General features: G+C 32.6%; 20 protein-coding genes, 1 non-coding gene and 1 pseudogene across 30 annotated transcripts in view; 16 read left to right on the top strand and 6 right to left on the bottom strand.

Annotated features, from left to right (window-relative positions):
• The window catches only part of LOC126670374 (uncharacterized), a 6,364-nt gene extending 3,039 nt beyond the window's left edge, over window positions 1–3,325 (top strand). Inside the window, exons 4-5 of one of the 3 annotated variants that reach the window (XM_050364085.2) lie at window positions 1,956–2,023; window positions 3,107–3,325. In XM_050364085.2, coding sequence (XP_050220042.1) covers window positions 1,956–2,023; window positions 3,107–3,227 — 189 coding nt within the window. In that variant the 3' untranslated portion in view covers window positions 3,228–3,325. Of the gene's footprint in view, window positions 1–768; window positions 1,176–1,955; window positions 2,024–3,106 lie in introns of those variants that run through there. The other 2 variants (XM_050364086.2, XM_050364088.2) reach the window with 2 other exon arrangements.
• A 5,464-nt stretch (window positions 3,326–8,789) lies between these two features.
• LOC126669933 (guanine nucleotide-binding protein alpha-1 subunit) lies at window positions 8,790–15,241 on the top strand. 3 transcript variants are annotated; one of them, XM_050363576.2, is made up of 15 exons: window positions 8,790–9,078; window positions 10,033–10,227; window positions 10,330–10,402; window positions 10,543–10,580; window positions 10,662–10,751; window positions 10,894–10,971; window positions 11,275–11,382; window positions 11,525–11,626; window positions 12,321–12,376; window positions 12,914–13,048; window positions 13,374–13,467; window positions 13,570–13,629; window positions 13,714–13,793; window positions 14,393–14,577; window positions 14,965–15,241. In XM_050363576.2, the coding sequence occupies exons 2-14, from the start codon at window positions 10,165–10,167 to the stop codon at window positions 14,568–14,570; spliced, it is 1,155 nt and encodes a 384-aa protein (XP_050219533.1). In that variant the 5' UTR covers window positions 8,790–9,078; window positions 10,033–10,164; the 3' UTR covers window positions 14,571–14,577; window positions 14,965–15,241. The 3 variants fall into 3 exon arrangements, with proteins under 3 accessions (XP_050219533.1, XP_050219532.1, XP_050219535.1); XM_050363575.2 differs by lacking the exon at window positions 14,965–15,241 and having other exon boundaries at window positions 14,393–14,708; XM_050363578.2 differs by lacking the exon at window positions 14,965–15,241 and having other exon boundaries at window positions 10,028–10,227; window positions 14,393–14,708.
• A 3,861-nt stretch (window positions 15,242–19,102) lies between these two features.
• Window positions 19,103–22,613, top strand: LOC126666707 (fatty-acid-binding protein 2). Its single transcript, XM_050359556.2, has 10 exons — window positions 19,103–19,916; window positions 20,007–20,229; window positions 20,659–20,734; window positions 20,826–20,928; window positions 21,258–21,326; window positions 21,522–21,558; window positions 21,667–21,741; window positions 21,833–21,884; window positions 21,973–22,017; window positions 22,179–22,613. Exons 1-10 carry the CDS (start codon window positions 19,429–19,431, stop codon window positions 22,274–22,276), a joined length of 1,266 nt encoding a protein of 421 aa, XP_050215513.1. The 5' UTR covers window positions 19,103–19,428; the 3' UTR covers window positions 22,277–22,613.
• A 143-nt stretch (window positions 22,614–22,756) lies between these two features.
• Window positions 22,757–22,828, top strand: TRNAD-GUC (transfer RNA aspartic acid (anticodon GUC)). Its single transcript has one exon. It is a non-coding gene; the product is annotated as a tRNA-Asp (tRNA).
• A 747-nt stretch (window positions 22,829–23,575) lies between these two features.
• On the top strand, window positions 23,576–27,253 carry LOC126667261 (endoglucanase 16). The gene is made up of 8 exons (XM_050360233.2): window positions 23,576–24,037; window positions 24,621–24,833; window positions 24,991–25,191; window positions 25,531–25,608; window positions 25,818–25,967; window positions 26,039–26,147; window positions 26,269–26,432; window positions 26,784–27,253. The coding sequence occupies exons 1-8, from the start codon at window positions 23,825–23,827 to the stop codon at window positions 27,102–27,104; spliced, it is 1,449 nt and encodes a 482-aa protein (XP_050216190.1). The 5' UTR covers window positions 23,576–23,824; the 3' UTR covers window positions 27,105–27,253.
• A 1,396-nt stretch (window positions 27,254–28,649) lies between these two features.
• LOC126666683 (putative UPF0481 protein At3g02645) lies at window positions 28,650–31,000 on the top strand (annotated as a pseudogene).
• Window positions 30,292–30,906, top strand: LOC126668709 (protein OXIDATIVE STRESS 3 LIKE 1-like). The gene has a single exon (XM_050361892.1). The coding sequence runs from the start codon at window positions 30,292–30,294 to the stop codon at window positions 30,904–30,906; it is 615 nt and encodes a 204-aa protein (XP_050217849.1).
• A 2,926-nt stretch (window positions 31,001–33,926) lies between the features above and the next one.
• LOC126670655 (protein OXIDATIVE STRESS 3 LIKE 1-like) lies at window positions 33,927–35,588 on the top strand. The gene is made up of 2 exons (XM_050364431.2): window positions 33,927–34,480; window positions 34,958–35,588. Exons 1-2 carry the CDS (start codon window positions 34,182–34,184, stop codon window positions 35,430–35,432), a joined length of 774 nt encoding a protein of 257 aa, XP_050220388.1. The 5' UTR covers window positions 33,927–34,181; the 3' UTR covers window positions 35,433–35,588.
• A 754-nt stretch (window positions 35,589–36,342) lies between these two features.
• Window positions 36,343–55,079, bottom strand: LOC126667107 (myosin-15). 2 transcript variants are annotated; one of them, XM_050360077.2, is made up of 39 exons: window positions 54,809–55,079; window positions 54,548–54,682; window positions 54,320–54,466; window positions 53,547–53,692; window positions 53,298–53,454; window positions 52,749–52,807; window positions 52,019–52,175; window positions 51,665–51,814; window positions 51,422–51,558; window positions 50,687–50,833; window positions 50,280–50,381; window positions 49,714–49,771; window positions 49,529–49,630; window positions 48,900–48,937; window positions 48,678–48,804; window positions 48,416–48,589; window positions 48,065–48,196; window positions 47,119–47,228; window positions 46,538–46,604; window positions 46,265–46,442; window positions 45,643–45,848; window positions 45,355–45,474; window positions 45,152–45,250; window positions 44,675–44,896; window positions 43,556–43,695; window positions 43,154–43,265; window positions 42,920–42,970; window positions 42,749–42,835; window positions 42,109–42,279; window positions 41,804–41,950; window positions 40,626–40,802; window positions 39,356–39,490; window positions 38,720–38,790; window positions 38,542–38,641; window positions 38,401–38,457; window positions 38,266–38,322; window positions 38,074–38,154; window positions 37,912–37,994; window positions 36,343–36,862 (listed from the first exon to the last, which is right to left on the bottom strand). In XM_050360077.2, the coding sequence occupies exons 1-39, from the start codon at window positions 54,812–54,814 to the stop codon at window positions 36,739–36,741; spliced, it is 4,569 nt and encodes a 1,522-aa protein (XP_050216034.1). In that variant the 5' UTR covers window positions 54,815–55,079; the 3' UTR covers window positions 36,343–36,738. The 2 variants fall into 2 exon arrangements, with proteins under 2 accessions (XP_050216034.1, XP_055960444.1); XM_056104469.1 differs by lacking the exons at window positions 54,320–54,466; window positions 54,548–54,682; window positions 54,809–55,079 and having other exon boundaries at window positions 52,727–52,807; window positions 53,547–53,638.
• Window positions 55,080–59,829: 4,750 nt separating this feature from the next.
• Window positions 59,830–61,292, top strand: LOC126668708 (uncharacterized). The gene is made up of 3 exons (XM_050361891.1): window positions 59,830–59,862; window positions 60,017–60,261; window positions 60,494–61,292. The coding sequence occupies exons 1-3, from the start codon at window positions 59,830–59,832 to the stop codon at window positions 61,290–61,292; spliced, it is 1,077 nt and encodes a 358-aa protein (XP_050217848.1).
• A 1,549-nt stretch (window positions 61,293–62,841) lies between these two features.
• On the top strand, window positions 62,842–63,589 carry LOC126670523 (LRR receptor-like serine/threonine-protein kinase EFR). Its single transcript, XM_050364276.2, has one exon. The coding sequence runs from the start codon at window positions 63,006–63,008 to the stop codon at window positions 63,582–63,584; it is 579 nt and encodes a 192-aa protein (XP_050220233.1). The 5' UTR covers window positions 62,842–63,005; the 3' UTR covers window positions 63,585–63,589.
• LOC126670522 (probable LRR receptor-like serine/threonine-protein kinase At3g47570) lies at window positions 63,589–66,291 on the top strand. The gene is made up of 2 exons (XM_050364275.2): window positions 63,589–65,676; window positions 65,776–66,291. Exons 1-2 carry the CDS (start codon window positions 64,212–64,214, stop codon window positions 66,240–66,242), a joined length of 1,932 nt encoding a protein of 643 aa, XP_050220232.1. The 5' UTR covers window positions 63,589–64,211; the 3' UTR covers window positions 66,243–66,291.
• Window positions 66,292–68,079: 1,788 nt separating this feature from the next.
• Window positions 68,080–72,696, top strand: LOC126669390 (pentatricopeptide repeat-containing protein At4g20090). Of its 4 annotated transcripts, none has more exons than XM_050362846.2 (7): window positions 68,080–70,264; window positions 70,338–70,488; window positions 70,553–70,681; window positions 70,793–70,918; window positions 71,680–71,814; window positions 71,908–72,119; window positions 72,370–72,696. In XM_050362846.2, exon 1 carries the CDS (start codon window positions 68,265–68,267, stop codon window positions 70,254–70,256), a length of 1,992 nt encoding a protein of 663 aa, XP_050218803.1. In that variant the 5' UTR covers window positions 68,080–68,264; the 3' UTR covers window positions 70,257–70,264; window positions 70,338–70,488; window positions 70,553–70,681; window positions 70,793–70,918; window positions 71,680–71,814; window positions 71,908–72,119; window positions 72,370–72,696. The 4 variants fall into 4 exon arrangements, with proteins under 4 accessions (XP_050218803.1, XP_050218801.1, XP_050218802.1 ...); XM_050362844.2 differs by having other exon boundaries at window positions 72,261–72,696; XM_050362845.2 differs by having other exon boundaries at window positions 70,387–70,488; window positions 71,908–72,696.
• Window positions 72,697–81,261: 8,565 nt separating this feature from the next.
• Window positions 81,262–83,956, bottom strand: LOC126668707 (uncharacterized). Its single transcript, XM_050361889.2, has 4 exons — window positions 83,938–83,956; window positions 82,560–83,212; window positions 81,753–81,888; window positions 81,262–81,506 (listed from the first exon to the last, which is right to left on the bottom strand). The coding sequence occupies exons 1-4, from the start codon at window positions 83,954–83,956 to the stop codon at window positions 81,262–81,264; spliced, it is 1,053 nt and encodes a 350-aa protein (XP_050217846.2).
• Window positions 83,957–87,377: 3,421 nt separating this feature from the next.
• LOC126669837 (agamous-like MADS-box protein AGL65) lies at window positions 87,378–91,315 on the top strand. The gene is made up of 8 exons (XM_050363406.2): window positions 87,378–87,675; window positions 89,524–89,583; window positions 89,892–89,910; window positions 90,018–90,082; window positions 90,378–90,393; window positions 90,514–90,554; window positions 90,641–90,737; window positions 91,150–91,315. The coding sequence occupies exons 1-8, from the start codon at window positions 87,491–87,493 to the stop codon at window positions 91,180–91,182; spliced, it is 516 nt and encodes a 171-aa protein (XP_050219363.1). The 5' UTR covers window positions 87,378–87,490; the 3' UTR covers window positions 91,183–91,315.
• Window positions 91,316–92,083: 768 nt separating this feature from the next.
• Window positions 92,084–99,089, bottom strand: LOC126668823 (LRR receptor-like serine/threonine-protein kinase ERECTA). Its single transcript, XM_050362023.2, has 27 exons — window positions 98,484–99,089; window positions 97,956–98,094; window positions 97,785–97,856; window positions 97,611–97,682; window positions 97,437–97,508; window positions 97,279–97,350; window positions 97,118–97,189; window positions 96,941–97,012; window positions 96,773–96,844; window positions 96,615–96,683; window positions 96,445–96,516; window positions 96,279–96,350; window positions 95,973–96,044; window positions 95,794–95,865; window positions 95,645–95,716; window positions 95,489–95,560; window positions 95,312–95,383; window positions 95,151–95,222; window positions 94,998–95,069; window positions 94,844–94,915; window positions 94,635–94,703; window positions 94,434–94,505; window positions 94,257–94,330; window positions 93,960–94,088; window positions 93,475–93,822; window positions 92,936–93,306; window positions 92,084–92,620 (listed from the first exon to the last, which is right to left on the bottom strand). Exons 1-27 carry the CDS (start codon window positions 98,554–98,556, stop codon window positions 92,246–92,248), a joined length of 2,943 nt encoding a protein of 980 aa, XP_050217980.1. The 5' UTR covers window positions 98,557–99,089; the 3' UTR covers window positions 92,084–92,245.
• Window positions 99,090–108,303: 9,214 nt separating this feature from the next.
• On the bottom strand, window positions 108,304–117,094 carry LOC126666961 (copper-transporting ATPase PAA2, chloroplastic). Of its 2 annotated transcripts, none has more exons than XM_050359899.2 (17): window positions 116,295–117,094; window positions 116,135–116,212; window positions 115,692–115,792; window positions 115,540–115,590; window positions 115,221–115,307; window positions 114,691–114,855; window positions 114,003–114,113; window positions 113,635–113,703; window positions 113,288–113,397; window positions 112,941–113,046; window positions 112,386–112,452; window positions 111,755–111,834; window positions 111,151–111,605; window positions 110,224–110,398; window positions 109,851–109,982; window positions 108,985–109,135; window positions 108,304–108,808 (listed from the first exon to the last, which is right to left on the bottom strand). In XM_050359899.2, exons 1-17 carry the CDS (start codon window positions 116,920–116,922, stop codon window positions 108,726–108,728), a joined length of 2,649 nt encoding a protein of 882 aa, XP_050215856.1. In that variant the 5' UTR covers window positions 116,923–117,094; the 3' UTR covers window positions 108,304–108,725. The 2 variants fall into 2 exon arrangements, with proteins under 2 accessions (XP_050215856.1, XP_050215855.1); XM_050359898.2 differs by having other exon boundaries at window positions 115,540–115,593; window positions 115,695–115,792.
• A 71-nt stretch (window positions 117,095–117,165) lies between these two features.
• LOC126666962 (ylmG homolog protein 2, chloroplastic) lies at window positions 117,166–118,768 on the top strand. The gene is made up of 3 exons (XM_050359900.2): window positions 117,166–117,542; window positions 117,654–117,853; window positions 118,383–118,768. The coding sequence occupies exons 1-3, from the start codon at window positions 117,234–117,236 to the stop codon at window positions 118,654–118,656; spliced, it is 783 nt and encodes a 260-aa protein (XP_050215857.1). The 5' UTR covers window positions 117,166–117,233; the 3' UTR covers window positions 118,657–118,768.
• An 89-nt stretch (window positions 118,769–118,857) lies between these two features.
• On the top strand, window positions 118,858–119,968 carry LOC126666963 (uncharacterized). The gene is made up of 2 exons (XM_050359901.2): window positions 118,858–119,252; window positions 119,417–119,968. Exons 1-2 carry the CDS (start codon window positions 119,014–119,016, stop codon window positions 119,742–119,744), a joined length of 567 nt encoding a protein of 188 aa, XP_050215858.1. The 5' UTR covers window positions 118,858–119,013; the 3' UTR covers window positions 119,745–119,968.
• Window positions 119,969–121,140: 1,172 nt separating this feature from the next.
• Window positions 121,141–123,069, bottom strand: LOC126666809 (uncharacterized). Its single transcript, XM_050359684.2, has 2 exons — window positions 122,869–123,069; window positions 121,141–121,800 (listed from the first exon to the last, which is right to left on the bottom strand). Exons 1-2 carry the CDS (start codon window positions 122,927–122,929, stop codon window positions 121,190–121,192), a joined length of 672 nt encoding a protein of 223 aa, XP_050215641.1. The 5' UTR covers window positions 122,930–123,069; the 3' UTR covers window positions 121,141–121,189.
• Window positions 123,070–123,626: 557 nt separating this feature from the next.
• On the top strand, window positions 123,627–125,875 carry LOC126670763 (uncharacterized). Its single transcript, XM_050364584.2, has 7 exons — window positions 123,627–123,888; window positions 123,986–124,025; window positions 124,122–124,192; window positions 124,527–124,621; window positions 125,023–125,090; window positions 125,440–125,550; window positions 125,648–125,875. Exons 1-7 carry the CDS (start codon window positions 123,684–123,686, stop codon window positions 125,787–125,789), a joined length of 732 nt encoding a protein of 243 aa, XP_050220541.1. The 5' UTR covers window positions 123,627–123,683; the 3' UTR covers window positions 125,790–125,875.
• Window positions 125,876–127,536: 1,661 nt separating this feature from the next.
• Window positions 127,537–135,393, bottom strand: LOC126667779 (F-box/LRR-repeat protein 15). The gene is made up of 17 exons (XM_050360853.2): window positions 134,645–135,393; window positions 133,781–134,039; window positions 133,555–133,687; window positions 132,450–132,549; window positions 132,180–132,377; window positions 131,789–132,059; window positions 131,605–131,703; window positions 131,407–131,495; window positions 131,171–131,270; window positions 130,906–131,076; window positions 129,988–130,140; window positions 129,719–129,879; window positions 129,436–129,634; window positions 128,421–128,887; window positions 128,264–128,327; window positions 127,970–128,056; window positions 127,537–127,882 (listed from the first exon to the last, which is right to left on the bottom strand). The coding sequence occupies exons 1-17, from the start codon at window positions 135,145–135,147 to the stop codon at window positions 127,802–127,804; spliced, it is 3,135 nt and encodes a 1,044-aa protein (XP_050216810.1). The 5' UTR covers window positions 135,148–135,393; the 3' UTR covers window positions 127,537–127,801.
• Window positions 135,394–139,291: the final 3,898 nt, after the last annotated feature.

Here is a 139,291-nt window from a genome sequence, read left to right as displayed (position 1 = left end):
GGAGGCGGCGGAGGGGGGTGGTGGTGGCCGGAGAATGGTGAGTGGGTTTAGGTTCAATTTAATTAAGTTTGATTTAATTGGATTGGGTTAGCTAATTTTTTTAATTGAATTTTTTGGGGTATTTTAGGTTTTGTGGATTTTTTGGTGAGGACCTGACACCTGACATGGGCTGACATGGAGTCAGATTGTTATTGGGTATGACATCAATAAGTCACCACCACGTCACCATTTTTTCAAAGATTGCCAGTTTTTTTTTTTTTCAGAGGTTTTGTGAGCGCCGCCATAAAAATCAGGAAATTTTGTGATCGTTTTCAAATATTAGAGGATTTTGCGATCGGATCCCCAAAAGTCAGGGACCATGGGCGATTATTAGCCAGTGCCCTTCAAATTACGGTATAATTATAAAAAATCTAAGTGTGTTAGTAATTTTAATTAGGCAAAATGCCTTAAAACTGCCGATTTTTTTATTAGTTTTTCAATCTTATTTCGAGTTTATATGATCGTCAATTTTATTCTATTTTATATTTTTTTTACTTTCAATTGTATATTAAATTGATATTTTTTTTATTTGAAAAATGTTTAAAAAGGTTTTCCATATTTATATATTCCAAATAGTCTTAATGTTATATAATACAAAAAACTATTTCCAATAAATTTAAATAACAATAATTTTAATTTGATATAATTTAATGCTAGTAATTTTTTTATGAATGATTTTGATGCTAAAACCGCTTCCCACCTTGCCGCCGCCTTATTTTGGCCCTGCAGTCGCTCTCCTCTGACCAATAAACACATTTGGTTCATCTTCTCCATGGAAAAGACGAACAGATCATCATCTTCCTCATGAAAAAGATGAACAGATCATCTTCTCCATGAAAAAGACGAACCCACCCAAGACGAATCTAGATCAGACTCGTCTTGAGGAAGACAAACAATGGGTCAGAGGAGAACGATTGCGTGGTCGGATCGAGGAGAATGGTTGCAGCATTATCCCGGTTAGAAGCGATTTTAATGTCAAGATGAGTCTGAAGGTTTATAATTTTTTAATAATATTTAAAAAATTAATTATTTATGTAATAAGTTTAGTTAAATTAATTATATTTCTAAATTAGATTTTAAAGATGACAGACTCATTTGAATTTTTTTGAATGAATAAAAAATTACTCTTAGATTTAGTTTTTTTCCGAATGATTTCATCCTAGTCCCAAATTGAAATTTTAGAGTGAAAGTGCAATTGAAAGTGAAAAATGCAAAAAAAAAGGGATTAAAAGGTGACAGTTTGTTGAGACATTAGACCTTTTAATTAAATATAGTGACAGGAAGACTTTTTTTTGATGTTTATTGTTGTCAAAAACCAAATATTTTTATTTTTGAAAATATATTTAAAAATTTTAAACATTGTAAATTTATTTTAAGTTAATCAATCAGCTGAAAATTTATCCAATTTTTTAAAATCAATTTAAAATTATGCGAAATTGATTTTGTCCGAACTTTGTGTCATTTAATTGTCAACTTCTCTTCTTTCCCAATTAAAAAAGTTTCATATTGAATTCTCATATAGGCATAATTAAATGAATTTTAAAAAATTAAATAGATTGCAATGAATTGGTCAATTTGAGATAAATTTATAACTCTTAAATGTTTAGATAGATACATAAAAATCGAGATTAAATGGATAGATATTTATAGACAACTAAAAGAAACAGAGGAAGTACCTTTTTTATTCGATTAGAAGATTAGAAAAATAGACAATGTTCGGACAAAAAAAAAGACAATGGCACACGACCAAAATTACACTTAATTGATTCAGTTGATAAATTTAATTGCAACTGTCATAAAATCTTTCAATTTATAATTGATAAAATTGAAAATGTTAATTAATACTAATAAAAAAAGATCAATATTTAAATTGTTTTAATCACTGGATCTAAAATTAGTTATACTTTTGCCTTTAGGATGTCTTGTTAATTTGGGGAGCCCATGATCAGATTTTCCCCTTGGAAATGGCATATGAACTCAAAGGGTATGTGCTGCACTCTACCAACTTTACCACATTTTTTTCTACTCTTTATTCTTATGTTACATTATCGATCTTACTTGAGATAATAATATATAAGTATATCGATCTGGTAATCGTGTCGCGTTTTATAATTATGTTTTATAATTATATGTTCAATGTATAGCTTCATATATGTATCGGGTGTTAATGAGTCGAGCCGAATTTAAATTATGTTAAATTTGAGTTCAAGTTTTATACGTATTCAAGCTCGAGTCCAAATGGCCTTAAATTTTAAGTTCGAACTCGAGCAATAACCGACCGAGGTATTCAAGCTCAACTGGAGTAACCTTTAATTCATTAAAAATATAAATAGTTATTAAGATTATGATATACAATGTCTTTCTAATCTTTTTCTCTGTACAAAATGTAGTTCAACTAATTAAGATATTATACGCTTAAGCCAATATTAAAAAAATTAATTATTATTTCATAGGCTTAATTATGATTTACTAATTATGATTTATTAGTGTGTGTTCATTTCACGTGACCTTTATATTGTCAAAAAATCACGTTGTTGTGGCATCGTCTAATGGATCAAAAAAGAAATCTTTTAGATCTCTTGCGATTTTTACCAAAACTTTTATTTATTTAATTTTTACAGTTTTAGTCAAAATTATGCTTTATGAATTTTACGTCGTTATGATTTTTTGACAACATGAAGTCGCGTAAAATTAGACACATCCTATTAAATCAATTGAAGCAAATTGAAAAAATTCAATGCAAGTGCTCAAAATTATAATTCTTCTAACTAAAAGTACAAAATACTGAAAGATATTTGAATTTTCTGATTCATTAGTACCTATTTTATATTTGTAACAAACTCATTTAACTCTGTTCAAATTAGCAAGTGTCGTGACTCACTTTACTTAACATTTAAGATCGTTTTGAGATTATATTCGAATAGTTCAAGTTCGAATTCAACTCAAACCTCTTGAATTTTAAATTTTTAAAATCCGTTTCGAATAATTCAGGAGTAGAATAGTAGACAACTCGTTACATCCCTAATATGTGTTAATGTTATTGAAGTTGTTTTAATTATGATTGCAGGCTGATCGGGAAGAATGTGAAATTGGAAATTATAAAGAATGCATCGCATGTACCCCAAATTGAAAATCCAACTCAATTCAACAACATTGTCAATAGTTTCTTGTGCAGTAGCTCTTCTTAATTGCATTGCCCTTTTTTACTTTAAGGTGCCTTCTCTTGTTTTAATTAATAAATGCGATTAATTTTATTAATCAAGCAATTGAAGAAATTTTATATAAACTTATTATTTAGCTAATAAAATTAATATAAAATAAAATAGACACTACATATAAAGTAATTGTCTCTTATTTTAGTTCAATTTTTAGATAAATATATATCTTCCGTCTTATTTAAAAAGTCTTTTTAATAATTAATTATCTTATAAAATGTGTTTAAATATTAAAACAAAAAAGAAATAAAAAATAATTTCAATTTAAATATATTGAAAATATAAAATTAAGTTTTTAAGTATGATATCTTAAAGTGAGGACATAAGATGTACTAATATTATAGAATTCTATTTTTAAAAAGTAAAATTTATACCAAAAACTAAAAGAATAATTATTCTATTTTTTTTTTAAAGAACTAATTTATCAGAATGAGGGAGACATAGCTTTTCGCGGACTATGATCATTGGAGAGTACAGAATTAGGTAATTATTCCATTATGGCCAGGCCTACCGCGATTGGCTAGACTTTACAAATGTCACTCTGGCAGGTTTCCAAATATAATCAAAAACTAAGGTTTAATCTATGTAATCCATTCATGAAAAATTAAGGCCTAATTACTTAAAAATCACCCACCTTGTAACTTTTTTTCATTTATACCACGACTTAGGAAAATTTTCATTTGTACCCTATTTTTGATTTTTATGTTTCGTTTGTACTCCAACAGTAATTTTTTTGATAATTTAATTAATTTAAAGATGAAAATATTAAAAACAAGATACATAATTTATTATAAAAATAAAGATTTTGTATATAAGTAGCCACTATTTTATTACTGTATGTAAAATAAAAATTTAGGTATAACACTTTCAAATGTCGGAGTTTACTAATAAATTAATCGTGAAATAGCTGAATTGTAAAAGTTTACTAATAAAAATTTAGGTATAACACTTTCAAATGTCGGAGTTTACTATTTCAGTGCACTTTCATTTGTACCCTATTAAAATTAGCAGCTTTAAAGTCATGGCTAAATAGCTGAATTGTAATTTATTATAAAAATAAAGATTTTGTATATAAGTAGCCACTATTTTATTACTGTATGTAAAATAAAAATTTAGGTATAACACTTTCAAATGTTATCTACTCGTTTGTTTGATTTTTGCTAGTTTTTTTACAGAAATATACAAAATAGAATCTATCACATTCTTAATACTCCATATGACATATATCTAAGTACATCCAAATATTTACAAATTTTTTTAAATTTTTATGCGTCAGTTGAAAACATCGCCTATAGTTTTGTTATCGTGACGGTATGATAATGTAGTCGACGCTTTTGGTGATCGTAGCATTCCTTTTACAAACTTCAAGCCTTCTCCATAATCCCACAAGCTTTCTCCATAGTCTTTCATTATTCATCAACATTTTATCCCTTTTGAGAATCGAACCCAAGATCTCTAGGGTTTTGAACCTTCCTCATAACCAATTGAATTAGTGTTCATTGGTACTTGTTTGCTTTACCTATGTTCATCCAAATTAAACCATAATTTTTGTTGACAGGTAGGTCAAAAATGGAATGTGTAAGAAAAGAAATTGGTCATTGAGAGAAAAAAAAGTGCTGATAGAAGAAATCGAACTCATGATCTTAGTAGAATATTACTCAACTCACCATTTGAGTAATATAGTTTATCGATAAAAATATAAGAATTAGTTCCGCCTAAAGATACACGATTCGAGTCCAACCAAATTTAATTATTCTACATGTAACTTCAAACTCGACTTGAGCCATATCTAAAATTTATCTCTTTTATTTAAATTCGGGTCACACGCTATATTTATATGTGATTGCACAAATTTTTTCAAGGCCCGCATTAAATTTTAAACAGATTTAACATTCAAATTTATTTTTATAAATAGACTTGTTACGGATTTAGGCTTCAACTGGACTCTATATAAAATAATAGTTTAAATTTGATTTAAGACGGATGGGTTTGAATAGGCCAAATGAACTCTATGATCAAATCTGTTTCCACTTTTGAGTCCAATTAAACTTTATAACGAGGAGGTGTTTCAGAAAATTAATATGTGTTTTGAAAAATTATATAAAAGTTTGAAAATGAAAATACTACTTATTTTTTTTAATGTTAGAATGGGGAGAGAAAAAAAAAAATTATAGGTAGAAGGTATAAAAAAACAATTATAGTTCTTAAGAAAGTATACATAAGCCCTTAAACTAATTTTGGGCACTGTTAAGCCGTCGTTGTTTCAAAACAAAACAATTAAACCAGTTCGTTCATCACCGTTGTAAATAACTGTTAACTGCTTACATGCCTCTCATGATCTTATAGAAAAATGTTTAAAAATAACTTTACTGTTTAAAATATTTACAAATTTTATATTTATGATCTTTTAAACTCTTTTCACCCTCTTATATTCCTTTAAATACTAATAATTAAATAATTTTTAAAATTAAATAATTTTAAAAGAAAAAAAACAGTCTCTAGCGAGCGAAATTTTTGTCCTCTCACCTGATTATTGGTGTTTAATATTCATCTTCCCCGCTTCTATTCGGCGAGCGAAATCTTTTTTCTTCGTCTTTCGCACTCCTCTCCTCCTTCAACCTGCCTTTGTAGCCACCTTTCTAGCCACCACCTCTATAATCACCGTCTCCACCTTTGGCTACTGCCACCCTTACCCGCCACTAGCCGCCATAGATCCTCTGGTTTGCCTGAAACGAAAACTCTTCGTCTAAACTTCGTCTCAAACGAAACTACTTCGTCAGATGAACTATATGAAGCTCTTTGTCTAGTTCGTCTGAGACGGAGCGACAGGTATCTAATGGCTAGTGGAGCTCATTTTTTTAAATATTATTTAATTAAAAAAATATCAATCAATTAGATCTTTAATTTAAAGTTTTTACCAATAAACGACTTATATGAATTTTGTTTTGAGAAATATTATAAATTTTAAGGTAATTTTTGAACTTATTTTTCTAATGGGAAAAGGGTCATTTATGCCCCTAAGGTTTGTTTATGAGATCAAGTGAGCCCCTAACGTCCATAAAGGTTCAAATATGCACCTAACGTTTTAAAAAATGAACAATCAGGCCCTAATTTGACTTATAAATGAGACGTTAAGGGCACGGTTGTCAAAATCGGAGGGTCTGTTTGATCAATTTTTAAGACGTTAGGGTAGAGGTGGCCACGGTTCATAACCCGGCGGTTCCGGTTCGGAACCGCCGGGTCACGGTTCAAGCAAAAGTGGAACCGGCCCGGAACCGCCTAAGAGACGGTTCCATGACGGTTCGGAACCGGACGGTTCCGGTTCCGGTTTAGGATGGTTTAGAAAAACAATTTAAAATAAAATTAAAATTTAATTACTAAAAAATATAATTTAACAATAAAATAACCCACGGAGATAATATTATAAGAAAATAAAGAATTTTGTTTTAAAAATTAAAATATTAACCAAAAATTTAAATAAAACATATATAACATATATTTTATTGTAAAAATAAATATATTATATAATAAAGATATAATATGTATTTCAAATATATAATATATATTTTTTATCAACGAGTTCGACCCTTAAACCGCCGGTTCACGGTTCAACAAATCTGGAACCGGCCCGGAACCGCTATTCGTACGGTTCCGGGCCGGTTTTAGTCCGGTTCCGGGTTTGACCGGTTCCGGGCCGGTTCACGGGCTGACCCGGCCCATGGCCACCTCTACGTTAGGGGCATAGTTGAACCTTTCCGGACGTTGAGGGCTTACTTGATCCTCGAGTCAAACCTTAAGGGCATAAATGACCCTTTTCCCTTTTCTAATAAATCTGACTGTCCTAATTGTTATACAAGTAAAGTAATGTCTAATATTTAACGGAAGAGTTTATTTGTAGTTTAAAAATTAAAAAGATTTAATTGTTCTCTTTCAAAATTGCGAAGGTCTAATTATACTCAAAATTAATTTACGAATATATATATATATATTTTTGTAAAAACTACGACATTTTTTTTTACTTTTTACTTTTACTATATAAATATTCTTTCAATAGCCATGCACACTTTTTAATTTTTTCAATGCGGGTACAAACTAACGGCAATTGAATCATTTTATGGAATTACTATTGCATTCTTATTTCAGTTATCTCCAAGTCGAGGAGATCTATTTGGAGCACCGGCACGGTTTGCATTACACGTGAAAATTCTTGAGATTTTTTATAGTCTTCTATCAGTGATAGTTTGGAAAATATTTTATTTTTACGATGAGCATTATTCTACTGATATTGCTGGATTAATTTTTCTTCTTCTCCAAATACTAAAAGTAAATAAATAATATTTTTTATTTTTAGCCGGAAAATAACATTCACTTTTTTTTTTAACCCAAATAGTATTATATTTTCTTTCTATAGTCAAATTACATTGATTTTCTACTCGACTGTTTTCTTGCATTTTAAGGAAAATGAGCGGAAATTATTGGTTAATTGTTTTTATAGTCAAAAGAAAGGAAAAAAAAGCTTTGTAATCAATTTCTTGATAAAGACAATTATGCAATTTACACGATGGAATTTTCAAACCACATGGTCTTTAGGTCAAATACCGAGTTCTAAATTATTAGAGAGTGGTTAGGTTCATTTTTTTTTTAGAAAACACAACTTCAAAAGCCACACTTTAGCAAAATACTACTATTTCCGTCCTAAATTGATAGACGCTATTTTATATTCGTTTGTCCTAAATTATAAATGGTAATTTATTGTTTAAATGCTTAAATGATGTATGTATCCTCATTAATTATAATATGTTATATTAAAAAAAGAGTAAAAACCATTAAGAAATAAAGTCAACACTGCATTAAAAAAAGATAGGTGTGATACGTTTTTTTTATAAAATTATCCACTTTATATAATTTTTTTTTTAATTTTTACATTTGTACTAAACTGCCTATTAATTTAGGATAGAGGGTGTAAAAACTAAAATTATAAATAGTGAGGTCACAACTGAGGGTGCTTGACTCAAATTACATGAAACTAAATTAGTCCATTTATGCCAATAAAAAAATAAAAATTAGTCCATTTATTTAATTGCTTCATCTTAATTTGTCTAATATTTGATTGAAATACTTAACGTAACAATTAAATCAATATTATATAATTACACCGATTATGGTTTATCGATTAAGTTCAGATTTCTGCACACTCGCACTCTTTAATAAAATTAGCATTGTAATAATTGAGCTAACCATAATCTTTGTATATTATATAGACAAAATGGGAATAAGCAAAGAACAAAATTTAAATTAAAACATATACTAATATTATAAGACTAAAAACTTGTTCACGGGCAAAGACATGTCCTTTGGTCAATAAGTGCGGTAAGAAATTAGAGCAGACAGACTCAGAAAATCTCATCAGTATTAACGTTTTTCATTCATCTTTATTAGTATGATTTAAATATATTATGTAGTACTATTTAAATTTTTAAAATATTTTTATTATAATTTAAATATATTAATATTTTTGGGTTTGGTTTCTTTGGTTGTACTTGTCTGTCTGGTTGTAGTCAAAGTTGAAAGAGAGAGAGAAAGCTCCGGTTGCAGCTTTCGGCGCTGTTTCTAGATTTGTAGAATACACAACTAATTAAGTCTTTTAATTATTTGTTAAACAGATTAATAATTGGACATAAATTTGTTTATGTTTATATAAACAAAACAAAGAACAGTCCAACTTTCATTCTTTGTTTTTTTCTATCTTTATTGTCATTCCACTGTCAAAGTTCATCATCAGGAGCTGAATCCATAGCTAAAGCTGTGAAATTACCACTCTTAGGTAACTTTTCTTCTCTTTTTTACTTAATTTACTGTTTCTAGATCTTTACCATTTCTGGGTTTATTGATGGATCTTCTAACTGTTGCAGATCAATGGGTTTTGTCTGCTGGGTTTAAATTCTTTTTGTGATTTTCTGTTTGCTTGTTTTATTTTATTTTTTGTGTTTTTATACTTCTTATTTTTACAATTTTTAAAAATGTTTAGCAGTTTAGTTGATTAATCTAAGACAAGTAAACTAGTATGAATTGGAGCAAAGGTATATTTATTGTGAATTTAAGTGGTAGATATATTTGTTAGCTTTGTGGGCATTTTTTATTATGTGTATTAATTGATTCTATAGCTTGTTTCTGACTGATGGATTGATATGGCAAGTAACCCTATGTTTGAATTGGAATTTAAAAAGAAATTGAAGCTTAGCTTATGCATGCTTCTATTTGACATCACAATCAGCTGCTTCATAAGTAGGCATGTGACTGAAAATTTCCATGTTTAGCAGTTAGTCTCGGCATTTCAGACGAACCTTTGTTACCTTGCTTTGTTCAAATGAGTTTCATAAAATTTATGGAATTCATTTGTAAATGAGTATAGTAGTCTTTGGTTTACAAGAACTTTGTTTTTTAAGTTTTGTAGAATTGAACATGTTTGTTTGAAATATAGAAATTAAATTAAATTTAGAGTAAAATTGAACCGAATGACGGTAATCTTGTAATGAAGCATGAAATGATAATGGCTCAATGCTTACAAGGAGAAAGGACCAACTTTGTTTGCCTCAACTAATTGAACAATAGTTTTGCAAATCTGTTGCCTAATTGGTTCTTCAATGTGTTATTTACCAGTATAATGAGAATATATGAAAATATCGCCATGAGCATTCAGATATGTTGACTGATGATTAAGCTTAGAGTATTTCTATTCTGCCTAATGAAGATGCTAATTTATCATTTTTTAGTGTAGGTTCATACCACTATTTTCAGGTTAAGTAAACCACATTATGAACGATATTTATAGACGGGATTTAAAGAATTTTTGGACACCTGGTCAAGCCTGATTATTGCCTCGCCTGCGCTGCCAATTTTAGTACAGAATATGGGGTCGCTCTGTAGTAAACAAAATCGTTACAATGAAACAGATGCTGAAGAGAATGTACAGGTTAATAGCTTCTTTTTTTGTTATAATCTGTAATTATAATCATTCTATTCGTCTTTTCTTTTAAAGCTTTAGGCCTCAATTTAATGTTAATTGTATATCCAGGCTGCAGAAATTGAAAAGCGAATTGAACAAGAAACAAAGGCCGAAAAGCATATTCAAAAACTCCTACTTCTAGGTACTAACCGTTCATGCATAATTTAATCATTTGGGATCTAAAAAGAATAGGCCAATTTAGACTAGTATTTTTTCTGTCACTTTTTTCATTTGTTTTTTCTGTGTTTTTAACCTCACTATGTTCTCCTTGTCATGCTCTAGGAGCTGGAGACTCTGGCAAGTCAACAATATTTAAGCAGGTAAGACGTAATGTCAATCACGTAGTTATGTTTTCTGAGTGCCACTCATGCATAGATATCTGATGTATGATTTACTCGCAGATAAAACTTCTGTTTCAAAGTGGTTTTGACGAGTCAGAATTGAAGAGCTATACATCCGTCGTCCATGCCAATGTTTATCAGACAATAAAAGTATGCAATACTTGAAAGGGTGTGTTGGTTAATGCCCTGTTAGCATATTGAAATGAATATGTAGGGTCAGCCATAATGGCAAATTTATTGAAAGTGTAAGTTTTGAGGTTATATTGAAAGTATATCCAATGTGTCTGGACAGATATTGCATGATGGATCAAAGGAACTGGCTCAAAATGAAGCAGATTCCTCAAAGTATGTCATATCCGGTGAAAACAAGGTTTGAATTCACCACTTCAACTTGTATTACTTTCTATTATGATGTAACAATAAAAGAGTCTGTTACATTGCTTTGGCCGGAAATGACATATTAGAAATACTATGTTATGACTAAAGACTTACGACTTACGACTTATGACTTACGACTTACGACTCACGAGTCATCTAACATATATGGTTCATAATTCATATAGAGTATTAGTGGCTTATTTTTTAATGGAATTTGTTGCTCTCCTAAGAATTGCTGTGTAGTTTTCATAATTTTTTCGCTGCTAAAGTTGATACATTTTCCATTATACATCAGGACATTGGGGAAAAGTTGTCAGAAATTGGAGGTAGATTAGATTACCCACGTCTTACCAAAGAGCTTTCAAAGGAGATTGAAACTTTATGGAAAGATGCTGCAATTCAGGTTGCTGGTTTTATCCTGTAAAATGCAACTACTGACTTCTTGGCATCGTTTTTTAAATTTTTTATTATTCAGTATTTAGTCAAGCTTTTCATTTATGATTACTAAACAAAGTATTGCATTAATGTTTGGTATATCTTTCTAGGAAACATATGACAGGGGTAATGAGCTTCAAGTTCCAGATTGCGCCCATTATTTCATGGACAATTTGCAAAGATTGTCTGATGCAAATTATGTTCCAACTAAGGTATTAATAGCTTGTGATCATTATGTTAACTAGCGAAAAACTTAGAATATTAGGATAAAAGTGTTTGGGTGTTTCTTGAAATTAGCCATAGGCAGAAAATGCTGTGCTGATGTATCATCTGGGTTTCTGCGGCATATGTTGACATGTTGTTTGACCTTAATGTTAAATGTTTTTCCTTTTTACTGGTTACAACAGTAGGCATGTTGAATTAGCCAATGTAGGGGAGAACTTTCCAGATCGCGAAGCTGATATTATTATGGATAAAAATGGTTTTATCTAATTAAATGAAAATAATTAACTAAGTTGACTATCTGACCCTTATTCTAATGATTCAATTTTCCAATCCTAATATAATGTTAAGAAATGTTACATATTATAAGTCTCCTATCAATATTAAATTGCCAATTTAATGGCTGTACTAACTGATGTCATCAGCTTGATGATTAATTTTGATATAGGTACTCTGTGTGGTTTTAATGGTGGAAGAGTTGAGAAAACTAAGCATTTAATATCTGAGATTCCTATAGTTGAGCACTATCTATGTCTTGCAGTAGTAGATATTAATTATTAGGAATTTGAATTATAAATTTATAGGATTTTAGCTTATGTAGGCAGCTAATTCTGAAAAATTGTCTCCAATTTAAATCCCTTTATCACTCTTTTCAATAGCTTCTTAATGCATGTGATATTGCAGGAGGATGTTCTTTATGCAAGAGTTCGTACAACTGGAGTCGTTGAGATCCAATTCAGGTGAAGATAATAACTATTTATAGAGTATTTTCTTGTTTTCCCAATTTGATGTGTGTCTATATGTACTGTTTCAAAATTACTACATCTATTCTCGAAGCTCATGAAAGTTATGAGATCGTCAATACTATTGTTGGCCTTATATTCAGTATGTCTGCAACTATGCTGATTTATGTTTTCTATTGCATTGCACTTGAATTTTCTGGCTTTGTTCAATTGTTGAGATGATGCCTTGTCGTATTTTAACTGTAAGATTTTTGTAATGTCCATTAGTAGGCTAGCATATTACATAGTTCATTGGACTATTGAGTATCGAGCTTAGTGAATTCATTTTGAAATTATAGCTCTCTTACAGTGTTTTTGATCCATTAACATGCAATTTTGACATGTAGGATCTTTCTTTCAATAGGAGTTTGGAATCCAGGTTCTAAGATTTTTTAATATGCATCCCTGTCGGTCCAACATCATAATTTTGTATACATGCGTTTGATGACTTCATGTAGTTCAATCAGTAACCCATATTGGCTTTAACTTTGACAGCCCTGTTGGAGAGAATAAAAGAAGTGGTGAAGTTTATAGACTTTTTGATGTTGGTGGCCAGAGAAATGAGAGACGGAAATGGATCCATCTGTTTGAAGGCGTTACAGCTGTAATATTTTGTGCAGCAATCAGCGAGTAAGATCACCTATTTCCATTTAATGGGATACTGTTGTCCTTAATTTTTGAGTTTCAAAAAGTATTTTTTTTCTGTGTCAGAAATATTCAATTGCTGATGATTATAAATATTGCAGTATGTTTCCCTAAGTGCCATATTATCTTTTATTCATCATATTTTTGCATTTCAAGTTCTGACATCGTATTGTTGGAGGCATCTGATTAGCCAGTTTTTAGTTTGCGGTTTTAATTTCCGTTGCAATGTCCTAGCATTTGACTTTGATAGTTATAACATCAGAGCAAATGTAAAACGGAGTAGGCCTTGAACTGGTAATTTGTGTTTTAGGTACGATCAGATGCTTTTTGAGGATGAAAACAAGAACCGTATGATGGAGACAAAGGAGCTTTTTGAGTGGGTCCTGAAGCAGCCATGTTTTGAGGTATAACTTTGATGCCACTTTTTGAAGTTTAATATCTTTTTTATGATAAGCTTTTAAAGATGATTGCAATTCTTTGCTTAATTTTTTCATTCTTGTATGCAGAAAACATCATTCATGCTGTTTCTCAACAAATTTGATATATTTGAAAAGAAAGTTCTCAATGTAAGAACTAACAGCACACCATTTTTCCATTTAGTAAAAAAATTTTAGTAATTGCTTGGATCTTTAACATTTCACATTGTATAGGTTCCGTTGAATGCATGCGAGTGGTTCAAGGATTACCAGCCAGTTTCAACAGGAAAACAAGAGATTGAGCATGCATATGAGTAAGTATTTTACATATAGTTTTCTAGAGTTGAGGGTAGTTTTGTGATGACAACTAGTTAGCAGGACGAGCCTGATACAATGGCTAAACTAAGTTGCACACAAACTTTCGAGTCATGTTTTGGTGCTCCATTTCCATTTCCGAAAACGCTTTTGAAACTCTGAAACCTTATATTAATGATTTATTTTTATAAAGAATGAGGTTTCGCTCGTTTCCAGTTTCGGTGTTTTTTTTTCCGTGCTACATAGTGGCTAGCATATGGGAAATTTTTCCATTATTTGAGAATCAAGAGGCTGGGAACTGAAACTCCTCTAAAATTATACGACTAGATGAATCTTTTTATTCCGTATTGTCCATTTTTAGTGCCAGGGTTTCTCTGAATTTGTAAGTTATCACTAAATAAGTTTTCATACCAAGGCTCAATCAAATTATGTCCACAACTTCTACCAATTTTGCCATATCCCCCTCCTTATTTTTTCGATTAAAATCATACTATTACTAGCCTGCCTTATTATGTTTTTTGAAACTTCGGAAGGCGTTTATTATGAATTATGTTTCCATACACTGAATGATCGTATCATTGTTGATTCCATTCTTCAGGTTTGTCAAGAAAAAATTTGAAGAGTTGTACTTCCAAAGCACAACCCCTGATCTCGTGGATCGTGTATTTAAAATATACAGAACCACTGCACTTGATCCGAAACTTGTGAAGAAAACATTCAAGCTTGTAGATGAGACTTTAAGACGCAGAAATCTCTTTGAAGCCGGCTTATTGTGAAGACAAGGTATATTTTGGAAAATTATGTTCATAGTTTGAAGAACTTGATATTCTGATTACTAAACTTCATCTGATTTGATGGCAACCTAAAAATTTTGGAATGAATATTAATATATTATTTTTTCTCCCATGATTTCATTTGACCGGTGATTTATCTTGAGAAGGAATATTCGTAGCTTATGCTCTTTGTGTTGTGCCAATTGACAGTTAGCATAAAATATTTTGCAAAAAAGGACACAAGAAAAAACAAATTATATTAAAGAAATGTTAATTTTTCTTTGACTGTTGTCTGCTTCTATTTGTCCAACATTTGGTGTCAATTTGATGGGAAAATGTCACCCTCGTACTTTTTATTTTAGTTTATTAGTCCTTGTTTTCTTGATGTTTGATTCAGAGGTTGGGAAGATTACAGGAGGTTGGATTCTTGGTTTAGAGAGGTTGAGAAGGTTACATAAGATTGGAACCTGATCAACAACAATAGCCAAACCAAACAGGCAGGGGTCTATAGAGGTGCAAGTAAACCGAGTTGAGTTTGAGTTATGACAAGCTTCGATGTCAAATGTATAATACACGTTTGATTTCGAATTCGCTTAAATTTTCAAGTTTGAGTTCGAGTAGCAGCCAAACTTGAATAAGTTTGAGTATAATAAAAAATCAAAAAATTACTATTATATCTGATTTATTTAAAAAAATTACGAGTACAAAAAGTCTTGATAAAAAATATCTTTTATATTTATGACAGACAATGACAGGCTCATTTAGGCTTGCCAGCTTAACTACTATACTAGAGATGGGCGCAATGTTAAATTCGAGTAGCTTGAGGTCAAACTCGACTCAAATTTTTCAGATCAAGCCTAAGTAATTCGTGGATAGCTGAAGTTGTTTACACTTTACACCTCTTAAAGAGTGTGCATTTGGTTCAAACTAGAATAATAGTTTGTCTTTTTTAAAATCATACCAAACTGAATTGTCAGAGAATTAAAAAATTTCAAATAGCTCGACTCAAGCCTAAGTAATTCGTGAATAGCTCAAGTCCTTTACACCCTAAAGAATAGTTCAAACCAAAATAATAGTTTGCCTTCAAGTAGCACGGATTCGGAGAAACGAGAGACTCGGGTGCGAAAAAACGTTTTCGAAACGGGACACATTAATTGAATGAAGTGTCTGTGCTACCTAGGTTTGCCTTGTTATAAAAGTTGAATCGAACTGTATTTTTGAAAAATTTAAAAAATTTCAACCAAATTGAATTGAAATTTTTTTAAAATCATACCAAACTGAATTCTTGGAGAATTAAAAAATTTCAAATAGCTTGAGTTCGAGCTCGACTCAAATTTTTTCGAGTCAAGCCTAAGTAATTCGCGAATAGCTCAAGTCCTTTACACCCTAAAGGATAGTTCAAACCAAAATAATAGTTTGCCTCTAAGTAGCACAGATTCGGACACGGATACGGAAAAACGAGACAAACGGTGTTAATTTAAGATTTCCTATATGAAAAATGAAATTTCGTGTCCGAAACGGGACACATTAATTGATAGAAGTGTCCGTGCTACCTAGGTTGCATTATTATTAAAAGTTGAGTCGAACTGTATTTTTTAAGAATTTAAAAGATTTCAACCAAATTAAATTGAACTACTCGGTTCAATTAATCTCCTCCCAGCGCGCTTACTCTAGTTATTCCGGTTCAGTTTGCACTAAAATCTAACTAAATTTCTATCATATTCAAAATTGAATCAAATTGGAAAAATTAATTTTGTACAACATTAAATTAAACTGAACTAAATTGAACTTGTCGTTTCAGTTTGGCTATACATTTTGGTTCGGTTTTTGTACGCCCCTACAAACAGGTCCAGATACATGTTATATATGTTCTTTGAACATGGTCGTAGCGTACGCATATGGATGGAAATACACATCATGTTCAGAAACACATTTGTTGGATCGGTGAAAGCTTCCAAAAATGTGGGTGATGACTCATAAAATTTTGGTGTTAGGACCATTCTCAAAATACAATACAAACAGGGTTGCTTGTATTTTTTGTGAGACCCACGTTTCCTTGTTTAGGTCGGGGTGCAAGGTGTAATGGCAAACTAGCTAAGCAACAAAAATAAATAAATTAATGTTTCTATTATATTTTCTCTTCCTACTTTTAATTGAACAAGTTTCGCATTACGTGCTATGCACGTGGCTCGTAACGTAACTCCTCAATGAACATATTAGTAAATTTATATAATTATATCAATTTTTTATTTATAATTAATATTAATTTAGTTAAGAATTTTTGTAAAAGTAAATATAATATATTTGGTTATTAAATTTTTTTCCATATTGAATTTATTCTTCTTTTGGTTTTATAATAACCATAATTAACTTAATTTTATTAATAATATCTTTAAAAATAATAAGATATAAATTTAAATAATAATATATTGACCAAATACAGTATTTTAATTTTATAGTTCAATTAAACTAAAAGATAGATATTTCTACTAATTTGGAGACAATTTAGTTATTTTTTACATACTAAAAATTAAATTGGAGATAAGTTAGCTACCTGTTTTAGTTAGGACTTTAATTACAATAGTGATTAATTAAATAACTTATTAGTTAATGACTATAAAACCTTCATTTAGTAGTAAACTGAAAAGGAGTATTCAGTAAATTTGTCTTCTCTCCCCATCCGTACTTTTATATATAGTATAGATGGTGATGATTAAGAAATTTTATGTTTCAATCTAAAATTCTTTTGTTCAAATATATACGTTTTCAAAGGTTTAAACATATAAATTTTCTTACCTATGAAAAACCTACCCGCATCATTCTTTCTCTTGTATTTTTCTTTGTTTTTTCATTAAAAAATTTAATTTGGCCATCAGTTATTTATTGATGGATTAATGCCTTAAAAAACCCCGATCTTTCATCCCCTTTTCAATCCTATCCTGACGTTAAAAATTTGTCAATTTTATCCCATTTTGTATTTTTTCATTTCAATTGTAAAGCATAAAATTGACTTTTATTTATTTGATAAAATTTCAAAAAAAAATTTCAAAAATAGTCTATTTAATATAAAAAGTTAATTTAATGCAAAAAGGATCAATTTAGAAAATTTTTGCCAAATAAAAAAAGGTCAATTTTATATGGTACAATTGAAATGAAAAAAAAAATGAAAATATGATAAAATTGACTGATTTGCAACGTCAGGGTAGGATTGAAAAGGGAATGAAATGTCAGGGTTTTTTTTAAGACATTAAGCCGTTATTGATCGATAGTGATCCATTCTCTTTTTAAATTATTTTATAGAAGTAGCTTTATCTTGTCTGGTATGATATGTTGGTTTTCTATTTTGTCTAAATGACTAGAGCTTTTTTTTTATGTGTATTTGAATGTTTTGGTCGTTTGTTTTTGGTGGAGAAAAATCACACTAGTTATGTCCATAAATAATTTGTAGCACACTCTCGATAAAAATAAGAAGAAAATGACGCACTGAAGAAAAATTTATATGTTAAAATAGTTTAAGAATTTTTATTTATAAAATGAAATGTATATGTTGTCGCACCGTTCTTTGGAACAAACATCTCGTTTTATGAATGATCAACAAGTATTACTTGTTTTTTTTTTATGATTAGATAATAATTTTAAATTTAATCGGACAATGACTACAGATATTGACAATACTTATACCAATGTATTATAGCTACCATAATTTTTAAAAATGCAGAAATTCATATCTACCAATTCAATCACGTGAATATAATTTATTAAATCTGTAAAATTTAATTTTAGTTCTCATATAATTTATTAATTAATACCTAAAATCCAGTTTAAAGATCCTTAATTTAGAGAGAGCCAAAGTGTGTTAGCTTAAGTTTAGATTTTCGAGGATGATTAGAATTTAGAAAGTAGGTTGTTAAGACGTTAAACAAATCAAATTCTATTACGACATTATATTAAAAAAGGGCTAAACCCAGTTTCTTAAAGTGTATTTTTTAGTTCATCAGTACTTTTAATTTTTATTTAATTTTTTTAGGTCTTTCAATTTTTGTTTTTTTTGGTTCACTAGGTTTTTATATGGAGATTCATTTAAGAACATAATAAACCAAAAAAATAAAAATTTAAAGCTTGAGGTAGCCAAATAGATATTAAAAGATCTGATAAACCAAAATCATATTAATTAGAAGAATGTTTATCTCATGCAACGGTTCTGTCACACTATTTTGATAACAAGCTAATAAATATTTGGATTTCTAAACGCTGTCCAACAATCTAATCTCACGTGGCGAATAAATATAGAGTAATGCTATATATTTTTTTTCAACCCACATGACGTGGATACAAACTAGTGAATGCATTAAAAATTATTTTTTGAAAATATATTTTTAGAGAAAAATTGGACGAATTAAATACTGTCATATAAGATGGCGGATTAAATGACATTTTTCTATACATAACGGCAGAATCTAAATAGCTTGGAAGAAGATACCAGTCCAAGGTCATTTTCGTCATTACGAGAAATAAATACGCCTCCAAGCTCCAAAGTCCCTTTCCCTTTCCCTTTCTAAGAAAAGCGTTACTAAAAAGACATCGTCGCCAAAAGAAACTCTGCATACTTTTCCTTTTAGCGACGATAAACTCTTTTCAAAAAAACAACGAATATTCCTTATTTCCTCTTAAAATGTCACAATCATAAAATTAATTGAATTCTTTTTAAATCAATTCTGTTATATGATCGTCACGTCTCAGTTTCTTGATTTTTCATGCACATAATTTTCATTTGATTTCGCATTGGCGACGCCTGTAAAAACTTTTAGTTTTCTGAATTCAAAATTAATTTGGATACAGAGTTGTATTATTATATAGAAAAATGCGAAACAATTGGCTGTTTCTCATGAATTTAGACGATGATTCTCCGTTTTCTTTACCTATAGAGCCGCTTTTATCACATAATTTTAGGGTTCCGGCGATGAATTCATTTGTAGACAATTCTTTAAATCAATCAAGATTCTTATACATCCCTGGTAGCATGGCTTTTCAAGAAGCTCTCACATGCATGTCGAAGCTCGCCGGAGCTTTACTTTTTTTGTTCACTAGCACGTCGAGTTCGAATTTGAGCCAGCAGATTTCCGGCAATCAGAGAGGTATTGCGCAAGTTAAGAACATTGCTTCTACTCGGTTTAATAATCTTATCAGGTTTCGATTCGGTTCGATATCGCAAACAGAATCGTCTTCGCCGCTAGTTTTTGATAGAATCTCCAGTTTTATGATGAGGATCATTTGTAGAGAAGCTGACAGGCTTCAATCTTTGCCTGTTCTGTCGTTGGCTACTGCTTTGGTTCCGCCTTTTGGAAAATTGTGAGTTTATTGATGATTTGATGATTTAATTGAATGATGTTAGGTTAAGTATGTTTAGCTGATTTGTAGTAATTAATTTTATGTTGTTAGATCGCCGAAGGTGTTAGGTGTTCCCTTGGAGAATAGTGAAGTAAAGTTACATGGATCCGTAGATCAAAAACCTTGTGAAGTTGATCGCCATGGATGTTCAAGCCTGTCGTTTCCCGAATTAAACTGGACTCGACATGCTGTTGAACCGAGGACTGGCATTGAGTTTCCGATGATTTTGGACAACATGTTAGCCACAGGGGAGAAATCTAATTTAACTTCAGAGGTAAAACAGCTTTCCCTGCAATTGGCATTGCTCCTTTTATGAACTTATGTGCTTATCAATTGACATTAGAGATAACCGGATTTCATTCGAATGAACTGACTTTTGATTTGTAGGTTAGGTGTGTAAATTGATCTGTTTGTAAAGCTGGGGATAATTTCCATAATCCTCACTTGTGAAAACTGTCTAGAATTAATATTTTAGATGCTGCGATCTACAAAGTCTATGACATTGAGTTTCCCATAGTGAGTTGTTAATCTTGAAGTAGATGTTTGATGCATATCCATACTTTGGCTCTCACTGCAACGTTATAATATGAGTTCTGTATATAATATGAGTTCCATGTCTCAGTTTTTTTCCTATATCTTTCTGTTGGAAAGCATATTCTTTCTGCTCTTGCTTCAACTTTGAACTTCTGCTTGCAATTTTTAGGTACTTGTCGGAACTGGATCCAGAACTATGACAATAATCAAAATAAAGTCTTTGAAGGTTTATGCCTTTGGTTTTTGTAAGGGATCTTAAAACTAAATTAATTTTTTTGTATAGCTTCTATCGATATTATATCTAGTTACTCAAGCTTTTTTATTTGTTTCCAATAGATATTCATCGCAACTCTGTATGTGAGAAATTGGGCCCTAAGTATTCCTCTGTTCCAGCAGTTGAATTAAACAAATGCCGCGGCTTTTATGATGACCTTCTCAGGTATTTGAGCAATGGTTCTTCTCTACATGTTTATTTTCATTTTCTTTTTTTAGTTTGCGGTTCATGTTGTCAAGACTATTCTGCATGTTAATTGCTGCATTTTTCCACTCTGTATAACAAATTATTTTTTCATTAACTACAGGAAATTCCCCACTTTGAAAAATCAATTGAATTGAATGAATTTCATTCACTGGTTTTAATTGTGTATGTAGTAGATAATATGTGCTCAGGAAATTTGTTACATGACATCGACTGTTTCCTGAAATTTGTTACATTAAAATAAAAAACTTGATTTTTATTCTTATTAAAGTTCTATGGGTTTGCTGCAGGGAGGATATTGGCATGACCCTCCGGCTTGTGATAAATTGCAATGGGATAAAAATCAATACTGTAAAGGAGTAAGCTATTTTTTCCTTTTCGTGTATACTTGAATATTGATTGGGCCTCAGCTTAGGTGCTGAAAGGCTACTTGATCTGAGTTTTTCCTTTTCCTACGAGTTGGCTTGGTTCAATCAGCCCTTGTGTATTCCAGTTATTTAATCTTACTGGATTCACTGATACATACTGATTTGCTTATTTTTATGTGTCTGCAGTGCTTTTGAGAAATCTCTTCGAAACCGTTTACTGAAGGTACATCATTTGACTATTGAAATATTATTTTTCTCTTTCTATTAAGCTTGAAGTAATCAAAAATGTTTGTTTATGCCTTCTTTTTTTGTTGTTGTTGATTTACACTAGACAAACCCCGACACTGATTACAGTTGCTTGAGTACATTTGGCTCATTCTTCACAAAAGATATTCCACTACCTGTGGTAATAATTTTGGTGCTTAGTAGTTTCTTATGTTTGAATCTCATAGTAAGGTTCTCCAAGTTACTTCAACTTCATATGAAATCTTATGCAGGGAACAACAGTTGATTTTCGCCGAACAGCTGACGGGAAACTAATAACTGAAAGTAAGTTGCTATCTGTTGATTTTTGCCGAACCGCCATGACCCTTTGCTCAATTCTAAAATGCTCACTGTGGTGATCTTATTCATGCAGTTGGAGGTAATCAGATTGGAGCTGTCCATAGCAAGGAATTATGCAGTAAGTATATTCTCCTTCTCATTGTCGTTTTTACGTTTGCACGTGTGAAAAAGGCGAGATAAGTGATGAAATAGCATCTGAGCCTACAGTTTTTTTGTAGCAACTAGCAAGTGCAATACAGAGAATAAAATGCTTGCTGAATACCATTTGCACTTTGGCAGGGGCGTTCTTCGACATGTATATCGGAGATATTCCTGTATCGGAGCAAACAAAGGACGAGATAGGCAAAAATGTAGCTACTTTGATGAGAAGGTGCTAAGCTGACTACTTCAAAACATTTGACTACCCCAATTTTGAACGATTAATCTGTTAATACTTCTCAACTGTCCGTTGGATGACACACTTTCGAGATGATTGGCCGTACGTGATTTGGAGAAGTGCAGCCTGGAGTTTAACAAAGTAGTGCTGCTAATGCTTTGCTACTTACCAAAATGTTGTCTACAATAGGTTTAGTGAATCGACATTGAGAAAAAAGGAAATGAAAAAGCTGGCTATTGTAGCTTTTCTGGGGAAATTCTGTTTTTCATGGTTCCCCATGATGTATTAATATTATCATAGTCCAAATAAAAAAGTGTATTATTGGGTAGAATTTTTAATCACTGGACTCATTGCTAATTAGTGTAATACTCTGAAATTAATTCTGACATTCATGTTTATAATCATAGGTAAGTATTTTCTCATCCATTTTGAGTGTTGCTGACGGAATTGTTATTAGTTTAATACTGATGAGAACATCCAAGTCGTTGTAGTATAGTGGTAAGTATTCCCGCCTGTCACGCGGGTGACCCGGGTTCGATCCCCGGCAACGGCGAATTTTCTTTTATCTCATTGTTTTACCAGAAAAAGATTCGCAATAAAGACAAAATATATTTTTAGTTTACTATGCTAAGGCTCCATCTAATATATAACTTTTGACGATTTATGTATTTCTTTAGTTCTTTTAATAACTTATTTTATTACCTTTGACTTGCAATTCCAACAAATAATTAAAAGTTACAAGAACATGCTTCAATTTTATACTTCATATCATAATTTTTTGCTATAGATATCGCTTGGTGATCGGGGTCTCTTCTACGGTAAATTCAAGCCCAGTCAGATAGGACCCGTTTCAACGATAGAAAATTCTCATAATTTTTTTATATATACCTAAGGTTTAAACTCACGAATCACACGAATAAGTAATAGTTCATGGTATATGCGTTGGACAACATTCTGTTAAGGTTATCGTAGGTTACTCCTTTTTGTTTTTAAAATAAGGTACTGGTGAATCCATGCAAGAAAAAATTGACACTAAACTAACTCATATTTGGGTGTACTAAATTAACACACCCATTCATTAATAAAAGGTTGTAAAATGACTAAAAATTGGTTAATAGCTGTCCGTTGCTATGATGAATATTATTAGCAAATTATTGTTCTCTACATAATATTTAGACCAAAAATGAAACCTCAAACCATTTTTAACTCCAAAAATATCTCCAATAACATAGCTAATTCACACGCATATATAGAGAATTACATTTACCATCCAAAAAATAACTACTAAAACATTACCTCATCATCACATACCCAACACCAAAAAACATATCAACCCATCATTTCTTTCAATAATTATTCAAAAAAAGAACATTCCATAAACAGAATAACAGAAACTTCCTATATTTTATCTCCTTTTTAAATTAAATTGACAAACATTAGAAAACACAAAGACAATTAATCCCTTAATTTCCCCTCTAATTCTTTTTGTTTATCTAATTCTTGATTTTTTTAGGGGGATTGAATATTAAGAATATAGATTCTTGAATTAATGGGTACCTTAATTAGGCCTTTGGCCATATTAATGGCATGGTTAAGTTTATTTCAAGGGCTTATGGTTGGTGTTAATGGTACTTTTAATTATAAAGATGCCCTTACTAAGTCAATTATTTTCCTAGAAGCACAAAGATCAGGAAAACTTCCCCCAAATAATAGGTTACCTTGGAGGGCAGATTCTGCTCTTGAAGATGGTAAACTTGTAAATGTGAGTCTCTTTAATCATTTCTTTGTATTCATTTACATAATGCGGGTAATTTTCACTTGCAATCCCTGACATTTGTGCTTTTCTCATTAAAGTTATTTTGTTTAAATTTGTAACCGTAAAATCTTGACTATTAAAGGAAAGGACGTAGCAAAAAATCTTTGACATTTTTGTCGAAAAATTCTGACATAAAATACAACTGATTTGGCAAATGGAAGCCACGAATAAAAAAAATTACATATTAGTTGTATCATGGGCGTCTAAAATAGTTTTTTTAGCATAAAAACTGTAAAATGGACGTATAGTTTAAAAATTAAAGATTTTATGGTAATAAATTAAAGGGTTAAATTGCAAATAAATGTCCAACCTTTAGCGCTTTAATCGGCTTTTATATATTGTCAAATTAATTGTCAACTTTTGTATGTTTTCCAAATTGTGCTGATGTGGCGCCACACAATTATTTGTAACTAACCCTAAATTGAAACCGAAAGATTTTGATAGGAAAGAGACAAAAGTTCAAGGACTATAGACGAACATTAACCAAAAATGCTAATTATATCTACTATTATTTGGTATAATATTATAGTCGGACCTAGTTGGAGGATACTATGATGCCGGAGACAATGTGAAATATGGACTTCCGATGGCTTTTACGGTAACAACTCTTGCATGGAGCGCTATTGCTTATAAAAAAGAGTTACAAGCTACTCATGAATATGATAATGCCCTTGCTGGCATCAAATGGGGCACTGATTATTTTCTCAAAGCCGCTAGCAAACGTAATCGTTTGTATGTCCAGGTATTTAACGCGTTTTGCAATTTTAATACAAAATATTTTATTTTTATAAGTCGGTCCGAATCATCAATTGATTAGAATTTGAATTAAGAAAAATGAAATTTTGTGTTTGGTATTACGAAAATTAAAATTTGTACTTATACTCGTCGTATATATGAAGGTGGGGGATCCGGTACTTGATCATCAATGTTGGGTTCGACCGGAGACTATGCAAACGCCAAGAAATGTGTTGAAAATAGATGAGAATGAGCCTGGAACTGAGATTGCTGCAGAAACTGCAGCAGCAATGGCTGCTGCTTCCATTGTTTTTCGACCCTTAAACCGAACTTACTCTCGTCGTCTTCTTAACAAAGCTAAATTAGTAAGCTTTTCTATATATAATATAAGGATAATTATTATAATCTCTCCGAGTTTAAGTCTGAATTACTGTTTTTTCGACAATTTTAGACAATTAGATTTTTTCCCGTAATATTTTAGTTTTCGTCCGTAACGGGATTTTAGCTATATAAAACATAAAAGTTAAGGTGGAAATTGCGATCTTTCAAAACCGAGGGAGGAAACAGTAATTTAGATCTAAATGCAGGGAGATTATAGTAGTTATCCCATACATATGCTTTTAATTGGTTCTTTTATTAGTTTGTTATTCAAATTATGGTATGCAATTGACAATAATCTTACATTTTGGGTCAATTCTTTTCAGCTTTTTACATTTGCAAAATCACACAAAGGAACATTTGACGGAGAATGCCCCTTCTATTGCTCTTACTCCGGCTACAATGTATATCTCTCTTTCCAACTCTCGATATTTAGTAGCACAGAAATAGAAACGCCGAAACAATATATTCTTTTTAAAAATATATTATAAATATAGAGTTCCAAGTTTTTAAGAGTATTTTCTATAAGAAGAAGCGTGAAAAATATAAGATTCAAAAAGTTTCCGTACAATATAAAATTATTACGGGCTAATTAGATATACGGGTGTGGCAGGATGAGCTAATGTGGGCAGCGACATGGCTATACGTGGCAACCAAGAAGCCATTGTACTTGAAATACATTACAGACGAATCAATTAATGCTAATGTTGCTGAATTTAGCTGGGATCTCAAATATGCTGGAGCACAAGTCATACTCTCTCAGGTTCATTTCATCATTATTTATTTTGAAGGACTAAATCGTACAAAATCTAAAGTTTTTGTACCAAATTGCAGTTTTTCTTTCAAGGAGAGAAGGGTTTAACCCCTCATAAAAATGGAGCTGACAGTTTTATATGTTCAAATCACCCTGATAGCCCCTACCATCAAATTTTTATGTCTCCGGGTAATTTTATCATTCTCTCCTTCCTAATATTTATCGTATGTTTCAATTTGGTATCAGAACTTTAATTTGAATCAAAATGGTACAAAATTGAATCCTACTTATGTCTATATGACAATTTCAGGTGGTTTAATTCACTTGAGAGATGGAGCCAATAGTCAATATGTTACTGGAACTGCTTTATTGTTTAGTGTCTACAGTGACATTCTTAGACGCTACAATCAAAAAGTCACTTGTGGAGACAAGCAACTCGATCCCGACACCCTCATGAACTTCGCCCGTTCACAGGTAATTACATTATAGCTGAAATGAAAAACGACGAAATAATATTTTTCTATAAGAATAGATGGGGTTAAAGTTCTTTGCATAGTGAACTATAAATTTTAACGGAATGGTTATTATTGTTTCATTTGTTATATTTTGATAACTAAACTTTCATTTTCATATCAACAAAAGGTTACTATAGTAATTCGGACCAAAAACTATTGATATGGCAACAAACACTTCAGATAATCGCACAAGTAAATGTTGCCACATAAGTAACTTTTGACCTGAATTATTGTAGTAACCTTCCGATAATTTGAAATAGAAAGTTCAATAATTTACTAAGCAAATTTTATAATACACAATTTTTTGCAGATGGATTACTTACTAGGAAACAATCCACAAAAAAGATCATACATGGTAGGATTTGGAAACAACCCACCAAAACAACCACATCATAGAGGAGCATCAGTACCAAAAATTCAAGCACAGAGTGTAGTGAGTTGTCCCATGAGTTTCGTCTACTGGTTCAATAATAACGGCCCGAACCCGAACGAGTTAACCGGTGCATTTGTGGGCGGACCAGACAAACTTGATAACTTTGTGGACCTAAGATCAGCTTCTTCATTTACTGAGCCATGCACTTATGTTAACTCGCTTGCTGTTGGTGTTCTTGCAAAATTAGCATCACCTTAATTGTTTAGGTTATTTTATATGAATTCACCATTTTTATATTATTGGGCATGAAAAATTGTAAGTCTTTGACTCAACTCGTCATTGAGTCTATCATCAAAACTGAGATTTGTATACTTTTTCTGATAATTTTACCATGTAATTTTCTTTTACTCTGTCTAGAAAGTTATAGAATTTTTGCCAGCAATTCTAATTCTTGTTTTTATTATATTCTGTTTAATCATCAACTAATCTTTTTTAATTTACGAAGTAATTTACACTAAACATCCTAAACTATTTTTTTCTCTTTTATAACTGTCCCTAAACTTTAAACGGTATCCCAATTGTTTTAAACTTTTATTTAATGATTTAGTTTCTTTATCGTGAAATTTTTTAATCCGTAAATTTTTAATGATGTATCATCTCACTTGATAATCCATTTGGCGACATGTCAGACAAGTGAAATTAATCTTATTGAACTCGTTAAATTTCAATTTTTTATAGAATCCAAAGAACCCAATATGTGCATTTTTTTGAGATTTTCTTTAGGTGCGGTAGTCTTCAAGCTAGTTGATACGACTAAACAGACTACCAAATCAAAGAATAATGATTTAACGCGATGGTTGTGGCACGTTATTCGTACAACAAACAGATAAAATACGATGATAAAAAAATAGGTTTAAATGCACCAAAAATTAAAAACAGGCTTAAATGCACACAAAATTAATCCTTCCAATAACAAATAGGCGTGTTTTTGGTAATTAACATAATTTTTTAATTTTGGCAAAAAACAATACATAAACTTTCAAAATTTTGCAATTAAAGACAACGGCACCGTTTTGGATGTAAAACGACACCGTTTTGGATGTAAAATGACATTATTTTCGCAGGAAAATACATGTGGTCTTAATTGCAAAAAATTAAAAAATTCATGTTAAATATGTCAAAATTAAAAGATTATGTTAAATACTAACGCGAATATTTATGATTTTTAGTGTATTTAATTTATAAAAATAAATAATATATAGTTGAATATTTTAATATCGCAAATATTTATTAGCTCATTGTAATCCGTTCCGTGAAATAATCCTTCCAAATCAAATCAGGTGACACATAGTCAAAAATAGAGGTTTGACCATTTGAACATATTGAACTCTGAGCTAGAATGAAAATGACACCACAGCAACTCATAAAGAAAATGAACAAGAACCATATAATTCAGGCATTAGCAGCAAGCAATAATGCAAATATATTCACTAAAATGGCCTCTGTAGATTCCATAATTAACATGGATACACACAACAGAATCTCACAAGATTCCATTATCCATTCAAACTTCAGCCAAAAATGGATAGAGCAGATGAAGAACATACTCAACAATCATGGAAATGAAATTGACAATCCTATCACCATTTTTAGAGTCCCTTCATCACTTAAATCTATTAACACAGAAGCTTATTATACACCACAAATATTAGCTTTAGGACCTTATCATAACTTCTTGCCTAACCTTCACAAGTTGCAGAAATGCAAGCTTCGGCAAATAGAATCGTTTCGTCAGCAGCTTAATCTCCCCGAATTCGAAGTTCTTGTCGATCAAATAAAGCAAAAACGGGAGATATTCGAGGGTGTTACCATGAGAATTTTGATATTAATGACGATACGTTATCATGGATTATGGTCATTGATGGTCTTTTCTTGCTGCACTTGATCTATCAAGAATCACAAGGAAATGCAGATTCATTGGAATTTGTCGACGCATTCGGAAGAAAGATTACTTTGGATTTTATCCTCAAAGATGTAGTGATGATTGAGAATCAAATTCCGTTTTGTGTCTTAGATCATATATTATCCATGTCGATATCTACATCAGAAATCGCTTCTTTATTTTGTATGAGCAGCGAATTCTGTTTCAGAATTTCTCCGATAGTACTCTTCGGATTTTATTCAAGAATTCCTCGTATAGTACTGAATGAGATATATGTTGAACAGAAGTTTGAAAATGTTTTTCATCTATTAGATCTTCTCTACAAGATGGTTCGGTATGGAGCGTCGGATATAACTAGGCAGAATTTTGAGAACTCTTCGATGAGTAGCAGTAGCATCTGGAGTCAGCTATGGAGTATGATTAAGACACTAAACATAGGTGTCTTCCATCCCTGTAAGAGTCATCGATTTATCTCTGGAGATCTTAAAATTACTCGGAATTTCCTATTCGTTTGAAGCACCAGAAGAGAAACATTTGATTCCTGCAGCTTCGGAATTATCCCGTGTTAAAGTTAACCTGTGCTGCACTCTTGGCGGAACTAGTGACATTGCATTCGTCAAGGAAGATCTCGCTCTTCGTCTTCCAATCCTCAAGCTGAATGTTTATTCTAATGTCATTATCAGGAACTTACTCGTGTATGAAACTATTGCCAGCCCGGAGACTCCGAACTTTTCCCGTTACATTGAACTAATGGAAGCCGTGGTTCAAAGTGTTGAAGATGCGGAGCTGCTAAAAGATAAGGGAATTCTGAAGCATGACGGAGACAAAGATGAGGTTGTTAAGCTCTTTCGTGGGATAAAACATTCCATTCCGTTCGGCGGTAAGTCGGATTTCGATGGTACTATCCAAGATCTTAATGAGTACTACAAAAATCACTGGAAGATAAAGTTAAAAACAGTAATGAAGAAGTATGTGTATTCTTCATGGAAGATGCTTACAATTCTTGCTCTCATATTGCTGCTGCTGTTGATGGTTCTTCAGACTTTATGCTCAATTTTCAGCTGCCATGGTCTATTCAAGATCAGGCTGAGTAGCTTGGTTTCTAGTTTCTAGCTAGCTCTTCTGTTTTTTAACAGGCCATCAAAATTTTCATATGTTGTCTTGAACAGTATATAAAGCCCAAATTGCATTATGAGTCAAACTTCAAAGTATAAAATTAGAATAATCATATGAAATCCATAAAAACAAAGAAGTAGCCTATCGTGGCATCATAAGAGGCTGCCACGACTTAGACTGACGGAAGTCCTAGCTGGCCGCAGTTGCCTGGAACTTTTTGCTCTTACGCAGTGATTGCGTGTATAAACGCGTGGTCCAGCTTCCTGTAAATTACATGTCAACTGCCTAATGGATAAACCTTAACTTTAATCCCTCTTCTTATAAATTTAGCAATTAAATCCCTTCTTATCCGAAAAATCCATAAACCTTTGCCAAAAAAATAACAAAATGGTCACCCCATGGGTTTTTAACTTATCCTCAGATGAAAACGACGAACACAACTCGCCGACGTATTCAACGACGTCGTCTTCATCCTCATCCATCGGGAACAACAGCGACGACTCGTGGTGCGACAGTGACTCATCAGACGGTGATAACGGAGAGGAAAATGAAGTGCAAAGTGTTTACAAACACAAACAAATTAACTTAGAGGAGGCCTTACCGATCAAGAGAGGAATTTCAGAGTCCTACAATGGCAGATCTAAATCTTTTGCTTGTGTAACGGATGCTGCTTCGTATTCCTCCATTAAAGAGATTGCGAAGCCTGATAATGCTTATATCAGGAAACGACGGAATCTTCTTGCGTTTCACTTGAGCCGTCACCGGAAGGTTGGGATCTCTAAGAAACCGATCGTCGGTGCCGGACTTAGTCGATCGGAGAGCGTTTGTAGTTCAAATTCAAATTCAAGCTCAGTTTCTACTTCTTTTTATTCAAAATTGAACCGTTCTTCTTCGCGTTTGCGTTCAAGTGTATCTCATAACGATCTACTTTTACTATCGTCGTCTCCGTGTCTTTCAATTAAAAAATCAATTTCTTTACCTGATTTAGGATTACAGTTTTGATTCAGTATTGATGTATATGATCAATTTTAGGGTTAATTTTTTGTATGGGACATCAGCTGCTGGGAATTTTAGTAAAAATCAGTTGACAAATGTATGATTCATTTCGCCCTTTTTGATTTAAGTCATAAAAATTGACAACAAAGTTCAGTTTACCCCCGAACTTGGCTCAATAGTCAATTGTGATTAAAGGGGTTTTTGACAAAAAAGCGTTCCCTTAATTTATTATTTATGTTTTTGGAGCAATGAAGAAACAGTGGCGAAGCCATGAAGGAACGACGAAAAAAGAAAAATTGAGAAGAAAAAAAGAAATAAAAAAGAAGAATAAAATTGACGAAAATAGAGGAGAAGAAGAAGACAAAAGAGGAGACAAAGAGGGAAAAAAAGGAAAATATTAAAATATGACAGTTGTTATATGATAAAAATATATACTTAAAGTAAAAAATTAATAAAAAATAGTATAATATAAACATGATTTAGAGTAGAAAAATAAAAATATTAGAATGATAAGATATTTTTTCTATCTTTTCCTTATTGAGGTAGGAAATTAAATTATTTTAAAAAATAGAGTATTATTCTAATCTACTCTATTTTATTCACATATCGATTAGTCCGGGCTGCAAAAAATTTCTAGATCCGCCTCTGAACGATGTCCTAAATTACATATTTTTATCCACTATAAAAAAACTCCACTAGTTTATAATTTCAACTCGAGTAAGGCATGAAGTTAGATGAGCTAAAATATGCATTTCGATCCATCGATTGAATCATGTAATTGTAGTTTGAAATAGATTACTGGTTTTATGGTGCGCGCACGAGCATTAACCAAACAAGCCTCGTGCAAAATTGACTTATTTTGTTTATTAACTGTTAATTTTGATGCGTTTTCAAACAGAGATCGTCCATTGCCTCCCGCAAATTATCAAAAAGCAGTTGATTTTATTGCTCGAGCTCATTGAAGTCGCGCATATCTTAGCACAGATAATTGAAAAACTGTTGATTTTATCGAGTATGTAGGGATACAATTGAATACTCTGTCCATCTCGTTTAAAACTAAACAAATGACTTCTACACATAAATTAAAAAAGCATTAAATATTATTTTTTTTTATTTTACCCCTATTAATGAAGGTCTTATTATTTATATATAGAGTAAAAGTTATTATTTTTTTAAAAGAGAATAGGCTGTTAAAAAAAATAGCACATAAAACACAATATGAACTTTTCAATGGGACATGTGAAAATTGGATATCCCCGTCTTAAACGGAAAAGAGGGAGTACTACGTTATGTACTGCTTTTGTCTCGATTAAAAAGGAATAAATAACTTTTACACATAAATTCAAAAATATTGATTACTATAGTTTCTTTTTACCCTTATTAATATGAGGAGAGGGTAAAAGAATTCATATAAAATGCATAAAAAACACGATATGACTTTTTTAAGTGTGACATATAAAAATGGAATACATTCATTTTTAAACGGGACGGAGAATTAATTACTTTCTCAGATTCATAACACTTGTTATTTTGAACAAAAATAATCATAATACTTATCAATTTAAATTATTAGATTATTATTTTTCTTCATATATATTTCTTGTTATTTTATGAAAAGACCATAATAATATAAATAAAGAATGGTTTATAAATGTCAATGGATATTTAAAACATATAAAAATTTAATAAGAATATTTATAAATTTAAATATAATAATTATTTTTTAAAGTTAAAACGATAAGTTTATGGATAGGAATGAGTAATTAATTAGCAATATGTGATTCACACAACAATATCCATCGAATTATCTTAATATAATACTATTAAATACCGAAAGAATAAAAAAGACAATAAATTAGGTGAAGAAAAACAAGCTAACTGGTATATCTCAATCTAGAACTAAAATGAATATTATAACTGTTGTCGTGGATAAGATTGAGCAGACCTAACAAGTTTCGTCAGTTCCACGTCATATAAAAGGGTCTTAAAAATAATTTGAAATTATTAACCAAGGAATTAAATAATTAAAGGATAAAATACTGGAGTAGCGTGTCATATCCTTTGAAACGGTCAGCCCATGTCTTTATTACCTTCCCACGTGTTTTCCTCTCTTTCACAAGCCTTTAACTTCTTTCATATATGTTTTTCAAACTAATTTCATCATTTCTTTTCATATCCACGTGTTTTCCACTTATTTTATTAATCAATTTTCTAATTCATTAGTTAAAAATTAAATTTCTATTATCAAACAAAAAAAATTCTAATTATTTCAGTTTTTTCTTAAATAAATTATTGAATCATCAAATCATACATATGTGAATATTAATTTATTTACTATTAATCTTAAAATATAAAAATCAACCATCTCTTATTATTTATTACAAGATAAATTACAATTACAAAAACGTAATCAATTTCTGTTTTTTAATTTAATTAAAATAAATTAATATGATCTTTTATATAAAATTTACTTAATAAAATATTAATTCTTTATTATGTATGTGTTTTTTTAATTTGAGATGAACTCAAAAGTAAATTATTTTTAAAAAAAACAAACTAAATATAAGGTTTAAAATGCATGTTATTTTTGTAAATTAAATAAAAGTTATTGTATTTTTGTCAAAAATAGTTTTTAGTTTCTTACAATAAAATTTAGTATACTTTTTTTGTTTTGGGGAAAGATACACAATTCCAAGTAGTTGATTGCTTCTCATAATTAATCTTATCAAACAAATATGGAAAACCTTCCATTTAAGCTACAATGGATATGTCCTTTTACACTTTTTTATTGAAGTGACCTAATAATTATCCATATTTAGTTTCTCAATTTAAAGCAACAAAATACTAAAAATAAATAAAGAAAAATGGAATCTTATCACTTCAAAACTACTAGAAAAAAAAATACAAAAAAGGAAAAATTTAAGAGACACTACTATTATAAGACACAAAGCAGAAGATAATTTCTCACATGTAATAAAATCAAATCCCATAAAAAAATAAAACAAATAAACCGAATATTCTGACACCCAGTGGATGAGGATAAGCTCTATCTTTTTTTTCTTCTTTCTATCTCTCTTCATTTATTTAATCATAAAAAAAAAATCAATCCTTAAATTTTTTTCTCTCTAGAAACTGTATATTTATCAAGAAAATCATCACCTTAAGACATAAAAGCTTTGTTTTCATGTCTGATTGTTCTTAGTTTTTTTTTTATCTCTTCAATTTGTTTGTTTGTTTTAATTTGAGTTTAGTTTTGATTTGGAAGAAAGAACTGTTAAAAAATGTCGATAGCATTAGAGAGCAGTATTAATAGAGGAGGGATGGCGGATGTCAAACCTAGAGGGATCGCGTGCGTTGCGTCGGCGGCGATGTTTGAGTCGCCGGCGGAGAGAACGGCGGATGTGAATGAATGTAGCAGCTCATCGGCGGATTCCTCGACGACGTCGTCGTCTGTTGGGAAGAATAGTGATGTGTCGTCGTCTTCTAATGGCGACGATTGTGAAGAGGAAAATGAAGTGCAGAGTGCTTTTAAAGGGAGTTTTGATGCTATGGATTCTTTAGAAGAGGCTTTGCCTATAAGGTATAAACTTTTTTTTTGTTTTTGTTTTTTTTTTCATTTTTGAAGATTTGCCTTAAAATGTGATTAGATGAATTTTTGAAATAAAATGATCATTATTTAATTAATTTTCCAAGTGATTTTTAATTAGTAGACAACCGATCAGGATGCTTTTAATAGTAATTAGGCAAAATTGCAATCAGAAACAAAATGAAACTTTATTTAATTAATGTTCTGAGTAATTTTTAAGGAGTAGATGTAACCGATTTAGAAACTTTTGATTGTTCATAAATAGACAATTAGGTTAAATGGCAAGGCTAGATAATTTGTTCCTTTTGAATTTGATGAGATTTATTATGATCTATGCTGTAGGAAACGAAAATGCTGAAATCTGAAAGGGCGAGACGAAAAATACCGTAATATAGGATTTAATAAATTTTCATATAATATGAATTAGCGATTGTAGCGTAAATTGATTGCGAAAATTGAAATTGGTTGCAGGAAAGGGATATCAAAATTTTACAATGGAAAATCGAAGTCTTTCACGAGTTTAGCAGAGGCTTCATCCTCTTGTTGCATTAAAGAAATTGCAAAACCGGAGAATGCATACACCCGAAAACGAAGAAATTTACTGGCATTCAGTCATGGTTGGGAAAAGAATCGAAGTTTCCCATATCGAAGCAATGGAGGCGGAATATCAAAGAGATCAATTAGTACAAGCAAAAGTACGTTGGCGCTTGCCGTTGCTATGAGCAGCTCGGAAAGTATTACCAGCACAAGTGATGATTCTACCTCAAGCTCCATTTCGAAGTCGCCTCCACATCTGCCACCGCTCCACCCACGAGCACGATCTTCGACTTACCATAACAATCTTGCTTTACTGCCTTCCCTGCAGCAAAACTCCTCTCCGTGGCGGTCATTCTCTGTAGCTGATTTACAACAGTCTGCCACTGCGTCTAATAGAACTGATCGCTAACTTAAATCTTAGTTTTTAGTTTCCCATGTTCAATCAAGGTATAAGCACGGGGTTGCTTGAGAAAATGTATTTTTCTTCTTCAGGCGGTGTATTAATCTGACTGTCGTCCCTTGTATGTTATGTTTTTGCATATAAATGAGAATGTTTGTAGAGTGATATCAATATAGTAGGTAGGAAGGTTTGATCATGGTTCAGTTTGGTTTAATAAAAGTTATAATTACATTATATTTCGTGAAATAAAGTAAAAATACAATTATACTAAGTAAGCATTTGTATAAAATGTTGATTTGATCAATTAAAATTTATTATAAGTTTACATAAAAATAACATTATCTTAAAATTTGATTTTTTGGTCGACATGGTTAATGAAAAACCGAAATAAAAATAACTGTATATTTAATTATTCACATATAAACTAACTACTTTAACAAAATTAAAATAAAATTTGGTTTGATTTGAATTGAATTGAATTGAATTGAATTTGTTTTTTGCCAAAAAAAGAGAATAAAACAATAAAATTTAGTTTGCATTGAATAAATGATTTGGTACTATTTTGCTTACTTCTAGCTGGACGTGTATTCAAATTAACCAACCAACAATCTTAAATTTTTATTTGATTTGATTGGGTTATAGTAATTTTCTATTAATCTTTTGATTGATTTCATTCGGCTTAAATTTTTATTTTAAATAATTAGCATCAATAAAACATAATTATTCCGTTAACTGAAATAATCATTCAAATTAAATAATTACTTTATTTTAATTTCAATCGATATATAACTCGCCTACTAGCAGCCCAGAGATATCAAGAATCTTAACGGCAAAACATTGTGCATTAACGGTCTTAATAAAAATTAAAATAGTAACAATTATTAGTATATGCTATATAGGAAATTCTATGTACACAATGTAGAAGAAAATGAACGTCAATTAGGTAATATAATTGATGTTTTCTATATACAAACTACAGAGCACAAAGTAGTGAAATATTCATGTACAACAAAAGAATGGGATCAGAAAGCTACTACCAATGCGTGATTCTGGGCTAACCCTATAATTTAATTTTAGAATGGGACCAAACCCCAATATGTCAATATTGTGTTTCACTACAAGTGTGCAGCTCAAGAACTATCAAGTGAGACTTCTAATTTTTCCGACGGCACCGCTAAAAGTTTCTTCTATCAAGCATCAAAGGAATTGATCTTGCATCTACTACATACAGTCTAACAGAGGCATCATCTCTTCAGAATAAGCTATAGACTTTGAGTGTAAAATCGGCAGTTTTTTGAGGGTCATACCAGACTGTTTACTTCTGATGAAGGACCAAAAACTGAGCTGAAGGATAATCTGATAAAAACTTTGGGAGTTCAATGTCTACTGGATCTATTACAGGAATTGCAATGTCTATATCCTCGGTTGAGAACGGAATGCTGCGAGAGAAAAAAAAACAAAAATCATAGAGGTTCATGTATTAATATGGCAGAAATAATCACTATGATCCTTAATACAATGAACTGAAACATTTTATGTTTGAACTACAATAGCAAAATGCATACTGGTTCCTTGCACTTTCAATTTTTAGTATTGATTCCCTACAATTTTGTTTGTCAACATTGAGTCCCTACGCTTTTAATTTTGTATACATTAGGTCCTCCGTCACGAAATTGAAGTGTGTAATTCACGCGCCGTTAGTGCGATTGGGATAAGTGTTTATCAGTTTTCTATAAGTTAACTTTATTACTAATATTTAGTTTTGTGCTTTTATTTTGTTGAAATTAAGTTCCTATATGTTTTTTTTTGTCTAAACTGATACTCTTGACATTTATTATGATGGAGGGACCCAATGTCTACAAATAGAAGTGGATGGATCCAACACCAAAACCAGAAGTGGAGGGATCCAACACCAAAAACAGGACAAGTACAGGGATCCAAAAATGCATTATCCCAAACTACAAATGTAGGAAGTTCCATGCATAGAGTAGACTCTAGAAGACATCAATTGCACCAAGAGACGATTCAAGCTACCTGATCTCTTCCATGATGCATAAATAAGAATAAAACCTGAGCTATAAATAAAACACCAAATATAACAAGAATCAAGTTCTTGATATACTTGGACATCTGCTAAAACAAATAATTTATCAAGAAAACGTTAACTTCCGAATACTGCAAAACAGACACATAAATTTGGTCCAGGACTAGGGGATAGAAATTCCCAATTTATAAACCCCCTCAACAATGATAATGCCATAATGTCACTTACAACCCACAGTTGCAAACAGAATTAGTAATAAAGCATTTTTACCTCCGAATGCCAGTACACCCACCAACCCTAACCCAACAACATCAAGTTAAAATTTAGTTTCAGGACTTCTAACAACTCTAAAAGTTTGAACATCAGGCATCCAGTACCATTCAGCCTCTTAAACGATTCTGTTTGAAAAGGAATACTATGGAATATTGCCAATAGAAAGATTACCTCAGATCATCATCCAACAAGAAAGAATTTGATGTCGGATTGTGATTATCCTTATTCAACATCTCCCTCATAAGAGCAACCACCTGCGGATGAATTTATAATAAAAAGATGGTTTTTTTCAAAAAAAAATTAGCCACCCAAATAAAATTGACTGGAACTTGCCTCATTAGACACACTTTGAGTTCCATATTTATCATCCCAGTACATGGTACTTATACGATATATTTGTCGAACAGTCAAAGCCTGGCCACATATCATGACAGCAGAAATTAAGATATAATGTCAAAATAAACTTCTTTGAGTCGAGGGCTGAATAAGATATTATAGTAAGGAAACAGCAGCAAAAGGTCATACTGGGCAAAGGTCCTGCATGATTTCTTCAAGGGACTTTTTTCTCTTCTGATGTATAACCTACAAAACCCCACCAAGCACAAGCAATTAAAGAAGCTCATTACTCGAAATGAACATATAAATGAGTACGCTCATTACCAGAAACCCAACAGCTTGTCGAATATAATTTAGCTCGTGCCACGAGGTTCCTGCATACTGCATATAATGCCAGTGCAGACACTAAAAATGTGAATCTTTGACTTCTGGAGTGCACACTTAACAAAATTAGGATGTACTTACCTCGTCTGTTGTGCCTACTATCCATTTCTCAAGTTCAGCCAAACCAGATTTCACATATTCCCCATTTGAAAATGTGCAGCATTCACGTCGCAGCAGAAGGCTAAGAAGAATACTCGAATCAAGGAGATGCCTTGTCAAATGATCCAAATAAATACTGTTAAATGGTACAATTTCTTACCTGTTAAAAAGTGAGATGTTGATGAAAGAGAAAACCTGGGTGACAAGCTTACGGATGAAATATGATGGTACCTAAAAAAAACTTCTAATTTAGGCCAGACATACAAATATCTTAATATTTAACAACTGCACTGTAGCAGATAAATAAACTTTAAAAACGCTAATGCTTTTGGAATTCAGATTCTAGGAGTCTCAGAGGACTGCACTTCTGTAACATAATGAAAATTAGAAACTCACTATTGAGATGTGCAAGTAGGTTGCTAATTTATAGCCTTACTAATGTTCTTTCTTCTACTCAAAAAATCAAAGACACAATCTATAAACTAATATACTGTTAATTGTACAGCTATAAATTCATTTCTTCTTGATCACTAAGGACCATTCCATGCTTCCCGTTGAATTATATTGGGCCCTTTAAACACAACCGTAGAAGGAGTCTCCGAAGCTAACTGCATAAGTTCAAGTCCTAAATTCCTTGAACAGCGGCCATCTAGCACTCCCATAACAGTGTCTAACAGGAATGTCATTGTGATCACATTAATGTATCACCCTTATCAAAAGAGTGCATCATAGATGTCTAAACAAATAGCACAAAGGCCTACCAACCGCCATTAATAATGTAAAATAAATCACGTACATAATTTGCACGCAAACGATCCATGAGAGAATCCAGAAATTTGTTGATGCTCTCCCATGGACTATTAGCTGCTTGTTGAGGAATACCACCAGGCGATCTAGATGCTTTTCCAGCATGCCGTGAACTTCTTGGTGCCTAGTTATAGTAGAAAACATGTAACCAAAACATAGTACATAAAATGCCAAGTTATTAACTTTAAAAGGAAGCCACATAAAACAATGTGAAGACAACAAGAATTGGAACTATGTGGTATGGTTCAGCAACTACTCCGATTGAATTATTTGGTCCCACTCGTTATCAATGGGATCAAGCCACAACATTGATGACACTTCTCAACAAGTTATAAGTTATAAAAACAAGATTTAATAGTTATTATCACAAACTCGGGAAAGTACTTTATAAAGTAAAGTACTAGCATTACATTCTTGTGGCTGACACATTAATCTTATGTTGTATCTGAGCAGCAACTAATTCACACGCATGGCCTCTTTACAAAATAGTAAGCTACGAACCGTAATAACTTCAAAGTTTGCAGCTTGTAAATTGGTCATTCAGAAGTACTAGTTAATGGAATAAGTGACAGCTAGTACCAGTTTGGAAGTACCAAAAAGACCCGAAAGACAAAAAAAAAATAGATACATGAAATCTTGCCCTGGAATGACATTATTGATGTGGATCAAGAATGTGGAAATCGAGAAATTAATACTAAATTAAAAAATTTCTCCTAATCAACATTTTGGAATTTTAACTTCAGTTGTATTTGGGAATAGTATAGTCACTAAGAATATAGAAGTCCTAATTCAATCCAAATTAGTATTATTTTTGCAAATTTTCCAAACTAGTATTTGTTTAATATTTACATATTTTGAATTTATAGTCCTTTCTCAAGATTAATATTTAGTCTCTATATAGCATATCTACTATCTAGGCGTGCTACCGTATATTAATCAAATTTTTATTTGCAGCTACTTTAGATTGTGGTACTCGATTCTCTAGTTAGACACGGCCGCTTTTGACCCTTGTTGTTATGTCCAAGTACTTCGAGGTGTGACACCTGGAAGATTCTATCTTTTTCTTGTTTTCTCTAGTTTCAGATCTTTATCCCTGTATTTAACTAATGCTTTCAGTCTTTTAACTGTTGCCTTCTGAAAATTATATGTAACTGCATTAGGTTACAAAAAAGGAAAAAGTTTACAACTAACAATCACATGAATGCATGAACCCATAAGTGATCGTAATACACCTATGTACACATCTGACCAACACTGACCTGAATGCATGAACCCAAAAGTGGTGACAACTCTTTCTTCATGTTGTCTCTGATTAAGCCAAAAATCTTCTCTACACAAGCAGTTAACTGTTGTTTAAATAGAATAGCTGGATATCTAGCTTCAACATGAGATAGACCATCCTCCTTTCCACCATATTTAAAAGGAGATTTCAGACCCTGAAAAGTAGCAAATGAAGTAAGCCAGTCTCAGTTAAGCTAAATGCTCACAAACAGGAAGAACAATTCTACACTAGATGCAATTCAACTCAATTAAGAAACTAATAAGTTGCAAAACTGTGGTGATAGTTTGTCCGCCAGGCAATGCTACAATGCTAGAAATCTACAATAACTACAAAGAAATCTCAATAGAAATGCTAAACTCCATGTTTCATGGCCATGAATACATCAAATTAGCAATACAAGCACTAAATTGTGGATCATTAAATACAAAAACATGATCCCTACCTCCATTCCAAGTTGATATATATGTAACAGGAATACTAGGGTTTCAAGTTCCTTTGCTTCTTAACAGTTAATTAAAATGCTAAAGGAAATGACATTAAAAAATTGTAGATGACATCTAATGCCAACTATTTCCCCAGATATTATGACAGTTCATTCACTTTTAAATGCAAAGGTTTGAGGACCTGAAATACAATGCAGCCAGATGTTTGAATGTCCTGGGTAGTTAATAGCCACACAGAATAAGAGATTAAATCATCAAACTGCATTGTCCAGCTGTACAGCACAATTAAGTTATGGAATCCCGCTGAGACTTAAACATTTAAATTTGATCACAAAATTCTTTAGCTAACTGAAAAAGTTTAATTTCTTAATCTGACTACAATCGTATCTTTCATCTCATTTTCCCTAGATACTGGGAATATAGAAAGATAGTATTAATGGTTGGTTTATATTTAAGTTGGCACAGATTTAAAAGGATTAAGGATTAGGAAAGTGAAAGTAATAGCAAAAATTCCACATGTCTTTACAATAATTAGTCATGAAAGACGAACAAAATAAAAATCACACAGTCTATAAGAAAAAAAACAGGAATTTACGCAATATATGAATTTATATTACATCACAAATAAGGACGAGAAAAGATTCAACATATAACACTACTAACAATAAGAAGATAAGGAATTGCATTTTAGAAATCTCATGGAGAAACTCACATGAACAATCCTTCCTGGTAAACCAGGAGTAGAAAATTGAGAAGCAGCACTCAAAAAGCCATTTGATCGTAAGTTCCTTTGAAGGAGGCACAAAAGTGCTGAGGCATTCGACAGCCAATATGGTAATGTAGCGTTTTCATCTCCAACCTGAAATGATTGTAATGAAAAAAGTCATATATTCATCTCCAACCTCAAAAGATTGCAATTATAAATGGAGCGACGAGTTGAAATAAATCAAAAAGTCATATATTCTTAAACTACCATTATTCCTCAAAGTTATCTGAAAACTGAAATGCCCAACTTACCTTCAGAACTTCATTTATTCCCTCAATTATATAATCAAAAATTACTGTGCGCTCAGATTCAAAGGCATGCCAGTGAAGAAGACATCTGTATATGATACAAGCTGCAAGAGGCTTTCCATTAATAAATCCAATTTCTTCCTTGAGACACCTTGAGAGGAAATCATAATTCTCCTGTATGTCAGATATATGAATATCAATTCCAAAATGTTGAATGCAAAATTAATTAGAACGAAAATGATAAATTGATCCACAGAAACAAAAATGACAAAAATTGACTGAGTTCTCCTAAATCTTAGTGGTAGAAACTATATGTTAGAGATAATATCTATTCTTAGAGTATCACCTAACAGCTTGACCTTTTGGGTGAATCGATTCTTTCATATGGTATCAAAGCCTCTATAATCAAAAGGTCTAAAGTTTGATACTTTCCAACTAACATTTAATTAGTCAAATATTTAAGCAAGCCTATACAGTTCAGGCTTCAAGCCCAATGGGCATTCACATGGGGAGAAAGTTAAGGATAATAAAACTATTGTTGGAGCCTCGCCTTATAACTTGAACATTTAGGTGAACTGGTTATTTGTCACTAGCCAATGCACTATCACCGTCTTAAAGAAGGATTACAGACAATGAAAAAAACCTGGTGTCTTTCTGCTGTCAACCTTGGTCGGCGTGATTCTGACAAACCATGTGAAACAGGAATAAGTTTTGAAGGCGTGGGAGACTCCTGCATAAAAATAAAATCCATGGCACATCATACTATGGCTGTCACTTAGAGTTGACAAAAGAACTTGTGAAAAGCAGATCTTACAAATAGAGGCTTTCGATCACTTTGAGGGAGAGCTAGCATGCCAGGGAATTTCTGTTCCATCAACAACAATAAAAGCAAATAGAACAAAAATTGATCAAGAACTAACCATATGCATAAGAATTCTAAAATTACTTTAAGCATTTAGGAACAAAGTAGTACAAGCAGCTCATAATACGGTGTTCATGACCATCATCAGATAGCATATATATGAAAAAGGATGCAGCAGCAGCTTACTTCAGAAAACGCTTTAACCAAACTTGAACGATTGCCCTTAGGTGACAAACTGAATGCTTTTTGTCGAAGAACATGGTTCTCATCTTCAAGATGTGATAATTTATTCTCAAGACTTGCAATGTAGAACAAACATATATCAAGACATAAGGAGATAAAAACAGACAACAATTATTCTCAAAGTATAAGTATAACCAAAACCAGAAATGGGTAATTTAAGCTTCATAAATAAATAATTAATGTAAAACTAATGGGTTAAGCCAACATGCTTAAAATTTAATGTGAATCTCAAGTTAAAAAGCAGAAGAAAAATTAAATTGCAGCAAAATGATATAGCGTAATTGGATAAACCTTGTTAACACAATCAATAAGTTAGCGAGTTATAGAAGATCAACTTATGAATACCTTTGCACATTCTGTTGCAACTGAGAACACTTTACTTCAGTTTCCTTTAACTTCTCGATGGTTTCACTACTATCTTGTTGTGCTTTGATAAGCTCAAACTCCAGAGCCGAGTTCTTCTTTTCCAAAGAATCTAAAGAACCCTGCAAAAGGAAGAAAATTTTTCAGAAAACAATTTTCTGATACGGTACAGAGCAAAAGAAATAGGTTAAGGAGTGATGAATGATGGTCCTTTGCTATTAGAAAAATAATTAAATACAAAAACAACCAGGCAGTTCGTAGAAGAAGAGTAACAACATATATGCATCACTACTTTAATGATCAGCATGCATCTAGTTTAGTTTTAGACAATAGAGAGTAACACCTTAATAAAAGCCAAGTTTGCTATAATTATAAATGTGTATACACCATGCTTGGAAGTGTAAGAACTTTGTTGCACATCCGTCATCCGTCTACTTTTTTTAGTTTCAAGCAAACACATTCTTACACAATAAATAGCTATTAAAATTGCATTTGCTGAATTTGATAAAAGATCTAAAGCAGGCAGTTTCTGGAGTTTTTATCATATTATAACATAAAATTAGCTGGTCCATAATTTCTAAACTTGCTAATCAACTTAATAAATGTAAGAAATGCAATTCCTTCTTCTTCACAACTCAACAAACTCAACCCAACTAAGTACTAATCCTAAGTTAATTTAGATAGGCTACATGGATTCTTCTCTTCCAAACTGCACAATTTGAGGACATATCTTCGTAAAGGTCTAAGACCTTTAAATCATTGAAAATTACTTTTTCCAAGTTATTTAGGTCTATCTCTCCCTTTCTTTCATATATCTACCTCCAATATAGTAAACTTTCCAACGAGAGCATCTCTAGGGCTGCAACTCAAATGCCAGAACAATCTTAATCTACCTTTCCTCAATTTATCTCATTCTTTCTTTACTAGAAGTTAATTCCAAAGGTCTAAAGTCTAAATGAGAATGTGTTGGACCAACAAAAAAGAGAATGAATAAACAAGAATATCCAGTGATTAAGAATCTATACCAAAGCGACATCAAGAATACACATACTTGAACATACAGCTTATACCAACTAGTTCTTTGTAAAAAAATTGAATCACCTTCAGAATAGCATTTTCTTTTCTCAACTCAGCCATTGCAGTTAGCTCTCTCTCCAAAGCTGATTTTTCCTTCATTGATAATTCCAATTGATTTAACAACACTGCATTCTTGTTACATTCATTGATTGTGGACAACTTAGTAGCATCTAGCTCAAGACTCAAAGATTCCAGTGTTTTCTGAAGCTTGGAAATTTCAGTCGACTTAGCCTCTTCATTAGAAATCTGCATCCCACGCACATGAAGCCAAGTAAGAAAAAGAAAGGAGACATACATGAGATTTGATAAACATGAATTCACAAATAGTGTACTGAATATAAAAGGTACGAAAATAAATCTTACTAATTAACTTTTGTTAAGGAAATTCAGAGGCTAACACATGAAAACAGAGCCACTAACATGTAAGAGAAAGGATAAGCTTATGAAATTTTTTGGTATTAATTTGTGACTCAGATGAAAAAGAAAATGGCAAACAAGTACCCGCATTCTTTTTTCCAGATGTAATCTCCAAGAGAGATCTTCTAACTGCTTCTCAAGTTTAGTCTTTGCTAAACGCAAGGCACCAGCTTCATTAGCCTCCTGTAAGAAGTACAAACATGATATAAGGCATACATAGTGAACACTTTTAGGCAAGTGGTATACCAAATATCCAACTGAAAATGTATAAATATCAAGAGTCCCACTTGCTTAAGCCTTCGGAATTCTCTTTTTGCCAGCTTTTGTCTCCAGCGACATTGTATAGCAATGATTGAAGTCTGACGATGTCTGATAGCTGTGCGGAACTTGTACATTCTCCACCAAGCCTAGAATATTTATTACATATTAAATTGGGAAGAAAAGATTGAAATTGTATTGCTATATTTCCTTCTCCAATGAAGAATAAACTTATTTGTATGCTTTTTCACAAATATCCATATCACATAGTACAGAAATATTAATAACAAATAAAGCTCCACTTTCCACATATTTACCTGAATTATCGTGGCAGCTCTATGCCTCTTTGCATGTAAAAATCTTTGGCGAACCAAAAAACCACGGACATTTGACTGTACAACTATAGCCGTTAATAGCAGTTTGGAATAAGCACACCTTAATAACCAACTGCGGACATATTTTTGTATTGAAACAGCAGCTGCTGTCTCCCGCTTTTTAATATACATCTCTCGAGTGAGTAATCCTGCAAACACAACAGTTCCTAAGGGCCATACAAATAAAATGATGGAGAACAACAAGAATGGTCATCCAACAAAGAAAAATAACAGCAGCAAAATAATCAAAGATTAATGGTTCGCAGCCAAAATTAGCAAGGTCTATTCTTGGTGAAATGCATTGTAAGCACAAAATCAGCAAGGTCTATTCCAACCACAGCAAAAAGCAGGATAGGGTGGTTTCTAAGAACTTGTTCAGCATTTTAAGACTACACGACCTTTACTGAATCATGTTTTCAAGATTTTGTAAAAATAGCATGAAAATTGTGTTCTGGGGATTCTAGAATAAAACAACAATTTCAAAAGACCATATGTTGATCTTAGAAATTAAAAGCAAACTTCAACAACAAAAAAGCGTTGAGTAATTCCATCAAAGGATGAGAACCTCTGCAATATGATTGGATTGCAATAGCAGCAGTCCTTGTTGAGATAAAGTTCTTGTAAGCAATGAAGGTTCGCAATCGACGTTGAATGCGCTTTGCTGCATTGTCCAGAACCTCTGCCCTCCGTGAGTCCAAAAGCCCAATCTGACCAGCCCTCAGAAACACTTTGGTCTTTCCCAACTTCGAACAAAATTTTGGGGAAAGAGAATTAATGATAGCAAATTAATTTAACATAGATCAAAAACTTATACCTCAAAACCTTAGAAAAAGAATACCTGAAAATTCTCAAGCTTTAACGCTTGCAAAATTTTCTCTGTCCAGGCTTTTTCATCATAACTATAACTGTGTAAATTTGAAGATATGGGAGGAAAGAATTAGAAAATTATTAGCAGGAAATCAAATGTAATAAAATAAACTCAACAACGAAACAATAAGAAAAAAACAGAAGTGAAGTACAAAAAAAAATTATAATCATGTTTTGAGAAGCTACAGTTAGAGATAAAACACAACCTATGTTGCACAAAAACAAATATACAAAATCATAAAACATTGAATTTGAAAATGGCGAATCAATATTTTGTTTACATGAAATTGAAAAGCATTGAGAAACTCCAACACGTAAAACTCGATAAGTTTGGGTGCATTAAAGAGCACAACAAATGCAAAGAAACTTTTTGTACCTATTTATTATCAATGTGAAGTTGTTGCAGAGCAAAAGAAATTGACACTTAAAACTAGCACAGAGAATAAGACTGTAGAGGAGAGAGTGGGACATATAAAAGAACAGCCGAACAGGTGCATCAAAATAATTTTACATATTATTCCAGATATCAGTCTTCAGAGTTGAATACTCCACCTTCCGTCCAAAAATTCAGGAGCCAATAAACCAAAACGATCAACAAACTCTGAGTATGCTCTACGGGTGGGATAGCCAGCAAGACTTATCCGAACAGCCTCCAACACACCCTGTGTCAATTTAGAAAGTAATCTTATTAGCCTCTTCTGTATGTTAAAATATTTTCTTTCAGATAGAGAACTTCTAATACAAGAAAAGCAAAAATAATTACAAAGGGGATGATAAAGTTCATAATCTCACGTTGAACATAAATAAAGGAGAGAGAAAAAACATGATGCAATACCAGACCATAGCAAACATGAGCATCACCGGGAACACGCAAAATTGAAACCTTATAACTAACCTTAAAAGACAATATTATTTCATTACAAATGCATTGCAAAACCAAAACCCTACAATGCAAGAACTAGAAAAATGAGAACGAGATAAATCTGTAGATTTAATACTCACCAGTAAAAAACTAATAATTATTTTCAAAACAAATAATGATGTAGAAAACCTAATTGCACTCGATGTGACAATTAAGTATATAAAAATGTATTAAATGTGTTAAAATGTTAAATATACCAGCACTAGTACGGGTGCCACACATCTTATACATGACCATTCACAAAGCTGTATTTGCTTAGATGGACTTGTACCCTATTTACTATCACATGAACAACGTTATTTGCTCCTTCAAAACTAGGTATTCTGTCTTACAACAATATGAACTATTAACAATGTGGGAATCTTACTTATCTGATGAAAAGGCCATATTTTGAAAAGGAAAAAAGAGAAAAAAGAAAAGGAAGCAGCAAGAAAACCACATGCCTGTTATTGCTAACAAGCATATGCACTTCTTGCTAGTCATTAACAAGTCTAAGCACAAGGAAAACCAACACCGAATACAAAGAAGAAAAAGAAAAGCCAAACAAGTAACAAAAATAAATATGCTACAACTAACCCCGCAGCGTAGCTGATGCATTATGCTCATATTCTCAAATTTTTGAGGCCGGTTCAAAGAATTTGGCTTCACACAACGTATGTAATGAGGCTCGGTTGAATTGAGCGTTTCCCTAAGTGCTTGAAGTTGTTGCTATAGAAAACAAAAAGATTTAACATCATGAGAACAATTCAGTTAATGACAGCAAAAATCATGAATTAACACCAATTCAACAGGAGGCATAGGGTCGCCTTTTGTCTTTTCCCCACCTGGAACCTTATCTTTCAACTTTTTCATGCTCTTCTACACAAATCAGCCAGTAAACCAATTTACTGTAGAAAAAATGATGGGATAATCAAGAAAATGTTATACCTTAAACCTAGAGGCTACAGAAGAAAACTTGTATGACGATCGTGAAGATTCTTCTGAAGGTAAAGGGATAAGACCAGCAACAAAAGAGCATTTGGAAGAGGACAACAGATTTCTATGTTCTACCACCACATAATCACGATTTTTCTCTAAAAACGTTTCAGTGTGATAAGTGACCTACAAGAAAGCACAAAGCACTAAATCATAAGAAATCTTTCTTAATCGCAATAAAAATATTTCCAAGTTGCGATGATGTCTAACATGCCTTGCCAGCATAATGAGAAATGGTAAAATCTGTTTCTGAAAATTTTTCCTTTCCCAGCCTTGGATGAGCCCTGAAATTCTGAAATAGCTTGGTTGAAAATGTTTCATGTGTTGATTTAGGAAACATGCTGCATAAATGTGAAAACCAAGATAAGGACAAGCTGCCTATAAGCAATTTCATAAATAAAACGCCCCAACTTGTACTTAAGAACTCAAACTGTACCAAGCTTCATCCAAGAGAGCAATTATCCCAATAGGTTTCTGCAAACAAGAGTACACTCATATAAGGCATAATAACACTAGGAGGCAATGACATATACAATTGAAAAAAAGATAGGACATAAAAACAATGACAAAAAGAATCCTTTTCAATCTAGAAAAAGAGTGCCTCTGCACGGTCATATTTCTACACCACCGAGCAAATACTATATGCTTCAATCTATTTCATGTTTACATTTATAGAATATTTAAGATAACATAAATAAATCCAAACACATCAACCGTACAAATCACACTAATTTCTCATTGTACGAGTATTAGTTAGCTGTAAATTGTATTTTGCAATCAATTTTTATTGGCATAAACTAGTCAAATTTACAAAATTAGCAGGCTGTACAAATTTCTTCCTATCAAACTAATTTTACCCTTAAGACCTTCAATACCAACCATAGCATCAAATAAACAGAAGGATGCTTCATATCAAAGGAAATTAAAAAATGTCGACATTTAGATCCAAAACTTTTAAAACTAGAAAAGAGAAGGAAAATTGCCATAGTAATGGCATCTCATGGAAAACAACATGACCTCACAAGAGTCAAGACCCTGTTCTTGAGAGAAGGAACAGAGAAGAACCTTCTCAATTAAATCTAGCACATCCTGGTTGTCAATAAAATCAATGTAGCTCCAATTAATTTCTTCTTTTTTATACTCCTCTTGTTCCATCTTGAACACGTGCTGAAATGAAACAAAAATAATCAAGTTAAGTTGGAAAAGAAAGTATATGTAAATTTCATATCTTGAATGAAAAAATCACGGACCTCGTTGAAATGTTGCTGGAGTTTCTCATTTGCAAAATTAATGCAGAACTGCTCAAAGCTGTGGGGCATAAAACATAATCACTAGACAGTGGAGCAAGGTGACAAGACAAAGATCAAAACTGAATTCAGAAGTGGTCAGAGTAAAGAATAATTATCGTACATAAGAAAATGAAAAAGGTCAGCAATGGGACAGTAAAGACCCAAACACAAACTATACAAACTAGACATTTGAGTTTAGAAAGAAAGTTGACTGAAATGTTAGGAACATATTTCTACAGAATTAACAATATTAGAGGTAAAAATGATGATCATAAGAGGGAATGCACCCTGATAAGAAGCTTCAACAAAAGAGAATGCTAGAAGAAAACATGTCAATTACTTCTAAATATTCCCCAAAAAAATGGCTTATGTTTTAACTTTTAAGATAATAGGCTATTGATAGTAAAAATGATGGAGACGAACAGGGTTTAGCATCATAGCAAGCTTGATTCATTAAAACAATACCTCATGTTATTACAATAACAGGGTTTACAAAATTCAAATAAGATCATAACCAAATAAAATACCTATTATGTTTAAAGCATTCAAAGCCATAAATATCCAAAACCCCAATCTGGATCCTCGAAGTCGGATCCTGCCCAACAGATCCATTGATTTTATCAACAAGCCTACAAGAAATATAAAATCAAATTGTTTGGATTATTAGAAAAACAAGTAAGCCAAAAGGCAGATATTCTTTATCCAAAATCCAGCATCCACCACAGGGTGAACCACGCTTCTAAGGCTCCCTGTCCATATGGTTTTTTAAGCTTCAAGAACACAGCTCAATTTACATAAAAATATCATTCTGTAACATACTACATTTTATTTCTATTATAATTCAGATTTAATTAATTTAATTATGTCACTCGATTAAACAAAAAGGCTGTGATCTGCAATGAATAAATTTGACAATCTTAGAAAAACAACATACCAATCAAACAGCCTAGCATAAACTGTCTTTGCCAATGCATCCCTACTAGCAACAGCAGCGTTGCAGTCAAGATATTTGACAATACTTCCTTCACGTGTTTGAATTGTACGAGTACATAAAGTTGCCAGCAAGAGGTTGACATCACACCTGTTGAAAGAAGTAAATTAGGTGCTTAAACCACCAGAAGCCAGCAGCCCTATGAGCAATCATTGCACATTGGAATGCTGCAAAACTCTTAACAAAGTAAAAGTACTCAATTTGCATTGATCGAACATGGTCAAGACTTTGAAGGGTCTCAATTTTTACTCCAGTTTGATTTGTACCATCAATGTCGTATGAATTTGTAAATGAATTTTAATGCAGTAAAGCTTGTTGATTTGTACTAATCAAAGCTCTATGTACTAGGTCCATATGCAGCAAAAATCTAGAATGAAGAGACAATCATCATATTTTGACCATGCTCTGACAAAAATAATTGACTTATTCTTTAAACTCTTAAGTGTGCTGCCTAAAACCAATATTAATATTTTCTACTTCTTCAGAAAAGAAAAGAAACTAAGAAGCCTTTGAATAGCTTGTAAAAAAGAAAAAATAGCAAAACCATTCTTATTTAGTTATTTAACAAAACTGGCAGAGAAAAAAAATTAAAAAGGACACTGAACTTAAATTAATAGACTGGTCAACCATCCTTTCTAACAAGACATAGTTTTAAAGGTATCAAATATAATCACCTACATAAAAAGATTAGCAGCCATCTGCAAGTGAAAGCTAGATTTCTGTTCCTTAACAGTTGAAGAATCATGTTCTTTTCCTGGTGAAAAATCAACATTTCCTAGATGAAGAATTGCAGCTAAGGTGCGAAATATAGCTTCCTGATAATGTAGTAACGGAAAATTAGTACAAAATATTCAAGAAGAAAGCGGACAAAGGAAAGACCAAAGCAGTAATAAAGCAATATATTGTTTAGTGTTCATGGACCTGATCTTCTTGACTTATGCCAACAATGTCCATTGCCCTTCTTGTCTTTATGTACTCCTCTGCATTGCTAATTCCTTCTAATTCATATATCTTGCTCTGATTTAAATAATGGAAGTGGCTTGGGTGATCCAACTTGTAATTCTCTGAATCCTGGACGTATGCAGAAATCCCATGGACAACATCCATTAGCTAGAAAACATTTTTTAGATTCAAATACAAACTATACAGCCAGGCCCATGGGGGAACTCAACTTACAGAGTTTATATCATTAATAGAATCTCTACACAGCACTAATTAACAAGCACATAGAAGGAGTGAAGGACAGAGATGGAAAGAATGATAAGATGTATTTACCGTCCCAGATGCACACAATTGATAAAAGCAATGATAGTTTCGTTCAGGATCAGTAATCTGAACCACACGAGACCGTTCCAAAAGGTAAGTTCTAATAGCAGCACCAGATATTCGACCATTTGCATCAAATTGGATCTCAACAAACTTCCCAAAACGGCTGCATGAGGTTAAAAAGAGCAAGAAACACATCAGATGGAAAATTTGCTCAAATTACAATAGCTTCTGGATCTCAAAACATTTCCAGAAAAGACAGCCACTATAAGAGTCAAAAATGAACTGCATCATTTAGGACATATGCTGAAGAAAAGCATATTATCACACAGCAGAAATCATGAAACAGAATATATGACTGAGACAACAATCTCAGTAAACAAGAGTAAGATCTTAGGTTGGTGGAAATAACAAATTACTCTTCTCGAAAGACAGGGTGTACGCTATCCTAATACATAACATGCATATTCTTCACCATCACAAACAACTCTTAACCTCATCTGCCTATTTCCTTTGTGCCCGGACATTTTTTCACTCATTCAGTTAACGACATCACAAACATAAGAGGCAGTCAAAAAATTACCGGATTAATATTTTCTTGCAAAGTATGAATTTTCTTACAGAATATTCATCATCAGTAATATGCATAAAAAGTTAAAAAGAAGGAGCATAGAGGCAAGAAGTTTAAAGCTATAGCTAGGAATATAAATCAATTACATTTTGGAGACGAGTAATCTACCTCGAGTTGTCATTCCTAACAGTCCTTGCATTACCAAATGCCTCCAACAGTGGATTCGACTGAATTACCCAAAAATATGAATCAGAAAAATCCTTACATGAGACAAATGTGCTTATGCAATATCTAGAATGTAAAGATATGACTGGAATTTTGCCAACAGCCTCATCAAAAATCATATGGAAGCTCAAAAACTAAGCAAGTCATCCCTATAATATCTCTATAAATATAGCTCATATTCTTCAGCAAAAATGTTTAGTTTAGAACCTAAATATGTTTTCCTCGCAACGGGAAAAAATCTTTTTCTAGAGAAAAAAAAGAGTAGGCTGATGAATATGCGACCTACATAGACACTAAAACGCACATGTTGTAGCATGAACAAAAATATATCATTAGCCAACAGCATCTCCTACAGGCGCTAAACTTTGCTGCACCAACCTCTTACTTCTTTGACAAAAAAAAACTCTTACTTCAGAGATGGATGCTAGCAGCCTACCACAATATGGTAAGGCTTAGGGGAAAAAACAAAAGAAAAAAGATCTCATCTATTACTTCAAGAACTTGTTGCTCGACTGTTCTGTCATCACCAGCAGCCCGACCACCAACATAAGTCAGATACTGCATAATTAATTTAGTTGTCTCCGTTTTCCCAGCCCCACTTTCTCCACTGACCAGTATGGATTGGCTTCTACCTTCACTCATCATTGCTCTGAATTAAAAGCAAGCATAAGCTAATCAGATAGCTCCACTAGGAATCTCTATGCATCACAAATCAATATATGACTTGTAAGAATGACCTACCTATATGATGTATCTGCCACAGCAAAAACATGTGGGCTTAACTCGCCAAATGGTGCTCCCTTATATTGCTCCATCATATGCACATTATAAAGATGTGGAAGCTTGGTGAACGGATTTACAGCTATTAAAATGCTTCCTGTGTAGGTCTATCAACAAAAAAATCATATAAATATCACTGCAATTTAAAAAAAAAAAAAACTTAGACCTGCAGTTTGCCGTGAAATAAACGAAATGATGTAATAACGTACACTTTAAAATAAGAGTTAATAACCAATCTGGCATGAGTAAATAATTGGTCTCAAACTGTCAATAGCAAGTACGGTCATGACAACACAAGAAATGCATTCATTACTTTATTTACTGCATAACATTTATCGAACACTAAAAATGCTCAACTTAGTTTCTCAGATGCCAACTCGGACAGCGGACCTCTAACGTAAAGAAAAGTTTAAACAGAACCAAGAGCCAAATAAACAAATAAAGCACAGCTAATTACAGAGAGCTTATATGAGCTAACTAAAATCCACTAGTTCTCAGCATTAGAAAGATTCTGATATCAAATCTTTCCCACATTGCCATTAATTATTTAAACACAACCAATACCGATAAAACTTAACGCGTTAAACCAATAATTATCTTAAATATTACCATAATTAAGCCGAAAACACTAGACAATCAACATTTGTCAAGTACACTCAGCCCACATTTGTTTAATTTTTTATGGAAAAAAAAAACAGCAGCAAATTACACTTGTCAGCTCAAAAAGAACTCACATAAATATCATTAAGAGCATATCTTCTCTCGAGATTGAAAAGCACTCCAGGCTCATGCAAATATGTCAATTTCGTCATATCATCCACTCCGCCATGCTCTTCCTCGTCATCTTCTCTAAGAAATACCTTATCAGGAGACACCAAAACCTAAAAAAGCAAAAACAAACCACAAAATTAACAAAAAAATACTCAAAATAACAAACAAACACAGAAAATTAGAGATTGCACCTTCTTGCCAGAAGAAGCAATGGTGACTTGTACTTGTTTACCGACAAAATCGGTAATCTCAGATGCAATCCATGCTAAATTTTTATCTTCTACCCAAACTTTGGAGCCTTTACGCAGATTAATCATTTTCGGCTCCTATTCCAGACAAAAAAAAAATCGGTAACTGACAGAGCTCTAAATAACAATCAAAACTCAAGAAATAACAAAATTTGAAGATATTGAAAGAGAAAACCCTAGAAAATGAACGAGCTACGGACTTACGGGCATGATTTCAGTGCAGAAATTTGTAGGTTCCCGCCCTAACAGGTGCAGGTATAGAGAGAGTCGAAAAAAATGGTGAAACGTAAGGGTATTTTCGTACCGTAAATGACACGTCACCCTCTCTCACACTGTACCAGTATCTGTAGTGCAAGAGAAGAGAGCGGTTTTTTGAAATAACTTTTTTAGCCCTTTTTGGAAATTTAATTTGAATTTGGTTTTGTAATTTATTTTGTCGCTATTAAAATGCGTCGCTGAAGATCGCAAAAAGCTACAACACAGATAGTACTTGTGCGTTTGCTAGGAAATTGCCGGCGCTTGGGTTTTGTTTGCGTGCGTTGTGTCATGTGCGTTTGCGCTGCTAAAAAATTTCAAAAATAAATTAGAATTTTGTTTGCAAATATGGACTGTGAGTTTAAGCTTTTTGTACAATTGAGTACAAATTTAACAAATTTGGGAAGATAAAAAACTTGCTCTTGGATTTGGCAGGTGTAACTTTAATTTTCTTCCATAATAGCATTATTTTTCTTGATTGGATTTTAGCTGCAATTTAAGAAAGTTTTTATCAGCACCTTTATTTTTGTTTCATTAAATCTTATATAATGTGTAAATACAAATCTTTTAATATCGATTATTTTAGTTTAAACGAGACGAGATAAATTAGAACGAAAAACTGATCGTCTTTAACAACATAAAAATCTTCTTATTTGGTTGATGGTTAAAGTTGATGAATTAATAAATTATCAAAACTATTATTAATATATATGGAAATTCAGCACTTTAAATAAAATACTTGAATTGATTTATGTTCATAAAGTAATTGATCTTCAATTGATGCGGGAAATACACACTATCTCTCTGGATTTCAATGTAATTAATTCAATTATACTCTATTAAAATGTGTCTACTGTCTAATGGAATGTATTTTTCTTTGAAAGAAAATATATAATAAAATAATTTGAAAACGACACTGTATGAAAGCATTTGCACAGTATATTCATTAAATGGTCATAAATTATGCATTTGAATTTTCAAAATTCATAAACGACCAAAAATAGAAGATAACATGTGAAAGGGTTCGGAAATTAATGGATGAGCTGCCTGATCTTTACAAAATTTTATTTGGCCCAAATAGTAAAGTGGCAGAAGGCAGTCTATTGCGTATAGCCCGGCCTGCTTAAATAAACTTACTACTATCAAATTAGTAAATAATTGATAATTCTCATATTTTGATCTTATGTAAAAAGTTGTTTTTTATTAAGAATATTTTTGTAATTTTGATTTGTTCAAAATTTGATCAAAGCAGTCAAAATTAATTAAAAATTGATCAAATAAAGATATGATTGGAAGCTTTGATTATCAACTCTTTTTAGATCGGATAAACCACAATTTCGCCCTTTCAAATATCCTTTTTAACAAATGTATTAAAAAATCATGAAAAAATTATTTAAATGACAAAAATGTCTTACGTAAATATGTAAAAGATCAATATATTTATAAAACTCTCCTTTTTTCATTAATCTATACTATATATAAAAGCACGGATGGGGGGGGACAGGCAAATTTACTGAATAATCCTTTTCAGTTTACTATTAAATAAAGGTTTTATAGTCATTAACTAATTAGTTATTTAATTAATCACTATTGTGATTAAAGTCATAATTAGAATAGGTAGCTAAATTATCTCCAATTAAATCTTTAGTATGTAAAAAATAACTAAATTGTCTCCAAATTAGTAGGAATACCTATCTTTTAGTTTGATTGAACTACAAAATTAAAATACTGTATTTGGTCAATATATTATTATTTAAATTTTTATCTTATTATTTTTAAAGATACTATTAATAAAATTAATAATTATTTAATTATGGTTATTATAAAAATAAAAGAAGATTAAATTCAGTGTGAAAAAAAAATTAATAACCGAATATATTATATTTACTTTTACAATTTTTTTAACTAATTTAATATTAATTATAAATAAAAAATTGATATAATTATAATAAATTTACTAATATGTTCATTGAGGAGTTACGTTACGAGCCACGTGCATAGCACGTAATGCGAAACTAGTCAAAATAAAAGGTAAAAGTGTCTTTTTTTGGCATTGAAACTAGAAATAGACATATACTCAATTAGTTGTTGCAACTTTTCATACAAAATCATCTCTAAAATCCTAGCCAACCGTCTAAAACCCATTCTCAACACCTTCATATCTCAAGAACAAGCTGCTTTCATTAGTGGCCGCAGCATATTTGACAACATCACCATCAATCATGAAGCCATCCATAGACTTAAGGGGAAAAAATTGGGGAAACAAGGCTATTTTGCTCTTAAGCTTGACATGCTAAAAGCATTTGACAGAATTGATTGGGAGTTTGTTCGCCTAGTTCTCACTAAACAAGGCTTTAACATGCGATGGGTCAACTGGGTTATGGAATGCATATCGTCTTCCAAACTTGCAATTGTTGTTAATGGTCAGCCCACAAGTTTCTTTAAACCTTCGCGTGGAATTAGACAGGGGATCCCCTATCCCCCTATCTCTTTTCTTTTACGAATGATTCATAAGGAACGACAAGTTGGTCAGCTCTCGGGTTACAAAATTACCCCGCGCTGCTGTTAGCAAAAATACTAACTTGTAATAATCCAGAAATACGGAATTGATCCACGAAGACAAGAGGTTTAAAGTGAGCGAACGCGTATTTTGAAATTCAATTCGGAAAGCAACGATCAATTGAAATTATAGTAATGGTTACGGAATTTAAAACTAGTGAAATTAACACTTGAAACAATTAAAAACTAAAGCAATTAAATAATAAACGGGATAAAACAATACGTAGAAGGCGTTTAGAGGTTGTTAATTAGATTTGAAACGTTCTAGCTAACCGGGGTTGAAGTGGTAATTGGTTCGGGTCAAGTCTTTCTAAAATGCCTAATCCGCTCTCTCGAGTCTGCAATTAGAACTAATTGTAATTAAATTAATACACCGAAATCTAAATCGCTCTCGCGTAATTAGATTTCGATTAAACTAATTTAATCCAATCACGAAGCTAACCTATAACCGATTAAGCCCTAAACCGCTCTCGCGTGATTAAGCCCTAACTAAGTGATTTGCTAATTCCGGGTTATTAAGTGACTCTCGCCTAATTAATTACCCTTTCAACCTAGGATTAGGTGATCAATCTATCCTAGGCATTAAGCATACAAATCACTACAAACCCTAATACCCAAATCAAACCCTAGTCAACTAATCACAACCAAACTTCATCAACAACCCCTAAACTAGGGATTTAGCTACTAATCACAAACATCATAGCAATAACTAATAAGTAAGAAATAGGAATAAACATGGTGTAGAGATTAATTACCTTATAATAATTGAAGACCCAAAACATAAAAGAGATAATGAAGAACAATAAATAAACTAATACTTGTATTGAACAACTTTCCCAAAGTAGCAAAATTTGGAAATAAACTTGAAGAACACTAAGAACTATGATGATCTATTACTACAAATAGTAAGAACAATAAGAACTAACAATAAAAGCTATTGCTACAACTAAAAGCTATAGAGAATGTTTGATTCCTACACTAATGAAGAGTGACTACTATTTTCTATCAAATCACCCTCAACCTAAAAAAAGAGATAAAAGTGTTTATATAGTGTTTACAAATGAGGAAATAGGAGACAACTCATAAAAGTGTGCTTGGCTAAATTGGGTAAGTGGACTTCAAGCCATGTGCCTTTGTCTTGTGCTGAGATTCCTTATTTGCTCTTGTCTCGATTCGAGACAATCAACTAAAGGAGTATGTCTCGAATCGAGACACAAGTGAAGCACAATTCTGCTTCTAATTTCTTTGTGTCTCGATTCGAGACACCATCTTAAGTTGGTTGTCTCGAATCGAGACACACTTTCTACTGCACAACCATGAACTTCAAAACTTCATAACTCGGTGTATAAACGTCCAAATGAGTTGGTTCTTGAACCTCTGGAAAGCTTAGGATGTCTACTTTATTTCTTGTGAAGAACACAAACTCGTTTGAAGCCTCGAACTAGTCCAAATTTATCAATGAGTGCAGCGGGGTCAGATTCTAAAATGTGATTTCAGCGTCTCTTTGCTTCAAGACTTCGCCCTTTTCCGAATTTGACGATTCTTCACTCTTTTGGCCTTAAAACAGTCCACAATGCTCTTGATTCCCTGAAACACACACACACACGCTATAAGGTATACATTATCATAGAAAAGCGAGGTGCACACACACACACGCTATAAGGTATACATTATCATAGAAAAGCGAGGTGCACACACACACACGCTATAAGGTATACATTATCATAGAAAAGCGAGGTGAAAACATATGAAAGCATGCGGAAAAGCACTCTAAATATAGGAGTATTTTACTCCTATCAGCTGCCCTGCTATTACCCACCTTCTTTTCGCTGATGACACTATCTTATATGGGAAGGCTTCGAGGAATGAGGCTCATGTTCTTATCTCAACCCTTAATCACCACACTAGGGCCTCGGGGCAGTCTATCAATCTGCTTAAATCTGAACTCTACTTCAGCCTCAACACTTCCCAAGACTTACAACACAGCATTAGTGTAATTATGGGAATCAAATATGTTTCAGATGGAGGCAAATATCTGGGCATTCCCTCCAGTTGGGGTCGTTCAAAAATACAAGCCTGCAACTTTCTTTTGGACCGGGCTTTCAAGCAACTTCAAGCTTGGAAGGGCAGATTGCTATCTCAAGCTGGGCGAGAGGTTCTCATTAAATCGGTTTTGCAAGCGCTGCCTACGTTCCTTATGTCCATTTTCATCCTGCCTAAAGTAGTTACTGCAAAACTGGAATCGTTGGCTTCCCACTTTTGGTGGAAGGAGGATATTTCTCGGAATTGCATCCACTGGATGAGATGGAGTAAATTAGCCCTCCCAAAGTCTAGGGGTGGAATTGAGTTTAAAAGAATGGCTGATGTTAATACATCTCTAGTGGCTAAACAAAGTTAGAGGCTCCTCAACAATGACTCCTCTCTATGGGCAAAAGTCATCAGAGGTATATACTACCCTCATAGTTCTTTTCTCCAAGCCAAACAAGGGTCTCGCCCCTCTTGGGCATGGTAAAGCCTTCTTCGTGGGAGGGATCTGATTTTAGAAGGTTCCCACTGGTCTGTTGGTACTGGCGCCTCCATTAATATTTGGAATGATAGATGGTTCCTGGTGCTCCCAATTTCCGCCTCGCTCACCCCACTGTGAGGCCTCCCAATGTTCACACAGTAGCAGATCTGATTCAGCCCTTATCTAGATCTTGGAATCCTGCTATTCTAGAGCAAACATTCTCTGAAGCAGAAGCTCATCAAATTAGGGCCATTCCCCTTGGTTTACAGCGTATAGAGGATCAGGTTACTTGGCACTTCAACAGCTCCGGGCTCTATTCCTCTAAATCTGGATACAGGTTTCTAACTAGCAAAATCCCTCCCCCCCAGCCATAATCAGGACCCGACTTTTTGGTCGTCCATTTGGAACCTTCATGGGCCTCCAAAGATTCGTAGTTTCCTTTGGAAATGTGCTAATAATTGCCTGGCTGTCCAAGCAAATTTATTTCGAAGACAAATCTCCTCCTCCCCATTGTGCTCCCTTTGCAACACTGATCCTGAAGATATCAATCATATGATTCTTCATTGCAGCCATGCTAAGGCAACCTGGTTTGCCTCAAGTCTGGGAATCCTTTCTCAGAACCTTACTTGTACTAACTTTTGCGATTGGTGGTCCCATGTTGTTTCTGTTTTACGTAATGCTAATCAAATTGATCAATTGCTGTATGTTGCTTATCTTTGCTGGTATATATGGCTGTCCAGGAACTCAGCTATCTTTAAGCAGTGCTCTATTGATCCAAGGGAATCAGCAAGAAGAGCGTGGGAAAGATTTACCGAGTTCAAAGAAGCTAATAAGTCTGCCCTCCCTCCTTCAGAATCTCAGCTCTCTTCTCCCCTGAAATGGCAACTCCCTCCATCTGGCTGCCTCAAGCTCAATTCAGATGCCTCTTTTGACGTCGCCTCTCATATGGCAACCGCAGCGTTTGTTTGCAGGAACCATTCTGGTGACTTGATTTTTGGTAAAGCTGTTAAATACCCCTGTCGTTCTGTTTTGGCAGCAGAAGCCCTTGCTCTTCGGGATGCAGTCAGAAGCGCAATCCATCACGGTTGGAGTCACGTGGATTGCGAATCTGACTCTTCAATTGTGATTCATCTTTGTAATTGCAACAACGTTGTTATCCCGTGGGATATTAGGCCTATAGTGGAAGAGATTAGAGTCCTAGCTAATAGATTGATAAGTTGTAAGTTCACCCACATTAGCCGTGTTCAAAATCGGGCTACTGACTGGGTTAGTAAAGCTAGTTCTCTTTTGTACAATCAGAGTTGCTATTTGTATCCTCCTTCTGATTTAAACAATATTTTGTACTCTGATTGCTCTCCCTATCAATGATATTTGTCATTTGTTCAAAAAAAAAAGTACAAAAGAAATTTTGAAAATAACACTTATAAGGAAAGAAAAGGAGTAATTTTCAGTTTAACCATTGTTTCTCCAATTTTACAATGTTTAATCGTTTGAAAATAATTTATTTTTTTGATTTATTTTTTTACAGTCAAAGTTTCTAAATCGTCAATTTTATCTCATTTTTTATTTTATTTTCAATTTCAATTATACTCATTTGTTCAATGAGAGAAAGTTCAAATACGCCATCATGATATTTTATATTGTTTCATTTTATTTTTTTACTATTAAAAATTTAAAATATGGGCTAAAGTTAAAAATCTTGGAAGTTTGGATCATACACCAAAAAAGTGGTAATTAATTATGACCATCACTGAACTTTCCAATTTTTTCATTTCAGTCACTAAACTATTTTTTTCGATCATTGAACTTTCAGTTTTTTTTTCATTTTAGTATTTCTGGCCAAAAATGCTTAGGTGGCAGCCGGAAATTGACATATGACAACCAAATTTTAAGTTTTAGTTTAAAAATTTATCATATATACATAATTTTACTTTAAAATGAGTTTTAAGTCAAATTATGCTATATGGAAAGTTTTTAGGTAAAAAAAATTTAATTCCGGCTGCCATCTAAGTATTTTTGGCCGGAAAATAACAAAATGAAAAAAAATTAAGAGTTCAGCAATTAAAAAGTAAAAAAATGTTTAGTGGCTGAAATGAAAAAATTCTAAAGTGCAATGACCTTTAAAATCAATCACCCCACAAAAAGTAAAAAAAAGTATGGTTTTTTTCCGACTATTTAGGCCATTTTTAAAAGGCTTAATTATTTAAAAAACCCTCACCTTTAACTTCTTTTTCGTTTATACCCTGACCTAGGAAAATTGTCACATATACTCATGACCTTGTCTTTATGTTTCACCTCTACCCTCGAGGTATTAAATTTACCTCTTTTTATTTGAAAAAAAGTTTAAAATAGTCCTTCATTTTTAATATATATTCTAATTACACGTCAATGTTATTAATTATACAAAAACACCTTCTTCTTTAATAAAATCAATTACTTTAGGACAAACCAAGTGTAATATAAAAAAATTAAGTGTAAAAGTTAGTTACTTTTTGAAAATATTTTGTTTATTTTATTTTATTTAAATTAAAAAATTAATTAATTTTAGGACTTATTTGAACGTTTTTAAAGATGAAGTATTTGTTTGTAATTTTTTTATTAGAAAAAGGTATTAAATAATCCTTATATTTAGTTATTTTCAATAAATCATCTTTTTTTTTGAAATTTGGGGTAGAGGTGAAACATAAAGAAAAGGTCATGAGTATTTGTGACAATTTTCCTAGGTCAGGGTATAGACGAAAATAAAATTAAAGGTGAGGGTTTTTTAAGTAATTAAGCCTTTTTAAAACATGGAAGCCACTATCTAAATCACCAAACAAATCCAATAATAATTTGCCATATGGTGGTATGAGATAAACCAGTCTAAACGCAATTCAAGAAAGTCCAATGAAAATGACTCTATAAATTAAAGTCTGAATTTAAAGCTGTTTTTGACTTCAATGCTGACATGAAGAATTGAAATTTACAAGCCCTTTTCTCAACAATTGATTTTTATCATTCTATGGCTAAGCTTCGGCCACCAACTTTATCAGAACATCCATTACTAAATAATCAACAACCACCTCCTCTTACCAAACAAAAATGAAAATTAATAAAACTACCTCACTCCCCTTTTTACTTCACCTGGTTATTTTATTTTCTTGTAGATTGATGCAAGCCAGTTCTTCAAGAAATGAATCCGACATGGTAGCTTTGCTAAAATTCAAAGATGGAATCACGAGTGATCCACACGGAATATTCAACTCATGGAACGACTCTCTCCCCTTCTGCCAGTGGTTCGGAATCACTTGCAGCGGCCGCCACGATGGAAGAGTTACATCGATGGTGTTGAAGGGGAAGAATTTGGTCGGAACAATTTCGCCTTTTATTGGTAATTTAAGTTTCTTGAGAGATCTCAACCTGCAAAACAACAGTTTCCGTGGCCAAATTCCTCAGGAAATCGGATATTTGTCGAGATTGTTACAGCTTTCTGTCAATAATAACACATTAGATGGCGAAATTCCTGAAAACCTGACGCGTTGTTCTCAGCTCAGGATTTTAGATCTCTCATGGAATAATCTAACAGGAAAAATCCCTGCTGATGTGGGCTCTTTGTCAATGCTTGAGATAATTCAAATTAGTACAAACAATCTGATAGGAAAAATCCCACCTTCTATCTGAAACCTCTCGTCGCTAAATCTGTTTTCCGCTATACGGAATCACTTGGAAGGAAGCATACCTGACGAAATCGGTAGATTAACAAACCTGACACAATTCACAGTCGGAGATAATAGACTCTCCGGTAAGTTCCCACCGTCGCTTTTCAATATTTCATCTATTAAACTCATAGCAACTGCACGAAACCAGCTTGAAGGTAGCTTACTAAGCAACATAGGCCTTACTCTTCCGAATCTCCAGCGGATTGGACTCGGAATTAATCGGCTTTCCGGGTCGATTCCGAGTTCATTTTGCAGTGCTTCTAAGCTAGAAATACTAGATCTTACTGGAAACAATTTTGTAGGTCAAGTTCCAAATTGTTTGGGGAATTTAAAAAATCTTTGGTGGCTAAATGTTGGTATCAATAATCTTGGAACTAATTCCACAAGAGACTTGGAATTTCTACCTCCTTTGAATAATTGTACCAATCCGAAAAACCTAGCTTTCAATTTAAACAATTTGGGAGGTTCTCTACCGAACTCTGTAGTCAATCTTTCAGTTCAACTTAGTCAGCTACTGATTGGATCCAATCAAATCACTGGAATTATTCCTGAAGGATTAAATAGATTCACCAACTTAGTTGCATTAGACATGGGACATAATCTCTTTCATGGAACTATCCCTTTTTCAATTGGAAATCTGCAAAATATCCGAATCTTGGTTCTAGAAGATAATCGATTATCCGGTCAGATTCCGTCTTCTATAGGAAATCTCAGTAACTTGTATCAAATTTCCATTGCACAGAACAAATTAGAAGGAAATATTCCTGTAAGCATCACCAACTGTCAGAATTTACAATACTTGGATATTTCAGACAATAACCTGAACGGAACAATACCCGATGACATTTTCCGTATTTCTTCCTTATCTTTGCTACTAAACTTGTCGCGTAATTCATTCACCGGTAACCTGTCATGGGACATATCGAAGCTGATAAACATAAACAAATTGGACATCTCTGGAAACAAATTGTCAGGAGAAATTTCTGAAACTATTGGAGCTTGTGTAAGTTTAGAATTTCTATATTTGCAAGAAAATTCTTTCCAAGGAATCATTCCTGCTTCTTTAAATTCTTTAAAAGGTCTTCAGGAATTAGACCTTTCAAGAAATCACCTGACAGGAGAAATTCCAAAAGACCTGCAAAGTTTAGATTCTCTGAAATATTTAAACCTTTCTTACAATAACCTAGCGGGTCAGATTCCAACAGAAGGAGTTTTTAGTAATTTAAGTGCAGTTTTCTTGACCGGAAATAACAACCTCTGCGGTGGCTTGACGGAGCTTCAACAACCGGAATGTCGTACCAAACGAAAATCTAATTCCAGTGCTGCTATATTAGCAATAATCATCGTTACGAGTGTGATTATATCTGTCATGTTAGCAATAGCAGTTGCTCTTGTTTATCTAAGAGGACGAAAGCTAAAAACGACGTCGTTGTCTGCTGAACCTGAAGAAATCGGGGGGCTTATGAGTGTATCATACACCGATCTTTATAATACAACAAACGGATTCTCCGGAGATAATTTAATCGGGTCTGGAAGTTTCGGCTCTGTATATAAAGGATACCTAACTCAAATGGAAAGACACGTAGCAATCAAGGTTCTGAAGCTGGAAACAAATGGCGCTGCGAAAAGTCTGACGGCGGAGTGCAAGGTGTTAAGCTCAGTCCGCCACCGGAATCTTGTCAAGCTATTAACGTACTGTTCGAGTATCGATTATAAAGGTAATGAATTCAAAGCTTTAGTTTACGAGCTCATGGATAACGGAAGCTTGGAGAAATGGCTGCATCAGGATGATCTGTTTGTGAAATTGAATTTTCTTCGGAGATTGAATATTGCGATTGATGTGGCGTCTGCATTGCATTACCTTCACGATTTGTGTGAGAATCCGATTGTTCACTGTGATTTGAAGCCGAGTAATGTTCTTCTTGACGACGATATGGTTGCTCATTTGGGTGATTTCGGTTTGGCTAAGCTTTTCTTGAGCGTAGATGGTGTTTCTCAAGGCCAAACAACTAGCTCAGTGGGAATAAGGGGGACAATTGGCTATACACCTCCAGGTAAAAGTTTTAGTACTCTTTTTTATAAAGTTTCAAACGAATCAAGATCAGATAGTTTCTTAGCTTACAAATTGAGTTGAATTTGTATATAAAATGCAGAGTATGGAATGAGTGGCACAACATCAAAAGAAGGAGATGTGTATAGTTATGGGATCCTTGTACTAGAATTATTTACAGGAAAAAGACCAACAGATCAAATATTTGAAGGCCATACCAACCTGCACAATTATGTGAAAAATTCACTGCCAAACGACGCTGAGAAGGTCATGGATCCAGCTCTTCTTCTCTCCAAAGAAAAGAAAGAAAAGTCAGTACTAACAGTAACTAAGAAAGAAGATGAAAATTGCTTAATGTCAAGCCAAGTAGATGATGATGATGAAGAAGAAGAAACAGACAGGTTATGCAGATTGAATTATGATAAGGTGAGAGAATGTTTGGTGTCAGTGTTTAAAGTTGGAGTAGGTTGTTCGAATGAATCACCCCATGAAAGAATGTATATGGGAGATGTTGTTAAGGAATTACATTTTATTAGAAGTCATTTTGTTGGAGTTAGGATCTATGGCTAGAAACTAATTTCATTGTAATAGAAAATGGTGCAATGGACTATATGAAGTACATCGTACACACACAAAAATTAGTACTTTATTTTAATATGATAAATCATATAAATTTTATGAAAATTTAATATTATTGATTTTAGGTTCAGCCCTTTTCTTGCATCCAGGAACCTTTTACTAAGGTGTCTAGCTAGATTTGCTGCGAATTTTTTTATCTTGTTTCTTTTATTACTGTGGAGAGAAAGTGATTTTAAGGGGAAAAAATGAATATAGGACTAGTAAAATGCTACTTAACGCTTATACTATTTGAGATATAACTCATTAGTAGATTCTCTAAATCTATTAAAATAGAAACATATCTCGTCATTGAATCTAGTGATTTGTCAGAATTATAAAAAATGATAATACAATTAGATAATATCAGCTAAGAAGAAAAATTACGGTGATGAAGTAAGGGGTGACCGTTCTAGCTGCTATAATTTTGAATGTGTATTGATAAATTCGATATAAATTACCGTGACTATTACATTTTCGAATGAAATAAAAATCAAATTAAATTAAAAATAAAATTGGGTTTGAATTTAATTGTTTGGTTAATCAAAATATAAGAATATATCTCCTTTCAAAAATTATAAAAATAAAAAATAAAATAAAACAGAAATGAAAAATTAATAGATATAGAAATTAAATATAAACTGAATTTCTGTTATATATATTGTATGTAATGTATGTATATATTTGTTTTAAACAATGTTATTAATTAAAAATATACTATAGATAGACCTTTTAAAAAATTGAAAATTATAAAAAAAATCATGAAAAATGAAGGCAAAAGAAACAAAAGACCTCGTGTGTTTCCTCAAAAGTATAGGTAAATCCTTAAACTAAATTGGGCATAATTAAGCCTTCATTGTCTTAAAACATAGCAATTAAACCCTTATATCCAAAAACGTTATAAACTATTATTAACCTTATAGAAAAAAGTTTAAAAATAATCTTCATAATTAAAATATTTATCAATTCTGCATTTATGAATCTTTTGACATTTTTTCACTCTTTTCTTTCTAATTAGCTCTAACTCATTAATATTTGTATTAAAATCAATTAAAACCTAATTAAGTGTAATTAAACAAATCAAACCAATTAAACCTAATTAATCCATTTAAAACCCAATTAAATCAATTAAAACTTAATTAAACCCACCTAAACTAATCAAAATCCAATTAAGCGTTATTTAATCTAATTGAAACTTAATTAAGAACCTAATTAAAACCTAATTAAGACCATCAAATTATCGCCGGCCCTCCTCTTTTAACCCACCGCCGGTCTCCTCATGCAAACCGTCGCAGGACAATGTAGAACATAAGAAGCTTATTTCTTCTCTCAGATTAGACGAGTTTTGTTGTCAGAAGAACGAGGGTTGTTTGAGAACAATTCTCATATGAATCCAATTCGCCTGAAAAGTGGGTTTGTCCCTGAACCAACCTCCGCTCACTAGAGGTTGATTTCTTTAAAAAGAAATTATGTAAAAAGTAAAAGTGTTATTGGATCCCTGATTTAAAGTTTTTTCAATAAAAGATATCTGAAGGATTAATTTGAAAAACATTGTAAACATTAATGGTATTTTTGAACTTTTTTCTAACAATCTTAACTTTGTGAACTTCCATATATAACAGAATGGTTTACTTGTATGATTTTAAAATTTTATGGGTTTAATTGTTCTATTTTGAAAATAGAGAGGTTTAATTGTTTGCAAAAATAGTTTAAGGGCTTATCTGTATTTCTGAGAAAATTAAGAGGGTTATTTTGTAATTTGTGCCAAAATTAAACCACACCTGTATTTCAGTCTGATTCGGTTCGGGTTACACCCCCACGCCCTACTTCCTCTCCCGACTGTCGTAAGAGATTATCGGTTCTATAACTTCATAAGTGATCGACGTTTACAAGCTGAAGAATTCAAGAATAAAATGAAACAAGGCGGTTCAGAAATTCGCTATTAGGCGGCGGTTCAGATAATTCCGGCGACCCAATATGCCTTATATACTCAGCACAAACTTCCTCAACACCCTAAACAATAGCAACAAAAAACTCTATTTAACCCTAATTAAATTATCTTCCGTGCATAATCACTGCTGTTATTGCTCTTCACTCGCAACTAAAACGACCCCAACTCACAATAATCATCTCCAAAACGACACTGAAACTGATTCTTCTCCAGTTTGTGATAATTTTTTCAATTCAGGCGCCAAAATGGGCTCATTCAAGGTTGGTGATTCAACATTTTATTCACTCATTGAAAACTATGCAAATTCCAGTGATTTTAGCTCGTTAGACAGGGTTTTAACACGAATGAAGCTCGAAAAACGGGTTTTTTTAGAGAAGAGTTTTATCTTAATGTTTAAAGCTTACGGTAAAGCTCATTTACCTGATAAAGCTATTGAGTTGTTTTATAGAATGAATTATGAGTTTCGTTGTAGAGCTACTGTTAAGTCTTTTAACTCTGTTCTTAATGTAACTATACAAACTGGATTATATGATCGCGCTTTGGAGTTTTATAATTCTGTTATATTGGGTTGTAAAGATATAAATATAGTGCCTAATGTGCTTAGTTTTAATTTGATTATTAAATGTATGTGTAAGTTGGGATTGGTTGATAATGCAATTGAGGTGTTTAGAGAAATGCCGGTTAGGAAATGTGTACCGGATGCTTATACTTATTGTACATTGATGGACGGGCTTTGTAAAGTTGATAGAATTGATGAGGCGGTTTCTTTGCTAGATGAGATGCAAATTGAGGGGTGTTTTCCTAATCCGGTTACTTTTAATGTGTTGATCAATGGGTTGTGTAGAAAGGGTGACTTTTCGCGGGTTGCTAAGCTTGTTGATAACATGTTTCTTAAGGGTTGTGTTCCTAATGAAGTGACGTATAACACCCTTATACATGGCTTATTGTTGAAGGGGAAGTTGGATAAGGCTCTTAATCTTTTGGATCGAATGGTGTTGAGTAAATGTGTGCCTAATGAAGTCACGTACGGGACGATTATTAATGGACTTGTTAAGCAAGGAAGAGTTGTAGATGGCGCTCGTCTTCTTGTTTTGATGGAAGAAAGAGGGATTCGTGTTAATGAATATGTTTGTTCGGTTCTAGTTAGTGGGCTATTTAAGGAGGGGAAGTCCGAGGAGGCAATGCAATTGTTCAAGGAATCAATAGATAAAGGATGCAAAATTAACACTATTGTATATAGTGCGCTTATACACGGCTTATGTCAAGATAGAAAGCCAGATAAAGCAATGGAAATTCTTTTGGAAATGACTGGTAAGGGTTGCACACCGAATGCATTCACTTATAGCTCATTAATGAAGGGATTCTTTGAAGTGGGTAACAGCCATAAAGCAGTTGAGGTGTGGAAGAACATGGCAACAACTATTTGTGTACAGAATGAAGTTTGTTATAGTGTACTCGTTGATGGCCTATATAAGGATGGGAACGCCAAGGAGGCTATGATGGTCTGGACAAAAATGTTGGCGACTGGACAAAGGCCTGATGTTGTGGCTTACAGTTTAATGATTCATGGCCTCTGCAATGCAGGTTTAGTAGAAGAGGCTTTAAAACTCTACAACGAGATGCTATGTTTGGAACCTGATTCCCAACCAGATGTTATTACATATAACATACTCTTTAATGCTTTATGCAACCAGAATAGAGTTTCTCGTGCTGTAGATCTTCTAAATAGTATGCTAGATCGGGGATGCGACCCTGACTTAACTACATGCAATGTATTTCTTAGAATGTTGAGAGAAAAGGTAGATCCACCTCAAGATGGGGCAGAGTTTCTGGACGAGCTAGTAATTCGTCTATCAAAGATGCAAAGAACTATAGGTGCTTCCAAGATTGTAGAAGTGATGTTACAGAAGTTTTTATCACCAAAAGCCTCTACTTGGGCACAAATCATTCAAGAACTATGTAATCCTAAGAAAATTCAAGCAGTCATTGACAAGTGCTGGAGTAACCTATATTGCTGATTATTTAGGTATGGACATTTGTTTTATTTATAAAATTGTTATAAGCAGCTTATTCTTATCTTGATTTTCACATTCATGCAGCATGTTTCCTGAATCAACGCATGAAACATTTTCAACCATTCTATTTCAGAATTGTAGGGCTCATCCGAGGCTGGAAAAGGCAAAACTTTTAGAAACAAATTTTACAATTTTCCATATGCTGCAAGGCATGTTAGATACCATCACATTACTGGTAAATATTTTTATTGTGATTAAGAAACATTTCTTATGATTTAATGCTTTGTGTTTTCTTGTAGGTCATGTATCACACAGTTAGAGAATTTTTGTGATTATGTGGTGATAAGATTTTAGCATGTATTGCATCAGAAATTACCGATTTTGCCGGCAGACACGTCCAAGTTACCGTCGCTTCTTCTGGGAAGAAGGTGAAATTTCTAATATTTTTGGTGTTTCTTTTTGTTATTTTGAGTATTATTTTTTTCGTGAGTTTTGAGTGCCTGTGTTTTCTTTTTTGGTTTTGGGCATATCTTGATTAGGTGTTTCTTAGAGAAGATGACGAGGAAGAACATGGCAGAATGGATGATATGACTAAATTAACAAATTTGCATGAGGCCGGAGTGCTTTTCAATCTTGAGAGAAGATATACTCTTAATGATATTTATGTGAGTTTTTTTTAAGCTGACAATTGTAGTTCGCTTCTATTTTTTTTAGAAAATATAAAAAAGTTAAATAAAATGTGTGGTGAATGTACTTGACAAATATTGACCGTCTAGCTTTTTTGGCTTAATTATAGTAAATTTAAGCTAATTACTGGATTTATGCATAAAACTTTTTCGGTAGTGGATGCATTTAAATTGTTAATGGCAATGTGGGAAAGATTTGATATCAGAATCTTTTAATTTCACTGAATTTTTACTTGAAGAGCAATCTATCTGCCATAGGAAGGGAAGATAAAGAGCTTGGCCTGATTGGTATTGTCAAACCATCTATGCTATCCAAGACAACATATCTTACTATTAATAAAGGGTTAAGGGCCTCCAACACATATAAATAGAAGCTTCTTTCAGTCTCTATTTGGCAAAGGGAGACTCTGGGGGTGCTGAGAACTTGTGGATTTTAATTAGCTCATATAAGCTCTCTGACATTAGTTCTTATTTCTTTGGCTCTTGAATCTGTTTAAATTTACTTTGTGCTTGAAGTCCAGAGTCTGAGTTGGCATCTGAGAAGCTAAGTTGAGCATTTTTAGCAGTCGTTGAATGTTATGCAGTAAATAAAGTAATGAATGCATTTGATGTGTTGTCATGACCATTCTTGCTATTGATTTTGAGACCAATAATATACTCGAGCCAAATTGGTAAAATATTAACTCTTTTTTGAAGCTTGCGGTATTACATCATTTCATATGTTTCATGGCAAAATGCAGATCTAAGCTGTTAATCTGTTCACCAAGCTCCCACATCTTTACAATGTGCATATGATGGAACAATACAAGGGAGCACCATTTGGTGAGCTAAGCCAAACACATTTTTGCTGTGGGAGTGGCAGATGCATCATATGGGTAGGTCATTCCTACAAGTCAAAATATTGATTTGTGAGACTTAGAGCTTCCTAGTGGATTTGTTTAATTAGCTCATGTTTGTTCTTTATTCAGAGCAATGACGAGTGAAGGCAGAAGCCAACCCATACTATTCAGTGGAGAAAGTAGGGCTGGGAAAACTGAGACAACTAAGTTGATCATTACTGGCCACTGGAGAAAGTGGGGCTGGGAAAACTGAGACAACAAAATTGATTGTGCAGTATCTAACTTATGTTGGTGGTCGGGCTGCTGGTGATGATAGAACAGTCGGGCAACAAATTCTTGAAGTAAGACATGGGATTTTTTCTTTTGTTTTTTCCCCTCAGCGTTACCATATTGTGCTAGTTTGGTAGCATCCATCTCTGACGTAAGAGGTTGGTAGGATATACTTGGCTAATGATATTTTTTTGTTCATACACGTGTTTAAGTGTGTATGCAGGTCGCATATTTATCAGCTTACTCTTTTTTTCTAGAACCCGGTTGCAAGGAAAGCATATTTAGGTTCCGATTCTAAACTAAACTTTTTTTTTGCTGAAGGTATAATGAGTTGTGTTTATAGAGATTTTCCAGGGATGACTTGCTTAGCTTTTGAGCATCCATATGATATTTGTGACGAAGTAGTTTGCAAAATTCATGTTATATTTTTACATTTAGATATTGCTTAAGCACATTTGTCTCATAAAAGGATTATTCTGATTCATACTTTTATGTAATCAAGTCAAATCCTCTGTTGGAGGCATTTGGTGATGCAAGGACTGTTAGCCATGACAACTCAAGATAGGTTACTCTTATTTTCAAAATGTAATTGATTTATTTTTCTAGCTATAACTCTATATATGCTCCTAGTTTTAAACTTTTCATGCATTTTATGGGTTTGGTTTTAAATTGGAGAAGGAGCGAGCCGCTCCAGCAGCCGCCGCTCCTTCTCCGTCCTCCGATGAGAAGGAGCGGCGGCGGCTCCTCATTGGTTTCGGATTTTTTTTAATATTTTTATTATATTATAAAATTAAGAAAATTAATTAATTATTTGGATGTATTTGATTATTTTTTAAGTTTAAGGATTTGTTTTTATTTTTAAAAATAGAAAAAAGTATGTTTTAAATTCTTTTCAAATGAAAAGAGTATAATTTAATGCTTTTGGGTAGTGATGAAACATAAAAATCCAAAATTGGGTACAAATGGTGTTTTTATAAGGTGAGAGTATAAATGAAAAAAAAAGTAAAAGGTGGTTTTTTTTTTTAAGGAATTAAACCTTTCTTAAATTCATTTCATTGGTACAAGACTAAACATGCTTAGTTAATTGATAATAATCGGGGGAACAACCATTTTGCTGAAGGGTGTAAGTGTAACTGAGTCGAGTCAATCACAAGATATTGGGGATTAACTTGAAAGGAGCCGAAATTGTGATTGAGTTCAAGCTATTCAAGTTAATTACTGAGTCGAGCTTGAACTTAGAAACATTCGGCTTTATAAGCTCGTAAGTCTAATCGAGTTTTAATTAATTACTTTTTTATCCTTCATAATTATATATATTTATAATAATACTTTTATTTTCTATTAAAATTTAATTTTTAAATATTTATACAAATAATCGTGTCGAGATTGAATTTTGAATATTCTAACGAGTTGAGCTCGAGCTCCTAAAAGAAACTTGATCGAGTTCGAATCGAGATTTGAGCTTTACATTTTAGAGTTGAGTCAATCTCGAGTTTGGTAGAACTGGACTCGACTTAGTTACACCCATAATTTTGCTTAAACACACTCAAAATGGCACAACCTTGATTGTATATAAATTATTAAAAATCGAATGTTTTTCTCCTTTCAAACAAATGTCCTAATCTGGCTAATGTTCTAATTAAAATTCTCTTTTATTGATGGATATCGAATCTTATTTTACTTATAATGGAGCCGAGTCGCAGGAGATCTATTCTCAGACGACACCAGACTCCCGCCCAAATGGGCGAATCAAGATAAACCAACGGCTGAATCTACCGGATCCGCCTTAACTGAAATACATCATTCGACATCATAAAGACCGAATCCCTGAGGACTCGGACAAAGCACGTCGACCCCGGGATTCGGATAAGATCACCAAGGTCTACGCATATTCGGAGTATCTGTCCTATTTGGATACAAATTCCAACTTAGAAAGATAGCCTCCAACTTAGGAAGACGAGACTATTTAGAAATATCTTCCTAAATAGGACTCCTGTCTGAATAAGGAAGGACACTCCTAATCAGGGTCAAACCCTACTAAATAGGAATCACTCTCCTATTACATATCTACAAGGTATACATTCAACTACTATAAAAGGAGTTTGAGATATGCCTAAACACACAACTTATAATAAATACAAATACTTTCTCTTAAGCCTAAACTGACTTAAGCATCGGAGAGCTAATCGGACAAACCGTCCGATTAGCCATCTACACTGTTTTGCAGGATTAATGCCGTCGAGATGCCGGAATCCATCAATTGGCGCCGTCTGTGGGAAAAGCTTGAAAACTTCGAACTTAAAGGAGCTTTTCTGAACTCAAATAAATTTTCATTGAAAGATGGCATCCGACGGAATTAATTCAAAATAATAATCTAACTGATCGAAAGAGGCGGAGAGATTAAGAATTATTGTTGATCGATTTTGATTGATTGGCCAAGAAGAAAAAAAGGAAAGAACGACTAAATATTATAGGTAGAAGAAGGTCACTATATGGCCGTCATAAAAAATAAGGCCACACTATTTTGGTAAGTTAAAGAATAAAAAAGGTCAAAGAAAAAGAAATTGATGAGCCAAGAAAAGAAGGAAGCAGCTGATGAAGGAGTAAGCACGTGACATAATTCTAAAAGGAGCGAAGTAGGCGATTAATGGTGAAAGAAGCAGGTCATATTACTATTAGCCAAATTTAAAGGAAAAACAGGATCACGTCAGAAATTGGAAAATCGGAGATATTATCTTATTATCAACGGGAGCTAAATCACGATAAGTTCTCAAATTCATTAAATATTTTATTACATTGCTCGTGTCATGATTTCAGCATATTGCCCATCTCGCATGATTTCTTCTAAATTGATACATTATAATTTGCAATTACTTTTGCATTAATCGAAATTACAATATAAGATCTATCAAAATATATATTTTGTCTTAGTGTAATATATGAGATCTTTACTTATTAGGAAATATTTATAGAATAAATTTACAATGCTTTAACTAAGCACATACATATAATTATATGAGACCTTTTCTTTTTAGGAAAGATATATATATATATATATATATATATATATATATATATATATGAATAACTTGACAATATTTTAGTTAAACAAATGAGTACAAATATCTATATATATATGAGATTTTTGCTAATTATAAAATCACATAAAAAAGAATATATTGCATGACTATAAAAGACTAATTAGTTAAGAAGGAAATAATTAAATGTAGCACATGGAAATTATTAGTTTCCTTTATCAAGTAATAAATTTACTACTTGAATATATAATATTTTCATAAATGAGAAAACCGTGTAATAAAAATTTATAATGGACCATATCCTACATAATTTATCAAGATCGCTTGCTATCTTGAACACGACTCTATATGATAAATTTATATTATATCGTGAAGTCCATTATTGGACCAGTCAAATTTATAAAATACAGACATAGAAGATGAAGAAAATAAAAGAAAAAATGCTCGAAAATATACTGAAAGAAGAGATGAGATGCCCTAAATAACAGAAGACTAGGCAAACAACGCCCAAAAATAAAAAATAAAAAACGAAATGGATCGAGAGGCGAAAAGTGAAGCGGCCCAAGAGGCAAAGAGAGATGGTTCGAAAGACAAACTGAAGGCGAAACAAACATATTGATGAAGAGGGAGTCCCGATTTGGAGCGAAAGAGGAGAAAAAATAGCAAAAATTGCAAAGTCAAGAAACCTCCGCCAAAAAGAATAAAAGAAAGAATTCACGAAAACCAGACGAACAACGTCCGAGAGGCAAATAGCAAAGTGCCCAAGAGGCGAAGCCTGAGAGAAAAACCGAAGGCGAAACAAACATACAGATGAAGAGAAAGTTTTGATCAGGAGCAAAAACGGTCCAAGATCGAAGGTCAAAATGTCCTAAAAGCTGAAGGAAACAATCGCCCTAAAGGCAAAAATAAACTTGAAGAAACGATCTAAAGAGCAAAGGACAAGATGTCTCAAGAAGCTAAAAGAGAAGAATAAATCAACAAAATAAAGTGAATACTACCCGAAAATAACGAAGAAGGTAACGCCCCTAGAGACAACGAGAAACAAGAAAGATGGAAGGAATAAAGAAAACAAAAAGATACCACCCGAAAAGGTGAAAACCAAAACGAAGTCATAAGTGGACCAAATTCAAGAAGAGAACAACGAAGGGAAAATGCTCCAACAAAAACAAAAGACAGAAAATTAGAGTTAAAGTAAAAAGAGCCCCACAAAGCCAATCCAAAAAGAAAAATTAGAAAGAAAAAGACGAATTTTGTGAATTTGCACATCGGAGTAAAACCACATATGTAGCGGAAGAAGATAAGAAGAAAATATAATCAAGGTGCTAAAGAAAATCAAAACCGAAGAATTCGACCTGAACGACGTGAAACTGAAGTGCTCACCCCTATCAACGCAATAAAAGAAAGAATGAAAACAACCCAAAAGGCGAAAAACGAAGACATGATCTAAGAAACGGGCATAAATACCCTTTGAGATCCGGTGTATTTATGGGGGAGCTTGAAGGAAGAGATACAAATTCCACGAAGAATACGATAAAAAAAAAAGACAAACAATTAGCGGAAGCAAATAACTCAGATCTAATAATTACAAAAACAAGAAAAAATTCAGAAAAAGGAAATAAAGCGAGAGATGGTGCCAACAGAACAAGGAATAAAAGAATATAGAAAGCATAACAAAAATCGGTGGCAAGAAAAGAAAAGGAAAAAAAATATAAAGATTGAAAGAAGAGAAGAAACACAAAATCAAATGAATTTTATCCAGAACAATAATGAAGATGGAGAAAGAAATCAATAAAGAGAACACCACTTGAGATAATGGAGAACGAAGCGATGTAAAAATGAAGGAAAAGACCTTGGGCAAAACGAATGAATAACCAAACAGGCTTCGCCAAAAAAGAATCAGCGAAGGCTTAACCAAGAATAGACTCACCTTAATAAGGCTCGGTCAAAAGAATAAATCAAGAAAACAACAGAAAAGAAAATAAAGCTTGATAAAGATGAATCATCCAAAGAAAAACCCTAAAAGGGACAAAGAAGATAAATTCGTTTGAACCTTGAAGAAAACCCCAAGAGGGAAAGAAGAAATATATCTGGCCGAATCATATAGATCCGACCGATTCCTGAATAAAAACCCCAAGAGGAAAAGAAGGATGAATAAGGTAGAAGTCAAAAGGCCCATCATCAAGTATAGACTTTTTGTCATACCCGATGGTGCCTATCGCCCGTCGTCAAGTATATACTTTTTGTCATACCCGACGGTGCCAATCGCCCATTGTCAAGTATAGACGTTTGTCATACCCAATGGTGCGAACTATCTTTAATTCATACAACGCAGCAAAGCAGAAAGGAATCGAAATGAATAAAGGCGAAACGCCAAAAAACCAGAGTATAGATTTACTCTAAAATAAAGACGAAACGCCCATAAAACCAGAGTATAGATTTACTCTAAAATAAAGGCGAAACGCCCAAAAATTAGAGTATAGATTTACTCTAAAAATAAAAGCAAAATGCCAAAAACAGAATTTAGATTAACTCTAAAGGCGAAATATCAAAGATCAAAATCAACTCGAAGTAAAATAAAGCGAAAGGCGAATCAACTAAATAAAGCAAAATAAAGCGAAAGACGAACTGCCAAGAAATAGAGAAATGCGAAAGCAAGAGAAGCGCCGAAAAATAAGAGAAATGCGAAAGAAAGGCAAAACGCCAATCAAAAGGAATGCGAAAGAACTCAAAACAGAAGACCAGGTCTAAAATGATTCGGGTAAAAATAAAGCCAAGAGCCCAAATAAGGCGACTCGCCCAAATCAACGAATCACAAGCAACTCGCCCAAATCAGAAGAACAAATCTAAAAAAGAAAGACAGTCCGCCCGAAAAGAATTAAAATCAAGGAAAATCGACGAAATAAATTGAATGACCTGATCTCAAAAACGGGCATAAATACCCTATGAGATCAGCGTATTTGTGGAGGAGCTTGAAGGACTCATATATGTTCAAAGAAGAAAACAAAACTCTCAAAATGAAAAAGAATTGCAAACAAGAAGAGTCACCTCGAAGAAACAATTACTCGTTAAAAGAGTAAACATCAGCTAGAATAAAAGACTTCGATTAATGAAGATAAAGACAAGCACAAAAAACACAGGAATGTTGAAATATGAAAACCAAAAAAGAAAGAATGAAGATCAAGAATAAGGAGGAATAAACAAGAAACTTAAAATTACAACCAACGAAGATCAAACATAGCAAATGGAAAATAAGGAGTAATGCGGCAGTAAAGAAGAATCGACCGAGTACTAAACAAAAAAAAAAGTCCAAAACCCTGAAATAAAAAGAATAAAGGTTTCGCGCACAAAAGAAGGTTCTCCCAAGATGAGGGAACACCCAAAGATAAGGGTTCTCCCAGTACAAGGGCTTCGCCCACTAATGAAGATTCATATAGTACAAAAGCTTCACCAAATGATGAGGAGTCGCCACATGAATTTTGCCTATAAAAACATATAAAAGAAGACAATAAGTCTCGTCAAGAGAATGAGTTTCGCCAGAAGGAATCGCCGAGAAGGATCTCAACAAAGAGGAAAAGAATAAACAAATAAAATTCAAAAGGCCGATGGATCGAATCACAAAATTGATTGAAAATTAGAAGACAATTGAAGAAATTTCAAGAACACAAAACAATCAAAACATGAACAAAGGAATACCTGGAGATAAGCCATCAAAATAAATCAACGAGATTCACCGAGAGTCTCGCCAAAAGAAGAAATCAAACACGAGAATTAAAGATTGAAGATGAGAATAAAGGCAAAGCTACTTTCGAACAACCAAGAGTAAAAGATGAAAAATGAAACAAATACAACAGTTTAAAGATAAAGGAAGATAGAACGAATGCACTTCAAAAAATAACAAATAGATGAACGACACATGGCGAAAAAGGAGAAAAACTAGAATTTTGCTCAAGAAGCAAAAAGGAACGCCGGAATTCAAAACGACTCGCCTCAAATAGAGCTGAAATACTCCAAGGCATAAAATACCATGACTTCAGCTCACTTGCGGGGGGGCTAATGATGGATATCGAATCCTATTTTACTTATAATGGAGCCGAGTCGCAGGAGATCTATTCTCAGACGACACCAGACTCCCGCCCAAATGGGCGAATCAAGATAAACCAACGGCTGAATCTACCGGATCCGCCTTAACTGAAATACATCATTCGACATCATAAAGACCGAATCCCTGAGGACTCGGACAAAGCACGTCGACCCCGGGATTCGGATAAGATCACCAAAGTCTACGCATATTCGGAGTATCTGTCCTATTTGGATACAAATTCCAACTTAGAAAGATAGCCTCCAACTTAGGAAGACGAGACTATTTAGGAATATCTTCCTAAATAGGACTCCTGTCTGAATAAGGAAGGACACTCCTAATCAGGGTCAAACCCTACTAAATAGGAATCACTCTCCTATTACATATCTACAAGGTATACATTCAACTACTATAAAAGGAGTTTGAGGTATGCCTAAACACACAACTTATAATAAATACAAATACTTTCTCTTAAGCCTAAACTGACTTAAGCATCGGAGAGCTAATCGGACAAACCGTCCGATTAGCCATCTACATTGTTTTGCAGGATTAATGCCGTCGAGATGCCGGAATCCATCATTTATTATCGATTCCGGTTGTCGGGGTAATAAAAATACACCGAATTTTACGGCGGTGATAAGCAAAAAAATTAAAGGTGGTGAATTTATATGATACTTTTTAAAGGACATGATTAAAAAAAACGTGTAAATGTGGTGATTTATATGGAATTAACCCTAAAAAACTAAAACTATATACTTTTACTAAAATAAATGATTTATTGAATTAAAAATATAAATACATAATAATTAAATTTAAACTATTTGAGTTAATATAATTTTAGCTAAACTTAATAAATAATATTCAATGTAAAATTTTATATAATTATATATAGGTAAATTAACATTTTTGTATGTACTAGTGTCGCTTTACGTGTTTCACACGTGGCTCGTAGTTTGACTCGTCAAATTATCAAATTATATTTAAAATAGTAGTTAATTAGAAATAATTTATTTTATTTAATATTTTAAATAATTTATTGATAGTTTAATATTTTTAATTGATATCTAAATTTTCTATTATATTTGTTAAAGATAAGTTAAAGTTTTTTTTATTAAGAAATATCTTATAAATTGAATTAGAATTATTAATTTAATTGATTAGCTATATTAATAATTACAATAATATTAGAAGTATTAACCTAAAAGTCGAGTAGAGTAAAAAGAGTGGAATAAAAAAGGTTAGTATAGTCATGATAAATATTATACATGTTGCTGGCTAAATAATGAACGAAAATTCTTATTCTTTTGCCTCACAGTGATTAAGGACTTTTAACTAAAAAAGGTTAGTTATCTATTAATTAGGATTTTCATTTAATAAAGATGTTTAGCTAACAAATAAGTATAGATTCCTTATGCTAATCGAATTCTTCTTTAGTAGAATTCTTCTTTAGTAATAATAGTTATATGAATATATATTAATTAATAAATTACTATAAAACCGTAATTTAAATAATCAATTAGTAATAATATAGAAAGGGTTATTAGGTAAATGTGCCTGTCCCCCCCCCCCCATCCGTGCTTTTATATATAGTATAGATAGATATAGATAGATATAAATTATTAATTTTGGGGATTTTTATAATTAAATTAATTTTTAAAATTTAATGTTAATAATATAATATGGATAAAAAATAATTGCATATTTTATTTATAATTACACTTTAGAGCAATTATAACATTTTAAAGTTATCAAACTAATCGAGCTCAGACCGAACTCGAATACAATTAAAGAGGGTCGTGAGATTCGTGAGCATAAACGGATATTCTATACATATAAAATAATTTCTATAATATTAAGCTTTTATTCTCTAAATGTAGACATATATTTAATTGGCTAAATTACATATTTTATAGCAAAATAAAATACATCAATATAATTATTTTTTACTTTTATATATATATTTTAAATTGAATAGTTCCAATATTATTTGAGTTCGAAATCGAATTTAAAAATTTAAGCCAATTCAAATTCGGATTCGAGTTTAAACTTGAGAAAATTACAGGAATGGGCTAATACCGGGCCTTTTTTACATTTTTGCTAAGGCTGCTCAATTCTTTCAGCTGTGCTAACTTTTTCTTTACATTTAATGTCATTAAACGGTAAAATATTACATTTCATACGTGATTTGATCCTAGCCTCACTGTATTTCTTTTTTCTTAGAATTCTCACCATTTTTCTTCTCTCTTTCACTGCTCCCACCATTTTTCTCTGTAAATATTTAACAATTCCATCTATCTTCTCTCTTTCACTGCTCTCACCATTTTTCTCTGCACCATTTTTCTCTGAAAATTATAGGAATGGGCGACAGGGTTTTCTACGTTGCGGCTGAAACTGGGTCGCCACTCGACCTTTAGGCCGACGATGGTGGGTTGGTTTGGGGGTTGAGTTGGTGGGTTTTGTTGAGCCATTGGTGGACGTGGGATGGGGAGTAAGTTTGGAGAGTGTAGATCTGGTCGGTGAAGAAGGTAATATTTAACTCCGCAGCTAGTCCCCCGTCAGCCGGTGAAAATAGAGATTTTGAGGACAACCTTCCCGGAAAAAATAGACTTGGAGATAAAGCGTTCGAAATCGGCTTTGTTGAGGTGGAATGTGGCGGCAAGAGGGTGGGGGTGGCCATGGGGGAAGTTGCTGGTCTCCGGAGGAATGTAAGGGGACGACGGCTGTCTGGAGAGGGAAATTTTTGAGTTTAATTTTGCAAAAATAAGGAGAAGAAGACGGATGAACCACAGAACGGGTAATATTAGTAGCTAAAGGAAGTTTGAGCGCCAGATTGCCTACAGTGAGGCGAATGAAAGGGCAGGGATCCATATTTAATACTTATCGTCTGCCCTTACGGGCTAATAATCACCCATGGCACCTCAACTTTAGGGGTACGGGCGCTAAACCCCCTGAAGTTTAAAAACGGGCACTAAACCCCCTAAACTTTGTGTCGGCGCTCACAAAACCCCTTTTGGACGAAATATGACCAAAATACCCCTGGCGCCGTTTTTTCAGTCAACTGACATTTTAAAAAAAAAATTCTGACACTGTCATATCATCTGACACGTCAGAAATATATCTTAAAAATTTGAAAAACCCAAAATACCCCTAATTTAATTTAAAAAAAAATCAAACCAACCCAATTTAATATAAACCAATCTATCAACCCAAAAACCGACCCAACCACCACCCCACCAACCGACCCGCCACCCGACCACCGCCGGAAAATTTTCCGGTCATCTTCTCCATTTTGAAGATGACCGGAAATTTTCCGGTCATCACACTGAGGAACAGATCGGATCTAAAAAAAGCTCCACTTTGCACACATCTAAAAAAAGTTCCAAGTTTATAATTACCTGAAGCTTCTCTAAAGTTTTTGATAGAGATGAGAAAATCCAAACAATAAAGCATGAATCTAGGAAGGCAACAGGAAGCACAAAAAACAACTCTGTTTTCTTCGACAAATCATTGATATTTCCCAGATGTTCAACAAGCTCAAGTGACTCTGATGCAATAAAATATGCCAGACCAAGAAAAAGCACTTTTGATTGTATGCCACCAAGTGTTGGTTTCACTACACCAAAGCCCATGGAGACAACCAGAAGGAGTAGACGAGATAAAGTCTTCTTCACAGTGCTAAAGGTGACTGCCCACAATGTTACACCCATCGGCCTTGTCCCAGTTGAATTAAAATTAGCATATTCATAATACCATATAGCCATTTCACACATTCCAAGCGCAATAACTGCTGTGATGTGGTAGTGCAGTTGAATAACATCCTTCCAGAATTGAACAAACCTTAGGAACCAGATCGCTCCTAGTACAAGATAAGCCAAAGACATGAAACCATAAAATGACATCAGGGGAGTCATCTTTCCAGGTAAATAACCATTAGGATTCTTCCACACAGTCCTCCCCTGAATCAAGGTACCCTTAAGCTCTGGATTACAGAACATGAAGTAAAGATAGTACATCCCTGTACTATTTATTTCAACAGTTTCCGTCGGATCTGTTCCTCAACTGAGGAACGATCTGTTCCTCAGTTGAGGAACAGATCCGACTCTGTTCCTCAACTGAGGAACAGATCATCTGTTCCTCACTGAGGAACAGATCCGATCTGTTCCTCAGTGTGATGACCGGAAATTTTCCGGTCATCTTCGAATCGGAGAAGATGACCGGAAAATTTCCCGGCGGCGGCGGCGGTGGTGGCGGTTCGGGTGAAAGTGGTTTGGTTGGATGTTTTTGGGTTTGATTTGATTGGGTTGGGTGTTTTAGGGGTATTTTAGGTGTTTTAATTTTTTAGGGTAGTTTGGTGACGTGGCAGCTGACGTGGCGTCACTATTTATTTATTTTTTTTTTTTTGAAAAAAAGTCAGTTGACCAGGAAAAACGGCGCCAGGGGTATTTTAGTCATATTTCGTCCAAAAGGGGTTTTGTGAGCGCCGACACAAAGTTTAGGGGGTTTAGCGCCCGTTTTTAAACTTCAGGGAGTTTAGCGCCCGTACCCCTAAAGTTGAGGTGACATGGGTGATTATTAGCCGCCCTTACGCTAAGGTATTTTGAAATGTGAGGGAATGAGTGATTAATATTTAATAGTAAAGGTTGTGAAAGTTAAAGAGGGGAAGAGGAGACAAAAATAGAAAGAAGGAGAAGATTTGGGGATATGTGCAGGAGAAGAATGGGGGAAGAAAGGGTGTGCAATGCGCATAAGTAATGGCAGCATTATTAGTGGTACCATAAGGTTTGCTGTTCATCTGCTACATTTAAATAAATAGAATTTTTATTTTCTACACGTTTGCTAATATTTTTGGGCAGATTTTGAATGCGGAGGATGAATTGAAGAGAAGGAACAGTGTAAGGAATGGAGTCAGTGTCACCTCCAATTCAAGTTGAAATTAATGATTTTTGACTGATGAGAGCAAATAAGTTTGGATATATAGCTAATATCTCTATGAGGTGTATAAATTTTGTCTAAATTGTTTTGAAATTTATTATGTATAATGCAAATAATTCTATATTTATTTATGTAAGATTTCATATTTAAAATTTTACTATCTTTTTATGTTAATTTTGTCTATTTTAATTAATAATATGTCATGTATTATTTATGTATTTGAGATGTATTGTGTATTTATAATATTTAAAAGATGTATCATTTTTTATTTTTCGTGCATTATATGATAACTGTTATAATATTGTTTGCTAACATCTCTCATTTGTTTTTTACTTGTAATTTCAAAATTTCAACAATGTCTTTAGCGAGAAGTTTAGTATACCGTTATATATCTTGGATCCATATCAGATACATATGTTATACATATTGGATATATATCAAATACGACATTATATTGTTATTGGTTCATCTTTTTTATTTATATATTATGTATATACATATTGGATACATCTTTGATTCATTATAAATACATCACCTAATTTTTTTTATGTTAAATGGCAATGCATTTTTTAAAAAAAAATATGATAATGAAAAAGTGATGTATTATTTATGTATCCATATGTATCATCTATTTATATTATTTAATAGATGTATTTTTTATATTTTTTTATACATTATGTGATATAAATAGTATATTATTATTTGCTAACATCTATTATATGCTTTTTTTATTTGTAGTTTATGGTTTTAACAGTGTCTTTAGTGAGAAGTTTAGTATATAGTTTTTTTTAGAAAATGTATTTAAGTTGTCTCTAAGATGTATAGAAAATGTATTTAAGTTGCCTTTGATACATTATTGATTTATCTCTGATACATCGTGGGATAAAGATGTGGAGGAGGAAATTAGAACTTTCAAGAGGTCTAGTGTTCAGGTGTTGCCAGCCAGAAGAATTGTGAAAATTCTTTGCAACCAAAACTCATCAACCTCGTCATTCAATCCATTTGCTGGAAGTGTATAATTCGATAGAGTTTAATTCAATTTTTTTGTTTTATAAAAATGACGGTATATTTATTTAGAAAATATGATAGCATTGCAAATGAGAAAGAAATGTATTATTTATGTATTTAAGATTTATCATGTCTAAGATATAGTTTTTCAATAAATTCCATTAATAGTATGTGACTGTGTTCGAGATACATCTTGAATACATATCAGATACATATGTTATACATATCAAATGCATGTTAGAAACAGCTCAAATACAATGTACCACCGATACATTGTAGATACATTACAGATACATCACACATACATCAATAATACATTACCGATACATTGTTGATATATTGTAAATACATCGATCGATTTTTAAACTAGTGAATCATTATAATTGTAAAGTAACTGTTGGTATATGGTTTACAATAATTGAAAATATAAGGAAATGCTTATCTGAGCGATAGTTATAACTTTTTAGCATCACTTTTTTCTCGGCCATTTTATGAATTTAAAAACTAAGTTTATTCAGTCACACCTTGAAAAAATGAGATGTATATATGACGTATCTGAAATGTATCTTGGATGTATTTGTGTTTTTCTATTTAATATATAAATTATACATAACAAAAAACAGTTCAAATGTATACATTTTAAATATATATTAATTAATTAAATGTATTTGACATGTTTCTTATTTGTATTTGTTAGATAAATCTCTAATATTTAATTTATATATATATATATATATATATATGGAGCACATATTTTTTTAATATGATATATGTTATAAATACATTTCAGATACATGTCATATATTTTGATAGATATATCGGAAACAATAATACTTAAAATATGTTAGAAATATCTTGTACATACATACAAGATACACATAATTTTTAAATGTTAGGCAACTGAGCTAAAAAAATGCAACCAAATTACAAAGATGTTTATATCGAGTAACAAATTAAAATGTTATTGATGCGTAAATTTTAATTAAAATATATCATACATGTAGCTTTAATTTAAATATGTTATACATACACATTAAAGACACATTATTAATACATATATATGAGAGTGTGTGTATGAATATATATATATATATATATATATATATATATATATATATATATATATATATATATATATATATATATATATATATATATTCATAATTAATAAAAGAACAAGGCACGCATCAAATATGTAGGAAGAACATTTTTTATGAATACTCTTTTTGTAACATAATTTATGTAATGCGTGAATTTTAATTAAAATATGTGATTCATATATCTTTTAATTTAAAATATATTATACATACACCTTCGAGACACATAAATAATACATATTAATAATATTTTTATTTTTTTATTTTTTTATTTTTGTTAAAGAAAAATGAAAAAATAATAATCAAATATGTCCTTGATACATATCTGATACATAACAGATACATAAATGATACATGTTTGAATAGTTTTGACAAACTGACGCGTGATTGGTGCACAGCTCTGATGCGCGTGGCAGACACATGTCAGACGCGTTTTTGACCTATTCTGACGCGTTTTTGACTTTTTTTGACTTGTTTTGTGTGTGACATGTGTTGCATCCTCATTGGAAAGGTATTAAATGTAAAGTTTCAGCTTTTTGAGGTGCTCATGTAATATTTCAACAAACTTAGCATTTTTGTTATTTTCTTTCATTTTCTGAATATTTTTGTTATCTTCTCTTTAAACTTGTATAGGACACTCACATTCGAGTTTGGCTTAATTTAGGTTCCGCCCGGCCCATTTATGTTCCTAATTTATATAAATGCTCAAAATCTAAATTTTTTTATAAAATGAGAATATTAATTAGTTACTTTCTGATTAGCCACTATAATCTCTTCTAATTGTACATTCATTGGCTTGGTTGGATATCCTTCCATCCACAGTCCACACTTTAAATATACACTTTTTTAAGTGTTTCCTTTAATATAATAATAATAATAAATTATTAAGTCAGTTTCTGATTCCCTGAACATTAGAATTTGTTTTTTCTCACCAAACTCATTAAATCAGATATATACAAAATAAAGTTTCGAATTGTTGACCCAAAAGACTAACAAAGTCCAACTCAATAAAAAAAATATAAAGTGCAGCATTTAGTCAAATTGATAATTAAATTAAAAGCAAATAATTGGTGTAAAACAGATTTTATTCAGTATTTTCCTCAACACATGTCTACCATGTTATCAAAATGATTTTTAATAAACAAAATCCAGAATTATATAATAAGGTCTTACTTACCAAATAAACTACCACTCAACAACATTCTACTCATATATTAAATTTCACAAATCCAAGTTCTAATTAGCTATTTTAACTCTAAATAAAACATAGATCTTGAAGTAAAAAAAAAATGGGAAGGAGAAAACTAAAAATAATGAGATTGGAATGTGTTAAAGAGAGGCAAGTGAAATATTCAAAGAGAAAAGTTGGAGTGCTTAAGAAAGGGAAAGAACTTGCTACTTTATGTGATGTTGATGTTGCTCTTCTCATGTTTTCCCCCACCGGAAAACCTTCTCTTTTTGTTGGCCATGACAAGTAATTTATTCCTTTTTTTTATTTCTTTAAATATTTAATTATTCTACTAGATCTTCGCGGAATTGAAGGATCCGATCGACGCGTGTTTTTTTTATTCTGCTTGTTTTTTTGTATTTTTGCTATACAATTATCCGATCTTATCTTTTCTCAATCATCTTTCTATTCTCTCTTTATTTGTTTGTTTCGCTGCTAAATATTTTTAGATTTGATTATTCTGCTAGATCTAGGGCGGAACTGAAGGATCGGATCGACGCGTGTTTTTTTGTCCTGTTTGTCTTTTGTATTTTTGCTATATAATTATCTAAAATCATCTGCCGTTTTTTCTCCTCTTGTTGATTTTCTCTTTATTTGTTTTTTTCGCCATTAAATATTGTTAGATTGTATCTTTTTTCAATTGTCTGCCGTTTTTCTTCTCCTATTAATTCTCTCTTTATTTGTTTGTTTCGCCATTAAATATTATTAGATTGTATCTTTTTTTAATTGTCTGTCGATTTTTCTTTTCTTATTGATTCTCCCTTTATTTGTTTATTTCGCCGTTAAATATTGTTAGATTATATTTTTTCTCAATCATCTGCCGTTTTTTTCTTTCCTATTGATTCTTTTTTTATTTGTTTGTTTCGCCATTAAATATTATTAAACTAGGTATTTTACTTATAATTACAGAATAAAAATCATAATTATTTTATTTTCATATAGGCTGAGAAGATGTTATCGTTATGTTATAAAATACTAAAAGATATAAAAATAACTCTAGATTCATAGGAGAGTGATAGGATTGACTATTGTCTTTCTATTCGTTTTTTTTTAGATTTTTGCTCTTTAATCATTTTATTTTACTTTTAATTTTTTCAATCAACCACTGTTTTTTATCCTTTTGTTTTCTCTCTTTCTATTGTTTATTTCTCTGCTAAATATTATTATATTACTTGCTGTGTTCTACTTAGACCATATTTGATTTATGGAATGAAATAGTATGAAATGGAATAGTTATTCCATAATGAATGGAATAGTCATTCTTTAGTTTTTAAGAGGAGTACTTATTCCACAAAATCATGAAATAGCAATTCCGTGAAATACCAATTCTATGAACTAAAATAAAGAATTTTCATTTTATACGGAATACCTATTCCATTCCGCACCTATTTAATGAACCAAACATGGCCTTATAGTTATAAAAATAGAAATCATAATTATATTGTTGTTGATTATGCCAAAAAATGTTGTCGTTGTGTTATAAAGTACTGAAGGATATAAAAAAATGTATACTTATTATATAAAGTATTGGATTGACGATTGTCTTTTTATACGGCTTGTTTTTTTTGTATATTTGCTCTTTAATTGTCTTATCTTCCCGATTTTTTATTATCATGATCGCTTTCTCTCTCTTTTTATTTCTCCTCTCTTTAAGTTTTTTTATTTCATCACTAAATTGTATTTATTAATTGTTGTGTTATACTTATACTTGTAGAAATAAAAAATCATAAATAGTATAATTACGGTATAAAGTTCTAAAAAATAGATAAAATAGTTTTATAAGAGTAATAGGAGAGTGCATTAGGTTCAAACTAACATAAACAAATTAAAAAGTTTAAATTATTAATTCAAACTGAACTAATTTAAAAAATAATTAAACCAAATCGAATTGGATGGTTCAATCAATTTCTGGTTTGATTTGATTATTTTATTTATGATTCAATTAGAACTTACTAATTTGCCGTTCGGTTTAATTTTTTTAGTTTAATTCGATTTTCGTAGACTCCTAAAGAGTAGTGCTACTCGATTTACCTATTTATTTTGTTAAATCATCAATGTTTTGTTTCATATTTATTGTTTTTGTTTTCCAAGCAGAGACTTAGGGACTCTTTTGGAGAGGTTGTCAAGTATGGCACTGGAAGAAAGAGAAGAGAGGTACAATTTTATTATTATTACTTATTTTAGGATTTTGTGAAATAAAAATTTACATTTTTAATATTTTTATTTACACTTGATTCGTGAACCCTTTGCACATATTTCTAATTTTTATATAAATTTAATATAATTTAGAAAAATTAGTTTGAATTTGAGTTTAAAATATATATCTCATTATTTTAAAAGGTAACCTTAATATCAATTGAATTTAAATATAGCAATTTAAATAAATTATTTATCATTGTTGAATTGTTAATCCTTCTTTATCATTCTCTAATGGCTTCCCTTTTTTCTATAAATTTTTACAGGAAGGAGTACACCATGAGAGTAAGAAATTCTAATTACAGATTCTATGTTAAATTTAAAATTTCTATCTAAATTACTTTAGTAATATATTTTTTTGTAATTTTCACCAACCTTATATTTTTTTGTAGTTATTAATGAAAATGTACTCAAAGGCTGGCACAGAAATGGGCCGAATGACACTTACAAATGACAGGTACAAGTCTACTACCTGCATCATGACTTATTTATTAATAAAAGTTCATTCCGCTCCTTCAACTTGGCAAAAAAATTAAAATTTATATCCTAATTTGCTGTTATTTTGGCGTCATTTAACAGTGATATATGTAATCTGACTTAAAATTAACAAATCGTGAGTTTGTTTGTTTTTTTTCAAAATCATAAACTTTAACACATTTAGTATTTATCAAGTTGGAGGAGCGGAATTAATTTTTATATATTGAAATTCATAGAATAACAATTTTTTTTTCCTTAAATGTTGTTTTTTGCAGAGATGAAGCACCCCATGTATGATTCTCCACAAATTATATCATTATTATTTCCATTTTTCCTTCAAAATTTAATTAGTGTTTGAGATTAATTTCAAAAATATAGACAACTAATAAAAGTTGAAAACATGAATCACAGGAGCTGCAAGAAAAATTAGCTGAGAAAAGAAGCATTTTAAGGTTTAATTCTTAATCATGCTTTTTTCAATTAGTAAGAATCAATTTAAATGAAGTTAATTTTAATTTTATTGATTATTTTTTTGAAGGGAATGGAAGAATCCCTATAAGGTTGACAATTTACCTCAAATCAAAATAATGGAGGAGCATCTCATTGGAAGTTTGACTAGAGTGAGAAATATCAAGGTATACAGTATTTTCTAATCTTCAACTTCTTTCTATAATGCATAATTTAAGTAAATTTTATTAGAACTAATCACTCACAAATATATTTTTTTTATTTATAATTCATCTTTTAAAAACTTCAATTTTAACTTATACAGTATTTTTTATTTATAATTCATCTTTTAAAAACTTCAATTATCGTCAATCATTTAATATTTTAGAGAAAAGTAAAACTTCTTTGATTTATTTATCACTTATGAGAAAAAAATTGTCGATTGTAGTCTAATTTTAGTAAGAAATTTTTGATTGATGAAATAGGTTAAATTTGATTATAAATAAAAGAATTGCAAATGTTCCAAAACTATAGTATTTTTATGTACAATTAGATTCATAAACTTGGAATTGATAATCTTTTACTATTTATTTTGGTCAGAAGCTGTTGAGGGAGAAGGAGAATAAAGCATGAAGAACAGTGGAAGGTGGTTCTAAATTTGTTTAACAAAAAAGACTAATTTATATTTTCCTTTGGAAATTCTATTTTGAAATTTTAGAATAAATCATCGTAACGGACCATTTTGTGGTGAAAATTTCGTGCTTAGATCGGAACTGTATTTTATTTACAAGTTCAACCAATGAGATGTTAAAAAAAGAAAAATTATGAAAAAATTTATAACATCTGATTGATTGAATCAACAAATAAAATATGAACCCGATCTAAGCAAAAAAAAGTCCCCATTGCGTATATGCAATGAATAATAGTGGCTTAATAATTTGGATGAGCAAAATCTATACCGAACTATTTTGGTTTATCCGGTTAAATGTTTTTAGTCAATTTGGTAGTTCAATCTATTCAGTTCAGTTAATTAAAAATTAATTCAATCACACTTAAGAAAGAGTCTTAGTCGATTTTTTTTTATTTTTAATAATTATTCTTCCTCTTTTTGTTTAACCAAATTGTCCTAATAATTCAGTCGTTACATTTTATATTTATAAAATTTCAGTAATCCTATTAGTTGGTTTTTGTTAATTTAAATAATTCGGTCAATTTGGTTAAAAATAATTCGATTCAATTTTAACCGAACAGTCCGAATGCCCACCCCTACTTAATAATGTGCAAGTTGATCTGCATTTGCAGTAGCCATTACTGATTTCTGAGCATTTAAAGTTAAAAATACAGAGAAGTAACCATCAACATGACAATGGCTCCTCAGTGAATTATTGCTGACCAACCATATAATGCACTGCCAAATGCCCAAATCCCAATTGACCTTTAGCCTGCCTTCACATAACCTGACCCTAACCCTGACCCAGACCCTGCAAACCAACCAGACCACCACTGGTCTGGTCCCACTGAAACAAGGACAAAATTGCACCAATAATTTTTTTAAAAAATAAATATGGTACAACTACAACATCAATTTTTTGATACCTCCCAGTAAAGTAGTCTCATCAGCTAGCTACAATAATTGATAACATTTATACACAAAAACATACCTATCTATTCTACCATATGATACTTCAGCATTTTATCACTCACTGTTCTGTGATATTACCTCACCGAATTTCAAGAACAGTTGAGCATCTGATGTGCTCATTGATGGACAATTCACCATGTGTGTAGCCTTTAGATTTGCATAATCGTCCATGTAGCACGAAACTTTTGCGGACGGTATTGGACCCGGTGGGGCAGCTGCGTTGCATTGTTTTGGTGGTGTAATTGACGGCACGAGGCTCCCGAGAACACGTGTTACTTCGTGCATTGTTGGTCGGTCTGTTGGCTGTCTTTTGGTGCATAGAAGGGCGAGCTGGAAAACTTTCTTCACTGCTCCTAGATCTTTACATGTCGCGGTGATCTCGGGATCGACGGTTTCCATAACGGCATTGTTGGCCGTCTTTGACAAAATCTGATAAAAGATTATATCAGAATTACCAAATATAACCACATCAAGATAATAAATTATTGATGCTAGGATAAATCACAAACATGCATGTCATGAGACCCTCAGTAGCATGGACATTTCATTCAACCAACGATTTCCATTTCAGAATTGTGTTTGAAACTTGGCGCTTCGAACACGAAATTTCATTTTTAACATGAGAAACCTTTAAATAACACCATTTCACAATATCTGTGTCTCTGCTACATAGACGAGACCTCTTAATTACTATATTAATTAATATATTCGACGTAAAAATTTAAATGGCCATTGAAGACAAACCAGGTGATGAAGATTGCATTCATTATCAACTGCTTTTCTTCCTGTCAGCAACTCCAGCAGAACAATTCCATAACTGTATACATCAGATTTTTCTGTGAGTCGTGAAGTGCGAGCATATTCGGGGTCTATATAACCGATGGTGCCCATAATGTACGTAGATGTGTGGGTCTTCGACACACATAAGCTCTTTGCAATGCCAAAATCAGTGAGATGAGCCTCAAAATCCTTGTCCAAAAGTATGTTTGACGACTTCACATCCCTGTGAATGATGCGTGGACTACAGTCATGATGTAGATAAGTGAGCCCTTGGGCGGAACCTAGAGCTATCTGAAGACGAGTACACCAGTCAAGCTTTTTCTTCTTCATAGGGCCTGAAAAATAAAAGCTATGCAATAATTCAGAATGCACGAGAATCTACATTCACTAATTATTCATGTCTAACAGAGATCTTCGAATGCGACAGCGAAATCACGAAAAAACGAAGATCCAACACAAAGGAATGCATGGCATTACATTGGTCAAGGAACACCCAAACTCACCATGAAGGAGATCCCAGAGGCTGCCATTATCCATATAATCATAAAAAAGAAGGTTGCCGGAAGGGGACAGGGAGTATCCTTGCAGGCAGACCAGATTCCGATGCTTGATGCTTCCGACTGTCTCTAGCTCAGTCTCAAATTCCTTCAAGCATTGAGGAAAGTGGGAATAGAGCCTCTTGATGGCGATTGGCTTACAATTTTTCAGGACGCATTTGTACACAGTGCTGGATGCACCATAACCAATTATGTACTTCTCGCTCAAGTTCTCGGTCATCCTCATTATATCCTCATACACATGGAGTGCCATATTCATGTGAAGAATCACCAACTTCGGAGTAGAATATGTAACTGTTTGTTTGAAAAGCACACAAGAATGAGTCAGTTCTGCACAATTTGTACATTAATGGGATTTGTAGCATATCTTCAGCTAATGATCACTGAAATGTTACCAACAGTTAAAAGTTAACTACCATTTCAAAAATTACCTGGTTTGTCGAGTGATCCATCTGCAAAAGGTGCAGGATTATGCGGCCGGCACGCTGCCACTAATATCATGAGAAGAATTACAAGAGCTCCAAGAGCAATCCCCAAGATTGCTGCTTTTGAAATTGTAACTGCATGCAAAATGCAATAGATTATTACCTATTCTCATTTCCTCCGTGATATAACTAAATATCCTCTATTTTTTATGAAAGACGTATTGTGCGGGTATTGTGCGGGTATTGTGCGGGTTACTCTACTGGCATTGGTACAATAGGACTAATACTTAAAAGCCTTAATACCCCGTTCTGATGGATGTGATTCATTGCATGGAGAGTTAAGCCAATAGCCACAGAGACCTGGATTTCCAGTAAAACTGCACATGAAGGTTAAAATTTTCATCATTTTAATGGAGAACCTTGATATGCCACTTGAGAGAGACATGATACAAGGTCAAGGATAAATTTAAACTCTCTAACCTGTTTGGTGAAAACCTTGAAAAGTTATTGCTTGTAGGAATAACACCAGCTAGGTTGTTGTATGAAACATTTCTGCATTATGAGTTTATATTAGTCTTCTTAAGATAAAAACAGTAATCACGACAGTTTCTATTAAACTTCAAAAGTCGAGCATCATTTCGGGATGACAAAGTAAGAGCGTAATTTCAACATATAGCTTACAGTGCAGTAAGACTGAGGCAGTTGACCAGAGACATTACATCGCCGGAAAGATTGTTGTTTTCCAGTCTCCTGCGGGTTTTTGCAAGGAAAGATGCTCATATAACAGATACTATGGGGAAAATGACGGTATTGATGAAACTATAAAGACGGTAGAACTGTGATAATTTGCAGCCAAACTATGCTAGTAATCAATTTTATTTTAAACTTACAATGAGAACATATTCTGAAGTTGAGTCAGTTCCTGAGGAATCACTCCTGACAGATGATTATGTGAAAGATCTCTATATTGCAGCATGAAATAGAGTTAGAAAGGGACACATTAAGCACTGAATACATTTATCAAAACAATGATGGATTACTTACATCTCCATAACACTTCTCAGGTTACCAAACTCGGCTGGAATAACACCTAACAATTCATTTCTGCTTAAATTCCTTTGACATAAAACAACAGGCATCAGCAACGTAAAACAACTTTCAGAAACAAAATTGGAGCTACTCGGCAATTAAACTCACAACTTTAGGAGATGTTCCAAGTCACCAAGTGAAGAAGGAATGGATCCATTGATTTTGTTATTGGAAATATCCCTATGCAAGTGGCAAATTAAGGAAGGAGCAATTATTGACAACAATCCAAATTAAAAGAACAAAAAAATATTAGAGTAACCAATACTTACAAAGTATCCAAATTACCAATACGTGATAACTCTATTGGAACAGGACCCTTAATGTTGTTGGAGGAGAGATTTCTGAAGGGTCAAAAAGTCGATTATATAACTTAAGAATTACATCTGCACAATAAAACTTTAGAAATGAAACAGTCATGTCAATCACGGACCACGGACCAAACTTACAAATATGTCATACTCTCGAGTCTTTGAAATGCACGGGGGATGGTTCCATTCAACTTGTTACCGTGAACATTGCTGCATCAAATAAACTATTAACAATTATCTTAAAATAAATTAAACCTTGAATAAAAAGTAGAAGGACTACAATTGAATACTTACAGGCTGTTCAAATTTGTACATGAGCTAAGATTATCAGGTATAGGTCCTTCAAGGTGGTTGTTGGCAACATTCCTGCAAGCAAATAGCATTTCTAACTTGTACTCCACAGAAAATAGTTAAAAAGAAACCTTCAAGTTAGCAAAACATACAGATCAAACAAGTCGGTAAGCTTTCCAAGTTCGGCTGGGATGCGCCCCGTGAGTTGATTGTCATTCAATTCTCTGAAACAGCCAAGGGTAGAACTTGAGAGATTGGTAAATATTCTCCATGTTCACTGTGAACACATCGTACTATGGCAAAAAAAAAAGCATTTGCAAAGAGCTCATACAAGTAGTGAAGTCTAGTCATATTCCCAAGCTCTGGAGGAATGGATCCCGTTAGCTTATTACCATGCAGATATCTACAAAAAATGAGAATTCAAATGTTATTTATTGGGACAACTAATTAATATCAAACTCAAGAGAAACAGATGATTAAAACAAGTTGGAAAAAAAATTATACTACTGTATTGTGCAATTTTTTTGGTGAAATATGTAAATTTTCAATATATAAATCATGCTAACTCTTTCCAACTTATTGTTTGGTGCTAACAACAAGAACCACAAAAATGCAAGACTAGCAACCACATACTTACAGTTTCTCTGTGTATGTCAGGTTGCCCAAAATAGGTGGTATCGTTCCGCTTAACATGTTGCAGCTTAAATCTCTGATTTTTACAAGGAAAGTAATGAATGGAAGATCCCCCTCAATAATAAAAGGAATAAAATGAATTAGAAATGAATTTTATTAACAGCACTTACAGTACAGCAAGTGCCTGCATTAAGCCAATTACTGATGGAATCTTCCCCTCAAGCTGATTAGCTTGCAATGATCTAGACAGTAAAATGAGGTGTAAGTGCCCCTCAAAAATAGAAATATCTTTTTAAAATTGAAGCTGTTAACCAAACTAAGGAGCATCACTCGCACATACAATGTGGCGACTTGTAAGAACCCAATGTTAAATGGAATTTCTCCGGTAAGCTGATTGTACGATAAGTCTCTACAGCAAAAGAACATATTAGCCACAAGTTTCAATTGAATTCATAAGGCTTTGCAATCACAGTCTTTTGATTTAGATGAAATACATACAAGACTTGAAAGGAAGTACAGTTGCCAATATTTTCAGGAATCCTCCCAGTCAAGCTGTTGTTTCTTACATCACTACAATAAGAGGGAAACTCGGTCATATCGACGGGACAAAATACACAGTCAAAGTATCCCAGAGCTAATGAAGGAAGAATGTTACAGAAAACTTACAAATACCAAAGCCCAGTTAGCTGGCACATGTCCGGAGAAATTGTACCGACCAAATTGTTTCCTCTTAAACCACTGAAAAACAGGATGGAATGGTCAGTAAAAAGATCACATCATAGATTGTCCCAAAACTAGAATGATAAGGATGTGCACGATCACAATGATTGCTAATGTACTTACAGATACTGCAACACTTCATTCCAGTAAATAAGTCTAGGTATCTCCCCACTTAGTCTATTTTGTGCCAGATCACTGGAAAATTACAGAGGAAGTGAGAAGTTTTGAACTAATAATGAAGCCTTAAATAAAAGTGCCGATTTTGAGGAACGAAAAAAACTTACAGAACTTTCAAGTTAGGAATCTGAGATAGAGTAGATGGAATTGGCCCTATCAATTGATTATTCTTTAAAATCCTGAAAACCATGCAATTGAGTTCAGATTCTAACAGAAGTAATGATCCATAGTTCTCAATAGTAGAATTATTTAGAAAGCTACTTACAGAAATTCTAGTTGCTTCAACTTTGAAACTGAAAAAGGTATATCTCCATATATCTCATTGAACGACAAGTCCCTATTATATCAAATCATCAATACAACTAAAGGTAACAAACACCGGCAAGCCACTCAAACAACATAATTAAAGAAATGAACCCCGCGAGAAACTAAAACTTACAAGCTTTTCAAAGATGAACAGTCACCAATCTCATCAGGGATCTGCCCGGAAAGACGATTTCCCCTGAGATCACTGGTTGAAGAATGTAATATTCATTAACAAATTCAGCTCAAATTCAAATCAACTGTAATGAAAAAAAATATAAGAGTGCTTGATAAATTAACAAATATATACATAGAAACCAGGTCTTTAAGATTCCCAATTGAAGGTGAGATCTCTCCGTCAAGATTCAAACCAGACAGATTACTGCCATACCATAAAATCCAGTTAATAAAATAATCAAAGTGCCAATTTCATGACAAAATTATTGCACATGCATGAATATAAGCTACTAATAAGACTCACAGTGCAATGACATTAAAGGTGACATTATCACAAACAATTCCTCTCCAAACACAGTAATCTGAAGATGGAGAATCAGTCCAGTCATATAGAACATTATCAACATCTCTGAAGGATTTCTTTACCTCCAACAAAGTTGCCCCTTCAACAAAAATTTAACAATTATTAAATCTCAGTGTCAGCAAGTCTCAATTAACTAAACACAAAAGAACAGTACTTTATTAAATCTCACAAACAGCCCATTAAAAAACTCTAAATTTGCTAAACCCCTTGATTAAAATAAACCACAAACTTTCTAAAACCATGACACCCATCAAAGAAAAATAGTTAGTTTAAACACCTGAAATCTTAAAATAAAGAAAAGTCTTAAACTTTGCACTTTTTTTATGTCAAACATGCGTTGACAAGAACTTAAAAAATACTCATGAATAGTTAACTAAGTTCAAGAAAATAAAATAAAAACGTCAACTTTTCATTTCTAAAGCTCCACATATAAACTTTCTCAGTAACCAAACAAGGAAAAAAACTCACCATCATCAGAATCTACAGAACCAAAACTCAAACAGAGGACCAGAAGAAGAACAAAGTCAACACGAAATGCCATTATTGCCCTTCAAATTTCACTCAAAAACCACCACCCATCTTCATTTTCTCCACTCAAAACTTACACCAGAGAATCAAACCAAATTTTCTTATCAACTGTGTAGTTAAAACCCAGAAGAGAAATAAAGAAGAAGAAGAAGAAACAGTCAAAGGGGACTCATTGAAGCAGTAGCCGACATTGAATAATGTAGCTTATTACAGCAGTGAAGTTAAGAGGTGAGAGAAATTCTGACACTGTAATGAAGAAGAAAAAATAGCTACAGTTTCAAATTTTCATAGCTTAGCTTAGCATTTCTTGTTCAATCACATCGACTCTGGCAAAGATAGGCCTGTGAATATTTACAGACGAGAAAAAAGAAAAGAAAATACTAGCAAACAGGTAGAATTATTTGATAAATAAAGTTAAAATACTAGTTGTGGCAGAGCTCTGCAATAAAACCTGCAACTCTGCAAAACTTTCTTTTTTATCTTGTTTTTTTTCTCTCTCTACATTTTTATTCAATAAAAATGGTGAAGAGATGCGTAGGAATGCCAAATCAAACGAGAATTATGGGCCATTTTTTTCTCTTTGGTGTTATGCACTCAGAGATATTAATCAGGTAATATGAAAAACTGGTAAAAAAGTTGATACTACTGTTAAATACTTTTTTGAGTATTTTGCAATTTAAAGTTTCTTATAACAACGTTAAGTTTGTGGGGAATAATTGTAAATTAGGTTTGAGTTTTTAATTTTTTTTATTTAAACACCTAGTAACTTTTTAGTGTTGGAATTTTTCAAATGATACATCGACTCTAGCAAAAATCTTTGTTAAAAAAAAAAAACTCTAGCAAAAATAATTTATTAACATACTTAATAAATAAATTTAAACAAAATTTTATAGATTGTCTCATTTACAACTCAAACCCTCGTAAGCTCCATTCATCTAATTTCATATTATGTCGTGGTGTAATATGTTACTATAGATCACTGGTGCTAATTAATTGTTATATATATATATATATATATATATCTTCATTAAAATTATTTGTAATATTAAATTCAAGCAGTTATGTAACTGCTACTTTTAAAGATTTTTAAAGCGGTGCGATAAAACTGTGTATATTATTAAATAAGTGCCTTATTTTATATCATGTCATTGTTTTTTTTCTATTAAATTAATACAATAACTAGTACGGTTTAAAGCTAATACAAGTTTATCTTAAACAAATATTTTTTTCTCCATATCCGAAAAAGAATAAAGTAAATTTAGTATTTATTTTCATTTTATAATTATTTTTCTTTTACAGAAAATACAACCTTAACAAGTTTTTAGTTTGTGGAAACTGAATGGTTTCTCTTAAATTCAATTTTTTTTTCAAGTATATTTATGACATTTAAGTAAATGTTAATTTAATATAATAATTTTTTTTATCATTTTACTCAAATGTCATCTAGTATTTAATATAGTTGAGGAGATATAAAGAATTTAAACTTGAAAAGAACCATTCTCACAAAAATGAATATGGTGTTAATAGAAAACAGAGAATAGACCCTCCGACCCTGAGGCCCCAACCCTAACATGATGTGCTTCATCTTCCAATGGATCCTACCAAAACTAACATTGAATTGAGGTGCGAATGTTTTATAATGGAAACTAATAACTGTTTCTGTTCTAAACTAGCTTCTGCCTACATATAATCTCTCATTACAACGTCTAATTTTTATTTTTATTTAAAGTGAACTTAATTGATTACAATCATTTTTATAAGTCGTTTAGAACTGAAAATATAGAGATATAATCTAGTCGTATATTTTTTCTGTCTTAAAATATTAAGTATTGTCCATCTTAAAATTCATATTTTGTCAATTTTGTACATTTTATAATTTTTTAATACAATCTGTCCACCTTATAAAAAAATTCTAGATCCGCCGCTGCATTTGGCCGGTTTGGCCGCAACCAAAAATTAGCAGATTTTTTTTTTCAAGAATTTATTTTTCATTGGCGTTGAGAAAAGATTTTTACTCTGAAAGTGAAATATCATTCATGAAAAACTTGAGGAGGTGCCTCTCCTCGTTCTCTCTAAAATTATCTTTATCTCTCTAGAAACTTTAATTAAATCCTTAGTTTTTGTTAGGTGAAGAACCCATAATTTCTGATCTTGACCGAAAAGCACATCTTTTTCACCGGTTTGTTAATTATTATCATATTTTTCGAGTTTCTTTGAATAAATTACTCCGCTTTGAAGTCTTATATGTTCTTTTGTTTTATAAAACGTATGTTTGTCTGTGTAGATTTTTGAATTGTTTAAAAAATTTCAATGATTGTTTAAGTTTTGGATTAAATTTCTTGAAAATTCAAGGTTGCCATAAAACTATGAAATTATGAAATTATGTACATGTGTAGATGATGCACGAAATATTTCCGGTTTGTTTTGCGTCGACAAAATTGAATTTTCGGTTTGTTTTGCTCCGAAGATTACATAGATGGTCGGATTCCATTGGGGTTCCTGCGTCAAAAAAATGATTACTCAACTCATGAAACTACTCAAACAAATCAAATTTGACCTATTATTATATTTAATTTTATATATTTTTAAATAAGATAAATTATCACTCGTCTTGACCTATTTTTTTATATAATTTTAACAAATAAATATAATCATACTCATTCACCTATATTTATAGCGTTTTTAGAGACATGTATGGATTCTTTTTTAAATTTATCGAATTTCATTAAATCGTATATGAAACATTTATATTGTGGTTCTGAATATTACTTTTTTTTAGATCTTTTATTAAAAGAAAAATTAAAATTTATAGGAAAGTAAAAAAATGAAAGGAAAGTAAAAAATGGTTAAATCTGTGGTATCTTTTTAACTTCGGGAAGGTCAATTGTCTCGTCCATTCAGTGCCTCTTACACCTACCTTGTGCGGACCCCATTTGACACCGTTAACGACTCCGTCAATTCCCTCATCTTTTAAAACAAGAAATACATCAACTGCGAGGACATTAAGAAAATCTTCTTCTAACATTATTTTAATACTACTTCAAATGCAAAAAGTTTAAAACAATCATGGCTATTTTTTGGAAGATTGTAAATATCATTTCAAAAAAAAAGTTTAGACATATATCACCCATGAACCAAATATTTTTATTGCACTTATATTTATTAGTATATACTTGCCAACACTTGTGTGGCCATAAGATATTAGGGCTAATTGTAAATTAATATACAAACTTTACTCTAATTTACAATTACAGCACAAACTTTAAAACTTGACAAATTGGTACACCGATTTTCATTTTTTTGCAAATTGATACGCCGAACTGAAAAAACACTAACGTAGATATTGTTATATAGAGCCATGTGTTGTTGTATGATTGGTCGGTATACTAATTTGCCAAAAAAATAAAAGTTGGTGTATTAAATTGCCAAGTTTCAAAGTTCGTGTTGTGATTGCAAATTAGGATAAAGTTTGTGTATTAATTTGCAATTAACCCAAGATATTATTAGATAGGGCGAATTTTACAACAAATATATTATAACAACTATTTTTTTGAACTAATCAAAATTGAGTTCGTAATTGAAACTCATTTTCTTAAAGTAATTTACAGTTTTGATTAATTATAATTAGTACGGATATACGGTCCTGCTTGTAAGTGTTGTCATTGGTTATAAAAAATAACATCCAGCAAATTATGACTAGTGGTGAGCAGAAATTAAGTCGGAGCAAAATTATTTTATTTTTATTAAAATAATTTAAAAAAATAGATCTTATTGTGAATAATTAAAAAAGTTAATTTATATTTTAGTTTTTTTATTGTTGATTAATTGAATTAATTGAAACGTCTATATTGACTAAATCAAATTGAGGTAAAATTATAGTAAATTTTAATCATCTCAATAGAAATTTTATAGAAATATTTAGTATAGTTATATTTTTAGACCACCTCTTGAAATATTTTCTGATTTTAAATTTTAGTAAATTAAATTAACTAAGTGAAACCATACCGTGCCCCTAGTTATAATGTTCGTCTTTTTTTCATTAAATTTCATCCAAAAATAAATTTATATTATGAAACTTTGAGCATCGAACGACATAGCATAATCAATTTTCATTCAAATAAATTTTATTTTCAATAGTAATGTTAACAAAGGTAAATAGTGTGTTTAATTGAATACTATCATAATATTTGTGTTCAAATTTTCCTTTAAGGTGATATTAGCACTTCTAGGAAAATAACTTTAGTGTTATGTACTCTTTGCCATACTAAAATAAAAAAAGATTTAAGGAAAATTATGTTAAGCAGGGGTATTTAAGGAAAGGGAAAAAATGGTTTCCTGGTATAGAGGATGCTCCATTAATAGGAAACACGTCCCTTTTGCATGGCCCACATCTTCTTTTTATTTACTTAATCATTGCGTCACGGAATTCAACGCCATATATTCCAACTTTTATCCTTTTCATTATTTTTGCAAATTATTGTTATGTTATCCAAATTATAAAAATCATTATAAATCCCAATATCCAGTAAAGTTTTAAGTATGGAAAATTATCCAATGGAACTATTGCGCTATGTTGTGTAATAAAACAATTGTGCGTTAGTTATATCGAATTTTTTAATGATTAATAAACTAGGTAATAATTAATTTTTTTTTATTATAAATGTTTATTAGCTTGTTGTAAATATGACATGACACAACCTATGTGTAGTATAAACACTCTTTAAGTGTGGTTAATCATTAAAATGAACAAAAATTTCACGGAAAAAAATAAACAACTCTTTTGGAATGAAAAAAGAAAAATATGTCCACGTATTAGTTATTGCACAAAAATCCAGTTGTAAAATGATAAACGAGGATGGATGAGTAGATAACTGTTTTTATTCGTCGGTTAATAACTTAAAATACATTTAGGAATAGTCTTATAGTTGAATTGTTTTCAAACTCGAGAGTCACTTATCTCTCAATTCAAATGTGGGAAAAATAGAAAATACCTAAAAAGCAAAAATTTAACATCTTTTAACTCTAAAAATTCAGCTTGAGTGAATATTGCGTAAGTGAACGGAATGCTGTTAGCATGTTCGAACTAGGGCTAAGCGAGCCAGAAGTAAGCCAAGTTAGAGTTCTTGTTCAAGTGAGCCGGGTACTCAACTAAGATTAATAAGGTTTTTTACTCCAATGTATTTATTCTTTACTTTACTACCTTGCCGTTTTTGTTTTCATACTTTGTCGTTTTAAATTTCATGCTCAATTTTTTTTCTTCTTTTTCAGTTCATTCAAAAAAGTTAACCAACAATTCAACAAATAAGTTCAAAATCTTCACTTTATAAAAATTCAACATATTGATTTTTCTAATTCTATTATTGCTTTTTGAAAGTTTATTGTAAAATTTAAATCTAATTTCTGATTCGCTCGAATTTCTAATGTAATCAAATCGCTTCAAATTCTACAACGAATTAAGACCCAAAAAGAAAAAAACATAAACTATTACTTTATTTTTTTCTAATTGAAAATCTATTAAAAGCAGTTTCAAAAGATTTCTAAAACACAGTTTTGCAACCATTTTAAAAATAAGTTTTATACAATATGTTTAAACAGTTTACAAAGATTTAAAACTGTTTACAAAAAGTTTCAAACAATTTCAAACAATTTATAAAGGTTTCAAATACTTTTTAAAAAATAGTTTTAAACAATTTACAAAGGTTTCAAATAGTTTAAAAAAATTCAAACAATTTACAACGGTTTTTAAAAACAGACTTATAGTCTCTAAAACATTCTCTACAATTATATGAGAAGTCAATTAATTACTTCTTCAATCACTTTCTCAATTAGTGTTCCTCCATCTTTTACCTATAAAATTAAAAATTAAAGTAACTATATACAAGTTAATTTATCTGATTCATAAATTCATGAACAGCAAACCCTAAAGCTCCACCCGCCGCACATCTCATGGGAGGTGATTCTTTGACCAATTTTTGGTCAAAAATCACCTCCCCGCCCTCTAAATTTCTCTATCTTCCAATAAATAAATGGTATCCCCATATATCTATGTCTTTATCTTTTTATTCTTTTCTCCCTTATGGTTTCATCTACCCTATATGGGTTTCTATTCACCCTAAATGGGTCATTTTTCTTCAAATGGGAAGCTTTACAAGGTATTTGCTCTTGATTTCAACATGAAATCTTAACACTTATAATCCGAATTTTGCATCCTTCAATCGCTTGGTGGTTCTTCGTTTAGAAGCCGATCAGAACAAGCGCCGACAAAATTTGAATTTTCTTGTGCTTCCTTTTGCAAGATTAGTTTGTAAATTTAATTTTTACAGCTTGAATATTACTCCCGACGATATGTGTAAATCTAAGGATTTCTTGTTGTAATTTTTAGATTTATAAATTTGTACCTATTTATCTAGATTTATTTTTAGATCTAGATTTTTGGTATTTTATTTTGGCTGACACATTATGTAGTCAAATAGCCTCTATATTGTAATTTTCTAGTCCCATTTACGTGGCTAGATTTGAGACTCTCGTAGTCGTTTTCTAATCTATAGATGAAACCATCTTCTGACAAAAAAAAAAAAAGTCTGTTAGAATATAAATTTACAGGATCTGTTTTTCTTATTATTTTCATTGCAATGTGCAAGTACCTAATGATAGATAAATATAGGATCTGTCTACTGGACAAAATCCAAATGGGTACTGATTATGAATTTGGCAAAGATGAAGGGTCAATGTGGAATTAATAGCAATTTATCATAAAAATAACTTAGCAGCTTAGCTGAAAACACATAATTTAAGTAACTAAATTGTGGAAGAGTAGTGTTTTACTTTCATCAATTTGATCCTTATAGTCCTCTTTAGGGTTAGGAATATTTTCCATGCAGAGTAATATGCCAGAAATTCATGTGCTGCTCCTCCCCATATATTTATAAAATCATTATGGGACCAACAAAATACAAAATTGTACTATTTTGTTGTTTAGGTGTGAATTTTATCAATTTCATCCTGTTTTTTTCCAACATTAAGTGGTTCATAATCAAGTAAATTGCATAGATAAAATACGAGAAAATTTTAAATATTTGAGTATATTTTTGTCCAAATTGATCATCACAACCTTTTTTATGAAAACAAATACGTGATGAATTTGAATTAAATGAAACATGTACATTTAAAATAATGAGCAAATGATTCCATATCATTAGCCAAAAAAGTTCCTCGGGTGACAGAATAAAAATTAGTAACTCAATCCACATAAATGAAAACTGTTTAAAAACCGAATCAGATCAGTCAGGATACTAATTAGAGATCAATTCGATTTATCTAATTTTTAAAAAATAATTCAATTAATTCAATTATTTAAACTTTAAAAACTGTTTAATTCTTTCTTTATTTATTAATTATTTTAACTAGAATCATAAATTGACAATTATACTGTTTAGCCAACAGTTTGGTTTTTAAAACGCTACTGCCGCACCGGATAAAATAAGCCTTAATTCTAACGTGGGACCCTCGCAACAGAGAAATTTTTGTGTGAACCAAGTTCAACACGTAGAATTGTGAACTATCCATTAAAAGTATGACACGTGGCATAATTAATATGAACAATCAATCATTAAATGACCTATTAATTGGATGTTTTATATTTAAAATATAAAGCTATTTAACGATTGGTTCACACAAGTATTTCTCCTCGCAACATGGTGTAGGAGCCATAATATTCCAACGTGGCTATTTTTTTTTAATTCTTGAAACCAAAAAAAAGAAAAAAGAATTAAAAGGGGGAATTAAGTAGTGGAAGAAGTAAATAGGAAAGGATGAAATGGGTCCCCAAAGTCACATGTAAAGCGTTGTACTGCATAGAGAGACGCAACAACAATTGTTCCCAATCACGTGCCCATTTATTGTCTTCATTTATGAGCCCTTTTAGCTCACCATTTCTACCCCAATTCTACTCTTCATCAGTTCTCTATTCCTATTTTCTAACCGGTCTTTTCTATAAAACGGTACCTTTAACTTTTTTATATTCAAACTAATCTCCATCCGAATAGTGTAGGTTTTTTTGCAGGAGGTAGCTTCTAACTTCGAATTTTAAACGGCTGCATACATGAGTACGGTTCGAACCCACGACCTCATTTAAATCAAGAGAGCATCATACCAACTCACTTACGCCTTACTAACTTACATACGCCTTTAGTACGGTTGATATTGTTTAAATGAAATGAGGAGTTTAGAAAAAGTCCATTTTATTTATGTTTGGATTTGAAATAGTTAAACAAAGGAAGTTCTCCATTGGAACCAGTTACATTGAAGCTGTTATATGAATAGTATCTGCTAAATAAAAGACTGTAAAGTTGATATAGTAAAGGAAATTTCAGGTGAAATGGACTGCTCCTGCCGATTATAATAAAGTTTATGTGGTGCAAGAGAACCCTAGTTATATGAAGTATGAACACAGAGAGTAAAGATGATATAGATGGATCACGTTACGTATTCAATTAAATATAATCACAACTTAAACACCATCTGTTTAAACACTTGTGTTAAGAATTTAAATTCGAGCACGGCAAATGTTTAGTTGTCAAGTTAATACAATACAACTTTTTTAACCCATTTAAATCACTATTTACGCAAAAATGTTATTTAACCCATTTAAAGTAAATATATTACAAATTTATTACTATCTCCGTCCCATAAAAATAGGCAAAATATAATTTGTACAATAATTTAAAAATATAGGTTAAAGAAGTTATTTCTTGTTATCTTCCAATACTACTCTTAATTTAATTATGTGAATATTTTATATTTTATTAATCTATATTTTGGAAAAGATAATACTAATTTTTTGGAATTATAATAAAATGTTGAAAAATTAATTTGTTATTAATTTTTATATTGGATGAAGTGATGATAATGAAAGATGATTTATAGAAAATAACAAAAGTTGTTCAAATTAATGAAGAATAATATTGGTATTTCAAGTAATTAAATAACAATTTTACTTATATTTTAGGACGTCTAAAATAAAAAATTTGCCTATCTTTGTGGAATAGAGGGATATCAAATTTTTAAATTATAATTTCATATATAAATACAAATACTATGTAAATTTAATTTTTAAAAATAGTACCCGATTGAAATATTTTTTAGATCAGTTTGTGACCTTATAGACCTGCTCAATGGCAGATCTAGATTTTTTTCTCAATTCTTTCCTTATAGCCTGAGTTTAACCTTGCTCTGGTATGAATTCCCATTTCCCACCTTTATTTTTAAAATAGGCTTAATCACTCTAGGGTACAATTGAAACATAAAACCCCAAATTACGGTAAAATTGGAAAAATTCTTATGTTAGGGTTGATTATAAAAGGAGTTTTGAGTGATTAAGTTTTAAAATATCACCTATATTTGGAAGAAAAAAATCCAACCGGGGCTGAGAGCATAGTTTAGCTTCGGAACTTGTTTAATTTTGTGCCATGTCATGTCATTTTAAAAGTGTAAAAATTGCAATCCTATGTAGATCCATCCTTGTTGTGAATTTAATGCCATATATGTATGGACAAGTAAACCTCTCTCACGGAAAAGAGGACCAACAAGGACGACATGTCTCCGTCTCTGTGTTGCTGTTAAACTTATCAATTTGCCATGTTTTTCGGTTCATGCTAGGCCCTCAAAGCTCCCCTCTTTAATTCACATCTATTTCTCAACCTTTTCTTTTCTTTTTATCTTTCCGTGTAGAGATTATGATTCCTGCAATTCACATGCCTAGTACAAAATTGGATGTATCATAACTTCTCATATTACAAGGTACATTTTCATAAATAGAACGATTTGATCCTCAATTCCTCATTGATAATATCAACTTAAAAGAGTGCACTTAAATAACGAACGAGCTACCAATCAGGAGCGGTCTGATTAGTCTTCACTCTATTAGTATTGTGGAGGTCTCCAACTCGAGTCTCCACAAGGCCACATAAGAACTAACGTGTGAGCTAGAGTTTCCGTCATACAAGTAGTTAATGAATGCCAACTTAAGAAGTTGGAATAAAGACGGAAATAATGGATAATGAATGGTTTAAGAGTTACTCACAGTTACCGGATAATCCTTCATAGAGACAAATTTCATAGGATTTTAAACTTCGGCAACCAAGATTTTATACTTGAAGCAGATACATATGAATACCGGCAGCTCTATTTGCTCGTTTCAGGTTCAAAGAGCTGCAGAAGTAAAGAATTGGCGACAACAAATATTGAGCTCAAAGCCATTAACCCACCTGTCAAGTACCAAAATCTCAGTCTCATCATCAAGGAAAGAATATCTTGTAGGCCCCAATAGATGGATTGCAAGGAAAAACTTGAGTATTTTTAGTCACTGCATAACGGCATTTGATTTCCAGTCTATAAGAGATTTTATTCAATAATGGAAAGAGGGGTTTAACATTTTACTGACCTGAAAGTGATGGAGTCATGGCAAAATCATAATGGGGAAGAAGTACTCCTGCGGCTATAGGAATGGCGACCACATTGTAAGCAATGGCCCATGATAAATTTTGGTACACTTTGGCCATTGTTGCTCGTGCCAGATCCAGGGCATCTACAACCTGCCCCAAATGTACATTAGAGTTTGCGATATCATCATTAGATTAAGATTTTGAAAATTAGTTTAAATGGCACAGCCATAATATTGAGGACAATCATTCATTATCAATTATCATCATTACCATCAAATTTCGTTGGTTGGAAAATAGAAATCTCACTCTAGCATGAGGTTAAAAATAGGGAAGCAAGCAAATGAATCACTAAAATTAAATAAATTTTAATCTTATGTTGTATGTCCCATTCCTAGATTAAAGAATCTTTTGCATATTGATGACTCATTTTTTAGCAATGAATAAACTCTTAGGAATGTTAGTTTTAACAAGATTAAATCAAGATTTATACATCATTTGCTTATGAACAATTCTCAGTTGAGCTATTTATCACTTTTCCATTTATGCATATGTTACCCGAAATCAACCAGACTTTCCTTTCACACTATTGGTTGGGGCAAGAAAGAGACACTATGTTTGGATTGAGGGTCGAGTGAGGTTGATGAGCTTTAAAAGTTGAGAAACCTTCAGAACTCTTATATTTCAACCCACAAATCAAATAGTTAAGAAAGTAAAGATTATAAACTAAAAATTATCATTAAACTTTAATTTCTTTTCGAAAGAAGAGAATTACAACCTTTACCTTACCTTACCTTTATTTAAAATCCATACCCCTTAATTATACTCTCTTTCACCAAACAATCATGAGAATATATTAAAATAATACCTGGGAAAGTCTGTTGCCAAGAAGTATAATAGATGCCACATCAGAAGCAGCATTTTCTTGCGCTTCGATCTGAAGGGCAATTCCAACGTCAGCAAGAGCCAAAGAAGGTGCATCATTTATCCCATCACCAACCTGAAGAAAAAAAAAATGAATATGCTAGCTGAATAATTTCCACCCAAGATATACTCAATGCACATTTTCCTTCTAATTCACGAGCAGACTGAAATGCTGCATTATGATTTAAGCTCTTCTAATATTGGTTAGAAATATTTAGGATTATTTTAGCAGGTTGAGATGAATGTATGACCATGCAACTTTTGTCTAACTTATTAAAAATTAAAAAGGAAACAAAGATTTGGTAAATGACGGTTACCATTGCAACACGATGTCCTGCAGCCTGAAGGGTTGAAATAAAACCAGATTTCTGCTGCGGGCTCAAGGATGCATTGACAAATTCACTTCCTATTCCAACTTTATTTGCTATGTTTGCTACTGCCTCTTCCCTATCTCCTGATAAGAGAACTGTATTGATACCCTTCAACTGTAGCCTGCCAGCCGAAGCGAAATGAGAGACTTGTAAACCAAGATGTAAAAAAAATTAAGAGTGAGCACACACACGACAAAGAGGATGGTAATGGAATCTGATAATTAGTAGAAAAGTAAATGATATTTTACACACAACATGCAACATAAAGTCCACTTGAATAGTACTTGTCATTTAAACTTCTTTAGTTCTGCCTGCCTTAAACAGTAGAATTCTGTTAAAGAGAAATCTTATTGCAATTAGAAGATGAGATGTTCTGTAATTTATCTTCTTCTTCCTCTCTTTTTTTTTAATTTTTTCCGGAGTTCTTTAAGCCACAATTCCTCCATTAACTTCCTTAATAAATAATTAAGTAAAAGGCTAACACAATCTCATTAAACTACTATTTTAAGGTGTAGCAAAGAGCTAGTAATACACCTATAATGTAAAATATATTGGTAAGTCTATATGCAACCGAGTGACCTTGCGTAATGCATTGAATGTCTGAATTTCATACGCAAAAGACACCAAGAATAGTTAGAAAACAGAATATATGGTTTACTAATAATGAAACAAGTTGCATTATTTTTTATTTAGGGGATATAAAGTAATGTTTCTTAAAGCTAAATGCGCAAATTAGGCAAGCAATACTCAAGTTTTAACTGGCAAATGAAAAACTGAAACCAGGCTTAAATGTTTAAGGAAACCAATGAAATTGCCTGGAAGTCATGACTTAATTACTGCAGGAATACTGTCGCTCATAGGAAGGCATATTACCTATTTACAGTTAATTCAGCATCATGGCGCAATCTGTCAGATATTGCAATAGCACCAATTACGCCTTCCCCCTCACGTCCAATATACACAACAGTTTTCGAATAGTTTGGTGATGAAATCCCTTCTGATAATTTGAATGAAACTGCAGCTTCAAGATTCTTTAGATTTGACAGGTCTGTCCTTGAATGGAATCGTTGATGAACCCAATCTAAACTACCCACTGCAACCAGACGTCCATCTACTTCTGCTAAGGTTCCAAAACCTGGTTCTGTCAGTTGCCCCCTTGTTTCTGGGATAGTCAATCTCAATGATTCAGCTTCATTCATAATAGCTTTTGCTATTGGGTGTAATGCAGTTTTCTCTACTGCAGCAGCAACTCTAAGAATTTCTGTTTTTTCATAAGAAAGTGAAACCACCGCAGAAACAGATGGTTTTCCTTCAGTGAGGGTACCTGTCTGAAAGTTGATAAATGGACAGAGAAAATTAAAATGCGAAAAAAGAAATTCCATAGCTGTCCCGAATTATAGCTTCATCTCCAAGTGACAGCAAGCATATCTGGATTTCTGGAGTAAAAACAGTATAGCTCAATAACACATACAATTACCTTGTCTAGAGCAATGTGATCAATGTTTGCCAAGCGTTCCAATACATCTCCTCCCCTGATAAGAAGTCCTTGCTTTGCTCCTACAGTTTCCAATAGAAGAGAAATAAGAGCAACTGACAATCATATTGACCACCAAGTACAACGTAACAATCTCATGCATAGTGGCTGTCTTCGTAAGCCTAAACTAGAGTTGGGGGTTTTGGATTAAATGTTACTTTTGAAGGCCTGCATGACTCGCACCTCATTTGGGTGGCAGTCAAGCTATCGACCCGTTCCCCTCCGAGTTCTCCCGATAAATGCTACTGAAAAAGTAGCCAGAAACTGTTCGAAAAGGTTTGATAAAACCCTTAGCCCGTACTACCCTAAATGCGCATAAAAGCAAGTTTTTATTTTTATTTTTATCAACAGTAGTGGCCACAGTTTTTCCAAAAAAACTCTTCACGTTCTAGATGTCAAGTATTCATCTAACAAATGAAAATTTGGAAGAGAAAGAAAAGATCTTATCTTGAGGCCAAGCAAGCAATCAAGTAAAATAACTTCTGCAATTATGATAATGTGATTACCCAATGATAACTAAGCTTGCCACAATTTTTTTTTAAACAACAAAAAGAAGCACATTTAGACATTATACCAAGTGAAGTTCCAACTAGAATTGCCGTGGGTGTGGCAAGTCCCAGTGCACAGGGGCAGGAAACTACCTGGAGCAAGAAAATTAATGTCACAAGCTAGAGGCACATACATATTGTACAGAGTTTGTCAGCTTCTCTTCTAATCCATATCTACACAGACTGCACTATTCCAGCAAAATTCATCTACAGAATATGGGGATTGCTATTGCCATAGCCAATGAACAGAATGAACAATTCTCTTTTCAGTCAAGGCTTTGGCAGTAGCAGCTCCTTGTAATATTTTGCTTTTGTGAGATTGAGTTAGAATTTGAGAGTACAGATTTCAAGTGATGTGTATATGAATCTTTAAACCAGCCAGGGATCATAAGATGCACTAGCTTACAAGCATCAAGAAAGTGAATTATAGTACCACAACCTTTCCCATATGCAAGTATGCACACTGAAAAGGTACACTTTACTCCTCATTTTCAAAAACAAACAATTTTTTTTTATCTTAAAAAACAAAAAGAAAATATACGGGGAATGCATCACAAGCAGGCAATATGACCATCACTAACCAAGACATCCACAGAAAGTTTCAAGCTTAAAAGCAAAGCATCTCCATCTGCTCCAGCAATATCATTAAGCAGAACATCTGGAAAAACTTGGGATCCGATGTAGTACCTGGATGAGACAGAAAGAAAAAGACACTAAAAAGCAAGAAGAAATATAGGGACTGACAAACAGAGTAATGGCTAACTAACATGAGTAAGCTTGACAATAGGTCTTGATATAAACATATACTTTTATTAGGATAAAAGGATCAACTATAGTCCATTTTAGACTTTACCCTCTATCTCCTTTATAGCACCTTCCATCCAACACTCCAGCAGACGATGATATGAGATAAGAAAAAAAAACTTACCAAAAAGCAAAAGTTGCTGCTGATATGGTCATTACACTGTACACAAAAGGCCCTGCTATCGAATCTGCAAGTCTTTGTATGGGTGCTTCACGGCCTTGAGCATCCTCCACCTGAGAATTACAGCATGATAACTAAGTATTTTACCCATGCTTCCCCCTGTCCATTTAATTATTTGTTCTCTTATATAACATGCTTTAAACATGCACAATACATAATTCTCAACAAAAAGTTAAGGACTTCCAGACACTCTTTTTACTGGTAGATGCCATGCATTTGGCTATCCCTCTGAGCAACACATTTTATGTGCACAATATAAATGGGTGGAGAAAGGGCGCTGATTAACTGACCATGCGGAAAATTCTAGATATTGTTGAGTTTGAACCAGTAGATGAGGCCTTAATCCTTAAAGGACCATCCTGAAATAATATTTGAGAATTGCCAAATGTTAAAATTTGCATAAACTTCAGAAGATGAAAAGAAGGATTTACTATCTTTTGTATATGACGACGAACACATCGTTAAATGACTAAACTAAGTCGGAAGACGCTATACAAAACTGCTTTAATCTCGCACCTATTTGATTCTATATTCTAATTTAAATCAAGGTAATAAACATGCCATAACAAGAAGAGACACTATTTAAAGATATGGGAAATAATAAGAAAACGTTTAACATATTGGAATTCTCTTCTAGCAATTCAAAAGACAACTTTACCCAGTTTATAGTTCCAGCTGAGACTTTAAGGCCTTCTTCCTTGAATACAGGCAATGATTCCCCTGTGAGCATGGATTCATCCACAACACTTCTTCCCGCAAGAATTGTACCCTGTCCGGGAAAATTAATTTCACTTGAGTTTAAAATGCACATTATTGAGGCAGTGATACGCAATTAAAGGCTAAAGGTACATGCAAAATTTCCCTTTAATCACTAGGTTTGAAGTATTACAAAAAATCATCACTATGATTTTTATAAAAATTATACATGCTACTAAAGTTATTGATTTTCATATAATTTTATTCAATATATTAATCATCAAATAACGTTTTAGCATGTTAGTTGAAGCATATCATGCCAAACATTTTATGGTTTCAAGTAAACAATGATATGTTTCTGATGCTTAAAAGACGTCTATAAATACCTTATGCAAAAAATTTATGCCACTAATGCAACTAATGTCTCAAAAAGGTTGCCTGCTTATGGTAAGACTTCAATCTATGCCAAACCTATAAGATATTAAGTTTCATAAAAAGTGGAGCACTCCCAAACCACAACTAGGGTCACAAGGTGAGCTCGATGTAAACATATTATTTCATGTATCTATTATCTAGTGCTAAATTTTGATAAAAGAAAATGCACATCTCATTTAGATCATCAAAAGCTTGATTAGCGATTGAAGTCTTACATCTACAGGAATAGTTTCTCCAGGTAGAACCAACACTGTGTCTCCAACTCGAACATCATCAGTGGGGACTTCCACACAAATTGCATCAGAGCAAAGAACAGTATCAGCAGAGGAGTTGCTGTCTGATGAAGTAATAACGAGACGCGACTGAGTTGATATGAGGGACTGCAAACACCCAGATCAAAATTAAATTGGTAATAATTATTTATTCCTGCCATAATATTTTGAGATAACTAATGGAAAATATTACATTTTTCAAACACCAATTAGGACGTACTTCCAGCATTACAGCTATTTTATCTTCAGGCAATATGTTAATTACATTGGACGCTCATTATAGTCACAAATTAGTAAGTTAAATAGATGCATAGCCCCGTGCTCATCGTAATGAAATTTAAAAGCACAAACGTTTCAAAAAGTATATTAAGTGATTAATGCTGGTATAAGAATGTTCAGCAGAGTAAGAAACTTAAACTACCACGCAAAAGGTTTGAGGTTAAATAAAAGATGTGAAACTTATTCTAACTTACAAGAAGTTCATTCATATCACTAGATGCTTTGAGCCTTGCTCTTTCTTCTAGGGAACGTCCAAGAAGCACAAAACCAAGAAGCATGACCTGCTCACTAAAAAATAAGAGCATGCATGAGAAATTATAAATGCAATGAAATTAAAGCTACATCTGCAGGCTTCAATAAAACAGAATAGGAAGTGATACGAATAAACAAAAGGATGGGTTTTGTTACTTGCAGAGACAGCAAACTGGGAAGTCCATAAGATATGACTCCATAACAAGAAAACTGAGAAATTTAAACAAGATAAAGTACAAAGACTGAAAGCAAGCAAGTCACCGGCTCATCAAAGAATGATGCATCCCATTTAAGCTCAGGATTAAGAAGTGATATCTGCAAAAGCAAAGAATCCAAGACACTACAAATTTAAGCAAAAGTGAAGCCGCACTATATTTCAAGCAATGCCAATATCTCAGTACTAGGAAGAATCTCACAGCACTAATGACAAATGCAGCAATTGATCCAAATCCAACAAGAGAATTCATATTTGGCGATCCTTTATTCAATGCCCTTAGTCCATCAAAAAGCAAGTCTGTGAAAGAGTTACATTAATAAATCCTAATAACCTTGGTAAAAACTTGATTAAAAATAATTACCAAAAGGCCTAACGACCAAATAAATCCAAATGCTAACCAAGAATCTCAATTCTGTCCAAGCCTCTCAATTTTTATTTTATCACTTATAGCTTATTTTGATTTATTTGTTTCAATTGTAGCCAGATTCATTCAAATGTTTGGATTTATTTTGTTTCAATTGCTACAATCGAAACAAAGTAAATCAAAATTGACTATAATGATTGAGATTCTGGCTATACGTTTGGATTTGTTCAGTCATTAACCAAATAATAAATAAATAAACAAATATATCATCTAACCTCTTCCTGGTCCCAAAAGAGCTGCCATAGATAAACCACCCTTGAAATAATTGTTATGCAGCACGTCCCAAAATGAACCTGCAAACCAAAACCACATCGAAACTAATTTTATATATACTAAAACAAATAATTTAATGGACGGATTACATAATTATATTACCATGAGCAATACTGTGAATGCCAAGAGAGTGAAAAATATGCGAAGCATGAGATCCGCAACACAGAGCAACTAAAGTCCAAGCAAAAGCAACTCGGTTTCTACTCTTCACCATCAATTCCTCCTTCTTTTGAACCATCTCTCTCCATTTCTTCACATTACCAGCTACTCCTATCCTCGAACCTCTCTTTTTCGACTCGAATCCACACTCAGTCAGCTTCTTAGCAAGACTCTCCGCAATTTCCGCTGATATAATCGCGCTATCAGGTTTCAACCGAACCGCGGCGGTTTCAGTCAACATATTGACCACGACTGAGTCTACTCTATCGTCGGAAGAGAGTAGTGTTTTGACACGAGAGACGCAACCGCCGCACATCATTCCGGTTACGTCGATAAGAATCGGCGAGTCGTTTGGAGATTGAAACGGCGCGTTTTGGAGTTGAGTTTTATTGACATTGAGGGAATTACAAAGAGTGAGATACCGCGGTCGGAGAGGCGGACGGAAGTTGAAACGGCGGCGTTCAGGAAGGTGAGAAGAGTAACCAAAACTCTGCGTTTTGGTGCGGCGGTGAGTGAATAAGTTTGCGTGGTGAGGAATGAATGATGAGAGTCGGAGTAAATCAGTCGTCATTTTTGAATTTTTTTCTTCACATTTGATAATTTGAAGAGAACTACGAATGAAGAACTGTGACCAAGAAGAAGAGAATCAGAAAGAAGATGACACGTCAGATTACAATATCCAAGAGGAACCAACCACGTGGAAATACGCTAATACGGTGCGTTTTAGTACATACTGTAGCAAATGAAAGACGAACACGTGGAAGATACACTGATACTCGATTTACCCAATTTATTATCTTCCCGTTTCGTTATCTTCTTCCTCAACCTCCAAAAACACAGTGTATGTAACCATTTTTTTCCCACTATAACAAAGACTCAACAATGGCGGGTAAAGAGGCATTGTCAATGGAGAATTCAAAAGATATTGTACAACCTAATTGTGTATTGCTGCTCTCTTCATGGGTTTCTCAAAACCCATTTCTTACAAAACCACCATTTTTCAAGTCCAATAATCACATTCATAATCATCTCCCATCTCCAAATTGTATGATACGAGAACTCCACAGTTCAATCACTTCTACTGCTGATAAATTCTTGAATCATCTTCATTGTTTTGCTTCTCAAAGTCCAATTCTCAAGAATTTACTGTCTGTTTATTCTGATTTTACAACACAAATCACCACCCACCAGGTGAATTTACTGTATTAATTTCTTCTTTGGCTTTTCAGAAATTTAATTTTTTACTCTAATTTGGGATTATACAGTTTGTCGGGTTGTTTCTGAATTTGTGTTATTTTTCAGGTTCAATGCAGGGCCTTTAGAAGTCCGGGCTATCTGTCAAGCCACAACTTTGCTGCTGTGTTACCTGGAGATTCAGTGGCAGGGATTGTGGTGGGTAATGGAATTCTCAACTTTTTAAACATTTACAACACTTTGTTGGTTGTAAGGCTTGTTTTGACCTGGTTTCCTAATTCTCCTCCTGCCATTGTTAGTCCTCTCAGGTGCATTTCTTCAACTTTTTTCTTTAAATTTATCTGAAATATTAAACTTACATAACCATCTATATAGCACGGAAAACTTACCGAGTCCTACGTTTAGGCGTTTCGTTTCTGATAACTGAGACTTTATATCTTTTTTTGTTTCCGTGCAACATAGACTAGCACTATTTCTTTGCATTTTTGGTAGCATTGATTTGATGAGGTGCTCAATATAGATGCACCGGAAATCAGTAGTGTTACAGTTTGAGGTTTTTAACTCAATCCTAGTTGGAGCCAATCCTAAATCACAAAATCTGAATCCTGATAAGATTTAAGTTTAGGCCAACTGGTTCATTCCTTTTGACAACTTTGTTGTTATTGAGGTTTGACAGATAACTAGATGAACGGAGTTGGATTATGAACTTCCTATTTATAATTCGACATGAATTGGTAGTTAACTTATTTTAGTTAAAATTAATGTGGCTTCTATTAATTGACAATTTATATCTGAATTTTTATGCGTCTTTGATGTGATTTCATGTTTTGTATTCAGCACATTGTGCGATCCATACCTTAACATATTCCGCGGAATCATCCCACCATTAGGAGGGACTTTGGATCTTTCTCCAATTCTAGCATTCTTGGTTCTAAATGCCTTCACTAGCGCTGCTTCTGCAATTCCTGCTGAACTTCCAAAGACCGAAGCTTCTTCCGAAGGAAGTAGTTCTCCACCTCGTACCATCTTCACTAATCTCACCATATCACAGCAGAAATGGATGACAAGGCTTAATGGAAACAAGCCACAGAGCTCTGCTGGTACCTGTTAGGCCGTTACCATGAGAGTCTGCTAGGTGTGTAATTTTTGTAATATCAGATACTGGATAATCTTCTTGCTGAATTGTAGAAATTCTTTTTGTTATTGTCGATGTTGGTTATACATTTCTATTCCCTTCTAGTAATTAATCAAAATATGCTGAACAAAAAAGGTTTAATAGTACTGAAAGCATCAGATTCCGACCAATCCGGAATAATTTATCCTTTTAGCTGCTATCTTTTTCATATCCATCCAATTTTAACACAAAAACAAAAGAATAATATTAATATTCTATTCCCACTTTGCATGGTTACTAGAGATAAACAAGAACAAAGTGAGAGATTTGTTTTTTTGGGTTTCTGTTTCTTGAATGGAGCCAGTTTCTGCAAGCAGGATTGCTAGCAGATCTTCAACATCGTATGAGAAGCTTGTGTTTGTGGGTTTAGGACTTCTAGCTGTGATTTCACCTCTATTTATTAACAGCACACCAGTTACTGATCCAGAGATTGATGAACAGCCCATCAACCTTGCTTCTTGGTTGCCTTTGCTGCCCTTGCTGCTCATGGCCGCCATTGCTTTGTCGCTGTTTATCGATAAAGGCGTTAGCAGGTATAATTCTCCGGAGCTTAAATGCAAATAAAATCATGAACTATAGCGAAAAAAATGAAAAATCTGTGTTAAAACATCTATTGTTCGTGATTTTATTTGCATTTAATAATTCATTCTGCTACTCCGTTGGACTTGTATTGACCCTCTTTTTTTTATTCTTGTAGGAGAAGCAGGTTTTCTTCATATGAGAAGTTTGTAGGAGTTGGATTGGGGATTCTAGCTGTGGTTTCACCTCTGTATATTAACCAGAGATCAGATAGTGATTCAGAGCTTGAAGATGAACCCATCAACTTGACTTATTGCATGCCTCTGCTTCTCTTCTTGCTGATCCTGGCAATTGCTCTATCACTGCATTTAGACCAGAGTCTTACCAAGTTTGATCCTTATTGGATTCATAGAGTCGGCGGTTCATCTGGTGGGATCATAATCATTCTTGTGATTCTTGCTTTGATCTTGAAGTGCAAGGCATTCCATGAAGGAAACGCTTCATGAACGAAGAATCTCTTAGATTACCTGCGATTTTTGATATTTCGGGTTTGAAGAAACTATTTGTTGCAGACTGAAACTTATTTGCTTCTCCAAGGGAAGATTTCCAGTTTGCTGCCTTCAAATCAGAAGGCATAGTTTATTTACATGCTAATGAAATTTAGATTTGTAGTTCACAGTTCTTTAGATTCTAGATGAATAACAAACAATTCTTTCAGCATCTGAGAAAATTCTACGAAAAAAAAAACAAATATTTACTTGGTTGTTGCACGGACACGAAAACTTTACAAGAAACACCAAAACAACAAATAGAAAAACAACTTGTTTTACAAGAGTATGATTAAAGTTTCAAAGTTCTAGAAGTGTTTTTGGAAAAAGAAATGAAATACGGAAAGCATAGGACTCAATAAGATCATTTGCAACATAGCTTAGCTACATAGGGTACAGATAGTCGGCGAAAATGAATAGCAAAACAATATCTTAAGATCATATACTCGACATGATTGAAACAACAATCAAATAAATTACAACAAACAATTACAATGGCCAATGCAACTGATAAAAGTAAACAAAATGGCCTAAAAAAATCAAGGGCTTAATTCCTTAAAAAACCCCCACCTTGCACTTTTTCTTCGTTTATAGGACCTTGTAAAAACACCATTTGTACCCAATTTTGGGTTTTTATGTTTCATCTCTACCCAAAAGCATTAAATTGTACTTTTTTCATTTGGAAAAGAGTTTAAAACATACTTTTTTCTATTTTAAAATATACAAATAAATCCTTAAACTTAAAAAATAATCAAATACATCCAAATAATTAATTAATTTTTTTAATTTGATAAAATACTAAAAAATTTAAAAAAAATTATTATTTTAATTTTTTTTTGTCGGAAATATTTTTAAAAAAGTTAAAAAAATTAAAAAAAATTCGAAATATTTTTTAAAAAAACTAAAAAAAATTATTATTATTTTTAATTTTTTTGTCGGAAATATTTTTAAAAAAGTTGAAAAAATTAAAAAAAATTCGAAATATTTTTTAAAAAAACTAAAAAAAATTATTATTATTTTTAATTTTTTTGTCGGAAATATTTTTAAAAAAGTTGAAAAAATTAAAAAAAAATCGAAATATTTTTTAAAAAAACTAAAAAAAATTATTATTATTTTTAATTTTTTGAAAAAGATTGTATTTTTGTACTATTAATAACATTAATATCTAATTCGTATATAAGTTAAAAATGAAGGATTGTTTTAAACTTTTTTTCAAATGAAAAGAGTACAATTTAATGCTTTTGGGTAGAGATGAAACATAAAAACTCAAAATTGGGTACAAATGATGTTTTTACAAGGTCAGGGTATAAACGAAAAAAAAATGCAAGGTGGGGGTTTTTTAAGAAATTAAGCCAAAAATCAAGTGGAGAATAGTTTAAAATCAAATCAGCAATAAACTAAAACTATAAACCAAAAGCGTATACCGCTGCAAATAAAGCAGCAGAGATATAGGGCCAAAGACCAACTGGCCGAGACCAATCACTAGCGCCACTACATTCATCATTAGCGCCACTAAAGCACCCTGGTCTTGTGACCTTAGCCTCACCGTCCTCTAATGCAAAGCTATTATTACGCTTACCGTTGCTAAACAATACGCACCAAAAGAACGGAGACCCGCCATCACTTCCGGAAACTGCAGCTCCCACTTCTGTGTGATTCTTATCATACAAAATTTCTAAGCTCCTGCTGTTTTTCATTAGAATTCCGGAGAATGCTTCAGCTGGATCAACATATTTGGACTGACAGGCAAGTAAGCGACCAGTGATTGGAGTCAGAGTTGAGACTGTTACGCCACAAGCCGGAGCAAAGGTTTCAGCGAATTCAGATTCTGCAGGTTTTTTGGCATCTGATCCTCCGACGGCACCACAATCTCCTTGGTATGCTTTTATATACTGCAGAGCGATGCAGGCTAGGCCTGGATTACTATAGAGAGATGATCCTTTGTGTGCAGTTCTATTGCTGTTGAGCACAGCTAGCAGCTCATCCGCAGGGTTATTTGTCACTTTTATCACATCTAATATACACAAGAAAGTAAAACCTCATTACAACCAACGGATTTGGATACGCGGAAGCAAACATAAGTCAACAGTAGGGATCTGAAGCTCTTCTTCAGTGAATTGTAAGAACTAGCTTTAGTGTACAATATTTCAATTGATCACTAAAGTTCATTTTAAATCATCAAGAAATAATTGTATATCGAAAGCAAAAACGTACCTGAATCTGTCATATTAGAAAAACACATAACAGGAAATACTTCACACACAAGGTCAAATTATAACACTCAACCAATACTTAATTTCCTGGTAAATTTCATACAGGAATTTTTTCTTGTCTAATCTAAAGTTGCTTCACAAATAAAATGACCTCATCAATATTCGAACTGAGAAATGCTGAAGTCTCTTAGAATGGCAATTCATAATGCATAAGCTGCACGGAAACTTATTAAATCCTATATTTCGGCCTTCCACTTTTGCTACCGGAAACGCTTCTAAAACTTCAAAACCTAGCATTCATAACTTACTATAGTACAAGAAAAATTGTAGATTGCTGTTTTTCGTTTCAGCATTTCCGTTTTCGTATGCATCTACTAACCAGGCTGAAGTCATTCATTAACTAACCAAAATAACATCTTTAAACACTATATAACTACTGAAAGGATAAACCTTTGCAAAACTTGAATTGCTACGAAGTCTACTAATCCCTTCTCTCATTCCAGCAATTGCTTAGAACTTTAGGTCCACAAATGACAAACTCAGTTCAAGATCAGAAAAGTTTTAACCATGACAAACTCAGTTCTATACAAAAACAGAAAACAAAACAACAGAATGGAGTAAATGTGGGTCTAAAGCAGAGATCTAAATCTACATCCACAATGCCAACAACTCAAATTAATAAACTTTAACCAAAACTAGTAAACCCCCACATTTCAGAAACAGTAAAAAGTAAGACCCACTTAGAGAAAACAAACAGAATCCCATATAAGTAGACCAAGAAGTTAATGCAACTATGTTAATACTCAACAAATTTACATTTCCTCATAAAGACTCAAGCTTTACCAAAATAAATAGAAGTTCAAACTTACTGTGAGTGTCAGCAGAAGCAGAGAAGAAGAGGAGAGAAAGCAGAAGAAACAATGCAGCCATTGCTGCTAAAACTTGATGGAGCAGAAGTAGAGGGAGATGGGATCGATGGGATATGTAATAAAGAATTAAAATGGAAGAGTAAGAAGGATAAGTAAGTTAGTTAGTTTGTGTTTGTCTTCTCTTTGATTTGATTTGGTTGCTTTACAACTAATAATAAGTGAGCTTTATTTTAACATAAATGCCGACACAACATGTCACCGACTTTTGCTAATCACGGTCTTAATCCGAGTTCAATTTTCCTCCAATTACTATAATACCCTCCATTACCCTTTTTTTTTCTAAAGTAATAGTACTAATTAGCAATTATAACAACTTTAACGTATTTTGTTTTTAGATTTAAATTTAATGCAAGGTGTTTCAGCCATTTTGATGGAAGATAATGCTGGTGTTTCCTTACCCCGCATGATTAGATCTACTAGTTAGTTCTTGGCTTTGGCCAATCCTCTTTTACAAAAAAAAAAAAGTTAACTTTTTCTTTAAAATTTTACATTTTAAAAAATCCACTAAATAATTTGATGAATTTGTTACTCTAACATAATTGATTGTAGTATTTTTGAAAAACAAATTAAAAAAATTGTCGTATATCTATTTTTTTGGGGGGTTTAAGGGTATTTGGCAAAAGAGGAAAAAAAAAACAAGGGACAAAATCGTCAATCAAACAGCTACAACTTTCTTGAGGCGCAGTAGCGTGAGAAACAAACAAACAAAATGGATAGGAGTTGCTTCTCTTTCATACAATCACAGAAATACAGTCATGGCAGTAACCCCTCACACCACAGCGCATTTTAGCACAAACCCTTTAAAATTAAGCTCCTCTTTAAACAAATTTCCTCCTAAAGTTAATGTTTTGAGGTGCGCATTGTCCACCCCAAAGCTTGACGAAGAGACCAAGAACAGCAGCAGCAGAAGATTAGTTTCAATTTCTCTCTTAATATCTCATCTTCTCGTCGTCCCTAATCGTAATTAATTACCCATTTCTCAGGACCTCAATTAATATTATTTTTATTATATTTTAAATAATTGATTTTTCAAATGTGTTTGTTTTTTGTTTTGTAGATGCTAAAGCTGCTGGTTATTTCGACAAGTATGTTAAAAGGTAATGGATTTTATCATTTTTATTCAGATAGATATAATTATATTTACAAATTTTATTTTATTTTTGTTATTTAATGTGTTATCAAATTTAATACAGGAAAAAACTTGACCCACTTGAAGCTTATGTTCCTGCTGTTATCTTAACCCAATTTCAGATTAAGGACTTAGGTATTTCAATTTTATTCCGCCCTTAATTTACAGTAATTTGGAATTATTGAAAAAAGGTGCAAAATTGGCGAAACGGCATTTTTTACAAGAATGAGTTATATATATAAAGTCTTGAAGTTGTTGAAGTCTTTTCGGAAATGAAAACGAAATAATAAAACAGAGGACTCGACAAGTTTCCGTCCAAATTAATACTTATTTGCTATCAGTTCAGTGATCAGTTTTATATTTCCGGATTGTTTTAGTTAATGTGTGCAAGAAATGGATGCTTAGATGAGACATTTTGGACCCTATTGAATATTGGAGTAATTTGGTTATTTATCTCTTTGATTACCAGAGAAAATTTTGGAGGTGGATGAACCCCAATTTGCTAACTATCGGTCCCTGTTACGCTCTGGTCCTGCGGCATCTCTTCGTTTAAATATTCGAGCTGTAAGTTGAAACTTCTCGATTTTGGGTGTTAATTATGAACTTTTATTTTAAGCATTTGATATGTTTCTTTATGGCTGTTGATATTATCTTGGTAAAATTCCAAAATCGCCCAAGTGAAATCCTCTCAGTTCGGCTTGAACTCGAGCATAAGAAATGATTCAGCTTGGTCCTTAAAAGGGCAATTGACCCTTTGATGGGAGCTTTTAGATTGGTTCAAATGCTTTATCTGATCAGATCATTGATCGTCAAGTGCCTGCACTCCAAACTGGTCTAACGGGTACAGGTCACTGTAGACCAATAATTTGATTGAATTGCAGGCCTAATAGCATATGTATTTTTCTTTATGGCAGTTTTTGTGTGCATGAGTTGCTGAGCTTTGGATATTTTCTTCGGAACTTCAGGTAGCACAGTATGCTTCAGATGCTGGAAGTGGAGACGCTGCTTTCAATGATGTTGATCAATGTCTCAGGTACATGCCATATCTCTCTCCCACATGAAAGATTGTTAACAAATTGCAGACGTGTCACTTTGTTACATTGGCGGATTTACAATGCTCAATGTACCTAGTAATCTAGTCCTAGTTTCGTACCATTGTCTGGTGGAGTCGGATCCTTTAGTAAATGTAACTATGATTTTGACTACAATTATGTCTTGGAAACCTAGGCAAGGTACATTCACAAACCCGTTCTGATCCTCGTTATGAGAAGGGAAAAAATAAACGTGTAGTCAGCCTGTATAAGCTATATTGTACGAAAACTTCTCCATTCCTATATTCCATTTCTGTTATTTAATCACAATAGGATTTTGATTTTGTATAGAGCTTTAGAAGATCTTGATTCGTTATTCCTGCGAGCATCAAGGAATGATCGGGGTGCTTCAGTCGAGTCAATGAGGGCAAAGATAAGTGTCAGCCTCAATGCTTTAGACAGGTTATACGCATCGTGAATAATCTTACTTTCCCGCGAGCTGCACTATTTTTAAGTAACATGAAGCAAATCATGTTATTCACAAACTTTTACTATGCAGTCTCCTCCAGACCGTCCCTGGCGATATCTTACAGAAAGGAAAGGCCATTGCTGATGCCTATGTAAGCCAGGAAGAAGAAGAAGAAGAAGCACAACCTGAAATCTTAGACCCAGAACTGAAGAAGTTGGAGTCAATTTTATGATATCTGCAATATTTAATGTAGCAAAGTTCAGAGACAGACTACAACATACAGAATCTGATTATTAAGATTTTTTTTATTTAACCTAATGATATTTTCCTTTTGTAAAATAAGAGAAGTCATCGCACACTGCAAATACATTTGGAAAGGACATAAATCCTTTCGTATCTGTAAGGCTCGGAACTCTAGGAGACGGTCTGATCAAGAGGATCGGTTATCATGATCACTTTCAAATAAGGAGTCATCATCCAATTTAGAGAGCAAAATCTGGCGTTATAGATATATACAGGAAGACAATTGTCCAATTCAAAGATCATAAAGATTAACTGTGTGTTCCGCTTTAGACATAAGGTCGACCGATTCAGCAGCTAGGTTCCCCTCCCTTGACGTAATAGTAGAGATACTTATCGTTATCGCTGCCAATAGAAGCACTGCCTCGAATTACCCTGTAGAGTTTCTTAATTTTGTCGGTTCCTTTATTAGGCTTGATGATAAGTGAATAAATATCCAAGACGTATCACCAGTAAAAGAATTAAATCGAGGACGATGAACAAGAGTAGAGATCCTCGATGAACAAGAGTAGAGAATCCCTGCTCTACACCTAGGTAGTCTCTTTTTCCCATATACTTGTCCTCCTCCAACCCCTCCGACGAAGATGGCGACGGCAACGAAATAAACTGGTTTCCAAGAATTACTTGTGTGTTAAGCAACGCCAAAATTTGTTTTCTGTTCATTGACAGCTTCAAGTGTATTATCTTACTGAGCAGAGTAGTCTCCCAAAGATCTCTGAAAGCACAATTATTGGGTGATTCTCCGTTTCCCTTGCCCGTCGAAATCAACTTTATTGCTTCTGCCGATAATGTTTTTCGGTTGTCAAGATCCATTTTAGCACAACCTATAAATGGAAAGCCGTGGGTTCTACTAACAGCACATATTTATGTGTACTTGTATAAAGGAAATTACACTTTTGCAAATTTTTTCATTTATCACCAAACTTGTATTTCAAATTTCAATTGCTACGATTAACAAAACTAGGCTATAATTAACAATTAAAAAACATTGGTTATTGACATAAGATAGATATATTTCTATACGTTACCACATAAGAGCAATCAATCCTCAACACATTGCAAGGCAAAAGTGGAGCATCTTAAATATTTCACCAAATAACATTTTTTTCATTAAATTTCATATAAATCGAATCTAAAATCGATACATTTGTTAGATATTCAAAAAATTCAAAAATTAAATTCAATAACCTATTATGGAACAAACATTTATTTGTTAATCTACTTGCATAAAAAAAATCAAACTATTTCATAACAAAATACAATCCTCAATTAAACTTCTTCATAGCCTATAACTTATTTATTATATCAAAAACTACAATTATAGCATTTGAATCAACCATCATCTAACAAACTCTTCATAGAAAGAAAAAGAAAAGATAAGACATAACTTTAAAAAAAAACAGAAAACTTACAAATATTAAAAAATAAAAACTATTATATTTTAAACGATTCCATTATTAAAAGGCTTCTAATATATCTTTGAACCTTAAATTTGATATTACACTTTTGTCAATAAATTTTAATCCATCAAAATTATAAAAAAAAGAGAGGCAACTATTCATTATATTCAATGAAATTAAAACAACAGCAAAAATAAACTATTGAAAGCAGCCGAAAATAATATGAAAATAAATATAGACGGCTAGGTCTTTTGTCAGGGAGAAAAGAGAGATGGAGAGTTCTAAATTTTACTTGTTCTCAAATAACAAAATATATAAATCAACAAACAATACAATAATTAATATACAGACCATTTATTGTTTTGTTACACTAATACGGCTACTACATATCAAGTGCCTATATACCCAAACAGACATTCACCAAGACAGAAGACATTTACAATAGAAAAAAGTGGATCCCACACCAAATAAAGTTGCCGTATCATCTCAAAGTGAATAAAAGCCATTGGAAAAATGAGATAGAATACTTCAAATTTTATTCACATCATGAAGGTGAAAGGCTGCTAAACACGCGCTTCAAACTTGGGCATGCTGCACGCAATTTCCCCATGCTTATTGAGAATATCTAACAGTAATCACATTAACACAAAATCAATCTCCAGCGTAATACAGAATAAATTGTGTGAACAGAATTAATATTTAATGTTATCACCTTCGGACAAAAACGCACGTCTAGAGTCTCCAGCATGCTACACCGAGATATGGCAGCTTCAACGCCTTCCTCGTCAATATTACAAGACTGCAAGCTCCATAAACAGACACTCAGAACATAGTACAATAAACAATGAACTATAACAAACTGTAATCAAACAACGGATATTTCAACTTGATTGAACAAAAATAAATAAACAACTGGAAATAAAAAAATAAAACCAAATACACAGCTAATTTCCAGGTTCCAGCAGTGTACAACCCAAATATACACACAACTGACTTCATACTGTACCTGGAGAAAGAGACTCGTCAATCGAGGACACTCGAGCTTCAATATCTCCAAAGAGCAACAATTACTAAAAAGAAAAAGGATATCAGAGTTTTGAACAGTATAAACAAGGAAAGAATGTAAATGAAGAAAAACAAATTGCCCCAAAACAACAGCATACCTCAAATTAAGAATACATAAACTAAAACAGGCAATATCAACTTCCTTCAAGTTTGCTGATAAAGACAGATTTAGTGATGACAAATGGAAACACCGGGCCATTGGAGGAATGAGAACTTTCTTAATATTCGGACAACCCACGCAGTTTAGGTTCTGAAGCAAACGATTTGCCAGCTCATTTGACTCATCAATAATTTCGTGAGAAAGCATGGCAGATGAATCATTCACACTTGGCAATTCAGAAAGTCGACCCCCACTACAACCCCAGTTCAGGTCATGCATATTTACACAGCCATTCAAGCTCATATGAGTGAGATGTGTGCAGCAAGCCAGAAGCTCCTCTATAGCAGACTGACAGAGGGTCCCGTAAGACAAGTCCAAAATCTGGAGTGCAGGCAGAGCGCCTCCCTTGTAAAGAGGCTCCAGTGAAGTGTCCGTCAGGTACTTGCAAGCTTGTAATTTTAGTACCTACCACTCATAAAATAAAGTGCTTGTCAATGTTGTTGGCCAACATTTACATATAACACTCTAAAGCCAACTTAGAAAGAACAGAGGCATGGATGGTCTAGGATAGGAGAGAGAGTGAACCATATCGACAAAGAAAAATCAAGTTTCAGATGAAACAAGAAATGAATAAAATACCCAGTTCATAAGAAGAAATTTCAGATTTCTCAAAGCATCAAGATTGTCAAATAACTAATCCACCCAAGAGGCTTCAGTAACAATTATTTTATTGTCACTATCACATCCTTACACGTGAATGCCCATTGGACTTGTAGTGTGAACAAGCACAAACCCATTTTACATTGAGGTCTTGTGCTCAAATAATTTAATTAATTATTTGGGGGTTGCCAAAAATCGAACTCAATAACTTTCAACCATAGAGACTTTAATACCGTGTCAAAAAAATCAATCGACCCAAAAACTAAAATTGTTAGGTGAGACTCCAACAATAATTTTATTATCATCTTCAACAAAGGTAATGTAGAGAGTAAAATAAAAAACATGATACTTACCTTAAGTTGCAAACAAGATTCAAAAACTGGTTGCAGATTCATCAAGAACGTGTATGACAAATCCAGTACAGTCAGATTTGGAAGCCAGCGCAAAGAGTAAAGTCCATCCGAACCAACGGATGGGCACGACATCAATATTAAAGATTCGATTAGTGGACAGGATGCAGTTGTAGCAGACAAGCAATCATCCTTAAGTTGGCTGCACATACATAAAGAAAAGGCATCAGCTATACGGCTTTAAGAGGAAGTAAAATAATAGCAATAGCAATTTAAGATACATAACCTGCAAAAGGAAGCATCCAGCGATGTTAGGAGAGGACAGTTGATCGATGCTTCAGATAAAACCCCACATCCTTTCAACTCAAGGGACAGCATAAATGGTGCTTCAATAATGAGCACACTGAGTTTCGGACAAATTCCCAGATTGAGCGACTGAAGAGCAACCTGAAAATGTCCAGATATATTACTTAAACAATTGACACTCTAAGACATAACATGTATGAAAATTGAGCCATTCATCCATAGGAGAAAATCCAGAAGTAATTCACTTACAGGAGAAAATGATGCTCTCTCAAGATGGTCACAGCCATCCAGACAAACCTTCTCAAGAAGAGGGCACGTCAGCTCCAGAGAAGTAATAGCACGACAGCCAACTAGGGAGAGACTGACTAAAGAGGTACTGCAAAACTTCACGGCAGTCAAGCTCTGGAAAGGGGAAAAAATCAAAATTAGCTTAACTTACAAGTTCCAACCACCATCAGTGAAGCTAAAAATTTAGATGTCAACCATAAATAGGAAATAAACCAGATTGGCACAGCATATTATACAATTAGGCAAAACTGTAAAATCAAAAATTGAAGAGCTTAGCCATCATGGGATTAAAGATTTAAAAGAATGCCTGATGCAGAAATGTATGTTAGCAACTGCAACCCTACCATGAGATTAAAGATTTTAAAAGACTCCTGGCATAGAAATGTATGTTACCAACTGCAACCCCATGATTCCAGTGAAAATCTTGACAAAAGGAATCATCAATTGGGTAATTAAGTTACATTACTTTTTCTTCATATAATCAAGTAGAGCCTACAGAAGATTTGATTGTAGGTGGTGTCAGTAGTGCACAAATTACAATGTTATGTTTAAAGATCTGTTTAGGCTCCATTTAGCACTGGCAATTACTAACAAGTTTCCGAATCATACATAAGAAGTTAATTAGTGATTGCAAATAATTCTTAAAATACTTAATAAAACCCTGAAAGAACTCAAATTCCAATACAGCAGTGCTACAACACTTATAGCAAGTAGCAACCATAAAAATATGTAGGCAAAAAATACAAGCAAAAATTGTAAAAAAATCATATACAGAATCAGCAGTATCATGTGTGTCAATCATAAAACCAAAATGCAAGAAATGGAAAATAGAAAGAAAAGAATTGAACATGAATAATTTCAGCAAGTTCCATAACAAACCTCGCAATTATCAAGAACCAAAGATTTTAACATAGAACATCCCCCGCCATCACTAAAAACTTCACATATAGAATTTGTGAGAGATTCACAATCTGTGAGGTCAACTTCTTGCAAACCTTGGCATTGTAATGCTAATGTTGTCAGGTTTTCCTGCTTCTGTAGAGCTAATTTCTGCATTTCATCATATAGATTTCAGAAGGTTAAAACTTCTAAGAAGAAACACAAGTAGAAATAGAAGATAATAGCTGTTATTAGCATAGCATACTTGAAGTGAATTAGAGACGATATTGATACGATGGAGTGCTGGGCAATTAGACACCATTATAGATGATAGCATGAGGCTTCTTAAGTTCAGATCAGCAAACCTGCCAGGGAGAAAAAATGTAAAAACTAATGGCATAAAACATGTAAACTACGACCCCATCACTCGCCCTATAACAAAATAAAAGGCTTTTAGAAGTTTGGAAAGTATAGAAAAAACAGGTAGGCCAGCACACTTACTTGCGACAATGTACCAGTCGTATGTTCTGCAAACGAGGAAGGTCCAAGGACACAGAAGTCAATAAGCTACAATTGTCAAGCTCCAAAACCTGCAACAAATAAAGTCAAGGTTCTGGTAATTTACAATTACATAGAATGCACGGGAAGCAAGAGAAAAAGCTAATCAGGAAAACATATATAAGGAAACAAAATTCCAACCTCCAACATGGAACTATAAGCTATTGCGGCCATTGAAGCTGAAGTAATTCCCTCACAGCTATGAAGCTTGAGAACTGTCAACATTAGCAGCCTAACCGACTTCGAAAAAAGACACAAGAAAGCATGTCAATCAAAAGTAGATCCACACAAAGACAAAAGAAAGACACTACCTATAAAAACTGACCTCGAGCGATATGTTTGGACAATATGATGCATTAAGAATATGAAGATTAGCACAATTGTGGGCAATTTCACGTAGGGTTTCGTCACTGACACAAGAACAATTTGACATGTCTAATGACTCTAATTGAGGACATGAAATTGCAGCCGAGCGGATTGCTGCATCTGTAAGCTTATGGCAAGACCCTATATCAAGGAGATGCAAGAGTGGACAGTTGAGTACAGCCTGTGCCATGTTGCTGCGCTTCAAAGACAAAGTTTCAAGTAGCGGGCACCTGTTAAAAACGTGTTAAATAATCTGTCATAAACCAGTAATGTTAAAATGGCACTCACAAACATGAAAATTGGGGTTAAATACGGATACAAGTTTGCTCTATAAAATTATTTTGTTTCACCTGACAGATATCCTAACCACACGGCACTTTGTAAGTTGAAGATGCCGCAATCTATCATGGTTTATAGGGATTTCCTGGACACCATTGCCCAGGGTAGCATCATTGACATTCAAACTTTTAAGCATGCTGCATTCTGCTAAGGCATGGAAAAAAGGATCTCCTAGTTGTCCTCTTCCTAAAGTTAACACCTCCAGATTTCTGACAAGTAATAGATATTAGCAATGATACTACTTAATAAGAACATAATTGAACCAAAAAAAGCACGAGCACCTCAAAGAAGAGACTGCTTTCATAACAAGCAAATGAATGCTAGGAGCACTATAGATATTCACTTCAGTTGCATTTGGATATCGATGGCACATGTCTTCAACTGAAGAAACAAAATATAAGAGACCAAAACAATATACACAAATTACTGTTTGAAAACAGGAAAAAGCATAACAAATGTGAGCTTTCCTTAGAGCATGTGCATATAGCTCATCATATATGAAAAACGTATAGTCCCCTCAACAGAACAGTAAAAAAATATCCCGTTAAGCTTCATAATTATGTAAAACTTAGTTGTATCCATATGCATTTTCAACTACAATATAAGTTTTTAAAGGAAGTCATGCAGATGTATATAATGTTTTATTGGTGGTGTGCATAAAAATACCAGTTGAATCTTAACAGTTCAGAGTACTTTTCTAGAGGAAACTACCCTACAGATTACTTCCTGATAATTTCCAATATGCCCACAGAAGATTATTGCAAATACATGCCTAATAAATGAACTCTAACATAACCTAGCCAAAATTCAAGATAAGGCTGTCTATGAATCTTCAAATGGTACTTCAATAGACTTTCAACTTCCTCAAACTATTAGCTTTTAAATGCATCAATCCCTCTTATGTCCATCAAATTTTGAATGCTTTCAATAAGTAAGAAGTTCAGCAGTTGTAACAGCTATTACAACTTATATTATATGCAATTTAAATCCTGACTCAGCAAATCATTTCCATCCGATCTCCAACATTTTCAAGAATATTTTCTCTATTCATGTTTGATTAGGGAATAGCTATGTATCTAATTTAACTCCTGTAAATAAAATAGAAAAGGGAATCTAGTCTAAGTCACTGACATCTTAAAATTGCAAAACTGGTAAATAAATAACCGCCACCAGACCCAAGCATAACTGGCAACAGCAAACTATGAGGTAAAAATCTCTATTTGAGGAAGAGCTCAACTTTTTTCTGAAACAGCAACAACTTTTTAGGTACACAGCGTCAAATAAATTAAGCTTCATACATGATAACAATTTTCTCCATTCAATTGGGTGAATAAGTGGCCAGAATAAAGACGAAGTAACCAGTAGGCTGCTACTAGTAATACTCACACTGTTCAATAGATATATTTCGATTCTCAAAATTCAGACACCTCCAGAAATCTTCATGAGCACTGGCCGTTCGCCACTGATGACAAACCATTGCAGCTCGACAAAGATTAATGTGGTCCAAGAAGGAGAAAACCTGAGAAGAAAGAAGTAAGGTCACAAAAAGAAGCCTAAAGCAGATATCTAATAGAACATGCAACCAAAGAAGAGACGGAGCAAACCATTTTACCATATGTAACAAATCATCTGTAAGATCCATCCGAACTTCTAAATCTTCTGACTTAAGAGTGCCACTCTCATTATCATCACCACCTCCACCACTATTATCACAGATATTCTCCTCACTGCTGTTATTCCACATAAAATTATGATAGTAAATCTCATTCCTAAATGGAACAATAGAACTCTGACTTAAACTAACGTCTTTATCGCCTGATGAACTAGAATCGCCAGCATCTGAAGGCATAGCCGTTGTATAATGGAAATCACTGGAAAGGAAAAAGAATTCCATCATTATACATCAAACAACATCACATTCGACCAAATAATCCACTCAAAATATGCATCACTTGGTTCCAAACTATAAATAGCACGTCAAGATAAAAATGATTCTATAGTAATACTAGAATAAAAGGTGACCCTTTCAACTTTTAAATCTTAATAACAAAATGGGAATACTTCAAAGTGAGATCTTCGCAACTAATGAAAAAAAAATCCGGGTATTGAATTGACGAATGTTAGAAATGCGCTTATAACGCAAAAATTCACCTGAACTCATAAGTTCAGTAATCATCAGAAAACACTGATGGTAAAGATATTTACAAATGATAAGAGATAAGAAGGCGAAACTATTCAAGTTCAAAGCTTCAAAATCCAAATGGCTGCTGTAAGAGCAAAAAATCCAAGCTTTAAGGACGGCAATAAAAGAGAGCATCAAAAATAAAAATATACTCTTCGATTATACTATCAACAACAAAGTACTGGAATTAAGTCCCTATAATATGTCCTAATACAAAAACTCATAGTTAAAATTTTACCAAAACAAGAATTTAAACAATTTCTTAATAATCCTAAACACAAGGGGGAAACTTACTGCAAAGCAGATTGAACTTTAGCCCTCTTATTCTGCAAATCCCTGTCACAACCCTCCTCATTCTTTTCATTCCCTGTAATCACCACACCTGAAGAACCTAGCATGGCAGCTCCACCACTACCACTACTCTCACCTTTAACCCTCCACAAATGCTCCTGCTGCCGCATCATCTCATCCTTCGACGAACCGCGACCGCCACCACGGCCACCGCCGCGCAAGGTTCGAATCATTTCTTCAAATAACAAATAAGAAGGATCTTGAGCAGCATCATGCTCTCTTCTATTATTGTTATTATTATTATTAATATCGCCACTCAATGTAAGCCCTAATCTTGCACCAGCAGCTTCATGATTATTAACATTGTTACTACTATTTTCATTTCCGAAAATGCCCTCTTTCATGGCTTCTTTTATCAATGGGGTCCTTTCTTCGCCTTCTTCTTCCTGGTGGTCTTTGAAAGTAAAGCATAGACAATAACGCCACCACCAACACCAATTCTTCATGCAATTCTACAAACTCAAGAACCCTAGGTCACGATCTGTCGCATTTCTAAATTAAAAAACAAAACCCTAATTGGGAAATTGGGATTCTCTTCGGTTGGAAAAATTAAAAATGAAGAGACTACCAACGGATCTGATCGGATCTTGAAGATTGGGAGACGATTGCTGTTTTTTGAGATTTTTTGTTTTTGTTTTCAAATTAAAAAGAAAAATGGAATGGGAAAAGAGATCGGCGCTAATGGTGAAATATAATCTTGGAATTGGTACTTTTTTTGAATAGGAATGTTAAACACGGTGTCGTTTCTTCTAAAGCTAAAGTTGGTTCGTATTGCCTGGATTTCTTCAAAGTGGTATTTTAATTTAATCCTACATTATATTAAGGCTTAATTATTTAAAAATCCCCCACCTTTAATCTTTATTTCGTTTATACCCTGACCTAGAAAAACTGTCACATATACCCTTGACGTTGTCATTATGTTTCGCCTCTACCCCAAATTTCAAAAAAAAAGATTTCTTAAAAACAACTAAATTTAAGGGTTATTTTATACCTTTTTCTATTAAAAATGTACAAACTAATACTTCATCTTTAAAAACGTTCAAATAAGTCCTAAAATTAATTAATTTTTTTAATTTAAATAAAATAAATAAAATAAAATATTTTTATTAAGTCCTATTTATAACCGTACTTCTATTTAGAAAACCGCTAATATTATTTTTTTTAATTTTTTTTATTTTTACGGAAATAAGCTCCTTCCTCCATGGACTCCTCCATCCATGGAGGAAGGAGCTGCTCCTTCCATGGAAGGAAAGAGAAGCTCCTCCTCCCATGGAGGAGGAGCTATTTTTTTTTAATTTTAAAAAAAAAAATAAAAGAAAATTTTAAAATTAAAGTACGGTATTATGTTGAAATTAATTAGTCTGATGTAAAAAAATTTACGGTTTTTTATTTTTAACAAATTATTGATAACTAATATAAATTAAATTATTATTATTAGTTGAATTTTTTAAAGAAGAAGGTGTTTTTGTATAATTAATAACATTGACGTGTAATTAGAATATATGCTAAAAATGAAGGATTATTTTAAACTCTTTTTCAAATGAAAAGAGGTCAATTTAATACCTCGAGGGTAGAGGCGAAACATAATGACAACGTCAAGGGTATATGTGACAGTTTTTTTAGGTCAGGGTATAAACGAAATAAAAATTAAAGGTGGGGTTTTTTTAAGTAATTAAGCCTTGTATTAATAATTTATTGAAAATAATTTGGTATTAGTATCACTATTTTAATTATTTTAAATAAGTATAAAGTTAAAAGTTTAGGCAAAATATGAACATCAATCTAATTAAATTTTATTATTATTACACCTCAATTTTTATAAGAGTTTTTTATATTAAATTTAATGTATTGAGTACATTTATAGTTTAGTTAAAAACGTATAGTTTCTTTAGTTTTCTTTAGGCTTAATTTCTTAAAAAAAAACACGTTGAATTTTTTTCGTTTATAACCTTATAAAAACGACCATTTGTACCCAATTTTGAGTTTTTAGTTTTCATCTCTAACAAAAAGCATTAAATTATACTATTTTCATTTGAAAAAGAGTTTAAAATAATCCTTCATTTTTAACCTATATACTAATTAGATATTAATGTTATTAATATTACAATAATACTATCTTCTTCAAAAAAAATTAAAAAAAATAATAAAATTTTTTAATTTTTATTTTTTAAAAAAAAATCTTCCTTGAGCCGTTGCCGCTCCTTCTCATCGGAGAAGGAGCGGCGGCAGCTCTTCGGTTGGTTCCGTATTTTTTTAAAATTTTTTAATTTATTTTATTTTTTTATAAAAATAAAAAAAAAATTAATTGATTATTAGGATATATTTGAATATTTTTTAAGTTGAAGGATTTGTTTGTATTTTTAAAAAATAAAAAAAGTATGATATAACCCTCAATTTAGTTTTTTTGAATGATTTCATCCTTTAATTCATTAAATTGTCAATTATATCCTTGTATTGGGTAAGGATGAAAATTTAAAATTCAAAATTGGATGCAAATAGTGTTTTTATAAGGTTAGGGTATAAACGAAAAAAAATTCAAGATGGATTTTTTTACGTAATTAGGTCTTTTCTTTATGTACTTTATGCATGTACAAATCAATTCTTTGTTTTATTCATTAAAATGAAATTTTAATTTTTTTTTTCTTAAGGTATGAGTTTATAGATTTTAATGAAATTTTGTTATGCTCATCTCTTTATTTCATAATAAATTAAAAAAATTGTAATTTTTAATTAATTTATTTTATGTTCTACAGTATTTATAGAAAATATCATCTATGGAGAGGAATTACCACCATCTAGCCATCTTAATTAATTTTATTTTCTATAATCTTTTCCCGAGTCGAAGTTAAGTCTGGGAGCGAGCTATAAGTGGTGTAGTATCTATCATTCATGGAGCTATTCGACTTCTCAAAAGAGGTGTGCGACTGAAAATGGGAGATGGCTCGTCTATTAAGGTCTTGAAAGATTCTTGGCTCCCTCGCGATGGTATGTTCTACGCGATGCCAAAAAATGCTAGAGTTAACCTGGATATTTTTAGATATTTTTTCGCGTATTGCATATAGTCATAAAGAAATAAAAAGTTGTTAAGCGACAAAGCTCTATAACACATTTGCAATTATTCTCATAACTTTTCATAAACACATAAACCGCAATTCAAATACTCCAATCACACCAACACCGCCATCGATGGCTCTCAAAATCACTTAATTAGAGAAAGATAAAATGTTGGTGACATGGCTATAGTAGCAATTGGCGTTTCACGGTTACATCCAAAAACAACAATGCAGTCACTTAATGGCATAAACTCGAATCACACCACTACCACCATTGGGCTCACTTCCACCGCTAGTATCTCCGACACCTTATGCTTCAGATCCTTGCTTAATCTAGTCAATTCCACCAATGCGGTGGATCGTATATAGAACGATGTCGTCTCGTTCACTGACTTCGTAAGTTACTGATTCTTTAACCTATATAAATTGTCAGGATGCATCGAATTTGCAAATATTCAATATGGATATTTAATTTTGGCTGGGATTTGTTAACTGATTTTAACAATACCGTTTCAATTTGGGATATTTAACTTTGCAAGTACAATACTGTATCGGCTCAAATTGGTTAATTCATAAATCTCATAATAAGTACTCACCGTGTAGATAATGTATAAAAATTTCTCTTATAAGTTCCCTAAAGTGAGAAATGCTGAGATTAAGATTATTTCAAGTTGACTTCAGTATTAAAGGTTAAATTCGATAAATCTACACCATTAATTGCAAATGAAAAGAGTAGATTAAAAAATCTAAATTAATTTAAAGTAATTTATACTTTATATTTATAATTAATAATGTAAATCCACCATACTTAACCTCTCATCCATCTTGAGAGAATTCTATCTGAAAACTTATTACAGTCAATATTGTAAACTGCATGAGCACTACTACTATACTGGAACTTGGTAATGATAATGATTTTGTTTTGTATTGTATAAATTTTAAAAATATAGTTATAAATAATTAGATTCAAACATATATGAATTTCTTGTTGAATTCAAAAAATAGATTATGAAATTTTATGGTAAATTTATTGAAATCAAACGCATATATACAAAATCTAATAATAAAAATAGTAATCACACTCTTAGTCATGGGCCATAACTATGAATGTGTAATACCCCAAAATATTTAATTATTTAATTGGGCCACGTATCCAATTTCGAGTCGCCAGAGTGGCGATATCGGAAAGTTTTCCGATAAAATTAAGATAAATATGTTTTAGTAGGTCGATTTTGGAAAAGATTATATACGAGAATTTAATGTTATATTTCAATTCTAAAGTTGGAATTGGAATTAAAAGGAAAAATGTCAAGAAAAAGCCCAAAATAAAGTACAGGGACCAAAGTGGTAATTTAGCCACTTTGTGTCGAAAATGGAAATTTCAGATTTTGGGGGTAAAGTATTAATATCGAGTTCTGTATTATTTATCGGATATAAATAATACGTATAAGTTATGATTAAAGAGTTAATTGATTTAGCTATGGACTAAATCGTACGAAAGAAAAGTTTGAAAGATAATTGGTAACAAATGAAGAAA

The sequence above is a fragment of the Mercurialis annua genome, linkage group LG2 (assembly GCF_937616625.2).
Source record: "Mercurialis annua linkage group LG2, ddMerAnnu1.2, whole genome shotgun sequence".
In the NCBI taxonomy this organism is placed as follows: domain Eukaryota; kingdom Viridiplantae; phylum Streptophyta; class Magnoliopsida; order Malpighiales; family Euphorbiaceae; genus Mercurialis; species Mercurialis annua.
Note: the sequence above shows the minus strand (reverse complement) of the source record. Positions and strands in the feature narration are given on the sequence as shown.

Bases quoted from the DNA above. Each gene is read 5' to 3' on its own strand.
- LOC126669933 (XM_050363576.2), top strand. From the start codon at position 10,165: ATGGGGTCGCTCTGTAGTAAACAAAATCGTTACAATGAAACAGATGCT. The intron at 10,581-10,661 runs GTAAGACGTAAT...ATTTACTCGCAG, and splicing joins AGTCAACAATATTTAAGCAG to ATAAAACTTCTGTTTCAAAG. The intron at 13,794-14,392 runs GTAAGTATTTTA...TCCATTCTTCAG, and splicing joins GAGATTGAGCATGCATATGA to GTTTGTCAAGAAAAAATTTG.
- LOC126666707 (XM_050359556.2), top strand. From the start codon at position 19,429: ATGCGAAACAATTGGCTGTTTCTCATGAATTTAGACGATGATTCTCCG. The intron at 20,735-20,825 runs GTAAGGGATCTT...TGTTTCCAATAG, and splicing joins GGTTTATGCCTTTGGTTTTT to ATATTCATCGCAACTCTGTA. The intron at 21,327-21,521 runs GTAAGCTATTTT...ATGTGTCTGCAG, and splicing joins AAAATCAATACTGTAAAGGA to TGCTTTTGAGAAATCTCTTC.
- LOC126667261 (XM_050360233.2), top strand. From the start codon at position 23,825: ATGGGTACCTTAATTAGGCCTTTGGCCATATTAATGGCATGGTTAAGT. The intron at 24,038-24,620 runs GTGAGTCTCTTT...ATAATATTATAG, and splicing joins AAGATGGTAAACTTGTAAAT to TCGGACCTAGTTGGAGGATA. The intron at 24,834-24,990 runs GTATTTAACGCG...GTATATATGAAG, and splicing joins GTAATCGTTTGTATGTCCAG to GTGGGGGATCCGGTACTTGA.
- LOC126668709 (XM_050361892.1), top strand. From the start codon at position 30,292: ATGGTCACCCCATGGGTTTTTAACTTATCCTCAGATGAAAACGACGAA.
- LOC126670655 (XM_050364431.2), top strand. From the start codon at position 34,182: ATGTCGATAGCATTAGAGAGCAGTATTAATAGAGGAGGGATGGCGGAT. The intron at 34,481-34,957 runs GTATAAACTTTT...AATTGGTTGCAG, and splicing joins GAAGAGGCTTTGCCTATAAG to GAAAGGGATATCAAAATTTT.
- LOC126667107 (XM_050360077.2), bottom strand. The intron at 42,971-43,153 runs GTAAGCTGCTGC...TTGATGGAACAG, and splicing joins TGGTTAAAGCGTTTTCTGAA to AAATTCCCTGGCATGCTAGC. The intron at 38,791-39,355 runs GTACGTGATTTA...AGTTTTTTTTAG, and splicing joins ATCGTTTGCGTGCAAATTAT to GTACCATCATATTTCATCCG.
- LOC126668708 (XM_050361891.1), top strand. From the start codon at position 59,830: ATGACTCCTCTCTATGGGCAAAAGTCATCAGAG. The intron at 59,863-60,016 runs GTATATACTACC...TTGGAATGATAG, and splicing joins ATGGGCAAAAGTCATCAGAG to ATGGTTCCTGGTGCTCCCAA. The intron at 60,262-60,493 runs GTTTCTAACTAG...TCTTCATTGCAG, and splicing joins TCCTCTAAATCTGGATACAG to CCATGCTAAGGCAACCTGGT.
- LOC126670523 (XM_050364276.2), top strand. From the start codon at position 63,006: ATGAAAATTAATAAAACTACCTCACTCCCCTTTTTACTTCACCTGGTT.
- LOC126670522 (XM_050364275.2), top strand. From the start codon at position 64,212: ATGGGACATAATCTCTTTCATGGAACTATCCCTTTTTCAATTGGAAAT. The intron at 65,677-65,775 runs GTAAAAGTTTTA...TATAAAATGCAG, and splicing joins AATTGGCTATACACCTCCAG to AGTATGGAATGAGTGGCACA.
- LOC126669390 (XM_050362845.2), top strand. From the start codon at position 68,265: ATGCCTTATATACTCAGCACAAACTTCCTCAACACCCTAAACAATAGC.
- LOC126668707 (XM_050361889.2), bottom strand. The intron at 81,889-82,559 runs GTAATTATAAAC...TTCCCTCTCCAG, and splicing joins AAACTTTAGAGAAGCTTCAG to ACAGCCGTCGTCCCCTTACA. The intron at 81,507-81,752 runs GTTGTCCTCAAA...TATAATTTTCAG, and splicing joins AGTCTATTTTTTCCGGGAAG to AGAAAAATGGTGCAGAGAAA.
- LOC126669837 (XM_050363406.2), top strand. From the start codon at position 87,491: ATGGGAAGGAGAAAACTAAAAATAATGAGATTGGAATGTGTTAAAGAG. The intron at 90,555-90,640 runs GTTTAATTCTTA...ATTTTTTTGAAG, and splicing joins GAGAAAAGAAGCATTTTAAG to GGAATGGAAGAATCCCTATA. The intron at 90,738-91,149 runs GTATACAGTATT...TATTTTGGTCAG, and splicing joins CTAGAGTGAGAAATATCAAG to AAGCTGTTGAGGGAGAAGGA.
- LOC126668823 (XM_050362023.2), bottom strand. From the start codon at position 98,556: ATGGCATTTCGTGTTGACTTTGTTCTTCTTCTGGTCCTCTGTTTGAGT. The intron at 96,845-96,940 runs GTAAGTTTTCTG...CTCTTATTGTAG, and splicing joins CTAACTGGGCTTTGGTATTT to TGATGTAAGAAACAACAGCT. The intron at 94,331-94,433 runs GTTAGAGAGTTT...CTTCATGTGCAG, and splicing joins TCAAGGTTTTCACCAAACAG to TTTTACTGGAAATCCAGGTC.
- LOC126666961 (XM_050359899.2), bottom strand. From the start codon at position 116,922: ATGACGACTGATTTACTCCGACTCTCATCATTCATTCCTCACCACGCA. The intron at 113,398-113,634 runs GTCAGTTAATCA...TGTAATTCTCAG, and splicing joins TATCTAGAATTTTCCGCATG to GTGGAGGATGCTCAAGGCCG. The intron at 111,835-112,385 runs GTATAATGTCTA...TGGAAACTGTAG, and splicing joins TCTAGTTGGAACTTCACTTG to GAGCAAAGCAAGGACTTCTT.
- LOC126666962 (XM_050359900.2), top strand. From the start codon at position 117,234: ATGGCGGGTAAAGAGGCATTGTCAATGGAGAATTCAAAAGATATTGTA. The intron at 117,543-117,653 runs GTGAATTTACTG...GTTATTTTTCAG, and splicing joins CACAAATCACCACCCACCAG to GTTCAATGCAGGGCCTTTAG. The intron at 117,854-118,382 runs GTGCATTTCTTC...TTTTGTATTCAG, and splicing joins GCCATTGTTAGTCCTCTCAG to CACATTGTGCGATCCATACC.
- LOC126666963 (XM_050359901.2), top strand. From the start codon at position 119,014: ATGGAGCCAGTTTCTGCAAGCAGGATTGCTAGCAGATCTTCAACATCG. The intron at 119,253-119,416 runs GTATAATTCTCC...TTATTCTTGTAG, and splicing joins ATCGATAAAGGCGTTAGCAG to GAGAAGCAGGTTTTCTTCAT.
- LOC126666809 (XM_050359684.2), bottom strand. From the start codon at position 122,929: ATGGCTGCATTGTTTCTTCTGCTTTCTCTCCTCTTCTTCTCTGCTTCT. The intron at 121,801-122,868 runs GTAAGTTTGAAC...TGTGTATATTAG, and splicing joins TGCTTCTGCTGACACTCACA to ATGTGATAAAAGTGACAAAT.
- LOC126670763 (XM_050364584.2), top strand. From the start codon at position 123,684: ATGGCAGTAACCCCTCACACCACAGCGCATTTTAGCACAAACCCTTTA. The intron at 124,622-125,022 runs GTAAGTTGAAAC...TCGGAACTTCAG, and splicing joins TTCGTTTAAATATTCGAGCT to GTAGCACAGTATGCTTCAGA. The intron at 125,091-125,439 runs GTACATGCCATA...GATTTTGTATAG, and splicing joins GATGTTGATCAATGTCTCAG to AGCTTTAGAAGATCTTGATT.
- LOC126667779 (XM_050360853.2), bottom strand. From the start codon at position 135,147: ATGAAGAATTGGTGTTGGTGGTGGCGTTATTGTCTATGCTTTACTTTC. The intron at 132,060-132,179 runs GTGAAACAAAAT...CGTTTTTAACAG, and splicing joins GTGGTTAGGATATCTGTCAG to GTGCCCGCTACTTGAAACTT. The intron at 129,880-129,987 runs GTAAGTGAATTA...GGACATTTTCAG, and splicing joins AGAGAGCATCATTTTCTCCT to GTTGCTCTTCAGTCGCTCAA.